General features: G+C 38.2%; 18 protein-coding genes and 3 long non-coding RNA genes across 33 annotated transcripts in view; 11 read left to right on the top strand and 10 right to left on the bottom strand.

Annotated features, from left to right (window-relative positions):
• Positions 1–4,131: 4,131 nt before the first annotated feature.
• LOC135584471 (probable glycosyltransferase At3g07620) lies at positions 4,132–10,075 on the bottom strand. Of its 3 annotated transcripts, XM_065096996.1 has the most exons (6): positions 9,918–10,075; positions 8,142–9,063; positions 7,934–8,064; positions 6,537–6,885; positions 5,457–6,145; positions 4,132–4,461 (listed from the first exon to the last, which is right to left on the bottom strand). In XM_065096996.1, the coding sequence occupies exons 1-5, from the start codon at positions 10,058–10,060 to the stop codon at positions 5,477–5,479; spliced, it is 2,214 nt and encodes a 737-aa protein (XP_064953068.1). In that variant the 5' UTR covers positions 10,061–10,075; the 3' UTR covers positions 4,132–4,461; positions 5,457–5,476. The 3 variants fall into 3 exon arrangements, with proteins under 3 accessions (XP_064953068.1, XP_064953067.1, XP_064953069.1); XM_065096995.1 differs by lacking the exon at positions 4,132–4,461 and having other exon boundaries at positions 4,720–6,145; XM_065096997.1 differs by lacking the exon at positions 4,132–4,461 and having other exon boundaries at positions 4,720–6,145; positions 9,781–9,918.
• A 713-nt stretch (positions 10,076–10,788) lies between these two features.
• Positions 10,789–18,259, bottom strand: LOC103976476 (protein MODIFIED TRANSPORT TO THE VACUOLE 1). Its single transcript, XM_009391686.3, has 5 exons — positions 17,577–18,259; positions 16,339–17,091; positions 15,295–15,450; positions 11,639–12,568; positions 10,789–11,167 (listed from the first exon to the last, which is right to left on the bottom strand). The coding sequence occupies exons 1-5, from the start codon at positions 17,781–17,783 to the stop codon at positions 11,123–11,125; spliced, it is 2,091 nt and encodes a 696-aa protein (XP_009389961.2). The 5' UTR covers positions 17,784–18,259; the 3' UTR covers positions 10,789–11,122.
• Positions 18,260–18,726: 467 nt separating this feature from the next.
• LOC135585985 (carotenoid 9,10(9',10')-cleavage dioxygenase 1-like) lies at positions 18,727–23,741 on the bottom strand. Of its 5 annotated transcripts, none has more exons than XM_065094734.1 (15): positions 23,502–23,741; positions 22,051–22,104; positions 21,611–21,674; positions 21,392–21,532; positions 21,198–21,300; positions 20,812–20,959; positions 20,436–20,646; positions 20,288–20,366; positions 20,109–20,190; positions 19,949–20,011; positions 19,726–19,864; positions 19,323–19,641; positions 19,206–19,258; positions 18,962–19,117; positions 18,727–18,885 (listed from the first exon to the last, which is right to left on the bottom strand). In XM_065094734.1, exons 1-15 carry the CDS (start codon positions 23,702–23,704, stop codon positions 18,781–18,783), a joined length of 1,920 nt encoding a protein of 639 aa, XP_064950806.1. In that variant the 5' UTR covers positions 23,705–23,741; the 3' UTR covers positions 18,727–18,780. The 5 variants fall into 5 exon arrangements, with proteins under 5 accessions (XP_064950806.1, XP_064950804.1, XP_064950807.1 ...); XM_065094732.1 differs by having other exon boundaries at positions 20,436–20,615; positions 20,700–20,959; XM_065094735.1 differs by having other exon boundaries at positions 20,436–20,615; positions 20,700–20,959; positions 21,392–21,444; positions 21,555–21,674; positions 23,502–23,639.
• A 532-nt stretch (positions 23,742–24,273) lies between these two features.
• On the bottom strand, positions 24,274–35,793 carry LOC103976478 (TOM1-like protein 9). 2 transcript variants are annotated; one of them, XM_009391688.3, is made up of 10 exons: positions 35,439–35,793; positions 34,012–34,090; positions 30,123–30,221; positions 29,920–30,036; positions 29,576–29,736; positions 28,685–28,766; positions 28,228–28,313; positions 27,652–27,822; positions 26,756–27,264; positions 24,274–25,162 (listed from the first exon to the last, which is right to left on the bottom strand). In XM_009391688.3, the coding sequence occupies exons 1-10, from the start codon at positions 35,537–35,539 to the stop codon at positions 24,498–24,500; spliced, it is 2,070 nt and encodes a 689-aa protein (XP_009389963.2). In that variant the 5' UTR covers positions 35,540–35,793; the 3' UTR covers positions 24,274–24,497. The 2 variants fall into 2 exon arrangements, with proteins under 2 accessions (XP_009389963.2, XP_064953070.1); XM_065096998.1 differs by lacking the exon at positions 34,012–34,090.
• Positions 35,794–36,732: 939 nt separating this feature from the next.
• LOC103976592 (U-box domain-containing protein 15-like) lies at positions 36,733–37,527 on the top strand. The gene has a single exon (XM_009391859.2). The coding sequence runs from the start codon at positions 36,733–36,735 to the stop codon at positions 37,525–37,527; it is 795 nt and encodes a 264-aa protein (XP_009390134.2).
• Positions 37,528–39,403: 1,876 nt separating this feature from the next.
• On the bottom strand, positions 39,404–53,479 carry LOC135606160 (transcription factor MYB3R-1-like). 5 transcript variants are annotated; one of them, XM_065097001.1, is made up of 13 exons: positions 53,328–53,479; positions 52,594–52,824; positions 52,316–52,370; positions 50,298–50,355; positions 49,330–49,424; positions 49,116–49,219; positions 47,739–47,867; positions 44,863–46,720; positions 42,953–43,293; positions 41,693–41,807; positions 40,915–41,145; positions 40,375–40,461; positions 39,404–39,739 (listed from the first exon to the last, which is right to left on the bottom strand). In XM_065097001.1, the coding sequence occupies exons 2-13, from the start codon at positions 52,698–52,700 to the stop codon at positions 39,596–39,598; spliced, it is 3,324 nt and encodes a 1,107-aa protein (XP_064953073.1). In that variant the 5' UTR covers positions 52,701–52,824; positions 53,328–53,479; the 3' UTR covers positions 39,404–39,595. The 5 variants fall into 5 exon arrangements, with proteins under 5 accessions (XP_064953073.1, XP_064953071.1, XP_064953075.1 ...); XM_065096999.1 differs by having other exon boundaries at positions 42,953–43,296; XM_065097003.1 differs by having other exon boundaries at positions 39,404–39,750; positions 42,953–43,296.
• Positions 53,480–56,456: 2,977 nt separating this feature from the next.
• Positions 56,457–61,646, top strand: LOC135606163 (uncharacterized). 2 transcript variants are annotated; one of them, XR_010484706.1, is made up of 4 exons: positions 56,457–56,843; positions 60,694–61,008; positions 61,127–61,294; positions 61,511–61,646. It is a non-coding gene; the product is annotated as an uncharacterized LOC135606163 (long non-coding RNA). The 2 variants fall into 2 exon arrangements; XR_010484705.1 differs by having other exon boundaries at positions 60,694–61,294.
• LOC135606162 (uncharacterized) lies at positions 61,296–62,176 on the bottom strand. The gene is made up of 3 exons (XM_065097004.1): positions 62,027–62,176; positions 61,766–61,947; positions 61,296–61,667 (listed from the first exon to the last, which is right to left on the bottom strand). Exons 1-3 carry the CDS (start codon positions 62,067–62,069, stop codon positions 61,524–61,526), a joined length of 369 nt encoding a protein of 122 aa, XP_064953076.1. The 5' UTR covers positions 62,070–62,176; the 3' UTR covers positions 61,296–61,523.
• LOC135606164 (uncharacterized) lies at positions 61,886–62,798 on the top strand. Its single transcript, XR_010484707.1, has 2 exons — positions 61,886–62,018; positions 62,437–62,798. It is a non-coding gene; the product is annotated as an uncharacterized LOC135606164 (long non-coding RNA).
• Positions 62,799–64,553: 1,755 nt separating this feature from the next.
• On the top strand, positions 64,554–65,726 carry LOC135605050 (transcription repressor OFP7-like). Its single transcript, XM_065094737.1, has one exon. The coding sequence runs from the start codon at positions 64,655–64,657 to the stop codon at positions 65,618–65,620; it is 966 nt and encodes a 321-aa protein (XP_064950809.1). The 5' UTR covers positions 64,554–64,654; the 3' UTR covers positions 65,621–65,726.
• A 9,706-nt stretch (positions 65,727–75,432) lies between these two features.
• Positions 75,433–78,235, top strand: LOC135605051 (indole-3-pyruvate monooxygenase YUCCA2-like). Its single transcript, XM_065094738.1, has 4 exons — positions 75,433–76,519; positions 77,258–77,506; positions 77,586–77,708; positions 77,800–78,235. Exons 1-4 carry the CDS (start codon positions 75,770–75,772, stop codon positions 78,001–78,003), a joined length of 1,326 nt encoding a protein of 441 aa, XP_064950810.1. The 5' UTR covers positions 75,433–75,769; the 3' UTR covers positions 78,004–78,235.
• Positions 78,236–93,246: 15,011 nt separating this feature from the next.
• LOC103976594 (ethylene-responsive transcription factor CRF2-like) lies at positions 93,247–94,771 on the bottom strand. Its single transcript, XM_009391860.3, has 2 exons — positions 94,535–94,771; positions 93,247–94,209 (listed from the first exon to the last, which is right to left on the bottom strand). Exon 2 carries the CDS (start codon positions 94,150–94,152, stop codon positions 93,331–93,333), a length of 822 nt encoding a protein of 273 aa, XP_009390135.3. The 5' UTR covers positions 94,153–94,209; positions 94,535–94,771; the 3' UTR covers positions 93,247–93,330.
• Positions 94,772–95,254: 483 nt separating this feature from the next.
• On the top strand, positions 95,255–100,514 carry LOC135606165 (uncharacterized). Its single transcript, XR_010484708.1, has 2 exons — positions 95,255–95,563; positions 100,238–100,514. It is a non-coding gene; the product is annotated as an uncharacterized LOC135606165 (long non-coding RNA).
• A 1,751-nt stretch (positions 100,515–102,265) lies between these two features.
• Positions 102,266–104,961, bottom strand: LOC135606166 (abscisic acid receptor PYL8-like). Its single transcript, XM_065097006.1, has 3 exons — positions 104,520–104,961; positions 103,732–103,947; positions 102,266–102,817 (listed from the first exon to the last, which is right to left on the bottom strand). The coding sequence occupies exons 1-3, from the start codon at positions 104,721–104,723 to the stop codon at positions 102,602–102,604; spliced, it is 636 nt and encodes a 211-aa protein (XP_064953078.1). The 5' UTR covers positions 104,724–104,961; the 3' UTR covers positions 102,266–102,601.
• Positions 104,962–109,998: 5,037 nt separating this feature from the next.
• On the top strand, positions 109,999–110,733 carry LOC103976485 (non-specific lipid-transfer protein A-like). Its single transcript, XM_009391702.3, has 2 exons — positions 109,999–110,379; positions 110,617–110,733. The coding sequence occupies exons 1-2, from the start codon at positions 110,036–110,038 to the stop codon at positions 110,624–110,626; spliced, it is 354 nt and encodes a 117-aa protein (XP_009389977.2). The 5' UTR covers positions 109,999–110,035; the 3' UTR covers positions 110,627–110,733.
• A 2,721-nt stretch (positions 110,734–113,454) lies between these two features.
• Positions 113,455–114,131, bottom strand: LOC108952177 (non-specific lipid-transfer protein A-like). Its single transcript, XM_018822251.2, has 2 exons — positions 113,808–114,131; positions 113,455–113,571 (listed from the first exon to the last, which is right to left on the bottom strand). Exons 1-2 carry the CDS (start codon positions 114,107–114,109, stop codon positions 113,562–113,564), a joined length of 312 nt encoding a protein of 103 aa, XP_018677796.2. The 5' UTR covers positions 114,110–114,131; the 3' UTR covers positions 113,455–113,561.
• Positions 114,132–124,316: 10,185 nt separating this feature from the next.
• Positions 124,317–128,407, top strand: LOC135605052 (protein phosphatase 2C 51-like). The gene is made up of 2 exons (XM_065094740.1): positions 124,317–125,151; positions 127,968–128,407. Exons 1-2 carry the CDS (start codon positions 124,342–124,344, stop codon positions 128,100–128,102), a joined length of 945 nt encoding a protein of 314 aa, XP_064950812.1. The 5' UTR covers positions 124,317–124,341; the 3' UTR covers positions 128,103–128,407.
• A 98-nt stretch (positions 128,408–128,505) lies between these two features.
• Positions 128,506–128,899, top strand: LOC135604862 (probable protein phosphatase 2C 8). The gene is made up of 2 exons (XM_065094517.1): positions 128,506–128,560; positions 128,613–128,899. Exons 1-2 carry the CDS (start codon positions 128,506–128,508, stop codon positions 128,897–128,899), a joined length of 342 nt encoding a protein of 113 aa, XP_064950589.1.
• A 506-nt stretch (positions 128,900–129,405) lies between these two features.
• On the bottom strand, positions 129,406–130,139 carry LOC135605053 (non-specific lipid-transfer protein A-like). Its single transcript, XM_065094741.1, has 2 exons — positions 129,759–130,139; positions 129,406–129,522 (listed from the first exon to the last, which is right to left on the bottom strand). The coding sequence occupies exons 1-2, from the start codon at positions 130,100–130,102 to the stop codon at positions 129,513–129,515; spliced, it is 354 nt and encodes a 117-aa protein (XP_064950813.1). The 5' UTR covers positions 130,103–130,139; the 3' UTR covers positions 129,406–129,512.
• Positions 130,140–133,729: 3,590 nt separating this feature from the next.
• On the top strand, positions 133,730–134,029 carry LOC103976486 (uncharacterized). Its single transcript, XM_009391703.3, has one exon. The coding sequence runs from the start codon at positions 133,730–133,732 to the stop codon at positions 134,027–134,029; it is 300 nt and encodes a 99-aa protein (XP_009389978.2).
• A 1,215-nt stretch (positions 134,030–135,244) lies between these two features.
• Positions 135,245–140,546, top strand: part of LOC135606167 (ABC transporter D family member 2, chloroplastic-like) — a 14,619-nt gene continuing 9,317 nt past the window's right edge. Inside the window, exons 1-3 of the mRNA XM_065097007.1 lie at positions 135,245–135,728; positions 138,856–139,051; positions 139,187–139,254. Of these exons, the coding sequence (XP_064953079.1) occupies positions 135,480–135,728; positions 138,856–139,051; positions 139,187–139,254 (513 nt within the window). The 5' untranslated portion in view covers positions 135,245–135,479. The remainder of the gene's footprint in view (positions 135,729–138,855; positions 139,052–139,186; positions 139,255–140,546) is intronic.

The following is a 140,546-nucleotide window of genomic DNA, read 5'->3' on the forward strand; positions in this document are numbered from 1 at the left end:
GCTGATTGGGAGAGAACAACATCGAGGAAAGGGACGCGAGAGTTATCTCCTCGTGGACAAGAGAAGAGGTATCCCACACGCAAGACGAAGATTGATGGGCAAGTCTGCGCCGATGTTTATGTTTTGGGCAAGTTGTTGGGTTGAGGATGATGAAGGTTCCGAGGGAAAACCAGCTGCGGAGAGGATAGATATTGGTGTCATTCAATGTGGCGGGCTCCGTCCGCAGCACATCAACTGATGGCTGTGCCTTGTGCAACGTTATGCATTGGACTCGGCTTCTTATTACCATCTTGCTCGACGAGAAGAGAGTCAAGGATTTGACTTTTTGCTTGATGCAGAGCAACTGTTATAGTGGTTGGTGTCGGCGATAAGTCAGTCAGTCAGAGCAAACTATTTGGCACTGCGCCTATTCGATCCAACTTGATCCCCTCCTCATCTCGCAGGAAGAAAAAGAAGTGACAATTGTACTTTCTCTTTCTTTCTAATCATTAATATAACTATGCATGCATCTTATTATTAACATAATATAGATAGATATATGGGTGCAAGTATTTTTTTAGATTTCTGAAATCAAATACTTAAGGAATTTAAGTATGAAAGATTTCAAAGAGAAATATTTAAAATTTATGTTAGAAATTCATTAATGATGAGTTTGAGTTAATATAGTCAAAATTTAAGCTTTTCAATTATATTTATGACTCTTCCTTTTTTTTATTCACTAAGAGTCAAACTAATCGATATTAACATATATCAGATCAAATATTAGTTCGATCTAAAAGTTTAAGCTTTTAAATTATGGATCAAACTGGATATATATGTCACCCGATTCTCTCTATATCTATTAATGTGAGATTATTATTTTCTTAATCTTCTTTTCAATCTCTAATCATGCATGAATATTTCTAATTGTTTGATTATTTTGTCTATGGTAAAAAGAGAACGAGAGTACTTTGTGTTGGTGTCAACAACCTTAAGTTATGGCCTCGGGGTGAACACGGTTAGGTTCGGGTCCGAATGATTAGGGATCTTTCTGAGCGACCCTTGAGACTGTTGAGGTGGCCGACTGCGGTGGTTCGATCGTGACGGGACAGTCGTTTCCTCTGAAAGGGAACTCCTCGCTTGGGCATGCGGTGGGGGACGCTCTGCCTTCGTCCATGCACACAGGTTGGGTCGGGAGGCTCGACCCGACCCCTCCGACGATCAAATCAGTGGATAGTCTTAGGGGATTTTTTCTACTTGATTTGTTCCTCCTTCCTCCTCTAAGCGCGAGGGTTTTTATAGGGAAGGTTACCGTTGCCTGATGTGCCCGCTTGTATGGAACATGATCGTACTCCTGGTAACGTCTGACACCGGTGTTGTCGTGGCGTGAAGGACTGGGCTTGCACAGGATGTTCATGTGCCTCGGTCGGCGTTCCGGTCTGTTTTGGCCAGGCGCTAGGCGTTGTCAGGTCAACCGAGGCGCGAGGCGTCATCCGGGCATAGCTGACGTTAACCCGCGTCCCAGTGCCATTATTGCCCTCATCACTTTGGTTTTCTTTTTAGTAGATGTAAGATAGAATAAAACGATTCTTTTGTTGCCTATACGAGCTGGTTAAGAAGATACGATTGTAGGTTTGGATTAACTCAAGAAACCTATAGTTTATAATTATGTAATGAAAATTTTGATTTTACTCTATGGATACGGATGAATGTCAAACGAAGTAAATCTTTGTTGTTTATTTTTTTAAAGTTTATATTTATCATTGATTATTTGGATTATACTTTTGAAATCAATCTCTCTCTCCTGATAACAAAATAAGACGGATTGGTTATCACATAAAAGAAAAGAAATAAAAAAATAAAAACATGCTGACTATGAAATGAGGCACGATAATGACAATTTGAAAAAGTAATCGTAAGACTCGAAGAAACTTACCAATTTTAATTGTTTGTAAAGGAGGAGTTAGATGCGAGAGATGTACGAAGACATTAAAATATTCACTTGAACCATAGGTGACATGACAGACTCATGAGATGCTCAAGAGTGTCTAAATATGATAGCTTGAACCACCCATGTGTAGATGTTAGATGCATGAGACGTTTAGGCATTAGACATATCATCTTGAACCACCCACATAGGGAGTGTCGGATGTACGAAACATTGGGGCATGCTTACTTGTATTGCCCACATATGGCTTGTCGAACACGAGAGACTTGAGAATGCTAGTGCATTTCGACTTGAACCACATGAGCAGTGTTGTCAAATCCAAGAGACATGAGATTGCGAGAGTATAATAATATCAACCACATGTTTTTTTAGTTTGAACGCATGAGACATGTGACTGCATGAGGGCATGTGAACCAAGGTTCGTAATATCGTATCGGTATTTCGACCTGAGCTCGGTACCAGTACGGTACGATGTACCGAGCAGTACACTCAGGTTCACCGAGCACTGTAGCCATTGCTACAATACATTGCTACAGTACTACAGTGCACTGCTACAGTGCGGACCGGTACGTACCGCCCATATCGGGCTATACGATTCGGTATGAAGATCTTGATGTGAACTACCCACATAAGGGGTATTCAATGCATAAGACCTATAAGGACATATATGTGAGACAATATGAGTTACTCAAAAGAGATGTCGGACACCTAAGAGACGTGAGAGTATTAGAGTGTCAGATCCATGAGACATGTGACGATGTTAAATCTTGAATGCATGAGACATGGGAACTTATCGAGGCATATCAACTTAAATTGCTGACATAGGGGCATCATAGTGTGTTGTTTTGAACAACTCACATTTTGGGTCGAATGCATCACAGACAAGGGCATTGAGGTGTATCAATTGAATAATTTATATAGGGGGTTTCAGATGCATGAAATACATAATAGCGCTATGATATATTGACTTGAATCACTCACATAAGAGGTGCCACATGCATGAGACATGTGAGGGTATTGTCGCGTGTCAACTTGAATTGATTTTGTAGAGAATTTTGAAAACGTGAGATGCATGTGAGTGTCATAATGTGCCAATTTGAAGTTCTTATGAATGAAGATTGGATGCATGGGATTTGAGGCCATCTAGGTGTGTCAAACATGAGAGTGTTAATGAGTGCCGATGAACTATCAACATAAGGTGTCTCGGATATAGGAGATATGTGAGAACATCAAGGCATGCTAATATGAATCACCAACTTAGTGGGTATCGAACGTGAAATGTATGAGGGCATCAAGGCATGTTGACCTAGACCACCCCATAAAAGGTGTTACATGCATATGACATATAACAACATCGAGGTATACTATGAGGGCATCACACATAGAGGGTGTCGAGTGCATGAGGTACACAAGAATATCAAAATGTATCAATACAAATCACATTCGTTTGATGGTGTTGGATGTTTGTGATTCACGAGGATCAAATAAACTGACTTATATAGGATGATAGATGTAAAAACACGTGAACGAATAAAATGAAGTGTAAACATAAAAATCATGATATGTAATTATTATGTTAAAAACTTTAATTTTAAAATTGATTGATTTTCTCATATTAAATCTTGTATTGATTTTCTCATATAATTTTTTAATTATTAATCTATGATGAATTTTTCACCCTCCCAACACTCTCATGTAGAGATTTTCAATTAGGTACTTTGCCTCAACCTCCGCTCAATCCTTAGTATATCTAAGAACAAACCGATGTTGCAGCGAAAGGGGTATCTGGAAGAAGTTGGAGCTGTCAGCCAAGTGAAAGAGGTTGCCTTGGCCGGAGAAGTAGCCACTTGGTGGTGGCAGTGGATTCAGGGACGACATGGCTGCAGGGGGTCAGCATACCGGATTTTGGCTGGTGAGACCAAGGATGCGGTGACCAGAGCAAAGAGGAGGAGGTGGATAGAAGAAGGCAATGGAATTCTTGTGGAGAGGAGGAAGACAAGTGAGCAGTTGAGATCACTACGAATTTGGAGCCAACAATGTTTTATATTGAGGATGATGGATTGAGGGTAAAGAAAGCATGCATTGACAAAAAAAAGGAAGGCTTCAATCAAAGGAAGAAGGTTTGAGTGGTTGTAGCAGCTCAAGTGCAGTGGTTCCATGGAAGAATGATCGCATGAACCAATCATATAATAGTCAAGTAAAGAGGATTAAAATGGCATGACAATAGAATTAAAAGCTCCAATTAAAACGAGGCATTGTGCTCACCAAAAGTCAACAACAGTTCTAATTTTCCACGGTGAGGAGCATAGCCATCTTAAATGGGGAGAAATGGAAATTGAGAAGGAAGCTTCCAGTTTTGATGGATGGAAAGGAAGTCATGAAAGAGAGGAACACCAGTTTATCTCATCTAAGAAACAACATATGCCACACAACTATTCTGCAGATAGATCCAACTTGGAAAAACCTACACAGTTCGGTTGGAGAAGATTGACCTGACCTGTGCTTCTTGTTCTGCGTTTGGTTTGATGCAGACTCTGCATTTGGAAGACCCAGAAGTCAACCATCAGCTAAAACAACATGCTCTCAACAGCAGGAAAATGAGATCAGTGAGAAGAATAATAATGAAACCAAGCAAGATTACCAGTCAATAATTATGATATTCCACAAATTATAATTATGACCATACAACAACAAGATAATATTCCATAATAATGATATCAAATTAATCAGAATGTAACGACAATAAGTAGTCAAGCCTCCAACACCAGCATATTATGTATCACACAACAAAATATCATCAACCACATATCATAACCATGACCACAGTAACGGATCTTACATTGTATAAGCATTCCTGTGAAAATACAACACTGTTGCTATGGTACACAACACGATACCATGTCATTAAGCATGACATGACTACATAAGAAAGAAAGATATAATCAGATCAGAAATCAGACCTCAAATGGATGAGATGCATACAAAACTATTAGGTCTGCGGGAATATTCACAGATAAGCCTTCAGTCTTTCCAACCAGGTAGTTGGCAGTTAATCCATGCTCCTCAAGTCAATTAGTAAATCCCATTAGTTTATGCTAGCTAGTCCAATTGGAATAGGCTAATGGATCTCTGGACTGGCCATGTGCAGCGTGATACAATATTATAAACCGATATGCCTGGCTAAATTATTGAACAACATTCATTGCTGGTTCCTTTTCCAAAATACAATCTTGGCTAGGGGCTAACAGGTTCAGTTTAGATCCATCCCTTACAAGAGATTCAATATGCTATATAAATAACAGTTGAACAGGTACAGAACCAATGGCTTTGAGTGTATTGTATGCCTTGTTTTCTGAGAGGATATTGTTACATATCTTGTAATCCATATACAAAAGAAAAGATTTTTCTCTAATCATCACTATTTGACCTCATGGATTTATAAACATTTAACTACAAATAAGCTTCATCCAGACATTTACTTTCTTCTTTTCTTGTGACCAAGTATTTATAATTATAATTAGCTGCATACCTCTGTAGGATCTCCATCCTTCATCTGGCTCTTATGGTGAAAACTCTGTTGAACCAGATGGAATGAAGAATCATGTGGAATAAATCATACTTCACTGGCGTATTATGCCAAAGGAAGTGCTTTTGTACCTTCCTTACCCCCTTCTGCAACAACAAGTACTTGTTCAATGGGATTGACATGAGTATCTCTTTTAATCGTGGTACATCTGCTTCTGGAACGATAACAGAGAATGCTTCCCAATTCAACACTTCAAAGAGAGGTGGCACATAATTGTCTGATATGATCACCGGAACACATTCATAAAAGATGGACTCCACTATCCGCGGACTGTTAACCTCATAACCTCGAGGACAGATACAGTATTTGCTTGTCTTCATGAACTGGATGTAAGTCTTCTTATTGTTGACTCCTGGAGGCATTGGACCAAAGATTTTCATGTATGGGTCTTTGTTCTCCCAGTGCTGCAGTAGGATTGGCCGGAGCCTGCCATGCATGTTTCCTGCAAAGAAGGCAAGGATGGACCTCTCACTGGCAGGACTTCCACCAAGCTCTCTTAGAGGGTTCTTAGGTGAAAGGACTAATGTTTCTGGAAGAGAGACATCCTTGCCTACTCGGAAGCCTTCATGGAGATCAGCATTACAAAGCGCTCTAATGGAACTGTCCATGGTATGCCTTGTTTCATATGGTGCCTGCAGAAGTACTACTGGTGAGGAACATGATAGCACCATTCATTGAAAATTCAGCTATAATGCATAAGGTAGTTTCAATTGATTTAACTGTTATCAACTTGCATCATGTTTATCCATTAGCTTCAAAAGATGTACATATATTTTTGTTGCCTTAAGGTTAAAATGACATATCTAGAAGATGCATGATGTTGACCATGGATTATATTTGATGGTAACAAACTGTCAACTGTTCACATCAGAAAATGAGTGCAGCACTATGATAATGTAAGATACATATAGAACCTAAGAGAGTGGGACTACATTAGTATCCAATGCTAGAGCAAAATTAGACATTTGAACTGATCCTGGATAATGTGTTGGTATTTTGGAGATCAAGTTTCCTGAATCCTACCCAGTCATGGCAAGCAGCAGCAAAATGGTCAGCTCCACCTGTTCTATTCCAGAAAGGATATTTTGCAGCAATCATGTCCATATAGCCCTGCAAGTACTGGACTAAGTTCTTTTTGTTGTGGGAGTCGGGCACATACAGAGCAAACTCCAAGAAACGAGAACTGAAAGGAATGTAGAACATGTTTGCATTTCTGGGGTCCTTCACAGTTAAGTGTCTGTTTCTCTTCATCAATTTCATGAACCATCCTTCAGAAGCATAAATTCCTTTCAGTACAGGCTGATGGAATATGGGTCTCCCGCCTTCCTTATAGACATATACTTTGAGTGTGCTTTCCATGAGCTCATAGCTCCTGTTGTTTGTAATATAAAATTTAAGTTATAGTACAAGAAGCAGCACATCCTAGCATAACTGGGGGGCTGCAATCAAATGCGGTTTCAAGGAGCAGATAAATCACTCAGAAAACATGGCTGATAGGAAGCATATTACAAAATAATTTTGACTTTGGTCAGGTTTTGGATGAAACTAATATGTTTTTATTAGGGACATGAAATTACATACAAAACATTAAAAAAAGGGAACTGGATCTCAGGTAATAAATGAGTTAATGATCTTGAATTTCAGATAGCAATTGTTATAAAAAATAATCATTACAAAAAAGAAATTAATTAATTTCTTCCAGAAAGTTTTTGAATGAATCTTCATGACATCACTGAATCAGACATATGCTGATTGATGTGTCATGTAGGCACTAGTGCTATCAAGTACAATTCTTTGCAAGCTTATTAAATGCCCTAGCACTTGCTAGAAATTGTCTTGTTTGTTTTTATATGTTACCAGAACCTAAAATGTCTCGTAACTAGTGCCTTCACTTTGTACATACAAGATATAAAACAGAAAGGCAGGTGAAGATAAATATAAGAATTTAATATGCAATTCATCTACTAGAATATACAAAGGTGTATATACGTTGTTGGGAACTGAAAAGGACCACGCATAAGGATACTATAGTAAGGAACTAGCTTCCAATAAGAAGAGCTTGGTTATATAGCAGTCTTTTTAACAAATGATATAAGACATATAAGATAATATCACTTCCAATTCAAGTAGAATTTGAAAAGAACATATAAGACATAACCAAGGTCATCAATGAATTGTTTGTTTTTCAACAATTTTTACATGAAGAAAGTGTTTATTCTTCCAGAAATAGCTGATCACTAAATTTGTTATTGGAATGTTACCAAAAATTGCATCCTTTAAGCATCCCGAATTACCGACATGAACAACACTTAAATGGTAAGAATTACTCTCAACATGAAAATCAAATAAAGACCATGCAGAAGCAACTGATTTACTGTACAAAAGACAACTAGTAAAGAGAGAAGCAATTAGTAAAGTGCCTTTTAAACATGGAAAGATTTCGAAAAGCAGGTTCGTAGAGTTCTTGATCATTCTTTGAAATAGGAGCATTCTCAATCTGTGCCCTTGCAGCTATTATATTCTGGTCATGAGCCGAAGACCATCGAGGTCTCTGCAACATGTGGAAAAGGTCAAATCACAAGAGTAACTTCTCCCCATTCGGAATATACTAATCTGAGAAAAACAAACCATTGCACGATATGAAGCACGGTTCTTAAGCAGCAGGCTGTTCATCTCTGACATAGAAAGTGGTGGCATTGCTCGCCGCTTATTCTTTCTTCGTTTTGGAGTGTAGTTACCCCCAAAGCTATTGTAAGAGGTGGATTTACCAGCCAGCTGAGCACTGTCCTTTGGAAGTGTCTCTGTCGATTGCTTTATAGATGAAGAAACAGTCTTAGTTGCTTGTTCTACTGATGATGGAGTACTAGTTGTCACTGTGCTGATAGGATCACTTGTATTTGTGCTCAAATCCACCAGAGGGTCAGTTGTATGAGAAACTAATGGTGATGATACAGCTACAGATGAAACCGATTCATTATGGAAATTTTTTATTTGATCAGAGACTAAAGGTGCATTATGTTTGCCATCTGAAGAAAATGAATAACCAGGAGCTGGTTCCCCAACCTTCTCCGTAGAAGGAAAATAATTTGGATCAACTACCTTTTCAAGTTTGATGAAACCACCATTTGGGTCCCTAACCTTTTTCAGTATAACCCCATTTCCAAGGTCAAATGAGAACTCGCTCTCTGGTTCTTCGTCCTCACCCAGGTCGATATCATCTTCATCATCATCCAACATATCGTTCTCACCAGTCCGTACATCGACCGGAGATGTTCCAGTCGAATTCCTTGGATCACTTAAAAGAGAGAGCTCTCCAGTACTTAATGAGCGATAAGAAGATACAGTGCTCAATGAACTCCTTCCTTCAGTTTCAGGGTCACTAAAGGCAGGGAATGGAGATGACAGAGCAGTTCTAGAGGAGAGCATGAAAGTCTGAAATACTAAAACAGAAAGGGCTATCGCGATCACCAAGACCACTCTTCGTACTGTGGTAACCCATGGCTTTTGCAATTGAACCATGTTGATCTCACAAAAACTCACCTTCCATGACCTGCAAATGATGAAGGGCACAAAATTCATTAAGCAAGGAACACAATATGCAAAGACACCACAAGTTCATATTGGCACTTGATCCAGTTGAGAGCTCAGATTTATTTTAGAGTAATTTCAAGCAGTTCAAAAACTGATATCAAGATTATTCATTCGGATGCTTAACAATTCATATGCTTTCATAAACTAGGCTTTAGCCCAGTGGTTCATACCTCACAGCGAAAAGATGTGCATAAGTAATTAGGCAAGGATTCTGTCAGAAAAAAAGAAGAAGACAGAAAATGAACTATAAAGTACCCACAAATCCGACTTATCCATGTATTGCGGTTTCAGAACTAAACAGTTGACACCTAATTATTAGTGAACTCTCTGATCAAGCAACCTTTTTTTCAGGACTACACAAATGATAACTAGGCATAATCATCCACTGAAGGGATTATGCATCCACTTCCAGGATCAAACAGTCGAGAACTTGCATGGTGTCTTGAGTTGGAAATTTCTCTTTCTTCTTCTGTGGCCTGGATCTGAATGGTCAAACATCAATTGTAGGTTCCAACTTCAACTAACCCTAGAAAGAGAGGCAACAGATCCAGAAAAGTAGAAGACAACGGAGCATAATTGAACTCAAATGCTCGGGATTCACTTGCACGAATTGCCCAAAAGCAATGCATCACAAACCAGAGCCTGTAAAATAAAAAGAAGGGGTCTGGTCGACAACCTCAACTTAGCAATCATGCTACAGAACACAAGCCCCTTCAAGAATCAAGAACCCCATCCTCCAGAGGGCTGAAGCAGGCACACAAAGCTCGAAGATTTTCCTTTGGACTAGCTAGAGTATTAGGAGATCGAGAGTACCTCTCCCTTGCGATCTTACGACCTCTGAGTTCACCGGAGAAGAGGGCAAGCAGTAGAATGCAGCCACAAGAATGAAGAACCCCATCGTCCAGCGGGCAAACAGAAGAAGTGTCACCGACTACGGCTGAGCGTTCTAACCGCATAGCGGCAGGCACATGTCGGAAGAAAGAGTTGACAAATCCGACGGCCAGGAGCACGGATCAAAAGCAATCAAAACGAATCGTGTGGCTGCGACCCGCTGTTGATATATATAGGTAGCGTATTATCTTATGTACTGTGTATAAACGGATGGGTTTACCACGAACGGGTGAAAAGATTCGGGTACGTCGTGTATGTTTCTGTGAAGTTTCGGCTGCATTGCCCAAGGAACAAATATTAGATATTGATGATGACAAGGATCACGTGAAATGGGGTCCAGCCTTTGTACGAACGAGGTATCAAAACAGGAAAGGTCGAATATATATATATATATATATATATATATATATATAAGAGTGAAAAATCTCAAATTGTATTAGATCAGGATAGAAAGCCAAAACGTGATTAACAAAGATAGAAAAGAGAATTTCTATAAAGAATGGGAACAATTCAAAATCACATGAACTAAAATAGACATCGGATGAGATCTCGATACTAAATTGAACTATCATATTATTAAAATCAATATCGAATCAGTAATTTAAGTTAATTCAGAGTTAGTAAAACCACAGGCAGCGTTTATCCAATCTTCAAGTGGGTTCAGTAGAAATCACAGATCGAAAATAAGGGAAAAAATTCTAGTATGAGACTAAATTGCATGAGGAAGAAAAATTGATCTCCTGGCAAAACCAGCTAATCTAATAATCCTGCTGTTTCAAAATTAAAACAAACGGAAGAGAGAAAGTAAACATTTTAGTTCATTTAAGTTCATCTCAGTAGTTAATATATCGAAGGCCAATGGAAGAGATTAAGCTTCTTCGACCACAACTTATTGACTGACGAGAGAGAATAAACATTTGAAAGTGAATATCAACTCATACACAAGGAGAATACAAAAACCCTTTCTATAACCAAGCATGTTTCTAGCTGTACTGCAGATACAACGTGAAACTAACAAATGGATGAAGCTCATGTCGCTTGAGGCATTGAGAAATATTGACCAAACCAGCAGTGATCTGTTTGGAGCGGAAGGATCTCCAGTTTTCCACAGGTTAATAACAGCATCATCATGTAATCCTTTTTGAACCTCCTCGAGCTGCAGCAAGGTGATCCTGCCACAAGAAACAAACGTGATTTAACTTCCAATAGGAAGAGCATGGCAAGCAGATCAGAGATTGGAATGTCATGAGGTCCATGCGCACCATTCCTTAGAAGATTAGTACTTCTTCTACACTCAAAAGCATTAATAACAGATCCATCTAAAAATTAACTAATCCCCTTGGATTCTTGGCATCTATATGATGAATTTAGATTCTCATTCTACTAGAATTGATTCCAGAAACTAGCATATTATTAGTTACTAATATGATAGAAATGTGTAAGAACAAATAAGTGTAACTCAGAATAATATAATTATTATAATAATCAAAAGTGTCTTCACCAGAAATTTTACACATTATATGTTGAGAATAGTTCTACTCACGCCCTCATGTATTAGACTAACAAAAGCATATATCAGAGTAGTTCAGACAATGAAAGATTTTAGTGGAACAACTAAACACAACAGGAAGAAGAATCATTACCGTTATGAAATCAAAAGCTTTAGTGTCCTCCTTTGGGCTTTTCGTAGTTGAAGCATGGCTTTTTACTGGATTATTTGAAAGTTGAAAAATATCAGGAAGTGGTGCAGCATAACTTCCCTCCATAGCATTCCCAGCTGTTTGTCCAAATCCAGTGTTGAGATTTCCAATGTTTTGCAATAAAAACTGCTGTTGGGCAATGAATGCACTCATCGCCTCGTAGTTCATTGGCTGAGCAACAAAACCTTGATTGAACATAATATTTGGAGGCATGCCATACTGAATAGGAGCCTGGGAATAGACAGAGTTCAAATCCTGATTACTCTTCATAGATCCATTTGCAGGTACCTGGCTTGGTTGAGTGCTACTGGCCAACATTCCAAGTCCAGAGAAAGCAGCAGATGCTCCCACTGATCCAGGTGGTTCATTTTCTTGGATTCCATTGAGAGACAACCCAGTCATCAAATCATGCATGTTGCCTCTATCCTTTCCTGCTTCCTCTTGGTGCTGAACAGAATATGCACCAAAAACATCAAGCAAGTCAGGCTTCTTAATTTCAGGAACATCTAAAACAATATCCGACTTCTTATCATCAACTGTCAATCCGGAGAAAAGGTCATTCCCCTCCTTGTCCTCAGTCACATGGAAAGACACATCTGCAAATGGATCATCTTGATTTTTATTGCCAGAAGTGTTTATATCAGCAAGAGGATCACTGGCAAACAGATCGTCTACCAAAGAGTTTGATGGCTTCAACTCTGCTGTGCTTTGCTTGCCCTGCGTCTCCATGGAATCTTGACTCCCATAATCATCAAAGTCACCAGTATCAATTAAGTCAGGCATTTGAACAACAGGGGGGGCAGAAGTAGCTTTTCCATCCGATGTCTCCTCTCTTGCTCCAGAAGTTTGCTCACCACCAAGAAGACTTAATACCTGAAGAATAGAAAAGAGATATGCAGTTAAAATATCTATTATAAACATTGTGGTTATTAAAGATTCTTCAAACTTGTACATAATTACCATCTCACATCTAAAGCAACATTCATGTCCATGCTTTACTAACAAGAAGCCGTACTTAAATACACCCCCTCCTCTCATTGAAAAGTTCTCTTCTCATTATTAAACAGAAAATGAACTTCAAAGGATGGGTTCAAGTATTGTTTATACAGCAATCAATTTAATGCTTAAACAGGTTCCAATTTACCATTAGTATTTTATTTGCAGAACCTATTTTACAACCTCAACATCAGTTACTATCCTCTAGGATAATTTTAAATATAACTTGGATCCATGGAGGTCAGGGGGATTCGAAGCAAGCATTACAAATTTCAATATACTAAAAAGCCATCTGCTCATCAAAAAGGTAAAAAGAAAATACTTGAGCCATGGAAAAGAAAAGATATCTTTTCTATAGATCCACTAACATTTTGGCTTAGTTATTCAATCACATATATGCTTGGACATTTTTAGACTAATTCTATATAAGGTGATTTTCCAACATTAAGTAACTCCAAAGTAGTAGGTCCTTAATGTAAGTTTCATAATTCTTTGACTCTGACTCATGCCAGTCACAGTTATACTACACATGAAGGATAAACAGCATCTGCATCAGAAGTGAACCAGATATTAAAAAATAGCTTGCTGACCAAGAGAAAAACTGATATCAATGTACTTATCAGCTGAGCTTATATACTTTAAGAAACTAACCACCATATAGGACTAACACAAAAAATGTAGAACAAATAGAGACTCAAAGGTCTTGCTGGGATAATGTTAAAGACTTGTGCCAGAATCCCTACCTACAGAAGGTGACAAAAGTGGTACATATAAAGCAAAATTTTAGTGCCAACTAGGCACAAAATGCATGACGAAAAAACTTGTGAAAACAGCAATTCAGGCATGGTCAAAATGCCAGCTGAACCACTATAACAACATCTATTTCCTAGTCCAACCATGCAATGCTGAACAGTACAGTGCCACTCAGGAGGACAAGTTTTTACTTTTTGTTCTCAATATGTTGATATGACACTGGCAAGTTATCCAGATCCGTGTATGCACTGAACACGGACTTGTACCATCCGGTACAGGGTCTGTCCTGTTTGGCACACCTGGTACAGGCTCTGCAGCAGCAGTTTCTTTTTTTAGCTTTCTTTATGCTTTTTCCTAAATCATACTAGTGTACCAACACTTGGTACACCATCATGGACCAATACAATACCGGTCCAAGCACTCTGGTATAGTACCAGTACTGAAATTGTGAACCTTGCCACTACCAATGCACATTTTTATGCCCTTTGTGGCATCATCAATAGATTGGAACCACATATAGAAAGTGCAGCCATTGCCATAGTGAGGTAGACAGCCATGAAGTTATGAATTTTTATGTCACCACTGATCCATAATCCTACCTCTAGTGGAATCTGTTTTATGAGGCTTTTTAATTTTATTGTGAGAACACTTCCATTTCCTATTGATACAATATGGACCTTGATAACAAAAAAATATCAAACACAATCCCTTCACTTTATACTAATCCAATGTTATTGAATTAAACATGAATAAACATGTTTTTAATAGTAATTTTTCAGCTGAGAGTAATGGCTGCAATATAAAGGATCCAAACCTTATTTGAAGAAAATTGTGTGACTACATCATCTAGCAATTACAAGCAAAATTGGTCCACTTTCTTCTTGATTCACACAAAAGTTCACATTGTCTCTCGTACAGATGTTTGGACTAGCTGAGACACGTGCATTATAACATACATCTGTGATGTATGGCTTAAAATAAGTCAAACACATATAGAATCATTATCAATGCAAACACACATGAGACAATGTAGATGTAAGTTTGGAGTGATCCATAGCTAGAACCAACCATTCTAACACTCGATACAAGTCAATAATGGCAGCATACTAGTCTAAACATGGACTGATATCAGTATCAAACCGAGATTTCAAACCTTAATTTGAATGGGCTATTAACACCAACAAGATTATAAAGCTTCAAAGCTAGACATGAAACAAAAATGATATGAAAATTAATCAAGAAACAATAACAGTTATGGTGAATTGTGTTCCCAAATCAATTGTTCATTGAATCATTTTGTAATACATCCAGGAACTTCATTCATCTGCATATAAAGTAATTAAGAATAATTGATAAACTCATCACAACCAACTGAAACTAGGAATTAAGATAACCATTTTCAGAGTCTACCTTTCTGCCATTTTGAATCGAAATCAAAGTATCCAATGAGAATATTTAAGTACTAAATTATATAGGCATCGTTTTCACACAAGTGGAAGTGAAAAGACCAAATAAAATCAACAAGATAACTGACTTGCAAAATCAGTGACCAAAAGAGCAAAGTATAGATTAAGAACCGCTGATCAAGAATGCAACTCTGATCTCTTATGGCTTTGAGAGAAATCTTTTCCACATCATTTTTTCCCATAAGTTACTCATCACTCTCACTTTCTAACTTGTTATGCAAAGTGCAACTATCTGATGTGGAATAGAATGTAAGAACGCATTCATGAGAGATCATACCATGAATCCAGCTTAGGAAAGTGATTAACAATATAAAGACATAAGTTGAGTATTAGGAAAGCCACTTCAACATTCTAACAAAAAGAAATCATATGAACAAAGAGTACCTTGATTGCTTTCTCCCTCAAAGAAGCTTGTGGTAGCTCTGTACATCTGACGATAGAATCCTTGTTCTCGGTAAAATAAGACACTATGCTAAAGAAGTGTTCATCATCTTTTATTTTTAAAATTGATTCCAGGACACAAATAGTCTTCATCCTTACCTGAAACAACCATGTAAATTTTACCGGTTTAGCAAACTTCAAATAACATTTAAGTTAGTTTCGTCACTTCTTGAAACAATTATCCTTATACAAAACATGGATTTGGACAAGACCCCTTTAATTCACTTCAGAATTCAGAGAATGAGTTTCATCAAGAGAAGATTAAGTATGGGGTGATGTACAATGACGAGCAATATTAATGCATGCTCAAATAGTCTCATTTTGCTACTTGTCATTTTGAGTCAGTTTGAGCCAATTAAGATCTATCCAAATACTCTGACCGTTGCAAACTCCATCAGTAAGTTCACTGACATACCTAAGTCAAATATTTAACATGACATAACCATACAATTTTTGTACCCCTTATAGGTCAAAGAAAATTCATAAATAAGCCTCTTTTGAATTCAAAATAAGAATAAGTTAGCAAGATGATGATTGAAGATGCCATATGGCATACATGTCATATGGATAAGATTGCACACAGACAATACAAATTCCCCTTTTGTTCACCAACAGCAACATAAAAGTTATTTGCTAACATGAAATATCTCTAAATCACTGGTTAACTCTACAGATTCAATATATAAGCGGAAAGCATTGTAGACATGCAATGTCAAAAGCTATTTGCTAACATCCAGTATATCTAATCATTGCTGAAGTTTTTTACTCGAGGTAAATGAAATGACTAAGTCTAGACCAACATCTCTAATGAAGTGACTAAAAAACATACAAAAAAAACCTATGTTTCAATCAGCATACCACTTTTTGATAGATGCAGCTTGCACACAATATTCTAGATTCACACATAAAGCAGACAAATAATTTGAATAACCAACAAAGTAACCAACAAAGACTCAGAATGAACAAATGATAGATTAGTCAGCTTACTTGCCACAAATGTGATTGGAGCTTCATTTCTAAGGCATGACTCATGGCCACTCCATCTAATTTGGCAGCCGCTGCAAGAAAAGCCTGCAAAGCATCACGAGTTGGTTGCAGACGTACACCTCCAGATGTGACAATTGTCTCCAAAAGCCGTTCCTCACGACTCTTTGCTCCTGTGTTAGTTGAACTCGTGTCCTCATTTGCCACAGAAGTGGATATGCTCAGTCTCGAATCAGGGCCCCATGTTCCAGAGTTTCTTTTTGAGATACCAGAACCTTCCCAACTTTCTCCGTGGTGTTCGATTCCTTGATATCCATTAGGACTGTCTATTTCTGTTGTTAAAGATCTACGTAGGTTTGGGCTCTTATAACTGCCAGTGTCATTTTTCCTCGAAGAATGAGCAGCAGCAATGGTGCTAAGTCCCTGCCTGATGGAGGCACTACCAAGACCAACCACTTCACTAAGAAACGACCTTTTCTCTTCGGCTTGAAACTCAAAGTTTGTATTCCCAAAGCCTTGGATGCGCTTATCAAGGCCTTGTGTGGGTGCCACTGTCTTGTTGTCATCGGAAGCAAAGACAGCCGCAACTGCCTCATGAGCAGTCTCACGAACAGCCTTATTAAGGGCGTCTCCTTTCAGGGGATCTAACTGACCTTTATAATGGAACAGCTGACGCATTGCGACCGAGTGCCTTTGCATTTCCCTCCTGAACTCATTTCCAGATTTTGCCACTGCATACTTGATCAGCCGAAGAGCCTTGGGAGAAATAAAACAGGGATCAATTCTTTAATGCGACAGTATAAATTTGTTTGTGAGCACATTGACTAGATTACCATCTCATTGATAGAACACTCTGGACAAAGATACACAATTATACATTTTCCAACATAATTTTTTGTTATAAGTGAGATATATAGGAATCATTATATTGTGTGGAGAAAAATAAAATGAAATTTACTTATAAAATCTGTTCACGCGATGCATGCAGAGAATTATGAGTCCACAAAGACAGAAAGGAGGAAAGCATGCTTGTTTGATATATAGGAAGCGTTATACTGTGTAATATATAGAAAGAAATTTGTCATGATTTGCTTAATTCACAAGAGTAGTGACGGGGAAAAAGAATGATCTATCATCCCACCATGCAATATCATATAAATATCAAACAACACAAATATTGAATTACTGCGAGAGAACTCAAAAACGAAGGGGGAGAAAAGAGAATGCATATAACCTAATACCTTCTGCTTAACAATTGGGCTCTTGTGATCCAGCCGTTTGAGAATATAATCCGATACCTCCTTCACGATGCTGGCCGGGGACGTTCGCAGAAGCTCGCAGACCTCCTCCAACTTGTACACCGGAGCAACCTTATCTTCATCCGAGGTCACTCCATCAACCATGCGAGATCTCCAATAGGACTCCACAGCTCTCCGGCTCTGATCCATATTGACCAACCTCTTACACCCACAAGATCCAGACGACAACCCTAAAAGCACGCTCAAATCGACCAACCAAAGACCAAAAACGTCCTGCCCCCCCAAAATCCGAGCCTCGCAACAGAAATCGACTACCAGAAAATCTATTGCGACGAACCGCAGCCCCGATCAAGTATAAAACCCTTCAAATCGACAAGATTTAACAGAAAAATCCGTAAAGAAACGTTGTCGATCGATATTTCCTGAAAGAGGAAGGCGATTGACCGATCGAACGGAATCCCAGAAGAAACCGGGAAGGCTTGGATTGAAGGCGAGCAGGTATAAATCTGGCTCGGATCGGGGGAAGGATTTGGGGGAGGGACAGCGGAGGGAGAGAAGAGAGCGGAGAAGGGGGATCGGTTTAGGGGAACGACACGGTGGAAGCGACGAGTTTGATGCGACCGCGAGGGGGTGGGAATTGTGTGCGAGTTCGATACAGGGGAAGGTTGCGTATGTGTGTGTGCGGTAAACCCGTCCGGGCCGTCCATTTATTACGCGTCGGTGGGTCCGAGCCATCACTTGCACGTGTCAAGTGAATTGGCTTGGGTTGGTTATTACGCACGGTAATAACTATTAATCGTGATTATTAGGACTTTAACTAATGATGTAAGGTTCATAAAAAAAGAAGAAAACAATAATAAAAAATATTAATTTAAGGCACTTAAAATATCCTTAGTAGTCTCACCATTATAATCATTTTAAAGGAATATTATTATCAATTAGATTTATAATATATATAATTAGTTATTTTATGTATATATGTTCGACGATAGATTTACTCGTATCGGATTTACGAGTTATTGGTTCTTATACTCCCCGATCAATATGAGATCGAATGTTAAGAAATAAGAGAAAATAGTAACTCTATTTTCCTTCGGATTGGATTTTCCTGTAACAGCTTGAAGCCATAAGAGAACCACAATGCCACATCAACACATCACTTCTTCGTGAACTGATCTCGAGTTTCTTAGTCGTACATGTAGCAAGCATGGAAACCATAGGGAACCCTGCGGGGCAAACTTATCTTGGCCACTGGCTCTTCGGTGAACCTCTTCGCATCAATCACGTACACCTGCAAACGTGCACAAACTCTAATCACCAAATCTTCCTTCACAAATCTTTAAATCCAAGCAAGATCGAAGTGCTACTTTGGATATGTTTGATCTTTCATCATGAACATAGCAAAGCAACCATCCATCGTCTTCTCCCTCTGTTCCCTCTTGTTTCTGGACGAACAGAGCCCCAGTGCAGTACTCACCGTCGCCGAGCTCATGGTACTCGACCTTCGCCAACTCCTCGTCGTCCTGAGACAGGCATCGAGTCGAACACACAGTCAGTAAGCAGCAAATGATCGCTCACCATTAATCCCTTCTTCGTCAGAAACTTCAAAACCTCATCTTGCAATCCGAAGTGCAGCTTCGCCAGCATGTTGTATTTCGAGAGACCTGCAGAAGAGACACCGATTCTTAGATCACGAGCTTAGGTTGCGTAGGATTTGATGATCATCACCTAGCTTTGAGCTTGCTTCTGAATCCACTACTTGAGCGTATGCGTAGCGGTTCCTCAGTCCAGTGAAACTGAGGTTGATTGCCGGGAAGTCCATGGCGATCTCCTTCCCCGTGAGGTATCCTTCTTTGACTGCACCGGTTCTCATGTTGAGTCTCCACTGGTAAGGCCGAGAAAAGAGAACCCCATCCGTGGCAGGATCGAAGCTGTGAGAGTCCTCATTGGGTTGCAGATATGCTCTTCGGTACCACTCGGCTTTGTTTGCCTTGTGGTCTGGGCCTGGGAGCACTGATCCTGTTGTTCTACACCCCCTCACAACCACCTGTTGCAGACTCATTCATCAGCTACAACAAGTCATCTTCTACCTCCGGAAAGGACCAGTAGCAGTTCGTGCGTCGGAGTCTACCTCGTCTCCATCCTCAAAGGAATTAATGATGTGGAAGCTGCAGTGGTTTCTAACAGTGAACCAGGAAATGGATTCTGCATCCCCGAAACGAGGCATCACTCCTATTCTTGATTCCCCATCTCCGTCATAACCTATGAAGCTGCAAATCCATGGACATGGAAGATGATTGAATCTGATTCAAACGCAGCTACGATACTAAGGATGAAAGCTTCAGTGAACTCACGATTTGCCTGCAAGCACTCTGTTGATGCCAAACCTGAGGGGGTAGTCCATGATGATATTGTAGCTGAAGACCACAAGTCCATGATGGTATCAGCATAGCTAAATTCGATATGATCATGGTAATTAATGACACATGAAATAATGTTGAGTAGAATGCTCACTTCTCAGTTACACCGAGCTCATGGACCAGATTCCCTGTCCTAAACTTCAGGTCAACTTTGTGAAGCATCTCACCACCATCAGCTTAGGGGGAGAAGAAAAGGAAGAAAGCATCAGTGTATTCTCAAGCTTGAACATACTTTGACTCGTATCCTTGTTATCAGGATCATACTTCAATTACCTGATATGATTCCCAATATATAATGTGGCCTTTTGATGTCAACACCCATGATGACCATCTCACCAGTATGTGGAGCTTTCTACACCAATACAATCAGATGAATTTAGCATACAGATATCACAGTATTAATGACAATGAGACACACAACCTTTGGATGACTGGTAAAGGGATGATGCCAAGCTCCATTGACATCCCAGGCTTTTAGGGTATGCAGATCAGAAGCATCAATCTCATAAGGCAGATGCTGTTCAGAAACTGCATACAGTTTTCCAGCATGCTCAAACATATTGGTGTTGCTATCATCCTTGACTGCCTTCCCAAACCTCATCTGCAAAATGCATTGGAAATACCTTGGTGGCCTAAAATTCACCAAGATAATGTTAGTGAGACCTCTGAGGCAATCCTGGCTTACCATGTTAAGAACAAAAGCTGCTAAAATCGCGGTCGGATCGCCGTCAGCTACAGGTATGAACATCTTTTTGTTTCTATTCTTCTCCATGAGGAAGGTTTCTGATTCTACATACTTGTTCTTGTATGAAACTTTCCAGTTTCCTTCATCATCCTTGCTGAAATATGTGGCATGAAGCATTCCATCACCTTCAACCCATGTGTAGCCTGTTCTGCCAAAGATGGAGACTGCAGCTGTCTGATTTGGGTACAAATGATTTGGACCTGTCAACAACATGAGCATACCGATTGATCAAAGATGGCATGTACTATAACTTAGACTTGCTTGAACTAATAATATTTCTTGCAGTTGTAATCTCTTCAGATCACTGCATTTCTGCATCGATTATGTTGTTGAATCAATGATGCAAGTAAATTACTGAGGATTGCTTACATGTGATCTAAGTTTTTATTTGACTTGGTAAATGGTAGTATGCATCACAAAGATGAGAAGCAGAAGCACCTGTTCTAAAGTAGATGCCTTCTGGGAAATCATCCGGAATCTCCCCGTCCATGACTGAGAGCTGCAGAGCTTCTCCTACCTCGTCGACAGGCGCAAAGTTCCCCTGCAACACCTCATGATAGTATCATCAGACACGGAGACTTCTGCTGTCTACGCCATAATTCATCAGTCTGGTTTCTCTGGAGAAAGAATACCTCATTGAATACAGCTTGCTCTTCGAATTCGAACAACGAGTCTACCACTCCATCTAAAAGATTCAAAGATGTGGTTTTTATGATCTTGGGAACTTCAACCTTTAATGAGACAAATTGTTGCTGCAATCGTCTGAAAACAGGCTGCAAAAGAACATCCAATCACCTGTCAAACTACCATCTTTGAGGAGGAGAATCGAATGCTTTGTTAGTTGAGTCAACCTTGAAGGATGAGAGTGAGGACATGAAGTTGAAAGGAGCTGCTTTGTGAGGAGCCTTTCGAATGCTGCAAGTCACAGTGGATACAGTGAGTGAATCCATGCCAAAGCTTTCCCTTGTTGCAGGAAATGGAGAAGCATGAGGCTTAAAAGGATTCGACTGAGGCCTCTAAGCTGGTGTTTTCTTCTGTTCTTTAATCATTGATCCAATGGCATCCAAAAACATCAAACTCATGCTATATACAGCTGAAACAGCATTAAATTTAGTAGTGGAAGACTTGAGCTTTAGAATCAATCCACTATCTCTGCCCTTGTTCATGGGCATATATCTGCTGTTACAACAGTATAAATCTTTCCATCTTTGGATGCATTCTATTATTTCTTTCAAGTGGACAGCATGAGACATACTATTTTTTTAGATGCATAGCTACAAATTAGCATTACATTGTGATTGTGAAACTTCTGTCATCTGCTCCATAGCTTACAAAGGGCATATTCCTGAGGAACAAAGAGGAACAAGGAATGATTCCTTCTTCCACCAACAATTGACATAATATAGGTGTTCATCAATTTTATGGTGGAAAGAAATCTATATTTTGTTCTAAAAACTCCAGGATCAAGTGTAAACATAAGCACTGCAATAGAAATGCATAGAAGAAAGCTGCCCTGTACACCATTTTGATTACAAGATTTGAATATAATCATGCATCAAAAATTGTAATGCAGCAACTTAAGTGATTATGATTCTTTTATAAATTTGATGCAAGCTTTTCAGAGGATTAACTATCTAAGTCTGATATATACCACTCTGTAGGGAAGAAACCCATATTAAAAAAATCTAAAAATCAATCAAATAAAATATACATTCCAAAAAAATAACAAAACATAAGATTTACATGGATGTTTCATTTGTCTATATCTTAGGAGACAAACTCAAATTTTTCATTATATGAAATAATATAAGAAAAAAAAAACCTTTGTGAAATTAATTCAAACCGAAGCATAAAATCTTTTGTATAACCTCTTACATTAACCTTGAAAAAGAAAATCTCTTTCATACACTTGATAAATCCCAGAAGCACTCAAAAGTATGATGTTTTTTTTAATATCAGACATCAAGGCAAGAGCTTCTAAAAAAAAATTCATTAATACCAACATTATAAACTAGATTTGAGGCCTCATGTGCTCCCTGACAAATAGACACAACTCTCCTAGGAGTGCAATGGTGATGAGTACATGAGACAACTTTTGGAATGAATCCATTAAGATTCAGACACCATAAGCTTTCACTAGCATGAAGAGACCTTTGGTATGTCAGAAATAAGTTCCAACAAAGCTTAGCAGATCCCAAAGTGTGGAGATCAAGCTGGAATTTAACCCAGCAGCCAAGGGAATCTTTAATGCTTGCAACAAAGAGTTGGTGGTGAAAGATTCCATTTTGTACTTACTGTGCAGCTACCTGCAAAAAGCCTTTGAAGAGGGATCTTAAAGAGCAGCATTGCTTGGTTGTACTTGATTTAACCCTGTTGATAAACTTGCCATTGTCATGTTCTTTTTGTGAACTCTTAAATTTTTTTATCAATATTTTTCCATCTAGAAGTTTAGTAGGTACATGAGATATAATTTTAATTTATAATTTTAATTTTTTTTCTCGCCTGTGGATAGCATATAACTCAAACCTATGTAGTAGATGGATAAGTTTATATGATTTAAAACTTATGATTTATGCTAAAATATGAGAATAATTTGTAGAGCAATGAGAAGCTATCAAACTAAAAAGGATAAAACGCTAGCGCGCGCGCAAACACACACATCGGACTTCCAGCACAAAACTTGATAGAGAGAGCAAATAAAACAGCAGGAATAGGCGAGATGCCCAGAAGCAAACTTGTCACCTGCAACCATGGCACCCATGTGGTAGAAGAGGCGGCTGTAGAAGCGGTATCAGCCGACGCTCGAGGCGTGTTGCAATCTGAACAAAACTACCACGAGTAACTTCTCGCCGAAGGAGGAACCCTAGCACAGAAGCAAATCGAGACGATCGAGAGAACCAAAAACAAAAACGTAAGTGAACGAGAGTGCGGAACGATAAGATCATCGTCTGGCAGACGCATCTTGCGCTGCATCTCACACGAACAAGGAATATGCCTCGTACATTCTACGATCTCGGTGTATTGCATGGCTAACTAAACACTAATTAAAATTATCTTTTTATTTTTTATTTTCGTCGGACGTAACTAAGATAAACGGATTAAATATATTTTTGATAACTAACGTATTAGATCTGTGTGTCGATCATCCAGATTTTTTTTCTCAATTAAAAAAAAGGATGATTATTCCATTTCACTCTTATAATAATTTTTTTTATTATCATAAAAGAAGAATTAAGGACATTTTAGTTTTCTAAGACTTAAACAATCTAATTAGCAAATCGGTCAATATATTTATATATAACAAGTTCACAAAATTTTGTCATCAAAATAATGGCCACAATATCTTAGAGACTAAATGCAATGGATTCTCTAATATATCTAGTCATAACATTAGTACACAATATTTGTCACTGCGAGATCAAGTAAATACAGCATCACAGAGAGAAAAAGTGACTGTTTCCTGGAAGAACCGTATGGACTCGTATTTTGATCTCTGAATCATCAAACATGAACATAACCAAAAAAACGTATCTTAAATCTTTCTAATCAACCTTTATCCTTTTCCCCTCTAAATGTACATGATTAAAAGAAAAGGACATCATACAAATGAGGAGGCAGAAAGAGATAATACATGTAAGGAAAGCAAGTACCAGAACCAGCATATGAAATCAAAAAAAAAAAGTGTGAAGAAACAGTTCCACACTGATTTTACAATATCTCGACCTTAGGAGCAGAGGCTTATTTAGCTTTGTTTTTGGCCAAACTAACAAGATCACCAAAGAGCTTATCCTCAGGCTTTGATGGTTTGTTCGAATTCTGCAGATAAGATGAGGATGTGGGCATCTGATATGACGAAGCCTTACTCGCGTACGTGTTATTATCTTGCACCGAAAGCCCATACATTCTCTGCCCAAGTGCATTTGGAGTATAATAAGGGTATGTAGGTCTCATTGGATCATAGAATTGAGCACCCGGCTGCTGCCCATACCCATAGCCTGTACCCTGCATAGGCTGTTGACCCATACCAACCATATGACCTCCGAATATCTGTGGCGGATACATGGCTCTCATCTGGCTGTTCTGCATTGGAGGATACATGCCTACAAACTGATCGCCCTGGACAACCTGAGGTTGCAACCCAGTAAGCTGGGGGCCCATCATATGTTGTGGAGGCATTCCTACAAGCTGACCGCCTGACGTTTGTTGAGGTTGCATGCCTCCGAGCTGGCTGCCGAGCATGGGTTGAGCTTGCATGCCCCGGAGTTGACCAGTTTGAACTGATAAGGGATGCACACTAAGCTGATCAGTTTGAAGCGGTTGATGCTGCAAGCCAGGCATTTCATTCTGCACAGGTTGTGCCTCCCATGGCGGTGGGGGAAGAGCTCCACTTTGATCATTTGCATCTGTAAAATTCAGACGACACTCATACAAAAGGGCATAAAACTAAAAAGAATCAAGCCAAGCAATGTAGCAGATAGAGAACTCCAGTGAAATGATTTTGAAGCACAAATAAAAAGAATATAAAAAAACACTTTTCATATTCTTTCTCCAACCAATTGTGCTTAAACTGCCAACCTCGATGACAAAAAGCCTTCTATTCCAACTGTGTAAGTTGCCTACAGAAATCCTTTTTTACTATTAAAAAATACTGGGGTATCACCTTTTAACAACCCTAACAACTTGAAGAAGGTGCAAGCACAGAGCCACAGATACAAGTTCAAGAGGTAGCTTCAAAAGGGCAGGGGTATGAAACAGATAAAAAGCATGTGTACATGCTATGGTATATGTATGGATGTTTATTACACGTTCACATGTAGAAATATACATATATGTATATAGCTACATACATATAAATATTTGTGTTTATCTTCAAATAGTATATTGGTGACACGGTAAAGGAAATCCTCTATGAGAGTTAACAGGGTCCATTCAACTATTACAAATGTTTTGACTTATAGAAAGTCACTTTGCACGTAGGGGTAAGCCGATGTACATTGATCCTTCCAAAATCCCACATTGGTGGCAGGTTTTTTGCACTGTTCTCCCCTTATATACATGAGCACGCACATATCTGTGCATTTATCAAACATAATATGCTTAAACTTGAGAAAAGAAGACTAAAAAATCAACACTTTATTTAAATTTTTTTCTCAATTTATTTGTGTTCAACAACTTATACATAAAGCAAAATATGGTTTTAGATCTAAGTTTTGTTGTGTTGGAGAGAGGTGATGATAAATAATACAATTCAAGATAAAATGGAAGGTAGTTCCAGATATTAAGAGTCATTATTCCAAATGTTAGTAATCTGATTCTTTCAACCTTTTCTAGTTGAGACTTATGGCTTTGCTATTGTTTAGAAATCTGATTCTTCAAAAGATTCCAAATCATGTAAATTTAAATAAGAGTGTGATGGGGCTTCTGCAAGATTCTTGTCGTTAAGGATAGCCCTGGTGTCTTTTTTTATTACTGATGATAAACTTTCCTTTGTCCACCTCTATAACTCTTTCTAGATATCCAAATCCAGATTGAATGGCATTTTTTGTTGGTGCATATGACAATTGGCTTTGTGTATGTTCTGACCACCATAGATAATATTTTCTCATCCTTACAACAACTACAGATACCTCTAATTTAGTAAAAGCACATCATTTCTTATTGTATCTACTGTATAATGTCATTCATCCAGTTTGGCATTGTTAGTTTAAATTGCACTTTCAGTATATGACATAATTTTAAGTATGCGACATTCTGATCCATAATATATTATTTGTCCTATAGCCATATTTGTGTAATTTTTCCTCTGGCATAGGTTTATGCTAATTGCAGAACAAACAAGTGCTATTTTTCATTTTATTCATCCTGTAGGATTTTTAGAACAATCAATGACTAAAAAAACCTAAAACATTTGAAGAATACATTTGTAACAAAATATAGGCAAAATTACAGGGAAAAAGAGCATTATAAAGTTTTAGAGGAAAAGACAATGGTCTTACCATAACCTAGTGCCTGCTGCTGTGGATTATATGCTGGAGCAAACTGACCATTCCATGGAGTGGTTGCCAGGTTGAGCTGCATTCCCTGGTCATGACTTGACTGCTCAAATTGAGGTGCCCCTGAGTTTGGGATGCCTCCATTAGTAAAAAATTGAGGCTGTTGTGTCTGCTGAAGGTTCGAAAAAGCAGGATATGTCTGTTGTGTTGGAAATGTAGAATTTGAATCAAAAGTGTTTGCAGGATTTTTGTTGTTATTGGTAGAGTCGTTTGGAGAAAACATGTCTGCGAGTGCCAAGACATTCTGGTCAGAAGCAGAATTGTTGAGCGGTTCACTGACAGGAACAAGAGCTAGCAGATTCTCTGTTGTAGGTTTATTGTAGTCCTCGCCACTAAGAAGGTCCATATTGGGATCAACTTTTACTGAAGTGGTTCCTGCACCATCGGATGGAGGAGCAGGCAGCAATAGTTGCTGAAGAGGAGGCTGGTTACTTGTGCTTGTACTTGATGGCCTACATCAAAGTCGATCATGAAAGGAAGCCTCATTAAGCACTATAGATGTAAGCCAGAAATAAATGCTACTGATAAAGCTGAAGATTCCACTCATAAGTATAACATGTTCTAACGGTCAATCTTAAATAAAATAGATTGGTTAAAAATAAATCAACTAAACAAAAGGCTTTAAAGAGATCAACAATGATCAGCTTGTAGAACCACCACAACACATCCAAGCCAATCACAGAAGTGCATCCTCAGTAGAAATTTTGTTCTTAGAAATTTAAACAGTTTTCAGTAAAGCTGTTCAGATTTCCTCTTAACTTCGCATGGGCATTTCTATGGTGTTACAAATATAGTGCACAGTTTGTAAATAGCAAATTACTTAAAAGAAAGCCAACCACCTCTGTTGTGGCTCTTTGCTTGCTGAAGAATCATCAATATTGACGAGTGTCTGAAGTGACTTTCGTTTCTCCACACGAACAGCAAGTCCTGCAGCAATAGCATCATGCTTCGCAAGTACCTTCTGCAAATCATCATTCAGAGCAAGTCCTTGACCAAGCAGCTCCTCATCTCTGTCACAAACAGCATAAAATATAAAAGACTGCAATCTTGAAAATGATGAGAACAGTCAAGTAGCCCAAATTTCGCAAAGTAGCATATGCCAATTCGAATACTTCACGTTACATGTGATAGACAAGCGTAGCTACCACTGACAATATTAACTCTAAAATACCTCCATGAAGAAATGCAATGAAAAAGGTGAAAAGATAAACAAGAGAAGAACCATAAGAATAAGAATTATTACTCAATTCTAGTGAATCAAATGTGCTAAGCTTTCATCTTTTTGTGATACAAATTTAGATGTTGACTCAAAAAAATGACTTTTACAGCAACGAAACTAGATTAGTCCGATCTTTGTCCATCGTACTTCTGTTATAAACACAGAAAATGTGGAAAACATAACTGAGAGAACATACGCAGTTGTGTTCACGAGATGCACCACTCTTTGTCTGTAAGTACGGCATTGACCAACAAGATCAACGATTACCTCCTGTTTAAGTCCCTGCATATAAAAGCAACCTTGGCTGAGCTTGATTACATTTCACATCTTTGTTTTAGCATTGGAAAAATCAGGTCATAAATGTATTGGCATACACAGAAGAAACCAGAGAATACTATCAACTCTAAATTGAGCCATGAGTATTGAGTTTTCAATAATGAGTCCAGCTACAGTAAACCAGATTAATGACACAGCAAAAAAATATTCACCCTCCGCTACATTTTATTAATCAATGCCTGGATATCATGGTCCAGGAAAAAAGTTGCATGCCAGATTTTCAAAACTGGAGTGTTAATTGCCAGTTTGAACTAAAATGGTGTTTGGGATAACGTGCTAATAAATATTATAAAAGAAACTCTCAAAGTGCAAAATACCTCTCTGTTTCCAGGATCCAAGGCATTCAACATTTCTGAAAGTACATCCATGATCCCACGAGCATTCTGAATTTCAGTGAGGCTGAAAAATTAAATAGAAATTCAGTCTTTAAAGTACAGCACCAGAACCAATAATGTATGGAACTTTAAGCTAATGAATCAAATAGGAATTTTACAGGGATAGAAATGAACATATGCTAATTTTGTTCTATAATACAGATTTGAGGAACTTATTGGGAAAATAATATCTATGTATAGTCTATATATACTCACTTTAAACTAGTTTAGTGAACTAGAGCAGATCAAAATGAACAAAGAAAAGCTAGAAGATTGGTCTTAAAATTGTGATTTTAAGTGAATGAAACAAAACTTCCAGAAGTATTTAACCAGACACAAAAGTTACAGGGGCATGCAACGAAAGAAAATTTTTGTATAGTTCAAACATGCAATTATTGGAATAAAAAATCATGTATTTAACAATAAAAACTTACTTAAACTTAGTTCAGTGAACAATAGTAGATAAAAATGACAAAAAAAATAAAAGATTGTTCTAGAAATTGCAATTTGAGTGCTTGAACCCAAGATATCGAATCTGAGCTAACATGGGTTGAACATGACCATTCAACCAACCAAGATATCCACTAGGCATAGTTTTTTCACTTAAATGTCATAAATGGTAAACCAACAAAACTCATAGTCATACTCAACAAACACAAATATAGCAGCTAAACACAACTATCAGGGCAAAAAAAAAGTTTAAAGGTTTGGCTATCAAAACAGAAAGGTAACCATCACAGTGAGAAAATGAGAAAGGGAAGAACTAGCATCAGTGCAACTATCGTGTTTGCCACTGAAAAACATTACAAACAACTGAGAAGATAGGGATAGCACCTCAAAACAGGAAAATCAGATGCAACTGAAGATTCAGGTGCTTCATTTTGATAATCAGGACTTCGCACTGATGGAGGATATGATCGCAAAGGTTGCGTCTGTGGAGGAGTAAAAATAGGTGCAGAACTCTCAGATCTCTGTGGAAATACAGCTCCAGCTCTCTGATAGAGAAGGAAACAACAATACATTTAGATAACATAAAAAACCGAGTTCTAATTTGGCAACAGTTAATCCAAAATCCTAACTGTTTCACATGTCAGCATCTTATTTCTAAATTATTCCCAATAGAAGAATCACATATCAATTGATACTTCATAGCAATAAAAAAAATGTGCAAAGCTTACCAATAATTCCTGATATGCTGCATAGTATTGAGGGTATCTTGCCCGTGGACCACCAAAAGCTTCTTGCCATGTGTCTATTAATATAAGTATCTTTTCCTTCACATGAAGGTCAGGTTGCTGTAAGAAAAATAATCAGAAATATGATCAGCAGCAAGTAAAAGGTAATAAACAAGGAAATATCTAAATTTGAAAAAAAATAAAACCTTCTTCTTTACAATCTTGACCATCTCATGCAGTATATCTTTCTCAGCAACATGCATATGAACTATGTCCCCACAATTTTTTATCACTGTTTCCAGTAGCTGCAACATAAAATCAATATCCTGATAAGTGGTAAATCAATGTAAGATAAACAAGATATAAAAATATAAAATTGGCATGAAACATAGGAAACTATTTATCTAACTGAAGTTATTTAGAAAGAATTGTCAACTGTTAAACAAGTAATTGCCGAAATATTTCTGGCATGATATGGTAAATTCATGATGCAGCCTATGACAGGAAAGTAGGATATAGGTAAATTTAGAGTATATCTAATATGAGTTTTATTGAAGTGTACGTTAAATTTACGTTTCATATACCAGGGATTTTCTGTTAATTTTTAGTAGATGTCCAGATTCATTCAACCAGGACTGATTTGGTATAGTTTGAATTATCACCTTAAGCTGTATATTAGAGTACTGCTTCTAAAATGCATATCTTCATCTCAAGATGACGATGGAGCCACCCACAGCCACCAACAAAAAGACTGAATTAAAAAATTAAATCACTTTATTGCAATAAAATAAAGAATCTTTTATTCATATGGCCCTAGGTTTACAATCTTCTTACACATACAAGGGTTGCAGGAGATGTTAATCCCATCAACCCACTAAAGAGACACTTAAAACCTTCAAAATACAGATCTCTATGGTAAAATTGTTTGCCTAACTCATACTAAATTCATATTACAACTCTCAGATACAAATTAAACTTAAGATAAAGTTCTTTTGACCAATTAAATTAACTACTAAAATAATGACGAAAATCAACCCTAACGTAGAATCAAAATAGAAAATTCATGATGAGAAGGCTTGATCAGCCCTTACCTTTTTAACTTGACAAAAGGAGTTTTCAAAGAAGGCTTCTCCACTTCAAAACTAGTATTAAGATGTCCATTTCTATTCTAAAGCTTAATATGTCCTTTTTTATTTACCAGAAGCATGCGAGTCCTTGACCAGAAGATTGTTTGTCTAATGTTTGACATGACTTAAATCATGATTTGGACCTTTATGCACTGAATTATTCTAGATGGACACACTAGAGGGTTGTATCAAGTTGTCTTATTCTGAACAAGCAGAATTTACACAAACTTGGGCCCTTTTGACGGCCAAGGAGGCTAGTTTAGACAATAAGCAAATGTACATTGGTTAACAAAAGACGGTCCAAGGTAGATGCACATCACAACATCTTATATGGTTCAGTTTAAGTTTGACTCAAGTCCATGTTTAGGCACAAGAACAGGAAATATGACATTTATTGGATTTCTTTCCATCTCATGGAAAGTCCCATAAGAAATTTTCTTAAGACTTTGTTCCAAATATAGATATGTCATCAATCAAATTACATGTTGACATGATTTAAATTGAGAAATCAAGTTTCTTTGGCCTGCTAGCTGATCTCTTCTCTCTTTCTCCTTGACTCTTTATTTTATCTCTCCTTGATTTGCTTTCCTCTGTCTGCCTAGAAAACCGCATTTCTTCAAATCAGCATGCTCGTACCCAACCAACACAAGCATGTTGGGACTACTGGCACAAGTTGTCATTATGTATGCCAATGTGTTTCTGGCATAACATGTGCTGACCTGTTCCAAACCATGCCAGCCTGCTATGGATTGCTGTCTACTTGCAAATCCATGTATACTTCTTCGTTGTAATACCATAGAAAGTAAGTTAACTTCCCAAACGATCACAAGGGTGATGTGCTTTGGTCACCCACACATGCACAGATTTTTCAACAAAAGGAAGACACACAATATGCTGTGAAATTTGACATTTTACTGCAAGAAAAAGAAGCCTACAACTCAATGTGGTGCTGTCCAAGAGTAAGAAAAGGAGAAGTGTCACCCAAAACCTTCATGTGGACATAGCAGCTAGCTTAACCCTCAATGTCCACCTTATAGGTACTTACCAGGAAGGAATATCCCTCACTACCACCTGCGAAGGTTCCAAGGTAAGCCATCTTTGATGTCCACCTCATAGGTAATATGTGGGAAGGGTATCCCTCACCACCGAGGGGTTCCAATGTATTGAGATAATTAATGTTTTGAAAGTTTAAAGTTATGTCTCACATCAGTTTCAGCCAATGGCATGGAAAATTTTCCATCACAGCTAGGACACTATCAGGGACCATTTCTATCTAAAGATAGTACATTTCATCAGCCCAAGGACTAACACAGTGGCACAAAACCTTCACGCTATCCAAGGAAACCACTTAAGTGCTAGTGCCATGCCACAAGTGCAATAGCAATGTCTGTGCCAAGACAAGACACAAGCTAAATGCTAGCTTTGCATACTAATTCTGACAACACCAAGAAGAACAAAACACTCAGTTTGCATGACAGATTTGTTACTCGTAAAAAAGGTATTTACCTATTTATGTCATCTCCAATGGCTTTCCAATGAAACTAGTTGGTTGAAAACTGTGTCTCAGCACCAAGACGAGAACGAGGTTCAAATTAACAAGAGCCTATCATTAAAGTACTTGATTAAAAGGGCTTGAGTCTTTGATTTGGGCCCAACTCAGATTTGAACTAAAGTTATGCTAGCTCGAGCCTAAACTAAAAGGGTCTTGCCCTTAGGACCTGCGGGTGTGAACCAGGAGGCGGACCGCCCTTTTACAGGTGGTTTAGTCTGGTTCATTTGTTCTTCTTTTAATGGTTAAACAGTGACTCATATACTCTCTCTCTCTCTCTCTCTCTCTCTCTCTCTCTCTCTCTCTTTCTAATTCTCTCTCTAAATAAATCAAACTTAAAGGGGAACTTGAGTCTTTCCACAAAAAAAAACAACTTAAAAAGTACACTAGTGTGTTTACAACCAACAAAAGATATGCAGTATAGAACATATGATTTCTGCAGTAATGATGCTACCAAAATACAGATAAATTATGTCAAGAGTTTGTTGAGAATTGAATCTTAGGAGTGTTGGACTAATATGTACTGCATAAACCTCGAAATCGCTGAGTGCATGAGATGCAAATAATTAATATATATAACCATGTCACTAGTATTTAGCAAAAGGGCCATCAACACTGCAAAAGAGAGTAAATCTCCAAGGGAATAGATAAACAAAGGCACATAAAGTAAATTAAAAGAAACAAATTTAAAGAGTAACTAAAATGAATCAAATGCTTTATTATCTTCTGTGAAGACATGGTCTTCATTTTATAAATTGAACTACATAACAAGGAAATTATAATTGGCACAAACATGATACGTGACCTGAGTTGCAAATCTTGGTCTTGAGAAAAACTAAGGTTGAAATAGTGACAAGAACAAAGAACAAAAATATTGCTTCATGTAAGCCTAAAGTGCAATCAGTCAGCCACATTGTACATGAGAGTAGCTCAATCAACCAAAAATAGAAACCTAGAAAGTAAAATGGAGGATAGAATCACTAAAAATAACTTATAAAACAGACACCTATGGAGGATAGAATCAAACAATAAAACAAAAAGCAATTCAGAAAAGACTTAAAAGTGAAAATGGCATCTTAAAAGGTGTAAGAAGCACTAAGAAATGAGAGCACCCATAGAAACAAGATCAAAGTAGACAACAGAGTGAAACAAATATACAAAATATGCATAAAGATTTACCATAATTTTTTAAACAAATAGTTGCATCATGAAAGTTCAAAAGCCAATAGCAAGTGACTCCCAAAAGGGTATTATAAACCAATTGTTGTTAACATTTTTTCCTTATGTATATATTACAAGATGCACTAGTTGTTACCACATATGCACAAGGCACATCTGGGGACTCGAAACCCTATCATATGAGAAAGCTACCTGGATATATAATGCACAATTAAAGGCCAAACTGGCTGAAGTACTTACTGTTAGTGCAAGAAGCTGAACCTTAGAATTTTTATGCCCAATACGTTTCTTGAGGACCTTAACAACATCTTTAGCTTGCCTGATAACAAAATTTAAGAAAGAATTAAATCAAAATTGGAAAAGTGAATAATGCATGCAAATGGAGTAGTCCATCCTCATATGAGAAAACACATGTTCATTTTTTAAAAAAATAATTGTTCGTAAAAATAATATTTTTTAAGAATAATTGTCTCAACTCTTTTTCTTCCCTCTCCTTTGTATCTTTTCCTTCTCTAATTCACTTATATATATATTTTTCTTTTTTCCCCTCTGAACAATCTTTATTTAATTTAAAGTCCCAAGCACATGATACGTGAAACCCATTCTGATATCCCCCCTAGTGTCACAAGTGATGACTAGTGGTGGATCAGCTGAGGCGACCACAGGCAGCAGTCATCCTCTAACGTCAATGGTGAAGACTAGTGGCAGATCAGCAGGGGGCGATGGGAGGTGGTCATCAAGAACACCATGTAGGCTTCCTCCTCCTCCTCCCCCTGGCAGATCAGAGGAGGCAATGGCAAGCAAGGGTATGGGATCGGAACATTACCCCAATCAGCACATTACAGAATTTGAAACCTCAGTCAAAAGCCCTATAGATATCTTCCATTTATTCTAATCCTGATAATCTCTTTCTATAAACCATTAGGTTCATTCCAAAGTTCTGAGTTTCAGTAGTGCCACCGTCTGGAATGACAACCAGACTTTGACCTTAAGGAGTGGACTTCTAAAGCAAAAGAAAGGATTTAGAAAAGAACCACAGTAACAAGCAGTCACTGCATCCCAATTTTGTGGAAATACAGTTCCAATTCTTCCATATCATTTCTCACAGATGCCACCGTAAACAATTCTGGAAAAGAATTATTAAAGATCACCCTTCATAAAATGCCATACTGATCATTTTCCCATTTCATAGTCCATCTATGGCATCAGTGGTGTTGATCTTGCATCTGAACTAATAACACGTATCTTGTAGCCCTCCATTGGCGACTTTCATTGCCGAACTTCAAAATTGTCGTATTGGATACTACCCAAGCTTTAGATGATTCAGTTCCTCAGAACGTCATCCAAAACAATACTCCTGATCTAGAGATAAGATAAACCAGTAAACTAGTTTATCGAAGTTTCCCACCTTGCCAACCAGGGTAAGAATTTCGTACCGTTAGTCCTTATGTTTCACGGATGTCAACTCAAAGACCATGTTTACGCCCCAGTTTCACCGAATAAACAACCAAGTCCAACAAAAGCAAGACTAAGTTTCCATTCGCATGTGACAACAATCAAATTCAGAACACCAAATGACGAAACAAATGCAACAGTAGAAAGCAACTCCGATGCTTAATAAACAAACGAAAGAAAGGAAAGGAAGACGGCACAGTAGAATCACATACCCCGGGTCGTGATTGAGGATATCACAGATCTCGAGGTTCATCGCCCAGTCGGGGCCGATCAGCATATCGCTCGTGGCTCGATCCACCAGCGCGCCGGCCATCGCCGCGACCCCGGAACCCTAAGGAACCAATCGAACGAATACAAAAACGGGATCTTTCCGTGGAGATTCGACCGGGTTCAAGCGAAGACGACAGGAGGTGCTCCTCCCCGGGCAATCGAAACCGGAGTAATCGAAAGGCCGGAGAGGCGGAGACGGGGAATCCCTAAACGAGGAGAAGCGTGTGCGCCAACCCCGAATTCCCTTTCCCCTCCTTACCTGTCACCAGAGAGAGGAGTCGCGGATTCTTTCTTTTTCTTTTTTCTTTTTTGGGAGAGAAAAAATAAATGCTTTTTTTTCCTTCCTTATATACAAAATACAATAATAATAATAATAATAATAATAATAATAATAATAATAATAAATGATCAGAAGGGAGGATGGTTTTGCGCCGTGATCGCCTGCCACGGCGAGACATCAGCCAGGAAAGCGAGGGGGACCCACCAGGTTCGACCGGGGCTATTTACCTGATTGGTGCGTCGTCGGAGACAGAGGATGGGAAAATAATGTTCTCGGATTAATTGAAGCGTTTATACTAGTGATGATCAAAATGGTATTTTTCTCATCTACGGTTAGACTTAGCCATCTTGAGATTGAAATAAATATGGATTATTGATGGGCTACATAGATTTCGAAAATGTCGAAGAATGAGTCACGAGTAATCACAAATGATTTAATTAAAATTCTTGATAGGCATTTGCTATTTCAATTACACATAATTGTATAGGGTGTTCGTATACACGAGTTTCTCAGCTTGGAAACCACGTATTTTAAATTAGAAATTTTAGAATACAAAATATCTTTAATATATGCCATTACTTACGTCCATCCAAAACTTCACGTTATTATACTTCTACCTTATATATTATCTTCTATCTTACATATTATCCTTATAGTTTATTACATTTAGTATCTCGATTTCTATGCTTTAAAAAGTTATATTGATATCTTATATGTCTATTTATCTTAACGATATCAGTTTTACGAATGAAAATATAAAATTAAAGGGTAAAAATATATTTTTAATATTTCATTTTAAGTAATAGACGACGATATTATTGGTGTCGATGTCGACATAATTGCCGAGCAGCCCTTTCGTCACTCTACATCTGTGTCGACGCTCTATCATTGCAGAATCAAAGTTCACTACCGAAGCCGTCGTGGAGATTCGTCACCTATCAAAATAGGACCTAGAGATGCATTCCTCTCTCATCGATGCTAGCATCGTGTCCCTCCTTACCACCCGCCTCCTCAACCACCATCACCATCATTCGTCCGCAACCAAGGCTAAGGAGGACATTGTTACTGATCTCCTTAACCTCTTCATCTCTACCCATGAGGTGCTCATGTGCACCCCGAGCATCCTCGACTCCCTCAATGTCGCCCTCGACCTCCTCTCCCCCGTCGTCGCCCAACACGGCGTCGTAACCCTTTACAGCCTCCTTTCCATCGAAGCATACCGCTCCATCATTGGGTCAAAGAAGCCACTCGTCATCGCCCTTATGGACCTCCTTGGCACCCCTCCTAGCACACCAACTAGGTCCATCAAGGATGTGCTTAAGGCCCTCTTCAGCTTGACTCTCTACCTTCTCAACAGCATTGCCCTTATTGAGCTGGGCATCATGTCGCCCCTCTTCCTGGTGGTGAAGGATAGGTGGAGGGTGGTAGTGGAGGATGCGATGGTGGTAATCGCCTGGGTGACAGGATGCGATGATAGCATAAAGTCATTCCGAAGGGTGGACAACATTAGTGTCCTAGTAGATCTAGTGGTTGGGGGGAGTAGAAGGGCGAGGGAAAACGTTGCAGTTACACTACTGAACCTAGTAAAGAGCGATGGAAACAAGACGGTGGGGGATGTCAAGGAGGTGAACGGGGCAAAGGCAGCCATGAGAGCTTTGGTCAGTGGCAACAGCAGGGTGAGCATGAGGGGGAAGAGTAAGGCAGAGGTGTTATCGAGGGTTCTAGAGAGTGGGTGGGGGAGTCAACTCTAGGCTCTTGATGATTCCGAGACCGGTACTGATGACTCCGTGCCGCAAATGTTGCTCCGTGATGGAGCTGTAGAGCGCTTTGTCGCCACTTTACATCTACCACCACTAATGTCATTCGTCACCACCAATTGAAACGTTAAAATTATTTTTTTACCTTATATTTTCGTGAATTCATCGATAAAATCAACGATGTTAGGATAAATGAACCTATATGTTTCACTTTCGTAACTATTGGGATGTCAATGAAACCTTTTAAAGTGTAGGGACCGAGATGTTAAAGGTAGTTAACTACATTGGGTAATATGTAATTAGCCCAATTTATGTTAGTCTATTTGACCTACATAAATATATAAAAATACAAACAACCTAAAATACTCTGAATATTTTTAGCCAAACATAATATAAAATTGTGTGTGTGTGTATATATATATATATATATATATATAGGATAAAAATTTGAAATTATATATATAATAATTTTTAAAAATTTGAAGTTTTTATTTTTTCCCACGACGTGTTCTTTGTTTTTGTTTATTCACGTAGCACGCCCCTTATTTAATAAAAGATGAGATTATCCATAGCTTTCGTCTGACTCATGCTCAATTTATTTGTCTTCCCCTCCTTCGAATCTAGGCACCACTAACTCCCAATTAAGTTGATAGTTACACCTCTACAACCATAGTAGGAGCGACCCCATCATTGTCGATGGGTCGGTGACCACCACCCTCACCTCCTCTCCCCTATTCATTTGCAAGCTTCACAATTGTCATTGTAGTGCATGGTGAGACCCGTCGATGATGGCAAGGTTACTCTTGTCACAGTGAGTGGTAGAAATACAATTATTAGCTCAATGGAGAGTTAATGGTGTCGAGATTTTACGACGGGCAAGATGTATGAAGAGAACAAGGTGAGACAATGGGGTGGAAGTGAATCAGGACATGATGCCAGAGATGGATGAGGAATGAAGGTGGCCAGGTAAAAGCAACAATCGATGAGACAAAGATTGATGATAATTTTATCTTTTAAAAAATATAGAGATGTTTCGTGGGAATAAACCAAAAAGGAATACTCTATGCAAAAAATAAAAAACTTGAAACTTATTAAAAAATTTATTCATATTATATATATATATATATATATATATATATATATATATATATACATATATATATATATATATACATACATATATATATATATACATACATATATATATATATACATATATATATATATACATACATATACATACATACATACATACATACATACATACATATATACATACATATACATACATACATACATACATACATACATACATACATACATACATACATACATACATATATATATATATATATATATATATATATATATATATATATATATATATATATATATATATATATATGCCTAGCTTAGTACATGCTGTTAATTACATTCTAAGTCGTCATAACTAATTCCCTTAGACAATGTTGGAAGCCTCAAGAATTCACATCATAAAAACAAGACAAAGAATGCTCTTTCGATTTGGAATTTATTTATTTGGCAGTGCCAATTCATATGCACCATGATGATATCAGAATTATGTTTGGTAAAATGATGACAATAGTAAGAGAAGTTGCACTTTTCTTGTTCCAAAGCATTAACAGAAGTCTTTTCCTATGAACATAAACATAGCTTTTCATTATAAAGACTACCCAAAGAATTAGTTAAAATGTTTCAATAATGTCTTTTAATTATTTTCTCCGACCAACAAATTGGCAAGATTGATCATTCTGATATCATGCAGTATGACAGTAAGTTGCCAACAAAGGCACTGCAAAAAGGTAACTTGCACAATATATTTTGCATTGAACAGTTGAACATTGAGAAAATTTGTATTGGGTAGAAGAATAAGATAGTTATGCTGTCATGAATATGGCACATCTCCCATTCGTCTCTGTCCATGGCACTCTTCCCTACTATAGGAGGAGGCAAACAGCATACATTGTGTGTATTGTCATGAACTTAAAAGTACTGTTTCATTAGAAGCTGGCTCAAAATCATGAAAATTACAAGGATGGCTTCATGCTTGGAACTTAACAAAACCATTTTTGTAATGTAACATGGAGAGAGAAAGAGCAGCAGAACTATGTGAGTCAAATTGTCCATTGCAGAATAATGAGATTAAAATGCAGAATTCCGAGAGAGACATCATGAAGCTAATATCCTGCAAGAAAGCTAAAAAGGAGGCTCAGCCATTATTATTGAACTATTAAATCAAGGGATCTAAAGATCATCTAACTAAAGAATTCACTATGCTTGTTCAATGCTTCATTTGTTTACAAGTCCCCATAAAAGAAAGAATAAGATCACACATTATCATGGATTATAAATGCCTCCTTGGTAACTCTGCTATTTCTCCTAAGACATCAAGGAAAAAGCTAAGGTTGCACAAAAACAACTGAAGAGGATTTGCAGTTTGAAATGATGTCTGTTAAAAACACATATTTGCTGAGAAGAGAAATGCAAATTTGGAAAATATCTTATGCAACCCAGAAATATAAGCTTTATGGATCAGTTAAAAAACATGACACAATAGAGGATATTGTATTATATCTATAATAGATCAAATGTCATTCTTCAATAAAGCCCCAGTGCTGTCTTGTAATTGAAAATGGCCTGGCCGTTGAATTGATGACACCAAAAAGAAGAAAGGTGGGACAAAATAAATTAATAAAGCAATCTCTGCAAGGGGGCATTTACATATTAATATAGAGAGAAGGCAGATATTTTTTGCTTGATGCCCAAAAGCTTTTATCGGCAAACCTTCATAAGATATGAAGATGGACTTGAAAAGCTTACAGATGTCTCTGTACTGCCTGCTTTCACATTTTCTGATCTCTTGACAGGTGTGCCACATCCACTAAAATCAAGGATTCGGGCCTCAGCCTGCAGAATTGTTCAACATATTGATGTATCATAAACAATTGGAAAATATTTGCAATTTTTGAGAAACTTTAGCATGTATATTTGAATAGTTTTCAGGGAAGTTTAGTAGCCTTGTATACCAATGACAAAAAAGTGACGAAATGTACCGCATAATCACAATGCAAAAAAAGTTAATTGCTAAAAAGACCTTCATGTAAAATGCTTCAAGACATTTTCTTTTAATTCATTTAACTTTCAATTGATAAAATAGACATGGTTAAACAAATACAGGAATTTCCCTCCAAATAATCTGATGTCGAATCCAAGTTAGTGCCATAAAAGGATTTTATAAAGAAAGACATGACAATGTTGCATGAAAAGGAAACATGTGCAATAAGTATATTCAGGTAAAGCATCCAAATAAATGCAGACGTATAGTAAAAACCTTGTTTCAGAGATAAAAGAGACAAATACCATGATTTTTGATGGTACACACTGATTATCCAGCTCTTTGTCAGGTTCAACATTTTCTTCTGAGAATTTCTTCTTGTCAAATTTCGGTTCGTGTGGCATCTTGATAGGGTTTCCACTTCTCAGTATCTCTTGAGCCTCTGAAACTACAGCAGCAGTATGCTCACTTAACTGCTTCATCAACCCGATGGCATCATAGCTTCGATCACCAGGGCTCAAGAAATATCCTATATCCTGCAAAATTAGGTACGAGAAATAGGGTTAACTTTATGAACAATGATTAAAGAATTCTGAAAATTCCTTAACTGAAAAGAAAAAAGCTGCAAGTTCGAGATTAACAACATTAGACTCAAGGCCACAATAGGAAAATAGAAGTTGACCAACTGAACATGTTGCCTATGGCTGTTATCTAAATACAGAAAACATAACACTCAGGACATGCAATGCCACCTTAATATTCTTTTTCTCCTGTAAATTAGTAGTCAAGCTAACATTTCTCGCAAGAGCGCCCGATGTGAAGTTAAATTCAGTTTGCAACTAGTTTGTAAAACTCTTAACTAGCATTTCTTCGACATATCTTGCAGTGTAATGGAAAATATTTACCGAGTGCACAATATGCAACTTCTTGGTTCAATTAAAAGTGTCTAAAAACAAATTCCTTGTAGGCAAATCACAGTACACCTTCATCAGAAACAGTGAAACTGAATAGGCAAAAAATTGACGAAAAACAAAGCAGAAGCAGGATACACATGTATCTATCACTAAGATTGGTTTGTCTAACCTCAAACATATCAGTGCTGATTCTATTTCCTGGAAGGAGAGAGTTCATAAACCAAGGTGATTTCCATGCTGAAGGAGATTCAATTCCCCTTTTGATGCCAGGGGTATCATCAAAACTGTAAGGAGAAGGATATTGGAATTAGAGAAAATGTATCACAGCACAAATTATTCTCCATAATATAAGCAGAAAGCACTCATTATTGAATCCCAACTTCCACGGAATTACTCACTTTAAGCATATTTCTAACAAAATTGCATTTTATTTGTAAAAAGTTTGTCCAAAAAATACTCATTAGTATTACCATTAATATTGGAAACGAAAAATAAAATAAGTACATATGTGACTCAAATGATCAAACTAAAGTGTCATGATATATATTCCATTGAGAAAGTAATTGTTTAGGTATTAAAAAAGGGATCTAGCAATAAAATTAGACAATTTTATGAAAAATAAGATACCACAAAATTTGGAGTTCTAGCTCTTTTTTCATAATTGGAAGGGTAATTCCTCTCTTAAAGACTTTTTTATACATGCAAATTCCATGCTGTCAAATCAGGAATTGATATGCCTTGTTTGATGATCCACTAAAATATTATTGAATGGATATCTTAGTCAAAAGAACTTGATCGAATAAAAAGTCATCAGAAGAAATAATAATTGATGAGCATTAATATTAGATTAAATTGACAATTAAACATGAAATCTATTAATAAGAAACAATAGAACAATCATGGAAGAGGAAAATTTTCATTAGAAGAATAGCTATATACTAGAATCTCAAATAGGAGGGTGAGAGTCGGTGTGATAGTAAGTTGCTCCTTTTGCAACCTAGGTAATTAAGTTAGAGCCACATAAAAATTCCTATGAAAAAGGGGTTGCATTGACCCTTACCAGACCTCACATCCCTCAAGAGTCTTCTTGTGCATTGAACGGCCTTATCTTTTACTAGAATTTAAAACAGAAACAAAATTGTAGATTTACATTCAAAATGTACTAGACCTCGTTAGAAGCCATCTCATGTGTGTGATACAGCTAATCATAGAACTTAGGCAATGATGGAAACACCACTTAGATACTTAATGTTCACAATGCTAAAAACATGATGAGGAACATATGCAACCAAGTATGGAATAAATCTGCTTGATAACTCTCATTGTATGAAAGCCCGCAAGATACATATATATAATTCTAAAATCTATCGTACTGAAAAATTGAATGATCAAAAGCTAAAACAAGAATTTGTTTATCTAGTTTTCTTACATGTTCAAGTGTCCAATGTCCGCATCAATTGTTGAACTGCATTTTTCAAACATAAAAGGTGAAGGATGGATCAATGAAGCAGATTTTACTGATTTAGTGGACACTGAATGTAAGTTCTTATTTTCACTGGCAATAGGAGAAAAGAAGGCAGGGACATCAGGTAGAGATTCAACAGAATTTTCTATTTGGCCATTGTTCGATGCTTTCTCTGAGCTCCTTTGAGAGTGAACTTTCAATAATTTAGCACCAGTGCCTGGTGATGCATTCATAGAATGTCCTTTGCCATGTGGAGAAAAAAGTCCTTGGCCATTAGCATTGCGTTCAACTAGAATCCGAGATGCCTGCTGCATAAGAACCACAAGAGTAGAATGATTTTCTTATCAGAACTGGAAGTATAACAACATGAAACACACAAATTTATACTAAAATTCATAATTTGCAGCTGAAAAGAAACCAACTAATTCTGTTTCAGTTAAAACTCTAAAACATATATTATTCAATTATAAACGAATGTAATTAAGATTTAAGAATTTCCTCTAATGTCCCAATAGATCAGTAATGGAGCATAACAATGAATTGGACTGATACATAGGACTAGTCAGACCTCCAACAATTAACTTGGGCTTAAGCATGTCATGGCACATGGATAAGAACATTCTATACAAGTTATTAGGCTAGTAGGTTGACTGGACCTGGTCATGATAATTGGCATTGCAGTGGACCTATGACCACAGATACACAACATCAAAAACTAGATAGTGAAGGGCTAATAGTGACTGGTGCAAGGGGTGCATCATAGCATGGAACTGCTACCGTGAAGCAATTCTTACCAAGTCTTGCTTAGTAACAGTTAATTTGGATTGTGTGTGCTACACAATGGATTTTGATGAATGTATAACATCAGAGTAGAGAAGATCGTGATACCCCAAGGGTCCAGATTCAAATAAGCTAATGTACATAACTAGATAACTCTATTACTAATAAATGGGCTTAAGTTTTTTGGGCCACATAAAGCCTGCTCTATCCAAGACATTAGGCAACTAATGGATGTTGTCATGGCAGCTTACAATTTCAAACAATGAGAAACTTCATGGACTATCAAGTGATTTCAATGTCAATCCAAGGATGATGACATGTCATATGCCCATGAAAATGTGGAAGATCCTTAAAATATGAAAACACAATGAAGCATTGGAAGTATGTTATGGTGGCCTTCTCAACCAACATAAGACAGCCATACCAAATTTAAGGCAGTTACTTTAGACTAAAAGATTAAAAACTGATATTGAAAAAGAAAAAAAAATAGCAAAAAGAGATTAAAGCATTGGATAAAACATCAAACCTAAACGGAGACTTGCAAAAGATGTATTCATTTCTTAATCATATCAGATGTTGATTGATAGCTTCAATTCAAAAGCAAATAAACAGGCAGTGTTTACTATTGAACATAGAAGGAATCACAGAATAAAAAGTAGAAAAGTATAAGACAAGAAAATGAAATTTAGCAATTTAAAAACTACCAGTTTTAATAGATCTATAGAAGCACACTTATCTTAAATATTTATACTCCCGTATATGCCTAACATGTCTGTACTTTACAACCATTGACAAATGCCACTAAATTAAACTATACCGTATTCTTTTCTAGTTATCATGTGTCCCTAAAGAAGCTATTGTTCAAAAAGTACAAGATTGAGAACACCTTGAGTTTGAGCAAGCTTTTAGTGGAATCACATACATCGTACAGAGAAATTTTCTTCAAGGATATTTGGTTGAAGCAAGAATGAAAATATTTAAGTCATTATCATTGTAAGATCAATCAGCCACATGAACTACAAATCTTCGCTATGGTACATGGTTATCACATATAAGATGTACGGTAAAGATATAAATGATGAAATAACACTTACTCTCCGTCTTGAAGAACAGGCATCAGATTTGGCTGCTACACTAATGGTCACTGTAGATGATGTCATTTTATCAGATAAGTCAGTCGAGGACTTTACTTCCTTATTAATATTTCCATTTGTTGCACAACCAGAAGACTGACATAAATTTTCTTTGTCCTCATCCAAAAGAACAGGTTCCTTCTGCTGGTTGTCTGAAGAAGTAAAACCTCCCTCAGCATAACCTGATGAAATTTCATTCAACACAACTGCACCATTCAAGTTAACCATAGAAGAATTCTCAGTGTTACTTAAAGGTGATGAGTGTAATGACCCACAGGGCATCTCTATACCAGGTTTCTTGTCTATTCTCTGTTCCACCATAGGTGATGACAATTCACGTTGTCGTTTCTTCATAATGGATGGTGTACACATGAAACTTTTGGCAGCACTTTTTAACAGAGCATCAGGCGACTCATCATGAGAAGGTGAATCCCAGAGACTGTATGATTTAGAACAACTCACAGAGGACATCATCAATTGACGAATCCCTAGGGGACTATACGCCTGCTGAAGATCTACAGAAGGTATGAGATCACAGCTAACAAATGGAATCTCTAAGCTTGGGAAACGTGGAGGTTCATAGAATAGAGCTCCAGAATCCTGCAATTCTGCTGGCAAAGTTGGATTTCCATCTGATAATGTAATGTTGTGATTGGCATCAGGAGTACCCGAAACCATCATTTCTGTATGTGTATGCTTTGGAGTCCCAATTTCCTGCTCCTTATCCTCAAGAAGACAGACATTAGGTATACTGCTATCATTGGGACATAAAGAAGAGCAACTGGAATAAGCAAAGCCATCATAAGAACATGTAATGACCTCTGAATCATGAGCTCCAACAAAAATTTCTCTGGTTTCATGAGTAGAATTTCTCTGTAGCTTCTCATCACTTGGACAGAGATAAGATGGAGGTACCACAGCCATCAAATTGTTACAATAGGAAATTCCAGGAACAGCTGATGAACTGACAGGATATATTGGGTTTGAACATGAACCAAGACTTCCACCAGCTTCAGAACCAAAAGAGTTTTGGCAGTTTATACCAGAGAAATAATCCAAACTTACAATGTTTGAAGTATCAAATTCAATAGGATAATCTTGGATAGTTCCCTGATGAACATCTAACCCATAAAGGTTGTTGTTGCAGCCATCAGTTTCACATGCCAAAAGATTGTTCTGCTTCTCATATCTTGAATCATTGTTTAATATAAAAGTTGGGACTTTCAGGTCTAAAAATTTTGACCACAAAACAGATGCATTTTCATTATTTCTAGTACATAAGCTATAATGCTCCGACGCTTCTGTTAGCTCAAATGACTTCTGGGAAACTTCTAATGAAGAATCATTAGGCAACTCATCCAAAATCATCCGATCAGATACTTTTTCAGACATTTCCTCAGGTAGCAAGTTTGCAGATGTAGAAGCTTCACATTGTACTTCAGGAACAGCACGTGCAAATTCCTCCATAGAAGCATAATATTCATTAGTGCACATTGACAACTGAGAATCCTGAATCTCTTTTCTATTACTATCACCATCCAGCTTAATGTCATCATCCACTGAAACTGTATTTGGTAGTTCTCCATCAGATTGATACCAACCAACATTGGCTGTTGAAGCTTGGCTGCATTCTGATGAATCCTCAACTTCTAGCCTGTCCTTTAGACCATGATCATTGTTTTTTTGCATATTACCTACTTGGGTAGGACTTTCCACATTAGGCAGGCCTTTAAACTGTGAAAGTAGTCCTGATGCCAAATATGAATTTAATTTCTTCTTCACAGAGCTGTTCCAGTGGTTCTTTATTGCATTGTCCGTCCTGATGTTGCAAAGCACACAAATCTAGATCGTCATTTTGGCAAATGAAATTATAATAATTGTCACTTATCCTGAAACTGAACTAATTTTCAATTTAATGATGTAGAGATTAAAATGAGCTTAAGTGAGAATATAATAAAAGCAGAATCTCAGCATAATATACAGGTCAACAAGATAATATTCATATAAGTATATGAAATCACAAATTCTCAAGAAAAATTTACTTTCAAAAAAGTACATTGACATCTGTACAAGAAAGCAGGCATTGAACCGTGAATCTCCCAACACAGAAATAAACACTGTGGAACAATACCAGACAAGACAATCAATCGACATGTAATACCCTGATTAATCCCACATCAGAAGTGGCCACTACTAAGATTGACTTATAAGGGTATGATTGGTATACTACTATCAACTTCAGCTTAAGCATTTTGGCTATTGGTTTGAGCTCAATAAAGTCAACAGGCTAGTTATCACATCAGGTCGAGTCATGACAATTGGAATCATAGTTGACCTAGTATTGGAGCATGGTGAGAGCACTTAGATAGGAAAGGGCTACTCATGGATGGAGTCAAAAGACTCATCACGGTGTGGGGACGGTGTGGAGCCACCACTTGGCTACACCTCACATACACCATGCTAAGATTTAGTCTGGGCTATGACGAGCCTTGACAAGGACATCAAGCCCTTCAGTGGGGGAGTTTATAATTCAACCCGATTAGTCCCACATCAGAAGGGGATAAGACTAAGATTAACTTATAAGGGTCTCATAGGTGCACTACTATCAACTTTATCCTAGGCATTTTGGCTTGGCTAATGGATTGGGCTCAACGAAGTTAGCAAGCCAATCATCCCATCAAGTTGGCTTGTAACACGACATGCATCATCAGATAGAGAATAGTAACCATTCAAGTATCAAAAAGGTATGAAAGGCATGCGTAGCATCATCATGGAAGTAGAATCACTCAAAGACATTATGTTTATAAATCAAACAGTTAAGAGCATTCTAATCTCACCGGCCTGGTAAAAATTTTGTCAATTCTGCCCACTTATTTCCATAAATTTGATGAGCATGAATAAGCGCTATTTCCTCTTCTTGAGTCCAGGGCTCCTTGTTTATGGAAGGATTAAGATGATTATGCCACCTACAATACATTCTCTAAGAAGTCAGTAAGTTGTTAATCATGAATCATGAATTACCAAATCAAAGAAACATGATATCAAAAGAGAAAAAAATAATTGTAAAGAAACAAAAACAATAAAAAAAATATGCTACCTTCAATGAACACAGCAATATTACAATGCCATTATGGAATGAATAGTCACACTTAGGAACAATATATTCTTTAGAAAGTGTATATCTATGGTTTCAATATATTATTTATATCCATATCAAAAAAATGAATGGCCCCAAGCTAAAGATAAATGTGTTTGGTACTCCAAACCAGAAACTAGTCACAAGAATTATGCTAAAGAATCTCTCATGGGTATGAAATGTAGTATTCCATATTAATCAGAATGCAAATGAAAAGATCATGTTTTGTCGAGATCTTCTGAAGCTATGGCAGATAAATTACCAATAGAAGAACTTAGCATGTAAAAATTCTTAAACAGAAGAGAATTAACAAATCACTTCAAGCAACAAGCACAAGATTTTACATCTTTCACATGATGATATTATCTCTGAACTGGCATAGCAATTATATGTACTTACTAAGCCACATGATTACCCAAATGCCAACAATTCGTTGTTAGATTGTATGACATCAGTGAGCTAATTGAACCATTGAAGATCAATAATGGGTTCAAATGTGCTTATTCAAGACCAGCATAATAAAGAGCTTTTGCAAGCTATTCAGTAGTCTTGGAACAATTCATGAGGGGATACATTTCTAGCAGAATGTGTCAGAGTATCCAACCATACATCCTACAATGATCCTTGAGGTCCAGGATCTTGAACATCAAAACCTTTAAAATTGAACTCAATCTGTTCCATTGCTCTCTGATTTAGACAAGTATGCTGCAGAAATGGATTAGATTATCATAAAACTAAGAATAACTCCTCCAATGAAAATTAACATATCCTCTGAAACCTAATAATATGTTATTGCAACCTAATACTGACAATCCCTTTTTTACTGTGATTTTGTTTATTAAAAAATATGGCTTGGTATGCAAAAGAACCCAAATTCTGAAGTATTGTTGCATCCAGCTATTCAGATAGTATGGTGATCTTACAAATGTTAAAAAAATTCACCCTTCATTTGCTTCAAAGGATCTGGGAGTCATCAACTAAATTGTAATTTCATAAGCAAAACATAGATATCATGTTGTGATCTAAGTTGAGATAAATCTAAAATGGCATGCAAGTTGTAGTGGCTCTTACTGTTTACCTTTCCCTGCATTGCTTCCCTATGCGCCCAGGTAATGCTTGTGCAATAGTTGACCATTTTTTTGGTCCAAACTTCTTTACCATTTCAATTATGATTTCATCTTCCTATTGAAGAGAAAAACAGAAAATTATATTAATCAAATGCTGACACAGAACAAATTTTCAGGAAGAAGGCAAAAGATGTATTATTATCACAATATTTAACATAACCTCACCTCTTTTGACCATGGCCCTTTCACAAGCTCTGGATTTAAAACCTTTTGCCATCTATGTAGGCATTGAACATCAGTCCGATCTGGGAAACATTCAGCTGAAAATAAAGACAACATAAGAATTATGTACTTCACATAACATAATAAAAACAACAACAAAGCCATAAGTCCTAACTATTTTGGGTCAGCTATATAACATAATAACATATATTAATATTATAAAAAAGACAACGATGGCACTAGAACAAAAACAAGATTTAAATATGTCATTATTATTGCTATGATTTTTTTTCCTATTCCTAATTTACTATCAATAGTGTCCTACATAAAGCTCAATAGCTGAAAATAATCCAGGCAGATGATTTGGAATAATTGGGACCAAGAATTTAAATCTTGGTTTGATATTGATTTTGGCAACTAATCGGCTGGTATGGCACCAGCCTTATATATATTATATGTAACAATATTAACCTACATAGACCATTGGTCATACCAACTAATATCGATCGTTACATAAAGTTCAACCATTATATGAGGCCTCTACTGGGACATTATAGTTTCTTGTAATTATACTAAACTATTCATTAAAGAACTTGTATAATTGATGATGTGGATTGTGTTATGCTTTTCTTCACATATGACACTTATGATACTATTGTTTATCGATAACACGTGCATATTGGTTAATTATTTATTGACATATTACTCAATTTAAGCATTAATTTTTCAGATTCCTTTTTCTCTTTTGATCTATCAAGATAAAATCAAAAGAAGTGCAATGTCCATATACAGTGTTGATTGAGAATGATAAGAAGAGGAAACACGATATGGGCATTATTGGAAATCAAAAGTTTCATACTTTGATCACTAACAAACCCATGACAACATAAGATTTTATATGCATAAGGGAATATGAAACATTAAAAAAAACTCCAAAAGCAACTCAGTTTATGTGAGACTAAAATAAATACCTATTTTCTTCCAATTTTTTCCTTTAAAACGTTCAACAGCTTTGTACAATATGGCATCCTGCATGCATAGCCAATGTGATGCATGAATTGGCAAATCCAATAAAAAACATTTGTTATTAAGATACGTAAAGCAAAGTACCATGCCAAAATTTGCAAAAGAAAATGGCAACCAAAAGAGTTCTTGTCATATTCAGAGCATAAACTAAAATAAACAACCACATAATTAAATTCAAGACCGTTAATATGGAATATCAAACGATAAATTAGCAACACAAGGATAAAGTAGGGATAATCAAGGTTTAAAGCAAGGTTTTGAATACCGATCGAAACCAGCGTACCGAGCTATGCACGGTACAGTACGTTCCGGTATATATCGTCGGTATGCCCTTAAACCTTAAAAATACCTCCACCTATCACACCAGGGTGTACCGACCGATACACCTCGATAATGGTCGAAATCCAAGGTGGTACCGATGGGTATGCCTCGGTATCGGTCGGTACCACTCAAAACACCGGTACCGTCCGATAGAGGGTGGTCCGCATACCGGTATCTTCTCGGACCAGTACGTACCTCCCGTATCGTGCGGTACATATCGAAATTAAGAACCCTGGTTTAAAGTATCACTTGTATCCATCATTATGAACCAGAATTTACTAGTCCAACAGTCAATCACATAACAGACTAAAAAAAATTGCCTAATTCAAAGGATGTACTGCTCAATAAGCTCATTATGCCAAGCACTGAGTAGATTGATATTGGATGTTAAATTAGCAATAAGCCTACCATCAAGTTGTGTTATTTTTTTTGTTTATGACAACTGGCAACTCAATAGGCTCACTATATCAAGCACTAAGTAGATTGATACTAGATGTTAAATTAGCAACAAGCCTACCATCAAGTTGTGTTAATTTTTTTTATTTATGACAACTGGCATGCGATTGTCATTATTTTCTATATTCCTTCCTCTTTCTCTCATTATGTTTAACTCTCTCTCTCTCTCTCTCTCTCTTGTCCTTCACCTCCTCCCCGGTTGCATTGCAGCTACCTCTTCTTGCTGCATCACCACCATCTCCTCCTCCTCTTACCCTTCCCCGCCTCCTCTGCTTCTTGCTTCACCTCTTCCACCTTCTCTCGTCTTCACTCTCTTTCACCAATGAGTAAGGGTACATGCTAATTTATGGTATGCCCATCCGTATACTAGTATCACAGTAGTCTGTCCGAGGACTGTTATCAGTACCAAAAAAGAGAATCAAAACCTCGGGTGAAATACTCAATCTATGATTTGGAAATGATTAATATCTTCAACAAAGGAATGTTAGTAATGCAAGAAAGACATACATACAGCATCAAACTAGTGAATGAGTGCATCATTTCTCAAAGCTATTGTCCTAAGAATCATTCTGGTATACTTATCAAGAGCAAGCAAGGGAAACAGAAAAAAATAAATAAATATCAAATATTACAAGTTATCCAGTAGATAGATATACAAGAAGTAAAGGAAACATTAAAAGTCACTATGAACATGCTTCAACTAGTTCCATCCATCAGGTCTTAATTACAGTCACTATAGTATTTCTATTAGACATTTACAGTCATCCGAATCTGCTGTCAAAATGATCAGAGGTAATGCACACAGAAAATATGAATTGAACAATTGGGAAGCGACAATTTATGACGAGGACAACCAGGGCATAATAAGACCAATTTTAGAGTCAATCAATCCTCAATCGGGCAAGATAAAAAGGAGCTTAGGCATAAATAACATCCATTATGATTGGAAAGCAGCCTATCATAAGCTTCACATACAAGTATATCCATAGCATCTTTCACTTCAACCTAGTTTCATGTCTCAAGGAAAGCAGTCTAGCATTCCCCTTACATCAAAACATTGAGTCATAGTGCAAAATTGCAGAAAAATCCTTCTTGCTTATCACATTTAGAACACTCAGCAGGTTAATAACCTTGTATTACAAAAGCAACATATCTGACTTATTGATTATCTACATCTGAATCTTACCTCCTCAGCTGTCCACTGTCCTTTGGTTGACCGCCGTGTTGGGCCGGTGGTTCTCCTACAATAAATTAAAAAGTTACATGTCAGATATGTTTCACCGAGCTTTAACTGAGAAAAGTCATCTTTCAGCATTGATCAAATCTTAAGAACTTCAAAAAGAACTCTAACTGTAAACCAAACTTGATGCCTAAAATATTTTTATTCGAGCATAATTTGTCAAATGCCATTAGAATAAAGAAAAGAACGAAAATCATAGGAGCAGCAAACTTTTCAGCAGGTACCCATTTAAGGATCTTTGCTTCTGAATCTCTTGGCCAATCCCTTCATGAGCAGCGTTGGAAGAAGAAGCTTCACCTTTGACAGAATTCTTTCCTTTGTCACTTGCCATTCTTTTGACCCACGACTGATATTGTCGTTCCAAGACAAGTCAACAACCAGCATACAAATTCGAAGCCATCATTAAGCAACCAAGATGCCAGAAACAGATTCCACTAGCAAAGAAACACCATAGACTGCAGAATCAAAAGTATTCAAGGGATAAATAAACCACATAAACATTGCTGTACAGAATAAAGAGTAAGTTACCAATGTTAGAAGAGTAACTCCCAAATCATCATTTGGTAGATGATGTAAAGAACAAGTTCATCAATTTAGGGAAATTTCCGAAAATGATTTTTCAAATTGAGAAAGATCTCAGATTGGCGAGCTGAGCTAACGAAATAAAAGCAAAAGAAACCCAACTTCCCAAGAAAAGGAAGCAAGCGGCCTACAAAAGGCCCATTCATCAAGAACCCGCAACCCTCTCTTTGCTTCTCAACCTCTCCGATTCAAACCACACAAACGGATCGCAAACCCACCAATTCCCACGAAGACGAAAGTTTCCACAACCTCCATCAAGCAAACGATCATAGCCACACCGAGCGCGAGCCCGAGCTGAAACCCTAATCGGGGACGGTCCCCCTCCCAAACGAAACCAGAATCAAACTGGGGAAAACAGAGCCAATAATTAATTCACCTCTCCGATGGAACAGACACGATCTGAAGCCGGCGCCTCGGCAAATCGAAATGACGCCGGGGGCCGAGATCTCCACCAGCTTCCCCCTCCTTCAGATCGCGAATGAGCGAGTGAGGGGAGAGATTTGTTTTATTCCATCTCCGGGGTCCTTTTCTTGGTTCTTTTTAGGTCCAATCTTTCGAGTGTGGGGGCGGTTTCGAACCCTACGTTTAAACCTCGAGACAGCTTCGGGCGATCGTCCGGACGAGGAACCGCGTCGCGGAAGTCGACACGAGATCCGTGCCGTTCGCTTCGAGGGCCCACTCGTTCCGCTTCCTCATTTTGAATCCCAACGGTTGTCCACCGGGCATAGCCGGTCAAATGGCAGGTGGGCCACCGGACCCACGCGGGAGCCGCTCGCGCGAGGAAGGTACCACGTCGGGTAAGTGAAAAAGAGGTAAGAAATGTATCACGGGTCACGCATTGACTTCAGACGCCTGCCGTCCGATGATTGCTGGGATCGGCAAGTGGACGGCTACGGTTGAGTGTATGCATCACACGGATATTAATGTGCCCAAAAAAGATACCGCTGTAGTGATTGGTATTAAATGATGGTTAGCAATTAGCATACTCCGGTAGGAGTTAAGACACATACGTTTTATTTTTGTGAAAAATACAATTATGGAAGCAAATCCAATGGAATTCATCATAGTTAACGATAAGCATCCAACAAAAATAACATGGAAAATCGCAATCTGATTCAATACATAAATGTGAAATTGAAGTTGATTAATGGTGCATAATTGGTGTTGAGGGGCAATTATTTGATGGAGACTGTTTGGATTTTAGACATCAATGCAATCACATCTAGTACATGGCATTCCGCTAAGTGGAGGTCAGATCAAAGTTCGATGTTTTGAAATAATAAAATATTATTTTTATATATTACATTCTTGACTCTTTTTATTGGTTATGCATAATTTACTAAAATTTATATATCAGTAAATCATTAAAATTAGTTGTTCATTGATCATCATCTCCACCTATTTTCCAACCCCTAAAATAGATATTTCATCTTAAAATCTTATAGTGAGCATAAATCGAACACACGATAATTAGACAATTAATATTAAAATCTTACGGTGAGCATGGATCGAAACCTTTAGATCTTCTGCCGCTGTCCCAACTAAACTATCCCCATTTAATGATAAGGATAAATAAAATGTGGTGAGCCTAGTTCGAACACATGACCTTTAAATCTTCAGTTTGATAATTTCTCAACTAAGCTATCAAAGTTAGATAAACATTATGTTAAAAGCAAGCAGCTTGAACTTTGTGTGTCGATTCTCCCTTATCCCAAAATATTTGATATATTAAATTTCTATATTTTTTTATTTAAAAAATACCTTAATGATTGGAGATAAATAGAATTTTATTCTGGCTTTGTTTGCTTTATTGAGTTTGATTAGAATTATGAGTCAGAATAGAAGTGGAATATTACATTTTTTTTATATATGTTGTAACTTATGTTATAGAGATATATGGTCGTAAAAATAAACTATGGTTTTAATGGTTTCTCTATATTTATTAAATATAAATTATTTAATGATTTTAAAAATGAATGTAATATTGTCGATGAGTCCCGTATCGAAAGTGATACGATTAAAATCGACTTATAAAAATATAATAGATATTTTATTATTAACTTTAGCTTAAATATTTTAACTAATAATTTAAGTTTAATAAAAGTTAATACACCGATTAATCTATTAAACTGTAAAATATTGGTGGCATCCACACCACGGGCCAATAAAACATTCATTAAATTATTTGGCAGCAGATCTGAAACCACAACTAATGGTCCAACTAATGGTGCTATTTATAGTGGTATTATCTCAATATAGGGAAATAGATACTTGATTGGTCAACAGTCAACATCCATGAGACAATGTGAATCTATGCCTCCCAAACTATTTTATCAATATTTATTTTTATTAAAATCCATTCTTTTCTTCTTATTGTTCTTATCATTTTAATTTATTGAACCAGTTTTATCCATTAAATTTGTCCCTAACGTTTGAAATCAACCCAAAAGAAAAACAAAAAAATAGTGAATTCAAATAGAGATAAAAAATATAGTATTTTGGGCTAATTACATATATTATATCTTTAGCTTTATGATACTTACATGGTACATTGCATTTCAAAATGAGTTATCTAGGTCTATTTACCATCAATAGTTTTATTAACATAAATACGAAAATAATGGATAAAAAGATAATTTTAATTTTTCGATTGACGGTCGCTCTATATATGCATTGGCGTCGATGTCGATCGAATGACGTTGCGCGACAACTATATCAGCGTCAACACAATGGTGATGGTCGTCGCAACATCTATGATGAAAATGGTTGCTACCTTGCCACTGATCCATCAAACAGATCCCTCGACCCGAAGCTAAGGTCGCTATAACTTATATTACTCTCCCACCCTCATCTCTCCGATGACTGTCACATCAATTATGGTACGGGCATGAAAAAGAGAGATGTAGGATTTGTCGGGGGAATTCTATTCATTATGATTGTCATCGATTGAGAATGAAAGCTTCAAAAGGCAGGTAGGCAAGCGATTGTAAGCTCTCAACAAATGTATTCAATAACGGTAGAAAATTTTGGATCTTAGAATTCGATGTTGAGTACGTCCTCGTACTCATTGTTAATGTAGTTATCGAGCAGCCCTCACCTCTCGTTGCCAATCTCCTCATCCACAACAGTTATCAGTGATCCTCAGTAATGTCGTCATCTGCCACCTCGACATTGTCCGTCACCATCGACGTCTATCAAAAATTATCTTTTTATCTTTTATTTTTATATTTTGATTAATATTATGAGATAATTGATTCTAGATATTTTATTTTTATAATTATAGAAATATTAAGGTAACTTTCGAATGTGGTGAGAGCTAGTTATCTTTTTAAATCAAAATAACTTGTTAAAGCTAACTACGGGTAATATGCAATTTTGCCCCAGCATTTTTTAAAGCAAATTAAAATATTTAAAATAAGGGACGGCTAAAAGAAGAAATGAGAGAAAATAAAATAAAACGAAGGCTATTTTCCGCTCATTTCATTTCATCCGGGCTTCCGTCCGTTGCTCGCTCGCCCATTGACACGACACTCTTGGCGGCGGCATCGGCCGCGGATGGAGTCGTCGAGCGTCCTCGAGGAGGAGCTCTCCCGCCGGTACAAACTCTCCCCCCTCAAGGAGTCATCGCCAGAACGACGACATGATTTCCTCCTATCTACCGCCTCCGCCACGCGGCGGTCCCCAGGCTCGAGATCTTCGCCTCCTTAATTCAGCGTCGGGCACGACAAGGTCAACCCTGCCAAGTCCCGGAAGCGGCAAATCCGGGTCACCGTCATCACCGGCGTCCTCACCGCGGACCTGGGTAACCTTGCCATCGGTCTCTCCATTGCCGTCCTGCACCTCCACGAGGCCGACCACTACATCCGGATGGGATTTCAAACTCGCCACCAGGGTCAGACGCTGCTGCTGCTGCTCCTATTTCATTCGTTCCATAATAATTAGATTTGGAAGGTGCCTTTTTTCCTCGCGGGTTTCGTGAATTTTCAGAAATGGTTTGCTTTTGTTATACCTTGCCATCGCATAGGATATTACTGCAAAGACTTATTGGTTTAATTAGGGTAATGATTCATAACAATTTTCAAATGTTAATTGATATTTGATAATTTTTTTAAAATCATATTTAATTAGTATTTACAGGATATTAATATTTTTTTAATTTTCGAAATTACCTTATAACTTTATCTAAAATTATAAGATTATCAAAATGATTTATATATTCTATAAGGTGAAATTTTATTTATTTGTTTATTTATTTATAAAGATTATTTTATATTTATTTACTTATTTGCATCATACAAATTTTTTTATAAGATTACATACATTCATTTAATTAATTAGTTAAAATAAAAATATGCATTTATTTTTGAATAAATATTAAAAATATTAGAAGGGTAAATTTATCAAACATATTCAATGGATGTTTGAAATACAATCTTACCAAACAAAATTTACATCAATGCACATTTAAAATGTAATTTTTATCTATTCTTTACCAAGCACTCAAGGCATTCCATAATTGTAAATTCACTCGAATTCCTTTCTTCAACTACATATTAAAAATACAAATGTGTTCCCAAACTAAATCTAATTTTGTTTTGCTCCTCTTCTTGTTCTTTCGGTTCATGACATGTTTGATTGAATGGAATTACGTGCTTGCTTTCTGACATTTCTTGTAAAACAATAGTTAGAACATGAGATGACATAAGACTAGTTATATATGTGTTCTTGTTCCTAGTTGTAAACGGCTGCTACACAGACCATCAGTGACAATATGCATGACCATCAGTGCACATGATGCGATCATCTTGCCTATGCATGTTTTTTATTTTTAACAAAATATATTCATGAAGACAGAATTAGATTTCAGGACCTTGCTATCAACTATCAAAGCTTTTACCAATTAAGCTACCTAACATCCTCGTATGTCTATCATTTTCTTGAAGGAAAAAAAGTTTTGTTATGTGACACTATCCCTTGTCTTTGATGAGAGTGCATGCATCACTTTCCCCTTGCCGGAGCTCAAGGTTCGATCCCCATCATGCATAAGTCATGGATTGTCCCTATCGTGATGGTGGATAACTAGGATGACCTTGTGGACCTCGTGGTCAATTTTGTAGGATCCTGTGCCGTTGCTGTCTGAATGAAGTTTACCTAAATCTATGGCTGAAACAAAGCTGTTTTATAAGTATAAAATTTCTTGGAAATTGCAGTTCTTGTGCATATTTTATGCTGTGTTTTAGAGATGGAAGAATTTATCAGCATTAAATCATATTAGATGATGTGTTTACCATCATGCAACCTGTGGATATGTCTGAACCACATCCAAGGGTCATCTAAAACCATAACATATAAGCCAACACTCCATATTCTCATATGATCTTTGGCTCTTTTGCAATTTATTTTTCTTCTTCCTCGCTTCTTCAGGTTGTCTGTGGACTGAGAACATTGGAATCAGGTTCAAATGATCAAGTAGTTAAAGCATTTTAGTTTTGTTTTTTGCCTAACTAAATTCATTGATAGTTTATTCACACCGCTTAGTGATACTAACATATGGACATTCACATCTGGGCATTTCCTAATTTTAGAGTAAACATGCTGAAAAAAGTGCTATTGATTAAAGGGCTAATAGTCAAACTCTTCAATCAAGTTCAAGCGCTTTGAATCAAATTGGGTTTCACTTTCATCCATTCTGGTTATTTTAAGTTTGGTTGTGTATTGATATATGAAGTATTTACTTTGAATCTATCAGATGTAGTTTTAAATTTCTGATATCTAATGCAGAGTCATAACTGTGTCTCATGTTCTACACAAAGATGATTAAATGTTTTGGTCAGTCTACGGTAGTTTCATGGCATGGACAGTTCTTTTAATATAACATACATATTACCTATATGTCTCCGCAATCTGTGTAAGTATATATGTATACACAACTTTCTGAACCTTCAAGTCCCTGGATCTGTTTAGACGTTAGTCGATCCTTTTGAGTGGAAATGCAGCAGCTGAGTCTGTGCTAGGGTTGAGATCATGTTATCCAAACATGAAACAATTATTACAAACCCCCATTTGCTTTTAGGCATTTATGACCATGCATGTTTATGGTGTATATCATAAGAGTTGTGTTTTCTACTTGGGACTTTTCATACATCCTTTTCATCTCATTGACATGGTGAATGTTGTTATTTTTTACTGTCAATCTATTTAAATTGGTCAATTTTTATTAAGACAAGTGTTGCAATAATTAAGGGGTATGAAACATTATATAACATGAGGAGTTATCAATTTGAACAATATTGTTCTACAAATAAGTATCCTCATCAAATTTCTTTCATTGGATTAAAAATTACAAGCTTATATAACATGCAATTTCATCCAAATTTTATAACTTGTACATGAAATTAAAAACTCTATGAGGTCCTCGTTGAAGGATTCATCTCAAAAAGGAGTTTGCTTGTTGGAGGACTCGTACCTAAGAACTATCATTATAGCCCTAACTTCAGGAATCCAATTTGTAGAAATATCTTTGACTCATGAGATGGTGACATGGATGAAGTTTTTCAAAGATGGTCGTAACTCTTAAGAATCCAAGTAATTCTATCTGATTCCAAGTGGGGATCATCATAACATAAAATGGAAATCAAGATTGTTAAGTTACTTAGAATAATTCAAGTTAAATGAAACTTACTCCATGTGGTTGTCGATGACTCCAACTTGTCAATGACACTGTGTATAGTCAAAAAGTTTGTGAAATTTTGATAAATTATAAAACCATTATTTAAACTAAACAAAAAAATCATAAGAAAGTTCAAAAATTAATATAATACTGTTAAGTGTCTGATCTTACTAGCCAGAATAATATATTCATTTGTTAAGTATCTGATCTTTGTTAAAAACCACAAAACTAAGATTCTGTGTTTCTTCCTTCTTAAAATAATTGTGCCTTGTATCACTGACTTGGTTTGGCACTACAGGTTGTCACACTAACAAACAATTTTTCTTTTAAGTCTGCATCAGATGTTGCCAAAACATTCATCAAATCTATAAATAGATACCCATGTAGACCTTGGCCTTTCTCTTCTTGAATATACACTCCATCCTGTTTGGTCCGTGGATAAGATCTTTGTTTCTTGCAAACAGCACCAAGGAGTTCCTCCATTTTTGTGCCTATTTAGATTCTACTCTTTGCTCCCCAGAATGTGGTTATTCCTAACATGGTCCTCTCTTTCCCTCCTCATTTTTTCTTATCTGTCATATTCTTTTGTTTACTAGTTTTTCCTTGCTCAGTATTTTGAACATTGTGGGACAAATGATCTATATTCCGTTTTCATATAGAAAGTTAAAAGCACATATTATTCTCCATCCCCTCTATGCAAATTGTTAATTGCATTGTTTGTCCTCTACCATTCTATTTTCGCTGATATTGGTTAGTTGAATTAGGATATGTGAAAAGAAAAAGTAAAATATATGTGAAAAGAAAAAGTAAAATATACGTGAAAAGTAGATATGCCTGGGAATGAAGCCTAGTTCAAAGTTTTAAAAATCATAACTTTGAGTTCCTCTTCTCCTTCCAAAGTTTTTAAATTGACGTCGTCTTTGATATATGTGACCTGAAATTGGGAAGAGAAAAGGTATTAGAAGTTTCTGCTTGTATAATGAGTTATCATTTTTCTTAAACATTTCAAGAAACTTCTGTCTTTATTGTAAGAAGTTGACTTCATACTATGATATCTGTTTGCTGTTGGCAGGGGTAAAATAGTTTACTGTAAGAAGTATTTGGTTGCCTATAAGCTGCTACTCAAGAACAGAGAAACTGATACCAATTACAAGAACTACTCTTAGAAGCAGTTTCTTCTGTTAAGACTTCCATCCGACTGTACAGAATCCTCTAATGAGTCACCCAACAATGGACTTCCGGTGAATTATTGGATTTCTGTTGTCTCCATTGAACTATCTAGGCATGACCTTCATCTTGCGGAATGATACCTTTCTAAGCTTATGGAGGTCACCTAACCAGCTGATGATCTGTTTTTAAGATCATTGCCGCGTGAAACTTCAGTTCTGTAAGCTCATAACTTGTATAGATTCGCAAATGGTTGCTTCCTTTAATGCCAAAGAAGGAATTCAGAAACATTCATGAATTACCTAATAAAAATAATAGTTTGTATAATTTCTTTGCAGGAAATTCTGCTGCAAGTCCACAACTTATTGAAATAAAGATCACCAGTGATGCAACTTTTTGCCAATGTCTCTGAAGTTATAAACTAAGACAAGCAGAATTGGAGGGTCATGACATTTGATGTTGAGATCCAGCACTGATATATCTGCACACATAGGCTTTCTCAAAAGGTAAGAAAAAAGTTTCTCATTTCGTTCCCTCACATTATAATGCAGAGAAAGCAAAGTAGAACTTTGATCTGAAACCTAAGTATGAAGTATATCACTATATTGTTCAATATCTGTTCTCATATTCAGCCACATTTCAGTGGGTCACAGAATTACCTCTTTTCATCTTCAGCTCTTGGGAGCTACCATCATAACAAGCCCAACAGCTGTTTTGTGCAGGTGGTTGGGTTGGCTAAGCAGCAGCTCCTTTGAAGATGAGAAAGTTGAGTGTCTCCAGGCAGAAGTAGATGAAGGTGCCCTTTGTGTGGGTGAAGAAGCACCCAAAGTTGGAACCCACCACACATTGCCATCCAGGCCCATACCTCAGATCAAATTCCTGGAACATCAACACGCACAAGAAAAGAAGGGGATGACAGAAGGTCCAACCATGGAGGAATTGGAAAATTGATGTGGAAAGGAGAGAGGGGAAATTACCTTCTTGATGTGGGTAGCTATGCTTTTGCAGTCAAGGACATCAAAGAGGTCGAGAGCTTCACTAGCACAGGACATGGCTTGCAGCTGCATCTTCACTGGCATGTCTGTGTCCTGGATCATTGCCTTCCCCTCCAGCATTCTGCCTTCTCTCCCCAAATCCAGTGCTGATCCAATTGAGAAATCTGCTCCTATTTCACTGGATTAATACCTGCATGCTGTGGAAGACCGAAGGATTTAGAAGGATAACGCAAAGGTACATACATGCACACTGTCCCCTACTCTTATCTCTGATCTCTGACATCATAATATCCAGCCTTTTTTCCCTCTATTTAACTGTGGACTTGTGGGAGAACGCACACACACACACACACGCACTCTTTCTCTCTCTCTCTCTCTCTCTCTCTCTCTCTCTCTCTCTCAATCAATCCTTTCCACATGGCAGAATGTTTTTGTTGTTTGGGAGGGGTGGGGAGATAAATATGAGGCAAAAATCTTATCACTTCTCTCCATGTCAAAGATAATCTTGTTAATTGCAACCACTGCCATGCAATCACAAAGGCATGGAGAATTCCTGAGAGAAAAAAAAAAGATTAATAATATCTTTTTCTTTCTGAGGAAAATTCACACCAAACTATACAAAATATTTGAACTTATCCTCTCGGTGTTTACAGCTCCTCTTTGGTTGCCAGTGGCGTGCATGGCGATCACCTCCTTCCTGCTGATGGTGACTTGTATTGTCATGGCATATAGATTGATGAACAAACACTTTTGAGGGTACACAATGACATGGTTGGTATTGTCTTATATGCAGATGTGTTAATTCATCTGAAACAGTATACTAATTAATATGATTGATATATAGATTTGATCAAAGAAAAGAGAGAGAGAGAGAGAGAGAGAGAGAGAGAGAGAGAGAGAATTGGTTTTGACCACTAGATTATTAGAAAAAAAAAGTCATGGAGATTTTACATATTTATATGTCACTCCATCTGCAATTTTACATAAATTTAAGGATAAGAGGGGTATGATTCAATGGTTTGGGCCGTATAAATGCATCTCTATCTGCAATTATGAAGTATGTATCCAGGAATCATTTAATGTTATGATTGGGCGCAATGATTGCACGTTGACAAAGAGGGCTGGTGGCAGATCATTATCTTATTATATTCTCCTCGGTTTCGATAAGCTTTTGTGTAATTAATTGGGTGTTATTTTCCTTAATTTTACGTGCCAACCATATTATTTGTTTGTGGATGCTTTTGTAGATATTATTATTATCTAACTTTGATGTGTCAACATTAATCTTATTTCAGAGTGCTTCAAGCTTCGAATCTACATATGAGATATGAGTAATCGTAGATATTAAATATTTTTATTTTTATAATTTTAAAAATTATATTGAGATTTTTATACTTATGAAAATGAAACATTTAATCTTATTTCTTCTCACGTCGTCGACTTTGTTAACAGAAATATCGTAAGGTTTATTATTGAGCATATGTTGACTTTGTCTTACGTTGGTTTATCACTGAGTACTTATGGTATTTTCGTTAATAGAGTCGACGACGTGAGAAAAATCGAGATTAAGTATTTTACTTTCGTAAGTATATGAATCCTAATATGATTTTAAAAAATATAAAAAATAAGATATTAAGGATAATTAATTACAGGAGATAATATATAATTAGTTTGTAATTATACTCTCTTGTTTACTTATAATTTCTCTGAAAATTGGGTGCTTGGCTACTGAATCAATAAGCATTTGAAGGTATAGCTCTACTGCTAAGCCTTCACTGTATTCGAGTAAGTAGATGTAATCGTTGCAGCATCACATGGAAGGCCCTTCAAATGTGGTGAAAGTTCCATGGCGTGGCTGTTCTTTTGCTGTAGGATGTCCTGTTTGCAGCGTAGCTGAAGGCTTCGAGGAGATGAACCTAATCTCTCTAATCAGAATCGTTCGTGGGAGTCAGAAATGAAGTAATTGGTAATCGAATGAGACAGGGGAAAGAATACTGGTGTCGTCAACCTTCCTCTGTGTTCCTTCTTTTCTTCCACCTTTTTGAGTCCTCAGAGTAAGTGGACATTGGCAAGCCGACAGCGTGTGCTATGGGGGAAGAGAGCCGAAGAGGACAGGAGAGGTGACGAGGTTCATTCACCACCTCCTTCGTCCCACTGCTTGTCTTCCCTCCACATGGATTTCAAAGTTTGCCTTGTTTGTTCTTTGGAAAGTGTAATCCCAAGAGAAAAATGCAGTGGTTGGGCTTTGGGAACTCAAATTGGTCACCAACTACTTTGTTTGTTCATAGCATGTTAATGCCCAAAGCTGCTTACATAGATAATGTGTGTGCAATAGTTTGTATCAATGAGTTTGTCCTTTTTGTGTTTTTGAAGAACAACAAGGTTACTCTTTGTGTAAGCATTGGATCTAAAACCTGTATTGATTGTGAGTTTTCCAAGAACAAAGGCTACTGCTTCTGAAACTTTGTGAGTAATCTGTATTGACTTTGGAGATAGGTTCCATCTGCCATGGTCATACTTGCTGATGTTATGCAGAGCTCAAATTGTTACTTACATTTAAGTTAGAATTTAAGATAAATTATCATAAAAATAACTTTTTATCTTTTTATTTCGATCTAAGAAATATTATTACTTCTTCCTGCATGAGACCGAGCCCGTGAATGGATCCACGCGCGCCGTCTTCTCCCAACAATAATAATTATTGGACAATAACAGCGTAAGATTCCGTATCTATTCCTATCAAACAATAGATCCGATATCTATGGTGGATTCGCCACCGCATCCGAGTCGCGGTTCATAAATGAACTCCTCCTGCTCTGCTCTGCTCTGCCTTGCACCGTCTTCTCTCCGTTTGAATGCACGAGAGCCGACATGGAGATCAACGGGAGTTGTGGTGGTGGTAGTAGTACGGGCAGGAGGCTGAAGCAGCGACTGGCTCGCATGTTCCTCCGCTCCTCCTGCAACACTTCCACCTCCGCCGCCTCGGCCGGAGCAGAGCCGGTCTTCGAGGTGGAACACCGCGACCATGGCCTCGGTCGTCGTTCGCTTTCTTTCGCTGTGCCTGGCGATCACCGCCGGCACACAGCGGTTGCTGTTGCGCTGCCGCGGTCAGTGGATTGCAGCGGGTGTAAACCATCCCACCAATCTGCATCCTTGATGGCAAAGAGTGACAAGTGGAAGGATTCCAAGGGAAGAAAGAAGGAGAATACTGCTTCTCCCTCCTTGCCACGGAAGAGTTCTTACTACTATCATTGCATCGACAAGGCCATGGGAGAAAGGAAGGAGATCAAGAGGAAGAAAAAGAAGAGACTTTTGTCCAACGGCTACGGATTCAGCAGCTCCTCGTCGACTGAAAGCGATCAAGAAGACGGATTCTTCAGCAGCGAAGAGCGCGAAGGAAAGGAAGAGGAGGCCGAGGCGTTCTTCTCATCGAGGAGCTTCTCCTCTGTCTCCTGCGACTTCTACCAGAGGCCGACGTCCAATAAGAAGAAGAAGAACAACAACAACAACAACAAGAAAGAACCCGAGCGTCCTCCACGACGACGCCGCCGCGGCGGTGGGAAGTACGAAGTTTGGGGAGTGTGCAAGGGGCTTCAACCCCTGGTCTCCGTCCGATCTCCCGCAGCCAAGAACGGCGTCGCGGTGGTGAAGCGATCGAGGGATCCTTACACCGACTTCCGGAGCTCGATGGCGGAGATGATCACGGAGAGGCAAATCTTCGAAGCCGAAGACTTAGAGAGCTTGCTGCAATCCTATCTCTGTCTCAACTCCCCTCACCTCCATCTTGTCATCCTGCAGGCCTTCTCTGATATCTGGGTTGTTCTTTTTGGCCACTAAGTAGTTTGTTGCAGTGTTTTCTCTTTAGCGTTAGCTTGTGATGTAATCTTTGATCGTGTTTAACGAGTTCTCTGACGATGGATTCACTCTGTCGGGCTTCCTTTGTCTTCCTGTTCTTCCCCTGTTGCATGCTTGATCTCCATGGAAAGGTTCAAAGATTACTTGTCATTGGAGGTTCCGAGTGCATCGATATGGTTTGGGATTTGTGCTGGTGTTGATGCTCTTCTGCTTTTTTCTGAGAACAAAGGGAACAGACAGCCGAGGAGTCTGCAAGCTTGAGGAATCAGTTCTGGTCAAATAAATAAAGATCAAATGGATGTTTGCCTGATAAAAACATGCATACATATGAAGCATTTCTCTTCAAACGGATGCAAGAGAGATTCTGGTTTCTGTATGTCCTTAGGGGCATGCAGCAGCTGCTAGGCTTACAGACAACACAAGCTCTGTTCCCACTCCTCATCTTCCTACTCCACCTATGAGCTGCTGCAAAGCCTACATGCAATGGGAAGTCAGTGCTGGCTGTCAACACAAGCTGCTCCGCTTATGAAACAAGATTCAAATGGTGAAGCATCAATTTTGTGGCAGAAAGACCTCATGCTTGTTCTTGATATGGATATTAGTCGACTCACAAAATGTTGAGAAAGGAAAATACCAAGTGCAAGTGCAGAGCCTTTCTTTAAATGATGACATGGATTAATTACTACTAGTTGATGTAAGATCATAAGAAAAGAAAATTAAAAGAAGAGACTTTTATAGAAATTAAGTAAACAATTATTTTGCAAGCCAACACATGTGAGTTATTTGCACAACTAAATATGATTTATCTTATCCAATCAATCTCTGTTAGGCTTTATTGAGCCTCTACTATCTATCTTATTTCTTTGACTCTACAAGATAAGTATCTTGAGAACTCTCTAAAAGATATATCTTTGATCTTCAATCAAGATCATGATATCAACTAAGCAATCAAACTATGGTTTCATATAATCGATCAGCTCAAGGTGAGTTTACACTGGACAAAGTATCGAAATTACATGCTGAAAGACTGTTGGAGAATGAGAAAAAAAATACCAACTAGAAGACTTGTGCCATGCTGAGGTGTGATCAATAGTTGACAAGACAGTAGTTTGAATCATACCCAGGAGGAAAGATCAAAAGCCATTCAGAATATGAAATTTACATGTAGAAACAAAAGGATCCAAGCAAAAGCTAGAGACAAGTCTTTCTTCGTCTTTAAGATCTTATTGGATCCCTCCCTTATACACTCAAATGGAATAACCAATGCAAACCTTTTCAGGGTGAAAGTGGGGTGACAGACAGCAAGTAAAAAGCTGTTGCACTCTGTGATGCTCAAGGAGAATGCTTCAGAGACACAAGTAGGCAAAGTTGGTGTGGCTTAGCAGTAGTACTTCCAAGCTGTCAGCTATTTCTGCAAAGGATAAGAACCTTTCATCGGATATGTAGATCATTGAAGCTTTAGGGATACAGATAGGAGAGGAAGCAGATTTCTAATGCATGCTTCACCTGTCCACATCGAGCAAGTCTTTAGAAAAGAGAATCTACTTTCTTGAATGTAGTGATATCTGCAACACCAACTGCAGATTTTTGGGTAGATGAGTGCTGTGGAATGTAAATTTGGCTGATATGGATGGGATGGTGACACATCAAATGACACAACCGACTTTTTCCTGTTATGTTTGCTCTCATCATCTGTTCATTCCATTGGCTCTTCTACAGGATAAAGAGAAGTTGTGATACCCCTTTGTAAGAGAAGACTATTGCATTGCTACCAATTTGAAACTTTGCTAATAGCCAACTGATAAAAATAAAGAGGAGTTCATTGAAAAGTCAAAAACTTGTAGCATTAATTTTTGTAAAAAAACCAGCCATGAGTTTAATTTTTCATTTCTTTTTTCATCTATATTGTATATCCTTCTGATCTGGATATTCCACATCCTCCTACATGTATCATTTCAGAGCAGTGATACTTCATCACAACAATACTAATTGTTCATTAAATGTCACTCTTGTTAAAGCACCAATTTAGTACTGCATGAAATGTTGATTTATATACTAACAGAGGGGTCACAAACTGAGCTAAATAGTTAGCATAAGTAGTAGTAGGATGAGAGATAGAAGAGTCACAAACTATCTCACTAGAAACTATATCTAACTATTCTTAATTTAACCAAGGATATGATGATAAAAAAAAATTTATATAGTCGATCTCAAATAGTTAGGATTGTATAAGTTTTTAGCACCAATTATAGTGTGCATAGACAAATCTACCACGAGGGACAGAGAGAAGAATAAAAAGATATTATTAACTAGTTAATGTAAGTAATCGAAATGGGTTTGGGGCTGAGTCATCGGATTAAAATTTTCTCCATCAGTATAATATTTTATAAATGGGTTCATTTTCAATCTTTGAACAAGAAGAATGCCTATTGATTAGTGGAAGCTTATGAGAATAGCTTTTCTTCCTCCTTTTTACTTTTATAGATTCTGAGGTCAATTGCCTGTGCTCAATAATTCCACCACTCCAACAATCTTCTTGGCTTGATTTCTATTACCTTGTCATCTTTCAAGACTTAAGGCCCAATTAGCCAGGCTTATGCCAAAAGAGATGATGTTCTCTGACCATTTAGGTAATTTAGTTTGTTTCTTGGACATCAAATGAACACAAATCAGATGCATAATTTGCACAATTTACCAAAGTCCTTTAGCTTTGGCAAGACCACATCATTTGTGAATCCTATCAATATAAATGATCTGCTTTTTTCATAATGTTTGCAAAGAAGAATCAATGCTAGAATTCGATCCAAGCATCTAAATAGCACCTTTGACATCTTTATACTAATTTGGTAGTTCCACACATACTATATAAACATATATATATATAGATACGGTTTAGCATTTAACTCATGTAATCATGCGTGAGTGAAAAGTCTCCAAAGGTCACCAGAGATGTCATCTTGAGATAGTGTGATGTTCTTTATATCGAGGGAGACTTTGATATGACAGTCTAACATATTTCTAGATTGCAAATGCTTTAAGTAGTTCCACAACGATATGCACACAAGCCATGCTATTAACGTTGGATCTCCGCACTCTAATTGCTTGACGGAAATGGTGAGCACTCACTCAGACATGGCCTGTAAGATCACACTAAGCTACAGAGCACGAATTGCTAGTTTTTGGTGATCCCTTTACCTCAGGTCCTTCAGGAAGAGGAAGAAGGTATTGGTAGGCGCCAAGGATATTGCAGGCATGTACTATCCATTCTTAATGCTTGATTGATCTGTCACCTAATCTATCCACTGTCGTGGATAACGTTCATTATAAAGAAAGAAAAAAGTCATGCCGAAAGAAAGCTCTCCTCAAGTTGAGGGAATGGATAAGTGGATGAATCATCAAAGAACAATTAAGCTGAATTCTTCACACAAATTGAATTCCTCCTCATCTTCCAAAAAGCTTCTCTACCTACCGAAGTCGGTTGCCGTGGTATCTCCATAATGCCTTTTTTCTTATGGTGATTCCTAAGTGAAGCTATTATATGTATTTGTTTGGTTGAAGATAAGAGTGTTGGAATTAAACTTGTTCAAGTGTCATAAGGAAATTCATTTCATCAAAAGAAATTCTTTGGGACTATATAAAGCTCATATATTGGGTCATGAAATGAAAAAAGTTTTTGAATTTGTAAAGAGTTTTCTTAAGAGAAATATAGAAGATCGAAGCTTGTCTACTCTTCCTCTGTTTAATAATTCTATCCCTTCTTCCTATCAAGATCACAAAGGGTGCCAACATCTCCATCATGGCAACTTTAATTCCATGAGCCTCTATACCTAACTACTAAACCATACTCTTTTCTATAATTCTCTTGATGAGAGAGTGGTAATAGGTCTTTTTGGCCACCCTCTTGGCCTTAGCAGACAGTGTGGATCAGAAGCATTGATGCAAGTGGAGTTGTTTTTCTGATCTCTTCCAGAGGAAGTACAAGTAGATTGTTGAGTGATAATAATGCGATCTCCCAAAATCTTGTATCACTTGCACTTGGAAATCATGGGAAAGTTGCATACCCACTGCCATTTAATCATGTTCGAGTTCCCCTTATTATATGAACTCAAGTGGTACTGAGTCTAATCCTCCTTCCCTTGGCACAAAGCTCACTGATAACAAGTGGATGAGTTGATGTCTGAAATGGACTCTAAAGGCCACTTTCTATATGGATGTGTTTGGGGAGGGAATGATGTTGGGCAAAGGTGGCAGTGCAGCACAATCCAAATACTATGGTTGTTTCTTGGATTTGTCCCCCACTCGATCATTAGCAATGAGTGATCTCATTATATGGGCAGCTTTCTGGTGGAGTTAACCACAGTCAACTCATCACAGAATCATGCTTTTTGCAGGCAATGCATGTAATGTAATCCAAAACTGAATTCTTTTGGATGTTTTTCATGATCTCAAGGAATTTGGAGGGTCACAAATAAATTCTTTTTTTGTATCAGTAGCTTTTTGTCCTTTTTTTTTTCATTTGCATATGATCTTTTGTTAGGGTTGACAAGAGAATAAGATTATATGGAGACTGAGAATAAATCCTTTGTGATTAAGAATGTGTTTGTTATATCAATATCTTGTGTGTCTTAAGGTTTTAATTACAGAGAGATTCAAAGAAAAACGCATTGAACACTCGACAGTTTCTCACTGATGGAATAATGAATGTTGAGAGAAAGAAAAGTTCTTCGAATAAAAATGAATTAAATCAAATTGATAGATACATCAGAAAGAAAAGATGGCCAATGAGACCGCCAGACCTTATCATTATTGTTCTCTCTAATAGAGAGGAGTTCAGAGTGAGAGTGATACTAAAGATCATTTGTGTTTCTGCTGACTCACAACGTGAAACAGGAGCTGTTGTTCTGCAATGTTGTCATGGAAACCATGGTGTCTTCTGCTGGTTCAACATATGGCATTCATCTTCAAGATTTAGTAAGATTCTATGCATCTTGAAGATGCTCTTCCTTTCTCAAATTGACGCATTGTTTATCTCAAAATGATGGGAACCTCAAGTGGTTTGCTACTTAAAAGGTGGGTCATATTATATACGAAAACCTGGACATCACTCAAAGTTATTAGATGCTGTGCTTTAGGTAGGACAATGTTTCTTTACTCCAAAGGACTAATAGAACGTGAGGATTTATATTTTTTATAGCTTCAATTTGTTTGTGTGTAGTGTTAAAAGCATAAATCAAACTAGATCGAGTTTAATTAAGAAATCTAACAATAAATAGATTTGAAATATAACGAGAAAGTTGTAAAAATAAAACTCGGAGGAACAAATATCGTCTTCGAATGGAACGACACAAGACAAAATACGATCGTCTTTCGTATGTGCATGACACGAAGGAGTAACACGAAGTTTTGGATGATATTAATATTTCAAAAATAATTTTTTTTATATAAAGGATCGAAACAAGTGGAATCGTAAAAAAAAAAAGAAGAAAAGAAAACGAAGAGATTGAAATTTGAGTTTTCCTCGCTTGTTCCTAACTCAAAGGCCAAATGCTTGTGTGTTAGAATCATCCAACGAAACTGGTACTGTAGGAGTGACTTTGGATCATCGAAATGCTTAAGCTGATTCCTATGAAATATTTTCGCCTTATAATAACAGTAAATTATGATCCATTAAGATTGAGTTGAAGTGGTTTTCAGAAGAAAAAAAAAAATTTGTTTTGTCATGAGTTGATAATTACATTCTTTCCTTTCCTTTTTTTTTTCTTTTATAACCTAAATTTCTTTCGATACCAATTGAGAAATATTATATTGTTTAGAACCTTCTAAAGTTTGATTGGAGTCCAAAATTGTAAAAAGGGGTATAGTTTTCCATGAAAAGGAGTTGTTATGTGAAGTATGACAACCTACCAGTCAAAATCCAATCAATAGGTAAGTACTTGGATTGGAAATCACAGCATTTAATAAGATATAATGCATATGGAATCTTAAAAATGAGAAGATCAGTCTTTTCCATACCTTCTACTCATCAAGTGCTTATGAAAAGTAGAAATGCAATGCTTGACTTGGTGCATGGTGTGACATCAAGTTTTTTCCACGTTATACCATATTTTATGATGCCTAGATCAAGATCAACAGTTTTATGTTATTTATTTATTTTTTTTTGCACTGGTACTATTTACATTGTCTATGTTGTTTATATTAAATGTATTGGCAATGATGGCAAAAATATTAATTTCTTTCTTTTAATACATTGAGGTCATCTTCCTTATCTATAATTAACTGAAGAGATATTTTTAAAATTATCCTAACTTAATTTATAGAAGTTAGCTAAATTGTGAATCTAGTCTCATAGACAATAAAAAATAAAAATAAAAATTAATTTTTTAAAATAATATTATCAAATCATCGTGCAAAGCTGAGGAGCGTAAAACTCAAAAATGATAAAATCATATAACTGCATAAAATGATTGAGACATTCTCATATAGAGGAGATTGTATATCCCCAAATATGTAGATCCCAATCTGTAGATGTAGATGAAGGAGCTTTTGCAAACTCCTCTCTAGCAATGATCCACATAGTGGATGCTACGATGATGCACATCCTCTCATAGCGCATTCTTTCCTCATGTTCATGCACCACTATACTACAACAACTAAGGAAGGATTGATCCCTCTTGCTATCCTCTCGCATTAAGAGAGGACAGTCAACTAAAGGAAGAGCAGGGAGGAGATGAATGGAGTTGTGACTAAAGGGGTCTAGCCTATAATCTCTTTAAGCCCCAACTTTTATATATAAAAAACCCTCTTTACTTACTTTAATGGATCTTATCTTAACAAATATTGGATCTTCATCTAATTATCCTGACTTAATGGATATTGAATCATTATCCAATAATCACTCTAATCCCTATTCGGTCTCACCTAATGAATATAATAAAATAATAACTTATTGGATATCTCATATCCAATTCTCTATTTGTCGCATTGTCCACCATATATATGTGTGACTCTGCCCAATATCGAGTTGGTCATGAGTTGCACATGTCAGAACTCCTTCTGACTTAGTGAATTATTATCCTCATAATAATTCACTCTCATCAACTATTGACGTATTAGGCCACTACACTATTGGACCTATATACTCTTTATTACTATGTATCTATAGCCCCTCATCCACAGAGATTGTATACGGAACATGATGCTATCATGCCCATATGATATCAATCCGAGTCTCACTTTAATCGGATTCTCCCAAAGAACTCCTCTCTCAATTCGATTCTCACGCTTATCGGATTCATTATGATTCGATTGACCCTAGTCAAGAATTTGCTAAAGTGAGAGCACACGAGATATTCCTCTTATGATATCGATAGTGGAAGATTCTTTATTGATACTCAATTACCTTTGTAAGGTTGCCTATCATTCCCAATGACCATCTATATTAGATTTGAAACTTTCAAACCTATAAATTCGGTATCAAAGAATGAAGTACTCAAACAAGACATCTTTTGTATCTTAAGTCTAAGGACTAGATACATACTATGATTACGAAATTATTATCTAACAATGAGGTATTATTAACTATTTAACATTCTATAAGTAGATTATTCAGTTGACTCACTCTCCAATGAGCACCTGCACTATATCCTTAGTATCCAAACACAAGTAGCTATGAGATGAACTGATTTCGATGAGTATATAGCACACCGATATGTTCGGTTATCTCGATGTCCCTCTTGAGTAACATATGATCGATAATATTTAGCGATCTAAAGGTGAATTGGTCTCGTTATTATGATATTATCATAATCCAATTCTTATTACACAGATCTAAAGACCTCACAATATATATTTATTATCCAATATAAAATAAAAATATTATAATAAATATTAATATGGTTTGTAAGGCACATGTAACTAGCAATGTTATCCCAAAACTTATTAATAGCCAAACCAATTAAATATTTTATATTTTATGATTATTCCTTACAATAATAATAAGTCATAGGATTATAATTACGACTATTTTTATCTGAGATATGTATATGATAACAACCTTAGTTAAATTAATTTAAATGTTTAGTTATAATTTCTAGTTCTCTCTATGGTATCATAGTTTTCTTATTATATAATTATACTATTTTAAATAATCCTTCCTCGTTTTATTTTTTATTAAAACTACACTGAATTATTCGTAAATAAAAATATTTCTTTTTGGTATCTTTCCACGGACATCGTATGTTTATCTCAACATCTCGTTATTCATATTTTTTCCGATTTTCATCACTTAAACTCTTGTATGATAAAGTTATTTTTTTTTTCATTTTCAAAGAAAAATGAATAAAATAAAATAAAATGTTGACTACAACGTTGTTCCTCGGTCAACCTCAAAAACATAGTTTGAGGGAGGAGGTTCATCTCTTCCATAAAAGAAAAATGGAAAACAGAATGATTAAGTTAAAAAGGAGATTCACATAGCATTGTGGTGAAGAGGGACAAGCAAAAGCATAATAATAACATCAATAATCTCGCATCACTAATGGAAGAGGCCCAAAGAAAAGCATAACAAAGATGGAAGTACTTTTCAAGTGTGATGTGATATGTTTTTCTATACGTAGTTGGGAAGCTTGGCATCATCATACACCTTAATTCCCACTACGATCTCGAGATTTTGATGCTATAGTGCTGTCTTATTTATATACTTGTCTCCTTATTAAGTTGGCCCACACTTTGCTTTGATTCTTCTCACTTTAGATTTGGAGCCATCTTATTGATGCAAAGGTTTTGTTTTCTTCGAGGAGTACGGATTGCAAGCTTTAGACGACAATGGGGGAGGAAAAGGCCTGCTGCAGCTCATTGTCTGATCCTGTCTGGAAATTGTTCCATCACTTCGAATCTACAAACTTTGTGCTTGATCTACTAACATCACAATAGATTTAATTTCCTTCTTAGAAACTTAAGTGAGCTTTGTAGGCCACTCCAAGCAACACTAAGATAGTGCTGTTAGTTACTCATTAAAAATAAATTGTTCTAGTAATTGTGATCTATGGTAATGGTATTTGTTTTTGTTCCGAGGATGAACCTTAATATAACGGTAAAATTATTTCTCTATATGAGTCTCTTTAAATATTTAATATATTATATACATTAATCCTTTTCGACCTAAGTTTAATGGGTTAATTGATTTATCAATTTTATTGAATCAACATCAGATATCAAAATACTTAAGCTGAAGTGAAAATTAGTTGGAGGTATTAAAATCTCCACTATTCAAGTTCAGTATAGTTTAGATAAAATCCTAGTACGATGTCTATGAGCTAAAACCCTCAATGTATAAGTCTTCTAACTCCATTCATAGACCGTCTTTTTCTATTTGAGTCTTCTATCATGTCTTAATACTATATCATATCGTTTATTAAGATCTTAATTCAAAATCATTGATCAAAATAATTAAATTAAAAATAATAATAATAAATTTATTAGATTCTCATACATCAATCTTAGATCTTCGACAACAAAGAATCAAGATGATGATGTAGATAAGTTAGTAAAACCCACATAAAGAAAAATTCCATCCCCAAAAGCAACGGATGCTCTCATGTGGTAAGTTGTGTGCATCACATCTAAATCCAATGATGATAGTGATAATGAGCAGTTGGAGATGCCACACCTCCAAATGTCCCCTTTGCGAGCAAAGTCTTCCAACACTTGGCCAAATGCTTATATAAATACTACTCACTCTTCACTTTGTTCCACCTCTCTCTCTCTCTCTCTCTCTCTCTCTCTCTCTTCCCAGCTTCTCCATCTCCTTCCCCGGAGCTTGTGGAGGGCACATGGGTTAGGGTTTCCTGTAGCATCAGGAGAAGTCCCTTTTTGGACGAGCGAAAGAAAGAATCCTTCTCCAAGATTTGCTAAGCACCAGCGGTACATACGAGGAGAAAAGAAAGCAAGATCCGATGTTTTCTACATCTCCTCTCTCTCATCTCTATCCTACTTCTTCTTAGTCCGGGAACATTAGAATCCTTATGAAAAGGATCTTTCTTGCTTCCTGTGCTCACCACTAGTATTACCGAGCCTACTCTTCTCCAGTTCAATATTAGCAAGCTCTGCGGCAGCTTCAAACCTTTTTGCTTCATGGATTGGTGGCGAGAAGCTGAATGCAAACGAGTTCATGATCCGTTCTTCTACGATCACCGCAAGGACAGCTCGGGGAACAATTGCGACGTATTGATGAAGCCTCTGGTGATCGCCGCAAAGGCTGAGAAGTGCGTTTGGATCCCGGGGCCGATCGTCATCGGGGGCGGGCCGTCGGGGTTGGCTGTCGCCGCTTGCCTCAAGGCGAAAGGAATCCCCAGCGTCGTCCTCGAGCGGTCCAACTGCATCGCCTCGCTCTGGCAGCTCAAGACGTACGACCGCCTTCACCTCCACCTCCCGAAGCACTTCTGCGAGCTCCCCCTGATGCCGTTTCCCTCCTCGTTCCCGACGTACCCCACGAAGCAGCAGTTCGTGGCGTACCTCGAGGCCTACGCGCGAGAGTTCGACATCCGGCCTCGCTTCAATGAGGCCGTCACCAGCGCAGAGTACGACGGGGCCCTCGGCTTCTGGAGAGTGAAGGCGGTGGCGATGGGCGGCAAGGAGGACAAGCGGGAGTACCTGTGTCGGTGGTTAGTGGTGGCCACAGGGGAGAACGCGGAGGCGGTCTGGCCGGATTTCGACGGGGCCGAGGACTTCAAAGGGCCCATCCTGCACACGAGCCTGTACAAGAGCGGCGACGCGTTCCGCGACAAGAGGGTGCTCGTGGTGGGGTGCGGCAACTCGGGGATGGAGGTCTGCTTGGACCTCTGCAACAACACTGCCCATCCTTCCATCGTCGTCAGAGACTCCGTGAGTTATTTACTGCTTTCATAGCGTAGACTCGATCTCACTGTTACATGCATCTTTGTGTCCAAGAATTCCACCTCCAAAAATCCCAGCTTCTCATTGCACTTTTAAGGTCCGCTAGCTATCTATCATCACAGAAGAGCATAGATTTGATTTAATGTTAGTCAATTAATTACCACGTTATCTTTCTTTTATCCTTTTGACTCTGCCATCGAAGTGATCGCTATTGCCATTATCACACATCGACAGCAGAGTAAAACGACAAGCGAACATGTTGCACTTGCGCTAGTGATTGGACTTCACAGGACAAACACAAATCAGCACGTTAAATTAGTAGTTTTAGAAAGCTATTCTTTGGCATGCGAAGAAAGATGGATTCTACACGCAGGTTTGTCTGTCTGTCTTTTCTCACTCCCCACGCGGAGTTCACTCCCACTTCCTTTAATGTCCACCTCCACTGCTTTGGCTGCCCAAATTGTCGAGTGTCTTGGACCAAATGAACAAACAAATCCAAGGGCCCCAGTTGACCATGTACCTACTGCCAAGAGAAAACAATGGAACTTGCTCTGCATGCATCGCCATGGCAAGGATGCAGAGTGTGCACCCAGGTCGTGTGTGTGCGTGTGTGTGGCCGAAAAAGATGCATGCAGCTAATGCTATGGACAATTCATGCCCAACTCATTCCATCTCAATCCTCCACCTCTTTTTGATCTCTTTTGGGGGTTATTCTATCGTGTGCAGGTGCACATCCTGCCCCGGGAGATGCTCGGCCGCTCCACTTTCGGGCTGTCCATGTGGCTTCTGAAGTGGCTCCCGGTGCGGATGGTGGATCGATTACTGCTGCTCCTTGCCCGCGTCATGTTGGGTGACACGGCCAGGTTTGGGCTACCGCGGCCCCAGGTCGGGCCCCTTGAGCTCAAGTCACTCTCCGGCAAGACCCCAGTCCTCGACGTCGGAACACTTGCAAGGATCAAATCTGGAGACATCAAGGTTCGTTATCTATCAAAAGAGAACCACCGCATCATTTGATTTCTCCTCCCAGTTGTTTGATGGTCTACACGCAATGCAGGTGCGACCGGGTGTAAAGAAGCTCTTAGAACATGGAGCAGAGTTTGTGGACGGTGGAGCAGATCGATTCGATGCCGTAATCTTAGCGACCGGCTACAAGAGCAATGTGCCGCTTTGGCTCAAGGTATAACATGCATTTTGTTGGGGAAAAGAGAGCATGAGATCTTCCATCCGAAGCATTAGGAGCACAAGATGACATGGTATTCGTTTGGCAGGAGAAGGAGTTGTTCTCAGAGAATGATGGACTGCCGAGAAGACCCTTCCCCGATGGCTGGAAAGGGGAGAGAGGGCTATACGCCGTTGGATTCACGAAACGAGGCTTGCTTGGTGCGTCGCTAGACGCAAGAAGGATCGCTCAAGATATCGAACAATGCTGGAAAGCTGAGCTGAAGAAGATAATGATTTTCGCATGTCCATGAACACGATAAGCATGACGTAACAGTAGGTTTAGGGTTGTCCACCATCGATTGGTTTGCGTTGCGTTTGGATTGATGGAGAAGCTGTGTGGTAAAGATGAGGAGAGCTATGCTTTCACTAGTAATCCTGTACAGACATATATATTGCCATTTTTCGACTTTGAGTTGATATTGTTCTTAAAAGGAAATGGGAGTACCAGTAACAGAGAGGAGAATTCGAATCTCTCTTCTTCTCCTTCTTGCGACCTAGGGTTTGGGCAAGGCTCTTATCATATTGTGGCAGATGCGACTCGTGCTTATTATGAACCCCTCCCCCCCCCCCCCCCCCCCCCCAACCCCAAAAAAGAAATCATATTGACCGGAGAGGTTCCTATCTCGAGGACCACCACTACTGCTTCATGAGGTTGGGAAAAGGATCTCAATGCCCCCTCCACCATTCGACGAACTGTAGATAAGATTACAGACGTAATACTCTGTTTGTCCATATCCTGCACATACGAACTCTTCCATGAAACTTTCCAGCTAGTTGCCTGCTCCCGTACCTTTCGAACCCCTTTGATTGCTTGGTGATTGTTAAGGCCGAAGCAAGCAACGCCCAACATCGTCGACCGACCGCACAAGCGGAGGTCAAAGGAACTCGCTCATGGAGACTCATGCCTTACCTCGAGACGGCTACGGTTGGTCTCGCACCGAGTTGCAGATGATGACGATCACTATCATCATCTTTGTTTCCACCTTTAAGTACTGAGAGGGAGGGAGAGAGGGAGGAAGAAATAGGAATAAAAGTGAGAGACGTAACTTGACCAGCTACATCGATCCACTAAGGGAGTCGATACCATGTGAGAAGCGGAGGCAAAAATGATTGAGGGAAGAAGGAAAGTGGCGGTCCCGAGTACAGTGATATACCTACAAATGAACAGGGAAACCACAGGGCTGGGGCTCCCGAAAGAGCTCCATCGACGCCCCCCACAAATGGGTGGGATCCCTCTGTCACCGCCGGATTCGGAATCGGTCCCGTCTCCTCGATCCACCTCGCTTTTTGTACTTCCAGCAACACAATCCAAGTGATCTCACGGCTGTCATGCCAGCTTAAACAAGTTGGAACCTAATCTATTTGCATCACCCAGCTAGCTGCTTCTCTTCTTCTTCTTCAGTATCCGATCAGCATTACAGAAGAAGAAGAAGATAAGAGCAGAGATTAGCATAGGAAGGGATCAAAGTCCCATGTTGGGGTTGTGCAAGCTACCAAAAAGTGGCAGTCTCCTCCAGTTCTGCTGTTCTAGAGAGTGCATGCGGTGGCTACAGCTTTTCGTGTTTCGAGGAGTGAGTGGTGAATGGGGCCCCTGACACATGCAGGGCGAACAAGTGGCACTGAGCTACTCGATTGCTTTTACTGGCCAGCCTCGTTGTTCGCCATTACCAACGTTAGTCTCACTGTTACAGGGAGAAAATAACCTCAACCTACGTAAGAGGCCGCCCCACTTCCATGCAATGACATGGCCTGGGTAATTCCGAGAATGCACACGTGTTACTGCATTAAGCCAAGGATATGTGAGCGTCTGCTCGTCACTTTCATCATACCCTCTTCCAAAGTGTTGTTGCATTGCCTGCCCACGGAAACCGATAGATCACGCTTCTGTTTTTCACTGCGTTCTCTCTCTCTCTCGCTCTCCCTCTTTCTCTCTTCCACTTCATGCTACTACTGCGGCAAGAAAGAAACAGGGACAGCGTCGTCAGTCTGTTGTCTCTCTCATCAACAGTGCGAGATCGAGAGAGGAGGGAAAGATGATCCACTGCCATCGTAAAGAAGGGCATGCAACGAGGCAGTGTCTACTGCCGCCTAAGAGGTGATTCACTGGCATGAAAGGTACTTAATTCACTGCCATCATCAACAGTTTTGGCCGCTTCTCATTCACCTCCTAAAATGATAGCCAGGGAATCTAGCAGGAATATAGAATCTCCCCCGTGGGTCGCATCTTCCTAATGAGTTGCACTCATTCACTCACTCGTCAAGGATATCTTCCTAGGCATGAAGTTAGATAAGGGTTTTATGGCATACTTGAAAAAGACAAGAAGATAAAAAAACGTATAGTGTATGGATAGATTTGATATTAATGTACTGTGCTTCGAAGTCTCCAAAAGTGATTTTAAGTACTACTAAGATTTTAGATTATCTTTTGCTATGGTAACATGATATATTAATTTAACCTATCAAAATAGACATATTGACTCATTACAAGCCACTGTTTAGCATCAATAATTTTTGTTGCCCCTTGTGGATATCGGATTTGAGGTTTGCTTTGTGCAGTTGAATCACATATGTGAAGCAAACGATATTGATGATGCAGATTATGGAATGGATATAGACGTGCAATATTGTTAATTAGGAGGAATAACAGAAGAAATGTGAGGAGAGTTGAAGCATCCGCATAACGTATCTACAGTTTGAATCCAGCTCGAAAAGGTTTAGGGTATATATAAAGAGCTGAAGAGTTCTCGACTGAGATGATGAGTTTGAGGACAGAAGAAGAGAATCTGGAATATCCAAAAGCCTCCATGCTCATCTTGCCATCTATCAGACAAAATGCCCTCGGGAGGTCCCCATATATATGTATATATATATATATATATATTCTGCAGCCATTGGTTTGTGTGCGGAACGGAATTTAAGGAGGTGGCCTTTCTTCAGGTTGAGTGAGCAATACAACCTCAGAGGGGGGTCTGCAGAAATGATGAATGTCAGCAGGACCACCGGCCATGGACAACTCAAATGGAAGGTGGAGGCTCATTGCGTTCCAACATCAACACTTACCTCAGACATGCACCCATATGTTGCCACTGCCTGTAGTCTCTTGATGCAGCAAGCTCGTCCCTGCCCACCTGACTGACCCCATCCCCACAACATCTTCATTCATCTTCCTACTCCTCGCCCATTGTCAGTGCCGCTCCCAACCTGTAGCCCATCCACCACACTCATGAGAGGTCTCATGATGGAATCTTTAGCCATGGGGAGCTACATTTTGGCCAGCCAGGATGCCAGAAGCTTTGCGCCCATGTCGATCCTCTCCGGAATCTGGGTGAATGGGTGGATGACAGATCGTGCAGGACGAATCTTATTGCCCAGATATGCTTCGTACAACTATTATATGGTGACCCCTAAACTTTTGGAAAACTCTACATGAGGATAAGCTCATCACTCAAGGGGTGGTAGTCTTCCTGGAACCCCTGAGATCAGCAAGCTGCAATGGAGCTGCCACTAGAGCACTCACAGAGCTTTTCTGCTTCTTTGTTGGGCTTGTTATGGTGCTTCATTGACATGCCATTTGAGCTGACAGGTCCCACGGTTTACATAACCAGTCCATCCATCACCATCTACTAGAGGAGAAGTGTCTTCTTCTTTTCTGCAGCTTTGGCATGGCAGTCCAAAGATAGTGTTTAGTGTTGGTAGCTGAAGGGGAAAACTCTATCCACCTTCACTCTTGCTGGGACTGCAGTGGATTTCTCCTTCCTCTCTCCCTCCTAAAAGCCCACTTGTGGGCTTTCTATGACTAAATCGGTATATAGATTTATATGGCTAAATAGGTATAATTCCACTAAATTAAGCTTAAATATTTTGGATCACATGCTCTCAGGCCTAAAAGCCCAACTCAAGAAAACCCAACCCAACCCAACGACCGCAGTGGTGATCCAAATGCAATAGTTTTCTTCCACTTTATTTTACCTTACCCTCTCGGTTACCTGCCTTATGTACTCTGGGGCCCACCAAATTCTTCAATCAAACCAAGGTAACGACGAGGCCACTACTGTCCCAAATGCAATCTTTTCTTCCACCTCATTGTTGTTACCCGAATCTCGTACCTGCCTAAGGATGACTTGGGGCCCACTTTCGCTTCCATAAAATTCAATCACAAGCAAGGTGAGTCAAGGTGTAACGAAGCAGTGGGTTGCACGTCACCTTGCCACCAGCCTCATCCTTCCCTTCGCCAAACCCCTAATCGGTGCCCACCACCAAGTCCATCATCCTCTCGTCGTTCCTCCTCCGTTCGCATGGCGAGCATCTTGTGCTTCACCTCCGCCGTCAACTCCATCACCTCTCCGTCCAAGGCTTCTAGCTCCACTTCTGGTCTATCTCCCAAGTCCAATCTCCCCTTCCCAAACCCCACTCACCATGGTGCGGTCTCGAGGTTCCAGCCCCTCAGGGTTAAGGTGAGCGCCCATCTGATGGATCCCTCGATTCCAATTGAGCTTCTTTCGCTTAATCTCAGAATTGCTTCGATATGTGTAATTGTTGGTCTTTTTCCTTAGCAGGCTACTGAAAGCAGTACTAATAGTGGCACGAAACGAAACAGCATCGTCTGCGCTGATTGTGATGGGAATGGTGAGTGATCACCCCATGATTAATCTAATTTTCTTTGATACTGGATGTATGATTTCTCCTTAAAAACGTTTTTTTACTACTTCCTGTTGCTTCATTAATTGTTCTGATGCAGAGCATGTGAGCATTCGAAGTATGGCTAGTACTAACACTAGTTGTATCCGTTTGAGTATAGCTAACTTATTTAGAAGAAACATCTTGCTTCTATTGATTATGATTATGATTATGATTATGATTATTATTAATTTATTATTTTGGTGTGTGGTTGTAGAACAGTAGTCCAATTAGCTCCGGATACTGTGCCCAAGTTGTCCAAATATGAACAAGGGGACAACCGGATTTCTTTAAGAGAGGTCCTAGTAGTACTGACAAATTTTATCCGCGACCTATGATGATATGATGATGTGCGTGGGGAATATTTGCCATTACAACTTAAATACCTTGTTAGATCTCATTTCTTGATTAATTTTTTTGGGGAAATAGTCTTGTTGGGAGTCCAATAAATGGACAACACAATAAATGAAAGACTTAAGCTTAAGCTAGTAAGCTATGAACCAAGTTATATTTGTCTTGCTCTTCTCTTTTACCTTTTTATTTATACCAGACTGACAAGTCTTAACATATTCTGACATAATCGGCTTTATACAACATCAAATCTGAACTTTGTGTTAGATAAGATATGCTAACTGAGCTTGGATTAAATTCAACTCATATATTTCTCTCGAGTCATCTGAATGCTCTTGGTGGACATGGTATTCTGATTATTTCCCTCTTGAAAGCCAAAGGTGCATCTGTACATTAGCCATGTGAAGTCATGCCTTTGCACCAGTGAATATTCCAAAATCCATGCAAATGTATGAGCAAGTGGATCTGCATCTACTTGATCTTTCTCCTGGTTTTTTGTTAAATAATGTCTAACTTAGGTGCAGAGATAACTAAGATGGCAGAGATATTGTAACTTTTATGCCATTGAGATTACAGATGCTATATACATTATTTATTTATTAGTCTCTTTTGTTTTTTGTTTTTTGTTTTTTTCTTTGTTTTTTGTGGCAAGGATGCATGATATCCGTTTATCTGTTTTGCACCAAGAATGCAGCATATCCAACAAACATGTGATCGGTGTAGTTACAAGTTATGGCCTCAAATATAAATTGTGGGGAGGTTTTGCTTGTATTCCATTATATTAGGAGGACTAGGGCTAAGATGCTGAGTTTTGTTGTCTTTTTACATTTTTGCACTGAACCAAGACCAGCATAGTTATTTTTATTTTCCCTCGCTAAAGGCATCTGTGTTAGGATCAAGAGCACTAAGAGGGGGGGGTGAATTAGTGCAGCGGAAAACTTTCAACGTTTAAAACTGCGTTCGTACGACAAAGTTGATTTCAGCAGAAAAGTCGATTCGTAAATTTCTTTGACTTAAGATCAGGTAAGAAGCAGTTAAAACCAATCTATAAAGGCAGTTTACAATTATGATGGAAATCAGAATGTAAGCGCAAACTGAAATACGATGTTAAAACACATCTGTTAAGGCAATTTGCTGTTGTGATGAAAATCAGAATGTAAGCGCAAACTGAAATACGATGTTCGTACGAGAAAAGCGATTTACGTCTAAACACGATTCGAAAAATATTGAGCTTGGAAACGCAATCGTAAAAGCGCAGAAGGCAGTAAGCTATGAAGGAGGTTTGCAGTAAGGATAATAAGCTCAAAGTAAATGCAAACCAGAGAGTAGCGCGATTTAGAGTGATTCGGTCAATCTTGACCTACATCCACTTCTGGCTTCCTCCACCGATGAGGTCGCCGACGTCTACTAGAGGCCTTCCTTCAATAGGCGAAGGCCAACCACCCTTTTACAGATTCACTCCTTTTGACGGGCTTAGGAGACAACCCTTATAAACTTTTCTCTCCTCTCTTGAAAGATCTAAACTTGGAAGAAATGAGGGAGAAGAACCTTTAACTTATACAACACTTTTGAGCTCTAAAAATCACAGAGTAAGATCAGGATTTTGGTGGTTTTCGTTGCTATTTCATTGCTGAAAGAGTGGGGTATTTATAGGCCCCAAACAAGTTTGAATTCCGAACTCAAAACTGTCAATTCCCGGAATTTCGGGGTCTGGCGGTTGCACCGCCTGACACGGCTCGAAGACTAAGCCTCTGGGCGGTGCCACCGCTTGTCAGGGGCGGTTGCACCGCCCAGCCAGAGCTCGGAGACCGAGCTCAGGCGGTTGCACCGCCCAGCCAGAACTCGGGGACTGAGCCTTGGGCGATGCCACCGCCAACCCAGGCGGTGCCACCTCTGGGCGAGAGATCTGGGTCCGAATGGGTTGATCCATTCGGCCCAATTTGGTTCTTTCAAGGGCCCAATTACCCCTAGATTAAGTTAATGGGATCACCTCCTAATTCTAACTTAATCATCGTGCTAACTACGACAATTCTTAAGACTTTTACTACAGCTTGTTCCGGTGCGTCAATCACTTCTTCCGGCGAGCTTCCGGCAAACTTCCGGCGAACATCCGACGGTCCTCCGACGATGCTCCTACGGACTTCCGGCAAACTCCTGGACTTGCGACGATCCACTTGGCGAGTTCTGACGAGCTTCTTTTGGCAAGCTCCTGGACTTCTCGGATTTGTTCCCGCAGAACCTCCGACGACCGTCCGGACTTCCGTCAAGCTCTCGAACTCCCAACGTGATCATAGTCCTGACTCCGGCGCAACTCCTGCTGCATGTCTTACTTTCATCGTAGTTAATCCTGCACACTTATCTCAACATATGGATTAGATAACAAATGACAATTGATGTCATCATCAAAATCCGAGATTCAACAATCTGTTAATACCGGTTTTAGTATTATTTGGTTCACCATTGGTATATTCGGATGCTAACTTCTTATGCCTTTTTCTTTTGGACCAACAGGTGCAAAACTATGCACGCAATGCCAAGGCACTGGTGTGAACTCTGTTGATCACTTCAATGGTCGATTTAAAGCTGGAGCATCGTGTTGGCTTTGCAGGTTAGTAGTTGATTAAATATATCTACTTCTAGCATATGAGCAGCTTTCTCTTTCACTTGTGGATAATTGCAGGAGCGTTGATGAAAAGAGAATATTTTAGAACTTTAGACCTTGAATTACTTGCATGATTAGAATGAATGGTGCTTGCGAGTTGTATAGTAAACTTGTGAATTTAGCAGATGAAACAGATAAAAAAAGATCAATGGATCATAATATTGACTAAGTTTGGTGTTTGACAACAGAAGAAATTTTACTATTTGGTAATGATCATTTTGGAAGAGAGAATTTATAACCTAATCATATCGTGTGCAGATCTTGAGGCAAGCTGCATACGGAGATCATTTTAAAACAGTAAGGCAACTTAAGAAACAGTTCAAAACTCTTTACCCTTTTTGGTGATTGAAAATCATACCAGATGCGGTGATAGGGTTTCTGCAGAATATCATTTTTGGCATCACCTCCAATCTGGATTACCTCTTTTTGCATACAGCCATAATACCTATCCTTAATTAATAAGAGATGTGTGTCAGTCTTTACCATGACATGAGTTGAACTAGCTTATGACTGAATCATAAGTTTAGCATTCTCAGGACTATGCTTGCACTAAATTTGCCTTATTAGAATCTAGCTTTACCTTTTCATAGTTGTAGGCTGAATCGTAGGTTTTAGGATAGAGGTGTTGGGTGCCTCAGACTTCAATGACAAGTTTCATGTCCAGATTTCATTTCCATATGTCTAAGATTATCCTGCTCTGTTTATTCCTATATTTTTTCTATTGTTTGCTACACCTTAAGGTCGTAAAGTTAGTAAATTTTCAGTTGTTCGATAGCCTAAAACCAAAGAGAAATAAATCTCGTGTCTAATTTTTCTGACAAGTGAGTTGCATATAGTAGCGAAGTTTATGAGTTGCTGATGCTTATTCTGGTTACCTTTGCAGAGGTAAGAAGGAGATCCTATGTGGGAACTGCAATGGTGCTGGCTTTTTAGGTGGCTTTATGAGCACATTCGATGAAACTAGTGGATAACTTGTCAAGATGCCCAATGGTCATGTTGCGATTACTGCTTATTGAAAAATCTAGGTTTCTCTTGTTGAGCATTGGACTTAGTTTGCCTGAATCTTTGTGGGAGGCATTTGGATCTTCTGCTTAATTAGATCCACTTATGTCTTTTAACAATTACCAATTCATTTGCAAAGCCTACTACTACTGTATGTTGTTTACTTAACATTAGAAGTTGATGTGGGAAGACATGTAAACTTGTGAAATGCTAACACATGTTTGCATATACTCTAACTTATATAAAACAATTGATCAAGTCAATCTTAAGAAAAAAAAGCTAAATAAATTTAATCAAGGACCCTACTTTGAAACCTCAGATCTTTCAAAATATATAAGTATTTGGGGAGTATAATATATGGTTGCAGAGTTCTCAAGACGATCTACAAGTAGGTACAAAGATCCGACATTACGGAAAGATTATTGATTATTTTCAAGAATCTTGAAATTGTTCACTTATTATTTTTTTTAATTATTCTACATTGTTAATTAATTAATTTTTAAGATCTAAATTAATATAAATAAAGGTCTCCTCTAAGCTTATACAATCATCAAGAAGATCTTTTTCAACCTCCTTTATATTTTTTTAAAAAGAGTTGATATCTGATGTCTTTCTTTCTTTATAAGGTTATTTTTCTTTCTAATAGTATTTTTAATTTTGTTTTCATTTTACGTCAGCTCTTTTCATCGATGAGTCAGCTCGGAAGACATCAATATCAGTGCAAGATGATGCTTCGAAGCACAATAATAGGAAGCTTACAAGCATGCCCATAAATAAATAATGAATCACAATGACGTGCTTCTTGTTTGTTTCTTCTTCTACCTGTCATAATCTCTAAACCCTAATAATGTTAAGTATGATAAGTGTTTTACTTGCTGATGTTAAATACGAGACCTTATCCTCATCACAAGATTTGCTGATGAATCAACGACTTTTAAGAGGAATATTTCGGTGGGTGGGGGCGAGTAAAAGAGATGTTGCTGTGCGTACGAATACCGACGTGACATTCGCTTTATGTGCGCGTTGCACAAAAGCATCTCCTCCTCGCCTTACCCAACCGTGTCGGCGTTGGTGCTTCGTGCCACAAGCTGAGATGCCTTTTGTCCCTATTACATTAATCTTTTCTACAGTGACGCCTTGTTTCTGAGCTTTTCATCTCCTCCGACCCCTCCTCGTTCTATATCTGTAGTTGCAGGCATAGATAGGTCAGAGAGATAGATAGTGTGTGAGAGCGAGAGGAAAGTGAAGCCATCCTATACACTCCACTGGGAGGGAGCTGGGAGATGTCTTCCTCTGTGCCACAGGAGGCGGTGAAGGTGAAGCAGATGCAGCACCGGAAGGAGGAGGATGGGTCGAGCGGCTCTGCGTCTCGCCGCCTGCCGAGGATGGAGCGGGCGAGGAACGAGGCGGTGCCGGAGTGGAAGGTTAAGTGCCTCTGCTCCGAGTACGGCGTGCCGGTGATCATAAGAGGCAGCTTGCTCATCGGAGGCTGCTGCTTCTGATGGTGCCAAACAAATGGCGTATGTGTTAAGCGAGCTCGGAGACGGTGCTGTATGCTCCAGCGTCGTCGTATGTTATGCCATGTATTCTCATCTTCCCTTCCAGCATCGCATAAGGTGTGTCTGTCGTATGTCAAGTTACGTAGAAATCCATGTCGTCGTACGATGTTGTGCCATTTTACGATATGGTATACGTATGTTGTTACGTATTCACCAAACTCTTGTCCGAATATGTCTTCCACACATTTTAGGATGTGTTATTAGTAAGTAATCAAGAAATCATGAAACAAAACACTTTAATAACATGACAAACACAGGGAAAGCTCATTTTGGTCATGAATCCAATAAGATTGGAAGAAGGTGATCATCACACAAACAAGTAATGCAATCATCAGCTATAAATTTATTTGATTTTTAAATGGTTGCTTAAATGATGTATTTTTCTTTATCATACTCCATCTCCTTCGTCATATATCAATGTGTTGCTTAAATGTGTTTATGAACTTCCATTTAAACATAATCAATCTCCTTTGTCATATATCCGGTTAGTTTGGCAAGTCCCATGGTCCCACATCGGGAAAATTAGACTTGTTGTCTCGTCTTGCAACTATAAATAAGGGTCTGGGCTTTGAAATCAGATGTACCACAGGCAGCACAAGAGGCACCATAAGAAAACCTGCTTACGGTTTGGGTTTTTCTTGTTTAGTAGGCTGAAGGTGTTTTATGGCCTAGGAACATCTTTCTAAGGCATTTGTAAGTGTTCCTCTTTTATAGTAGTAATTTGCTCATCTTTCGTTTGTGGATGTAGGTCAATTGACCGAACCACGTATATCTAGTGTTCTGGTGTTCTTGTCGCTTTTATTCTTTCCGCTTTATTGTCTTTGTTGGGTTGCCAAAATTACCTTGTGGTAAATTTCCTGGGGCTAGCTCTAACAAACTGGTATCAGAGTCTGGTTCTGGGATCTTTTGGCAACGATGACAATAACAAAGATTGTTGTCGAGAAATTCGACAGAAATGTCAACTTCGGCTTGTGGCAACTCAAGATGGAGGCCATTCTAGTTCAAGACGGAGTTGATTTGGTACTACAGGGAGCCGAGAGCATTCCAGATGATATATCAAAAGAAGAGCTTGCGGGTATGGATAAGAATGCCCGATCAAACATCATTCTAAATCTCTCTGATGAGGTTTTACGGGAGGTAGCTACGGAGACTACGGCTAAGAGCATGTGGGATAAGCTTAAAGCCTTGTACATGAAGAGGACAGTGGAGAATCGTCTCTACTTGAAGCAGAGTTTATATATGCTTCGGATGATTGAAGGTACATCTATACTCTCGCATCTTGATAAGTTTGATTCTTTGATTATGGATCTGGAGAATATAGATGCAAAAATTGATGATGAGGATAAGGCTTTGTTACTCTTGTATTCTCTTCCCCAATCTTTTAAGCATTTCCGTGATATTTTGATTTATGAAAAAGAAACAGTTTTGTATCAAGAAATTAAATCTGCACTGAAATCTAAGGAGCAGATAGACAGGAATATCACTAGGGAAAGTAGAGAGAATCAGACTGAGGGTCTGGTTGTTAGGGGGAGAATGGATAAAAGAGAATTTGACAGTAGTAGATCTAAATCTAGATCTAAATCCAGACATAGAAATTTGGAATGCAGATATTGTCATAAAATGGGGCACATTAAATCTGATTGCTTTAAATTGAAAAATAAATTAAAGCAAAAGGAAAATTTTGTTGAGAAAACTATTGAATCCGCTGAAGTTAGTGTAGCAACTGATGAGAATGTTGGAAATATTTTCTCTGCTATTGATGACAGGACGAGGTCTAAAAATGAATGGATTTTAGATTCAGGTTGTTCTTATCACATGTGTCCCAATAGGGATTTGTTTTCCACGTATGAATCTTGTAATGGTGGAATTGTTTTGATGGGCAATAATACCGCATGTGATGTTGTTAGTAGAGGCACAATCCGAATTAAAATGCATGATGGTATTGTGAGGACGCTCACTAATGTTAGACATGTTCCTGATTTAAAAAAGAATCTCATCTCTTTAGGTACCCTAGAGGCTCTTGAGTGTAAATACACAGCTGAAGGTGGAGTTATGAAAGTTTCTAGAAGTGCCCTTATTGTTATGAAAGCTTGTAGGTCTGGTAGCTTGTATATTCTGCAGGGAACTACTATCACAGGATCAGTTGCAATCTCGTCATCATCATTGTCTGATTATGACATCACCAAATTATGGCATATGCGTTTGGGTCATATGAGCGAAAAAGGTTTGAGCATATTGAGCAAAAGGGGTCTACTTTGCGATCAGAGTACTGGGCCACTTGATTTTTGTGAACACTGCATTTTTGGAAAGTATAAAAGAGTCAACTTCACTTCTCCGACAGTTCACAAAACGAAAGGTACTCTTGACTATATTCATTCAGACCTTTGGGGTCCAGCTCATGTTCAGTCTAAGGGTGGTGCCAGGTATATGTTGACTTTCATTGACGATTATTCCAGGAAAGTTTGGGTTTATTTTTTGAAGTATAAAAATGATATTTTTCTAACATTTAAATAATGGAAGGCTTTGATTGAGAAGCAAACAGGTAAACAGATTAAGCGGCTTCGAACAGATAATGACATGGAGTTTTGTGAAGGTAACTTTAATGAATTTTGCAAAAATGAAAGAATCGTTCGGCATCGCACTGTTAGGATGACGCCTCAGCAAAATGGCGTGGTTGAACGTATGAACAGAACACTCTTGGAAAGAGCGAGGTGTATGGTCTCAAATGCAGGGTTGACAAAGGACTTTTGGGCAGAGGCGATTAATATGGCCTGTTACGTTGTCAACCGCGCTCCTTCTGCAGCACTTAACTTTAAAACTCGAGAGGAAGTTTGGTCAGGTACTCCTGCTGATTACTCTGATTTAAAAATTTTTGGGTGTCCAGCATACATGCATGTAAATGAAGGAAAATTAGAGCCTTAGGCTAAAAAGTGCATTTTCCTTGGGTATGCTTCTGGGGTGAAAGGATACAGATTATGGTGTCCTGATCCCAAATCCCCAAAATTTGTAATCAGTAGAGACGTTACTTTTGATGAATTATCTATGCTATCTTCTAAAGAGGAATCTACTAGTTGCTGATGATCTAGAGGAAGAGCAATATTCCATAGCCAAGGATAGACCACGGAGAGATATTCGACCACGACAAAGATATGCAAATTTGGTTGCATATGCTTTGTCTGTTACAGAAGAAACAAGTGAAGTTGGTGAGCCTACTTCTTACTCAATTGCAGTTTCTTGTGATAATTCCGCTAAGTGGTTGATTGCGATGAATGAAGAAATAGAATCTGTTCATTAGAATAGAACTGGGGATCTTGTGAAGCCACCTTCGGATAAGAAAATTGTTGGATTCAAATGGGATACCATTGCTGAGGGAAAGGTCCTTGTTCAGAAAATTCATACGAAGGACAATCCAACTGATATGCTTACGAAGCCTCTTCCGGTTTACAAGTTCAAGCAGTGCTTGGACTTGGTGTTAATTGTTGGTGATTGCCCGTTGGGGCTTTTATGAAGAAAGTGGAGCAAGTTTTGTTGGGACATGCCAAGGTGGAGATTTGTTAGTTTGACAAGTCACATAGTCCCACATCGGGAAAATTAGACTTGTTGTCTCGTCTTGGAACTATAAATAAGGGCCTGGGCTTTGAAGTCAGATGTACCACAGGCAGCACAAGAGGCACCATAAGAAAACCTGTTTACGGTTTGGGTTTTTCTTGTTTAGTAGGCTGAAGGTGTTTTATGGCCTAGGAACATCTTCCTAAGGCATTTGTAAGTGTTCCTCTTTTATAGTAGTAATTTGCTCATCTTTCGTTTGTGGATGTAGGTCAATTGATCGAACCACGTATATCTGGTGTTATGGTGTTCTTGTCGCTTTTATTCTTTCCGCTTTATTGTTTTTATTGGGTTGCCAAAAATTACCTTGTGGTAAATTTCCTGGACTAACTCTAACATATCCAATAAGAAAAAAAAAGGTAATTATGCAAATGCAACCAATCTAGGAATATTCAACGATCTAGAATTTGTTTGACCCAATTATAAATAATTTAATTTTAAGGATAATATTCTTCGATTCAGTTAATTGGTTTAGATAAAATAGAGCGGATTTTACAAAATTTCTTTGGGTATTGAATTCTACAATTCCAATGTCAATTTCACAAATAATATAAGCCTAATTTAATAAAATTTTATTGTACGATTCTATTGGACTAAGATTTTGATTCGATTCATTTAAAAATAAAATATATATTAAATTATTTAAAATTATAAATCATTTAATTGAGCCACATTAATTCCTTATTTTAACCCAACTTAACCAAAAACTGATTTGCTTTTGTTCGATCGATTTGGACACCTCTTATGTAAATTTAAAATTTAAGAAATATATTCCAATTATGTTTTTATTTTATTTTTAGATAGTTGCTCAGATCACGTACTTATCATGCAATGCAATGTATATTATATATACCCTTTATATATATATGTATATGTATATATACATTAACAGATTAATGAAAAAAGACGACTTTTCTCAAACAATCATCCAAATTCTCAGTTAGAGAGAGAGAGAGAGAGAGAGAGAGAGAGAGAGAGAGCAAATCCAAATGACTTAGAGATGAGCAACGCGAAGGAGACGTCTTCCGTGGCAGTACAGGAGGTGGCCAAGGTGAGTACCAAGGGAAACACCGGGCAGAATGAAACGAAGGAGGGGTCGAGTGGCTCGGCGTCTCGCCGGCCCGGGAAGATCGAGCAGGCGGCGAACGAGGCGGTGCCAGAGTGGAAGGTTGAGTGCCTGTGCAACGAGTCCAGTGTGCCGGCGATCATCAGAGGGAGCTTTCTCGGTGGAGGCGACTTCTAATGCAGGCAAGGCATCGTATATAATGAATGTCATGAAACCCATGTTGTTAATAACATTACTTATGTTCTACTGTTAGTGCAATTTTTGCTCATAAATTGGGTCGTTTATTGGGAGGAAAAAACCCTTAATTTTCTAGACACTAAAACTTGATGTTTTCTAAATTACAAAGCATTTTTATTTTTATTTGTGAATAAAATAATGATAAGTTAATGCTATATATATATATATATATATATATATATATATATATATATATATATATATATATATATATATATATATATATATATATATATATATATATATATATATATATATATATATATATATCGAGCAAAGGAAAAGCGCGTTTCCATTGCCGTTTCCGCAGTTGACGCACGGAGGTGTTATATAATCTCAAAATTACAAACAAATTACAAAATGATTAGAATAAAAATAAAACCGCATTTTTCTCTGCCGTCGATATTAAATCTTCCGATCAAACGGCTGTGAGCGATTCGATCGGGAACAAGTCGCCGTCTCCCTGGAAACAATCGTCTTCCTTGAACGGCTCGGAACCGAACAAACCGCCCGTTAGTGTCTCCGTCGGATCGTCGAAGAGACTCGGCATCGCCTCCTCGAATGGCAAAAAGTCGCCCACCACGCCGTCTGGTATGGTGATGTCGGTGGTGAGTAAACCACCGTTCTCGTCAGCGAATGAGGAGAAGACGTCGCGGAGGACGGAGGTTAGGGAGGAGAGGTTGTGCGATTTCCGGCCGTAATCGAAGCCGCCAGTCGTGGAAGTGAGGTCGGTACCCAAGGGGCACTTCTCATGGGGCGTCAGGGAAGACGGCGCAGCGGAGAAGTTGGTGGTGGCGTCGGTGCCGCGGAGCCGGATGGCGGCCGAGTCGTAGGCCATGGCGGCCTCCTCGGCGGTGTCGTAGGTCCCGAGCCACACCCGGACGCGCCGCCATGGGTCGCGGATCTCCGCCGCGTACTTGCCCGAGGGCCGTCGCCGGACGCCGCGGAACACGGGACCGGCCTTGCCACAGGCGGAGACACCGGAGGCGTCCACTTTCTTCCTCTTCCTAGCTGGCTTGCCCTTTCTGCAGCCCGCGGGACGGGGCTCGAAGCGGATCTCCTGGACGTAGCGGCGGACGGCACCGCGGCGGTCGACCTCGTCGCCGGAGGAGTCAGTGGCATCGTAGTCGTCGCAGAAGATCCTGACGGTGCGCTCCTGCGAACGCGGCGGGAGGGGCTTCGGCGTCACGTCGACGTGCTCCGTCCGCTTCATACAACCCTTCAACAACGTACCCTCCATGGCTCCACACAGTGCATGTAATCTCAATCCTCTCCTATTCTATTCTCTCCTTCCTCCCTGCAACCATCAATCCAAGAGACCCAATGAATGCAATGGAAACACGAGAGGACTACCACTCTGCTCCTCTGCTTTAGATAGGCCAACGATGCCCCATTTGAGCAGAAGAGCAGAATTCCTCTGCTATATATCCACAAGTAGCGAAGATAGGCTAAAGCAGCAAAGCTCTACGGATTCGTAGCATCGAGAACCAACCCAGAATCCCCAAACCACAAGAAATTACAGCACCGAGAGAGATGAAAGGAAGAGGAAGTACAATGGAAAGGGGGGCGAGAGAGAGAGAGAGAGAGAGTGAGAGAGAGTGAAGAACGGTTAGGATGCTTACCTCGAGAAGAACAAAAGAGAACCGAGACTGGGCAGAGGCGGCAGTGGGCTGAGCCTGAGAGAGCACGTCGCGGTTACTACAAGCTAGTCTATAGCAGCACAGAGAACCTCTGGTTTCAGGAAGCAGACCTCCTCTGCTACTTTCCGTATCCCTATCCGCTGAGGAGCTCCTAAGAAGAAGATAACGTAACAGAGAGGGAGCGAAGGGTGTTTGGGTTGGTTGTGGTAATATCGTGGGTTTTCCGATTGAAGGCTGTACTGTGGCTGCTTGCGAGTGCAAGAAATGATATAATTAATGGTTCCTAATCTAATTTAATTTGATTTGGGGGAAGGCTTCTCTCGTTTTCCATGTGTTCTTTCCTCGAATTTTATTAATCTTCTATTTTTCTGAATAAATACATGAAACAAGAAAAAGTAAAAGACTAATAGTAATATAGTGAAAAAAATTATATCGAAGCAATTAACCTAATCAAAATGAAGCAATCAATGCAAAAAGAATAAAAGTAAATCTAAAATGAGCCCTAAATAAAAGGATTCTCTTTATATAAAGGCCTAAAGAAGTGTCTGTTTTGGGCCTTTAATGGCCGAGTGCTTTAGCTCCCAATAATTAACTGTTTCGGAATAATCTACTAAACCCGATCGAACAAAAAAAAGCAATATAATTATGGATATAAATATGGTTCGATCATTTACGAACCGAACCGGGTTTGACCAGACCAACTCGTACGAGCTTGACCGGGACGCTCGCAAAAGATGTAGTTACGAGGTGCTCTCCTTCGTCGGACGAAACATCTCCGAGGCCTTCCGCTCGCTCTTCTGCAGACCGTTTCTTGCAGCCCCGGTCGATTTCTCCCATCACCAGAAGCGAAATCGGCGTACGACTCGTGAGCGGACGATGGAAGTGGCGATGCCTCAGCCGGTTTGCGCTATGGAAGCGCCCGATCTGCTTAACTGCGCCGTCGACACCCCCTTCGACCGCGACAGGTGCCTCCGCTTCCTGGACGCCCTTAGGAGCTGCGTCCTCGAAAAGGTAATTTTATGATCTTATTCGTTCGCCTTCCTGTGTGCTTCGAGTCGGATCGTTCGTTTTTTCGCGTCCTATTTGGTGCGGCCGTATGTGACCGACATGCCGTAGTGTGAAGTTTGTTACGCTCATTTTGTCGAACAGTTGGTGGGCGGCGTTGGGCTGAACTGAGAAATTTGAAGTGGACATGAAGTGCAGCACATTCGAACTCTTGAGTGTCTTCTTTGGAGTGAAACAGATGGGTTGGATTGGTGGCCATCGCGTTACCTTCTTATACCTTTAAAACTAGTACTCGCAATAGTGCTACTTTATATTACGAGAAAACAAAGAAAAATAATTGTTGAGGCTCAAGCATTTCGATAAGGTGCACCAGAGGGGCATGACAAATAGGTTTCTATTCAGCTGCGTCTTGTGCACTATTGCTTGTAACTATGTTGAATGATTATTGCTATTGTATCTTTTGTTGTATGTCTTTTCATGGTAATTTTTGTGGTCATCCTGCATCATGTGTGCAGAAGAAAATGATTCTACCAGCTGAGTGCCAACTGGAATATGTTAATAGTATTTGCAATCATAAAACTTTGAATAAGAAGGAACTTAACAAACCTGCGTGAACCATTCCGATAATACCATCATAACAATATTTGGTGAAATAACCAAGATAAATTTTGTTAGGTTCATGATACAATTGCTACGTTGGTGGTGATTTCGATGTTACTGGTACCCAGGAAAAGGCTTCTTCTTTACATAATAATGTTTATTTTCTTTCGTCTTCAAGGCACTTAAGTATTTCTAACTTATGCAACTGAATATTGTCGAGACAGTCAGCTAACATTGTGCATTTGTGCTTTATGCCTTCAATCTTGTCAGTAATGTTTTGGAGCTCCTTGTTAATGGAGCTACTTGTCTTTCCACTTTTCTATGGTCGTTAATCTATTGAGTCAAGATGGATATGTTATTGACTGAAGCTTTTGTTTGTAGTAGTGTTTCTCTGTTAATTATAATTTGAGATTTAATATAGGTCATGCCTTAGCTACTACTTTTAGTTTTCTAAGAGCTTTTTTGTTTTACTTGGATGAACCTTAAAAGTATTTTCTATTGGGTGTGCTCTTGTTGAGTCATTTAGCCCTGTGGAAAACATATGCTGGCTTTTTGATTGGTGTGTTACAATGCTAGTATTACATATCAAGCCCATACATCTTTAAAGCTGCTTGACATGTGGCACATCAGTGGTCATCAGTGGTAGGGTATCAACAAAATTCTTGGAATATGATCATTTAGAACATGTAGATTGAAGCTGTTCTCAGATTCTGCTGGTAGTTGGATAATATCATCAAATAGGTTGAGTCGTCAGAAGAACTCTAACCATTGATAGCTTAACTTGTACGTAGAAGATCCTTTTGCCACCAATGTTTCTGTTTTTCTCCCTTAACAAACCTGATAATGTCACCTAAAACCTTTTCTCTTTTATTCTTTATACATCACATTAAAATGAGTGGATGTTTGGTTGTTTTCTTTTAAAATAAACAAAGCAAGACTACACATATTGTTGATGTGGTTACCTATCATGCAGTATCGTAAAAAAAAAAGCAATCAGAAATAGGTAACTATTGTATGATTTCATTTCTTATTGAAACAATTTTTAAATACTTATATTTATAGGCCATTGTATAAATTGTTAACCAAAGAATCAGACTCCTTGCTAGTTCATAAAATTCAGAAAATGAAAAACATGGTAACTATGTATCTAAATTAGGTTTCTGCTAGGTAAGATCATTTTATGGTTTTTAGTAGAGGGTTCTATAAGTTAACATAAAGATGAAGTCTAATTGAAGATAATTTAAATTTGGTATCAACAGAAGGTGGTAATGTTGGATAGACAATTTGAACTTGCATGGATTGGAAGTCAGATTGTATCAGCAGAAATCCCCAGCAGTGGTCAGCCTGGTACTTAATTTTAGTGGGTTAGATTGGTCTTGTCTTTGATTCAGCTTTGACATCTTATATGTAATTTCTGAGGACTATTTGTGTCAGTTTCAGATCAGTTTATTCATATGATACAGCTGGACAATGTTCTGTTTGTCTATGCTCGTGTGTTAGTCTGGGTGTCATTTTTAATGTTGGATGAGTTAACCAACACCTTAACATTTTTTGTAGAGGAGTCATAGCTAGGATGAGAGCTGGTGTCAGTTACCACTAAAAACGTGATGTACAGTACAATATGTGCAGGATAAATGTTTTTTTCTTTCCGTCATGGCCTTCTATTTAGTATACATCATTCTATTTTCTTCTTTTCTTTTCCTTCTTCACTTGTACGTTACTGATCTTTCTGCTTGAATGTGCTGCTCAAACTTAAAGCTTCTTCTGCATTTGTCAATGATATGTCAAGATCACTGCATATATGTCAATGCTTTGTCTTCTTTTTTAAATGGGTTTAAAGTTGAACTTACCAGCTATATGTTTGCAGGAACACCATACTTTACTGTCATTAGACATATTCAATTAGTTCTTGTTCTATTGTTAAGAGGATGACCAGCATGTAAATCTATACAACCATGTGTTTGTGAATAAACTAATTGACATCTAGTATGTTAAGAAGTTGTCTCCAATTATTTGTAGTCTATATTAAACCGGGTTAACTAGTGATTTTGCCTCAGGGATGAGAATGTTCTGGATAAATATTGTTTGAGTGAGCTTGCAGTGTTAATAAATTCCATTTATTGCACTTAGGTCTTCCAGGTAGCTATGACTATGATAAACATCTGAGAGAAAATATGGTAAATATTCAAATTCAAGGACATGTGGTGCATGCTTTGAATAATTTTTCGTCATATTTTGGCAGAGAGACTAGTACCTGCACTGAAAACTGATTACATTTTTCTAGAAAACTAGTTTGTTAGCTTTCCTGATGTTAGTCTTTCCATTTGAGCCTTTATCAATTTAAGTGTATCTCGATAACTAGTCCGTCCTGAATATCATGAATCCCACATGACATTAAGATGTGAATTATTTTTCTTTGCCTTCATCTTTGCTAGAAAATAAATTGAGAACTTATTGCTATTCATTGAATTCATGGAAATAAAGTTTTATTTTTCTTAATATTGTTAACAAACAATATTAAGAAAAAATAAAACTTGATTTTCATGATATCGCTTCGATAGAAAATAAGATAAAAGAAAATCATTTAGGATAGTATGGGCATATGCCTAGGAGATCTCCAAATACGGTAGACTGAAGAGGCAAAATGATTAATGTTAGTGGTATGAGGAGAGATAGAGAAAGACTTAAAAAGAATTTAATAGAAATTAAAAAATAAATATTTAAGTACTTTGAACTTAACTAAACATATGACTTTTTACAGATCTCAATAGGGGGAAAAGATTCATGTAGTCGGCTCCAAATAGTTAGGACTTACGGTTTTTTCGTTGTTGTTAACAACTCAAAGTCATATTTCCAATATGTCAGGGTTCTTAATCTCATACCATACCGATGTACCGAGCTTTGCTCGGTACGGTATGACGTACCGAGCGGTATGCCTAAAATAGGCATAAAACCCTCTGAAAAAATAGAAAAAAAAAGTTATGATAAAGTTTTTAAGTTAGAAATAAATATATATTTAGTATAGTTTTAGTAAAACTAATATAAATTAGGTAAGAATACTATCACATATTTTTTTTTGGGCTTTGAGGAGTAGCCTTATGCAAGGTTTGTAATTTCGGTCCATTCCAAATTGTTCTTCCTCTTAATCCTCCTAAATTTGATTCAATCCACAAATCGTTGCTTTGTTGAGTTTATGAGAGTAAAAATGTGAGAATAAGAGAAATAATGTGAGAAAATAAGTTTGAGAGAGTTTAAGAGAGAATGAGAGTGAAATGGATTGAAATAGGGGGGAGGAAAGGGTTTAAAAAACCTTAAGGAGGCCTCCAACAATCAAATTGATCGTTGGAGCATTGTTACCATTCGGTAACGATAGATTTTGATCGTTACCGCCTGGTATAACCTCGTATCGCTCGATACAAGGCCAAATGGCTGATACCGCCTGGTAACGGGCGGTCTGCATGCCGGTTTGCTAGCAGACCGGTACGTACTGTCCGTATCGAGCGGTACGGTACGATTTTACAAACCCTGCAATATGTACTTGGAAGTGTTGTAGATTTATAAAAATTAGGGAAGATGCATCAGTATTAAGTTGCAAGTTAGCTGACGGGATGATCAAAGCTGCTTATGAGTGGGCCATTACTACAAATGCTTTCTCTTTAGTTTTTTTATTTTGGCGGGCACCGACGGATAATTGAAGCATAAGCTATCAGGAGATTGTTCTTCCCTGACAGATGCATGGTTTTGGTGACTGGTAGTGCAAGATTTTGAATCTGTTTCATAATGGCCTTAGGTAGCAACATTTTCAAATGATGCATTGTCTTTCAATTTGGTAAACTGAACAATAGAATGATTGACGTGAGTTTGCATCAGTGCATGAACTTGCTAGGCTTCAATAAAAAGTTTGCCTCAAGAACTTTAATAGGCACAAGGGACTGGATGGCCATACAATGATCAGTATATATATATTTTTTATTTGAGTTGCCATTTTTTAACCTAGTTATGTCATTACAATTGGAAGGACAGCTTGCATCTAACGTGGTTTGATACATTATGTTAATATGTTGATGTTTTCATTGTCAGAAACTGAAAATTTTCGGTGGCAGAACAAGGCCATGCAGCTGAAGCTCCAAAGAGAGAGGAAATCTCTGAACACCAAATGAAAAATGAAGCCATCAAAAGGCACCGGAGAAAATTTTCCCATTCTCGGTACACACTATCTTGTCACCCATTTTTCCTTTCATTCAGTTGCTCAATTGAAGCTGCAGTTGGCTATTGTTACAGGAAGTTAAATAAGATTGAATCACATATGGTGAATGTGTTATTTAATTTGTCATTTGACTTTATTGGTTTATTTGCATTCCTCCAATGTGATAGTTGTGTTGCCTGAAAATGGATCCCTTTGTATCCTCCTCATGTTGGTTGGCATGGAAATGGATTCAAGCTCAAGCCCCACAAGGGAATAGATTGGGAGTTTGAAGTATCGACGTGGATGCGAGAAGCTGATGTGAAACGTAAGTTCTCTCGGTCCCTCCAATACCTAAGTCACTCGAGTTCCTCCTATCTATAGTTCGAGTTTCCAATGCTAGTTGTTTGGATAGTTATGTATGTTAGAATGACCATTGAGGTGGTATAGTTATATCAGTGGCCTAACCACCTCTAAGGTGATTGTTTCAATCATCCAAGTAACATAATGATCGATAAGTTGGTCATTGGCACGAACCAACCACCTATAGGGTGGTAGTTTTAGCCGTTGAGGTGGTACAATGACCACTAAGTTGTTTGATAATGGACCCAACCACCTCTAGGGTGGTGGTTTCAAACCACTGAGGTGATATCGACTACTAAGATGATGGATAATGTGGCCCAATCTCCTCTAAGGTGATGATTTTGATCACTAAGATGGCTTAATGATCGTTGAGATGATCGGGGATAATTTTACACTTTACCGCTTGTGTGGGCATTTATAATATATCCATCCGTGTGCTAAATTATGATGAGACAAATTTTTTCTTTTTATATTAAGAATTAGCCCTTATGCTCGACCTATCGAAGAAAGACCATTAGGCGTGTGATGCTTTTTGAATGATTTGATGGTTATGACTCGTTGAGTCACTTTCTATCTATCAGTGGAAAAACAGAAATGGATCCACATTAGATGTGGGAAGCAAGAGTGGTCAAGACAACATTGGCTTTGAAGGACCACCTCCCTTGAACAAGTGATGTAGTAAGCTTTGAATTAGAAGCAGCTTACTTCCTAGTATAGTCACTACTTTGTTCATTTTTTGAAGCCAGGTGTCAATTTTGGATTGTAATGATGTTTGACTTGTTGAGATTACAAGTGTGTCGAGTTAGCAGCCAAATTTTGAGATGAGAAACTCAATAATTTGCGTTATGTCCATCTGTATATTTTTCACCCTTCATCCTTCCTTCCTCGAGCTCAGCTCGAGATGAGAGACTCTACAATAATAGGAGATTGGAAAAGCTTACCAAAGTCTTTTTGGCGATCGACCATAGCAACTAACTAAGATGCATAAAGGTGTGAACGATGACCGATGAGTGAGACATTAGTCGACCAAGGATTCCTCCCCTCCTGTGTACATAGAAACAAAGGGAAGGGCATTGAACCACTCGCTCGTGCCACTCCTCGAAGCGTACTAGGAAACGATCGACGCATCAACACATCAGGGGCATGGCATCCAATACAGCAAAATGTCTTGTCTTCTTGTGTGTTACACACCGTATCGAAATAAATGATCCTTGGAAGAGGAGATGTACGTGGTCACCTTCTTTGAGGAGACAGTAATATGGATTTATCTCCGTCCCCACAAATGTGGTTTGGACTTGGTAGAAGAAGATGCATGAACGTGTCAACGTCCACCGAGATGACCATCATGACCTTCCAGTCTGAAGGAAGCAAGCAAACAAGGAAAAGGCATGCAGAAGAGATTCCTCGAGCTCTAAAAAGTCAAAGACTGCACAAAATTGACATGTCCATGCTGTCGGCAAGGCCAAAAGTCCAACTAGTCTCACATCTTATCTCTACAGACACAGATAAAAAGAGTGTTGGATCGTCGTCTTTGCACTTCCAATGGCCCAAAGCTGTCAACATAATCATCCAACACCCTGTAAGTGATTGTTAAATGTATGGAGTCATGTAACAACAGTACAAGATTCACATTTGCAGAGGCCAAAGTCCAACATGTCTCAAATCTTATCCTGATGGAACAGAAAGAGTGTCAGATTTTTTTTGTTTACAGGACACAATGAGCCTTAATAAATGCACCAAAGCTGTGAAATAATGATCCAACGCCCTATGGTTCTTACACTCTAATAGAGCTGATGGTCCAATTTACCTCAATGCGAAAACGACACCAAGAACGATCAAGTCATAGAATGAGCATAGCTCGCTCGCTGGTGGCTATCTCCATGTCCCTCGGATGGCTTTTAGCAGTCGATCGGCTCTGTGTAATCCTGAACTGCCAAGCGCTCCGATATGTCAGCCAACGATTTCAGGTTGCACTTGATCAATGCCTCCACGAAGTAGCAGGTCTCTTCCTTTGTGTTCCCATCTGGAACATCCACTACAAACGACTCGATTACCAGAGTTGCTGGTCTACCGTCTATCGTTTCAGGATGGGCGGTAATGATAGATGAGTAGTTCTGCAGTACAAAACGAGATACTAGATAAGCCACAATTCAGTAAAAAGAGTCTTTGATTATTAATAGATACATCGGATTCGATCAAAAAGAAAAAAGGACCACTGCTTGAAGTTTCCTTTGACTCTGGACTTTAGCGATCCTATCAATACCATCAAACAGATAGATTGAATTAGGATAGACAAGAATCTGAACCTGAACCTCAATAAAACACTTGAGAATAAGAATTTCATCGTTGAATAGTCGATTGTTCATAGGAAGGTTGTCAATTTTCCCCACATTTCTAAAGCAAACTACACAGCTATGCAAACTTAAAAAGACACCAGTACCAATAATTTGTAATTGGATAGAACAAAGCGAGGTGAGCTGTAATGTACGACGGTGCTCGAAAGCAGGAATATTTTCATTCCAGATGAACTGGATTAAAACAGGTGATGAAAGTCTAAATCTAAAAGTTTATAGACTGTTAACCTCAAAGTTATTGCTGGAGACCAGTTTCTAATTTCAATTTAATAATGAACAATTTATCCGACCTCAATAAATCGAATCAGATCAGAACAAAAAGAGTACCCAAGCAAATGAACTTTTTTGATGCATCCAAAATATAAACATCAGAACATAACTGCATAAGAAAGCATAGATTTGAGAAGCAGCAATCACTAGCTTCTTCTTACCGAACATGAAGATCTATCTATAGCGGAACGCAATTATATGTTCTCAAAGTGATGATATTACATCATCGATCACAGAGAAGTTCATATATCCAACAGGTTAGTTCGAATTTATGGTTTTGATACACATCGATAGAAAACCATTAACAGGGAACATAACGCTAAAGAAATAGGCTCATTCATGATCATCTGATGTATTTTTTAAAGGAAATAAGACAATAAGAACATCTGAGGAGATCAACACACCTTGAGTCTGTGGTCTCCCCCGACAATTCTGATGCTGAGAACCCGTTCATCGTCGTCGAGGTGCTCCAGCCTTTCGAAGCTGGTGGTCGCAGGTAGTCCAGATTTGATATTTACCTCTCTCAGGCTCCCAACCCCAGTGCCATCCTGCACGATGCATCTGCTAACAAAGGGCTTGTACTTCTGCGGCTGATCAAACCTTCGAACGAGAGACCACACCTATTACGTATCAACAAACAAGGAAGATAGAGCATCATCACTGTGAACGCAACAAATGCCACAACCCAATTCGCATCTCCAACTCTAGATTTATGATTTAACATGAAAAAGAAGCATTTTGGGAACCATCAGATGCCAGTTATAGGAAGATAAGTATATCTAATAGACAAAGAACCCAATCGCTGCATATTCTCGTCGTCCTAGCTACTCTGAAGCATCCAAGATCATCTTTTTATTTAAGGATTCCCAACCGGAAATTCCATTTTAGACAAGCAAAAGTTTCATCAAGAAAAAAGAGAGACAAATGACCTCAAACAAATTAAAAGACCCAACAAATGAGAGAAATCACGATGCATGCACGAAACCTTGTTTCTTCATAAACCAGCTTCAATCAACACCAAATCCAACTTCTGAGAGGGGAAAAAAACGTTTTTTTTCCTTTTTTTGCATGATTTTCCGGGTCTGCTCATCAAATTTTATACCAAACAAAATCCTCGAGAAAATCCATTAGAATATATCTTATCAATCTCGAAGCACCATGTCCAGAGAGAGAGAGAGAGAGAGGATCACACATGGTGGACGGGGGCTTTGATGTGCTTGAATATGGCGGAGCTGCACTGGTTCTCGTTGGCCACATGCCGGTGGAAACTCCGAACATATTCCGCCTCCAACGCCCGGCACTCGGTCCCCGGCGGGTTCATCTCGTCAGCGAGTCGCCAAAGAGCCGGCACCTTCGACTCCGCCCCCCCGCAGCCGCCACCGTTCATCCGCACCATCCAACTCCTGTCCCGGCCCCCGGTAGCACGATCGCACCCGATCGAATCCGGGGAAGCAGCAGCAGCAGCAGCCACAGCAATCAAACCAAATACCCTCCACCCCTTCCTCCCAAATCGCTTCGCTTCCTTCCTCGAGCTTCTCCACTCACCTTGTACGACCTCTTTCACCCACAGAAAAGGGATATTCTACTTCTATATACCAACATCTCTCTCTCTCTCTCTCTCCACCGTCCTCTCGTCGCCCGCAGAAAACATACGATCCCACGAAGGAAAAAACGTCCTGGCGGCGGCCCCGCCGCTTCATCTCTACAGATCCATTCTTCTACTGACACCCTCATCGTGGACCCTTTATTACGGAAAAGCCATCACGGTTTTGTCATCGGCTCGGCCGCCGCAGTGGAGCGGTGATGTGCTTTCAACCTCAGGTAACACTGGGCGGTGGCGTATCCGTAATTTAAGCCAACGACAGTGGCATTTAAATGCAAATAATGGGCTTCTTGCTTGTCGATGAGGTTGGCATCACAGGTAGACCATAACGTCACCCCTTAGTTGACCGTTGCTTCTGGTGGGCCAACAGCGAGCGGGTCCCGCCGATGCGCCTGTTTTCGGCGGTTTATATATTAATATATATTTACCATTACAAATATTAATGCAGTATATATATCTCGAGATGTTTCCGAAAGGTTCTTCGAATTTCGAAGGGCGTGGCCGTCGCACGGCCGTCCGTCCGTTGCGGCGGCGCCCCTGCGAAGCTGTTTTTACGTGTCAATCCTCCGTAAAGTTGGGAAATAACATACTGTTATTACAATTTCTAATCTCATATAAAACATACGATTATTTTTTAAAAAATCTCTTTTTATTGATTCTTTTAAAAAAGTTTCTTCGGTTATCAATTTTTTCATCAGGTATTTTTTTTAATATCCTATATACCTCTTATTATCACCACTTTGTAACGTGCATCGTCACCTTCGTCCCACTATAGTGTTTTATCATTTTTGATATCCTATTTCAACTTAATTATCTTCTTTCCTTTAACTAGATTTTAATTGACCTCTTATATTATCCTTTCGATGTAGGTCCATATAAAGATCAACATAACGATAACATCACCATGGGGCCCATCAACAATATGAATGAAAGCCTCGGAATGCTCATTCTCAAGGATCTTTTTTTCGATAGAGATGGAGTTGCCAACGGGGACATATAAGGGGTGTCGGGTGATGGGTATGACAGAGGCAATGCGACAAGATGAAGGTGCCCATAACAAGGCAACGAGGTGAAAGTGACCATGACCAAATGGAGAAACGATTGACAATATCCACCTAAATAAGGAGACGACAAGAAGAGATATTTAGAATATTTGAGAAGAAAATATACTGATAGGGAGAACATCGTTAACCAATCATCATCGGACACATGACATTCATATGGTGCTCTGGATGGAAGGAGAAGACAAAGGTCAACCTCCATCTATTTGTCCACGTGGACACGGGTTTAAGGTAGGCAATTCTAGGTTGTTCCTTATTGCCCATGTGGAGGTTGTTGGAGGGAGTTAGAGGCTACCTCTTCATAGAATATTTCATCAATCTTTTACGACCAGGTATAAAAGCTCATATTCAACACAATAAAGAAGAGGAGTTACCTTTTTTGACAACTTGCGTTGACACTCATATACCTCGGGTTACTAACTTGGGTATTGAAGGAATCGAATCACGAAATCTCTCTTGACCTCGATCTTTATGCAGGTGGTACCTCGGGAGCTCGACGTTTTCATCTTGGATACACCTTGGACAATCTTGTGTATATAGGTTCGGACCATGTCGGGTTGACTATGACATCAATGACTTCTTCCCCTATAATTTTGGCACTAGAAAAAGGGCTTGATGTCGTAGGAATGACCATTAACCGACCCTCTCAATAAAAACTAGAGCGAAGAGGCTTTACCTTTGACTCACAAGAGGGGTAGTAACTACCCTTTATACACGAGTGAATCCACCTTGACGTAGACATCGATGCAATAGTGGTGTTTATTCAACGACCTAGCTCTCTTACAACGAAGGATGATCCCGAGCAACCTATTCGTTTTCGTTGATGTGTTCTTAAATCTCACTCAACAAGTACAGACGCTAACAAGCATGATATAGGTCGTCGTTCTGCTTTTGCCTCAATTAGCCTAATAAGTGGTGCCACTAGCACAACAGCCATCAATGGCTCTATCATGGCCGGCACCGATACCTATCAAGGTTCCCTAACCCGACGTGGTGTCGACATCCCGAGAGTGCCCAAGACCCATCAAACCGTTAGGCGAGAGGGCACTTCGGTCCCTAATCATGGCATTCAGTAGACCATGTTAGCACTCTATCTTACCTGAATCCAAAGCCCAATCGATGGATTCGATTAAGGATTTCCTGTAGATCCAACTATGGTAGATGGATCAACGTTTGAAGGAGATGCGATAAAAGTTTCAACAATCAAAAGATGAAACGTTGGTCGACCTTATCTCAAATCGATCACTGTTCACCTAGAAAATCTAGGAAGAACCAATTCTAAAAAACTTTCAACTCTCATCCTTGTAAGCATTCAATGGTAGTGTGACGGAGCACATTGTAACTTTTTATTGGGAAATCCTTGGGAGTGACATCACATACGCAGCGGAAGAACAAGAAAACAAAATCCCTGATTCCCAAAAAGATGTTCGTCGTCGTGCGAAGATTGGTACGCAAAAATCCGTGAAACATGAAACTGCGTATAGAGTAGATTGTGTTACCTAGGGAGATCGTATATCCCTGTTTCCTTGCAGATCCTTATGAGAGGGTGAAGGAGGTCAAGCGTTCTCCTCTCTAGCGGTGATCCACACAGTAGGGTTGCGATGACTCTCCTCAAAACTCCAAGCCTACTCAGAGGTGGAGATAGAGAGGAGAATAAGAAAAGACAAACAAAAGCTCTCTAGCCTATGGGGCTCTGAATCCCTCCTATTTATAGAGGTCCCCTGTCAAACCCTAATGGGTACTCCCCTAGTGGGTATTGGATCTGCATCCAATAAGACAAGGGCTCCGTCGGATATCTCATATCCGAACCTCTATTCATCGCAATGCCTACCATATGTGTGTGACCCTCTAGGCCCAATATCGAGCTGGCCGTGAGTCATACCTGTTAGAACTCCTTCTAACTCAGTGAATTATTATCTCTGTAATAATTCACTCGACTCATCAACTACGGACGTACTAGGCCACTACGCCGTAGTCCCCAGACGATACAGGAGAATCCAATCCATTGGACCTATCTGTCCTTAGTTACCGTGTACCTATAGTCCCTCATCCATCTAATATCCCAGAGACCGTATATCGAGCATGGTGTTGTCAGACCCATACGGTTTCTTCTCGAGTCTTACTCTAATCGGATTATCCTAGAGAACTCTTTCTCTCTCAACCCGAATTATCGAGCATGGTGTTGTTGAACAAATGGATAGTACTCCTACGACACGAGGACAGGATTGTTCACACAGAATGAGGCAGATCCATTAATAATGGAATCGATCGAGGCAAATTACATCCTTGAAATACAAGGAACACATAGTTAGTTGTTACATGATTAACATGCGTGAAACTGAGAGAGCACAGTTCATGACTTGAATATAAGAAGGTTAACATAATAAATAGCTTAAAGGTAGGAAAATGTTGTGGTCTCGGTGTCATTGACTAGGGAGCCAATACAGTCTGATTCAATTCCAAAGGTAAAGATTCATCCGTGGTGCCCACTTAGGGGCGAGAGTGTGACACGAACGGGGGAGTTGAGATGGGAGATAGACTTTTGATATATTATTGACTTACGATGACGGTCCTGCGATCGTCCCAAATATGGCTTGTCTGCTAAAGGGAGCTTGAAGTCATCCCGAGGTATACCTCGACCATGCCTGGGAACGTTCAACCTCACCTCAAGGTATCTCTTAGATGCGCAATGTCCTACAAAAGCGATCAACGACGGGGTGTCACGAATGGTCATCGTGCACCCGTAACAACTTCGTTCAATAAGTCGTTCGTCGTTTTTGCATGCTTATATAGAGATATGACAACATGTTTTGCCTTGATTTTGTGTGTTTTTTATTGAAAAATGTAAGCAAAGATAGTTCGTAGCGCTACAATGCGATCGCTCGCGCCTCGGGCTAAATTACCCAAAAATGGCTCCATTTTCACATGCTATGGCTTATTTTCTACATATCGCAATTGCATACAAAACGTCAGCCATCTCAGCACCCTGGAACCCCTTGGGTGGCATAGGCCTAGATGGGGTTTTAGTATAGTGTCGAGCGTTGAACAATCATCACAAGTTCGCACATTAACTTGATGGGAACTTGCCTTCACGCTCGACACCCAGTGAGCAATTATTTGTGAAATTATAACTGTTCGTTCTACCTTCTAAAGTTATTATTTTCTTCTTCCTCTCTTTTCTCTCTTGCACTCAAAGTGCTCGCTAAATTGTTTGTAAAGCTTCCCACTTCGCGAGACGTCAGGATTTGTCCGTCGCTTGTTTTCAATCAAATCAACTTTCTGTTTTACAGGTCCTTCAAGACCAGTACAAGGTTGCAACTAGGCTGACCCTTTGCGGATGCATATGTTGTAAGGGTGCCTCATGACTTAGACAATCTCAGCTATGTCCGAGGAGTTGGCATAAGGGTGCTTCACGACTTAGGCAACTCTAACTTAGTCTGTGCCTTTGCCACAAGGGTGCTTCACGACTTAGGCAAATCCAACTAAGTACGTGATAGGGGGATTTCTTGCTTTGACCCCTTCAACGAACAAATTAGTAATCCAAAGTCACAAATATGAGTTCAAATAGTTTTAAATGAGTTCTTCCCCTTCCTTCCCTATTTAGATGTATTTTTATATCTTAAAGGAAGGAAAAAATGTTTGTAATGTCCTTTTTGTCATGAAAGAAAAAAAAAAGAAAGTTTTACTTTTCTTATTATAAAGAAGATAAAAGAAGTTTGTTACCATAATGGATTACAAAGAAGCTTGTGTTTCTTATCTTGGAAATTTATGCACGCAAATAACTTTGGATGACACGAGATAACTCATGCAAAATCCGATCGGATTCAAAGTCTCTGGTCAGATGGCACTTTCGCTTGAAATCTTTGTCTTGATTTAATTGCATCAAATCAGTAATTGCCTGATTAACCTCTATCATACAACAATTTAATCACGGCATTCTACCTCGTCTCTCTTTCCTATATATGTGCCATTGCCTTCTTGCGTGGTTTGTTGCAGTCGTCGCAGTTCATCTTTGTGCGAGTGTACTGCTGCTTCTGTAGGCGCATGGCTCGTCTCTTGTTGCTCGTAGCGATTCTGGCGGCCGCCATGCTGAGGGCGTCGTCGTACACGCACACGGACTGCGAGATAGCGCAGACGGCGTTCGGTGAATGCGTGCCGTACGTGGCCGGGAAAGACCCGTCGCTCTCACACCAGTGTTGCAGCGCCGTCAGGAACATCAAGGAGCTGGTACCCACGGTGGAGGACCGCCGGGCGATCTGTGCATGCCTCGTGCAAGAACTCAAAGATGCCGGAGGTTCTGTCGACTCGTCAAAGGCCAAAGGCCTTGCGGGGGGTTGTGGCGTCTCCACCAACGTCATCCCCACCAGCCTCAGCTTTGACTGCTCCAAGTAAGAACCCGTTTCTCTGTTTCTCTCCGCTGCATGCTCGATTACTGTTATTTCATGCAAGCAAACGATTAAGTAGTCGTCGTAAATTTACACTTAGTTTTGTGTTCGAGAAAGATTAAGCGATTGCATATTTTTCTGAAAATTATAAAGTTTCCTTGAGAGAAACATTATGTATAGAGAGGTAAAAGTTTTATATTGACTTTGAATTGATATATTATTGTTGTGTGTTTTTCGCAGGATTGCATGACTTGGACAGTACGTGTAGGAGACCGAGAGATGGAAGAGATATTTATATGCATGTCTCTTTGTGTTGGGAAATAAATCGAATAATAGTGAATGAACTTTTGGCTGGACTTTATTTGATGTTTGTTTTTCATTTTCCACTGGAAACATACGTTACTACTACCAAAGATGCACGCAACAAATACAAGGATATTTAAATATTGATCTAATCTATCTTCCACCAATCTACAATTAAAACAACATTAATCTCTCTTCAATCCAGAAGCTTTGTGATACATCCCATCAATTTTATTGGTTTTATATAAGCATAGCAATCTCGAACAAGATAGTAAGACCCAGGAATTCAATTGATGAATCAAGAAATTTGATTCATGTTATTAAGCAGCTCAGCACAAAATACAGGGTTTTATAGACACATTGCTTCCTCTGTCAATACATCTAACAGACTAGAAACTGAAGCTTTCATACATTTACCACGTAACATCTATGTTACATTTACCTAAACACTAAAACATGAAACACTCTTATGGCATTAGAGAGGCTATAAAGAAGGCACATCTTGAAATTTATGAATGCAAATCTGCATTGATGCAGAGGTGACAACCACCATGCCAGCATTAGAACTTTACCACCACCACACTGATGTTGTCTACGCTGCCCCGAGAAATGGCAAGCCTGACCAACACAGCAGCTGCTTCTTTAGCAGCAGAATTAGACACTCCACATGGGTAACCATCGGATGCCAAGACCTCGAGGCATTTCCCGATCACCCTGCATGCCATCTCGCTCGATATGACATCCCACAGCCCATCGCTTGCTAGTATCAGGAACTCATCCTTCTCGGTGCGACCAGTCACCGTAAGTTCAGGATCCGAGCTGACGTATGGCTTCAGAAGGTAATCCCCTGTAGTTCGGGATTGAGAAAGCCAGAATTTGATGAGTTGAAATAAACTTACTGTGACTCAAGTGACAGAGAAGCCATCGATTCAGAAATAATATGGTATACTTGCATTTTACATATTATTTATCCAACATTTGTAAATACTTTTTTTTTTTTTCTACTCCTGTCATTCCTTTCAATAAATCAAATATTCTTACCATCATAATGAATTTTGTATTTTATTGATGGTATAATTTTTTAGTTTTTGAAGGGATATATATATGTATATGGTAATATAAGATTTAGAGGTATAATTATGAAAATCAAGTGAAATTTATCATTTTACCTTAGTAATATAAGGATAAGAAGAAATATATATCTTAATTATATGTGTGTATATATATATATATATACATAATATAATTTTTAATTTTATATATTCTTGAAAAGCTTTTCTTTTTGGGTTTTTTTTTATAAGGTGCCTCCAACATTCAATTTTTTCAGTTAATTTCTGATAGGGAAAAAAATCATTAACGTCCTTTTTAGCCTAATGTGGTCTGAACCCATATGATTGTTCGATGTACCTTTGATGTGGTAACTTTAAGCTTCCGATATATCATCGGTATAAAGATTGAGATCTGAAAAAGATTTTTTTGACCAAATTCCTCCGACATCTAAGTTAATAATCCAAGGCATATGAGTGTAGACGTTGCTTGTCAAAAAAGGTAACTCTCCTTTTTCATTATGTTGCTAAGCTTTTATATCTGGTTGTAAATAGGTAAAATATTCTATGAAATATTCTACGGGAAGACAACATGAAACCGTTATAAAAGAGACCAGACGCGAATTCTGGAGTCTTCGTTTATAGGCTTATCAAAATACTACTATGACAACAAATCAACTGCTTTACAACAGTTAGCAGAATCCAAATTATAGAACAACTCTTCATCTTTTTTATTATATGCCATCCCAAATATTGAATGATTAGCTTTTGAAATTGCAAGGCACTTAGGTTATCAGTGTTGTCAAGTCTCTTCATTACTATTTCTTCTATGACTGGCGTATCTATATTTCTGAATCGATGGCTTCTCTGTCACTTGAGTCACAGTAAGTTTATTTCAACTCATCAAATTCTGGCTTTCTCAATCCCGAACTACAGGGGATTACCTTCTGAAGCCATACGTCAGCTCGGATCCTGAACTTACGGTGACTGGTCGCACCGAGAAGGATGAGTTCCTGATACTAGCAAGCGATGGGCTGTGGGATGTCATATCGAGCGAGATGGCATGCAGGGTGATCGGGAAATGCCTCGAGGTCTTGGCATCCGATGGTTACCCATGTGGAGTGTCTAATTCTGCTGCTAAAGAAGCAGCTGCTGTGTTGGTCAGGCTTGCCATTTCTCGGGGCAGCGTAGACAACATCAGTGTGGTGGTGGTAAAGTTCTAATGCTGGCATGGTGGTTGTCACCTCTGCATCAATGCAGATTTGCATTCATAAATTTCAAGATGTGCCTTCTTTATAGCCTCTCTAATGCCATAAGAGTGTTTCATGTCTTAGTGTTTAGGTAAATGTAACATAGATGTTACGTGGTAAATGTATGAAAGCTTCAGTTTCTAGTCTGTTAGATGTATTGACAGAGGAAGCAATGTGTCTATAAAACCCTGTATTTTGTGCTGAGCTGCTTAATAACATGAATCAAATTTCTTGATTCATCAATTGAATTCCTGGGTCTTACTATCTTGTTCGAGATTGCTATGCTTATATAAAACCAATAAAATTGATGGGATGTATCACAAAGCTTCTGGATTGAAGAGAGATTAATGTTGTTTTAATTGTAGATTGGTGGAAGATAGATTAGATCAATATTTAAATATCCTTGTATTTGTTGCGTGCATCTTTGGTAGTAGTAACGTATGTTTCCAGTGGAAAATGAAAAACAAACATCAAATAAAGTCCAGCCAAAAGTTCATTCACTATTATTCGATTTATTTCCCAACACAAAGAGACATGCATATAAATATCTCTTCCATCTCTCGGTCTCCTACACGTACTGTCCAAGTCATGCAATCCTGCGAAAAACACACAACAATAATATATCAATTCAAAGTCAATATAAAACTTTTACCTCTCTATACATAATGTTTCTCTCAAGGAAACTTTATAATTTTCAGAAAATATGCAATCGCTTAATCTTTCTCGAACACAAAACTAAGTGTAAATTTACGACGACTACTTAATCGTTTGCTTGCATGAAATAACAGTAATCGAGCATGCAGCGGAGAGAAACAGAGAAACGGGTTCTTACTTGGAGCAGTCAAAGCTGAGGCTGGTGGGGATGACGTTGGTGGAGACGCCACAACCCCCCGCAAGGCCTTTGGCCTTTGACGAGTCGACAGAACCTCCGGCATCTTTGAGTTCTTGCACGAGGCATGCACAGATCGCCCGGCGGTCCTCCACCGTGGGTACCAGCTCCTTGATGTTCCTGACGGCGCTGCAACACTGGTGTGAGAGCGACGGGTCTTTCCCGGCCACGTACGGCACGCATTCACCGAACGCCGTCTGCGCTATCTCGCAGTCCGTGTGCGTGTACGACGACGCCCTCAGCATGGCGGCCGCCAGAATCGCTACGAGCAACAAGAGACGAGCCATGCGCGTACAGAAGCAGCAGTACACTCGCACAAAGAAGAACTGCGACGACTGCAACAATGCAATTAAATCGAAGACAAAGATTCCAATCGAAGTGTCATCAGACCAGAGACTTCGAATCCGGCCACAAGCGTAAGAGAGATTTGACGGATATGTATATATACCCCAATCAAGCTGTACTATTACGTATGATCATCTTTTTCTTTTTTGATTTGATATTTTGGCAGACACATAATCGATTGATACTAACGTCGGAGTCCTCACATTTGATGTATGCGAATGTAGAAACAAATCAAAAGAGAGAAAAAAATTTAATTAAAGAAAGATGTTATAAAAAGTTCAAATTTTCTTATTTATGTTTCTTCTTCTTCTTAGATCTCATTAATCTGCTGCTATTATACGGAGTTGTTTTTATCTCAAAATATAATATCATGATTATATTTGTTACATTATAATGTCAAACATCACATTGAAATTATAGTTTTGTGGTTTGTGAAATTGATGTGTTCAGAAAGCCACGGAACCTCATAAAAAAAATATTTTTTTAATACTTATAAAATATATTTTGATAATTTAATATTAAACAATAATATATTAATTTATTATTTGATATTCATGTATAGTCTAAAAATGCTAACAATCCCATTAATATTATCAACTCAATCTATTATTTATTATTTTTAAATAACACCTTCAAATAAAATCTTTAAGTTCGAAGAACTATAAAGACTTAAAGCATTAGAATTATCTTAAATCGATTTGAACCGATGAAACTTATCTAATTTAGTCAACCAATAAGCACAAACCAATAAAGAAAGAAGAATTTGGATTATGTCATAAAATGCTAGCCTAGATCAAATCGATCCACCCATTGGACAAGGCACATGTGCTGCACATGCTTATCCTAAGTATCAGGTTGGAATGAGGTACAACAGACTAGATAGAGGGACGATAATATATCTAGCATCGACCACATAGCTTAGTGGGCTTAGCTTTATGAATTAGGCTAAGTCTTATCGTTAAACTCGATCATGCTTGGCTTGCAGGTTGAATCATGTTTGGCCATATAGGTTACATTATATTTGGCTACATAGGATGGATTATACTTGATCACATAACTAGGGTAGACAAAGACTCACATATGAAAAAATACATGAGCTATTAAGTGAGATGTGACATTAGACTACTTTTAAATAAGGTGATAAAATATTATAAAATAATAATTAACCTTAAATCTATTTTTTCATAAAAAATAATTTAAATTCATGAGTCTAAATTAAAAACTAATCAAATTATACAAATACACACATAATTCCTTGTTTGAAACATAAATATATCTAATTAAATATATAAAAACTATTTATTAATATTAAATTTACTAATCAATCTAACATCAATATTTATTAATCATAAAATTTTAAAATCAAAATATTATTATGCATCATACAAATTATAATAATTCTAATATAAAAGATTTCAAAATATGAATAAAAGTTAATAAAAAGAAAAAAAGAGAATCCTACCTCTCCTTGAGGATCTCTTTTCAATTCTCCCACTATCAAGTTGGGTGAGAAATGAGTGAGGGGGAGCCCTTTTATATAGGAGAAAATGAGCTCTCCTAAAATGATAAGCAATAATTAAATTTTTATTTTTATTTTTAATTTATTTTTATTTTACTTTTGCATATAAAGATAGAATTATAATATTTATTTCTTATAATTCACACATAAAAAATAAAATTTAAATTATTTATTTTTTAGAAATTTATATTATATTAAAAATAAATTAATTAATGATTTAATTAATTGATAAAATTTCTAACTCATTCAATATGAATTTTTGGATGGACATCAACAATGGCGGGGAAAATATCGTTGATGTCCTTGTTAGCAATAACATGGCCATAATCCGTATATGCGAAGTGGTTTGAGGTGAAAAGCGTCTTCTCCCAACTTATCACTTGCATAAAGATCAAAGTCAAGAGAGACTTCTCGAGCTGATCCCTTCGATATAAGTCAGCCCCGAGATTAACTTCTCTATGTCTAAGTTCTTGATTTTGTGTCCTCTTACCTAAAGTTGAGGATATGTTTTTATACCTAAGATAGAATATTCCATAAAGATTCTACAGCTGCACGTGAACTTCCAAGAATATTCTTATGAATATTTTACAAGGGAGACGGTTTGTAATCGACTCAAGTTGTCCCGTTGAACTTTTGAGAATATTTCAATGAATATTCTATATGGGAGAATATTCCAATGAATATTCTTATTCCATAGACTCCCGAAAATATTTTTATGAATATTTCGTAAGGGGACTCTCTAGAATATTTTTATGAATATTTTATAAGGAAGATTTTAACTATATCATTTATGATTTCACGTGACTCATTCTTAAACATTTTTGAAATCTTTCATATGTAGCACATCAATAGTCCATATTTATTCACAAGATGGCTAAGGCTAAACATAGATGAGAAAAAAATACCATTTTGATTATCGCTAGTATAAAGGTTTCAATTAATTCGAGAATATTCTTTTCCGATCCTATGTCTTCGACGAGCCACCAACCAGGTAAAAAGCCCGCGTCGAACGTGGTGGGTCCCGTGCGCTTCTCTGCCTGATGTCTCAGCGTGGCAGGCGATCACAGCGCAAAACCATCCTCTCTTCTTGATATTATTATTATTAAGAAAAAAAAAGAGCATTTATTTTTTTTCTCTCTCTTATAAAAAGAAAAGAATCTGTGACTCTTCTTTCTTTTTCTCTCTCTCTCTCTCTCTCTCACTGTGTTGATAGGTAAATTGTGTCTCGTCGAAGAGACTCACCTTCGCCTCTTCGAAGGGTAAAAAGTTGCCGACCACGTCGGATGGTGTGGTATATCGGTGGTGAGCGAACCATTGTTCTCGTCAAGGAATGAAGTGAGGTTGTGCAATTTCTGACCATAATCAAATCTACCTTTCAGAAATATATCAAATTAAAAATTATATTAAAAACAATATATATATTATTAAGATATATATTTCTTCCTATCCTAATATTATTAAGAAAAAATGATAAATTTCACTCGATTTTCATAATTATCCCTCTAAATCTTAGACTACCATATATATATATATATATATATATATATATATATATATATATATATATATATATATATATATATATATATATATATATATATATATATATATCCCTTCAAAATCTTGTTTCTTGGCTTAAAATAAAATATATAATGAGTAACCATTTCGTCAGTATAAATCTTTATAGTTTTATTTAGATAAGTATGTCGTGTATATAATCTTTCAAAATAATTAACATAAAATATTTAATAATAAGCTCTTCATCATATATGATTTCTTTAGTAAGCATAACTCTACAGTATAATATATTCGAAATAAAAAATATTTTATATCAAAATAATTTAAAATTATTATATGCACATATAGAAAACATAATAAATTCAAATTTATGGACTTATATACCTTATATCATAAGTTGCATGTGTAGTCTTACATCACACGTCATTGTATAATATAATATATATGTATATATATATATATATATATATATATATATATATATACTATCAAACTATACGTTAAAATATATACATACATTTTTATATTATATGTCATAAAATATACATGCACTCTTACACCATATGTTATAGCATGTATATGCATTACACGTCATAACATATCTATACACTCTTACACCGCATGTCATAGAAAACACATACACTCTCTTATCGCACGTTATCATATATATATAATATATTTTTTTTATCATAATTCATATATTTTTATATTTTTAAAATATATTTATATTTAGCTTATAGCTCATGACAATTATATAATTCGAAACATATTTTCAAGATATATTATGAATTTGATAATTTATAGGACTATTATTTTATAGTGAATTAAATTTGTACTTACTTGATTTAACTAAAAAATAAAAATATCATTAAAAGATCATGTTCATTAATGATCGAGTATGCTATGAAGTGCTACACATATCAAAGTGGGAGCATAGGGTCACGAAATGTCTGAATTAAGAATCTTACCTCTTGAATTATTGATTTATAACTATTCATAATAAAATTTATAGAATTATATTGATAAAATTCCTAATAAAATATACTATACTCAACCAAAAAATTTATCTAAATTTTATTATTAATTTAATTTTAATAATTCATACTATAATCAAATGAACTAGCTAGTATCACTTAAATCATCGTATAATTGTATGAAAATATTTATCTTTACTATTTTCGATGACCAAATAATCTTGAATTATCATAAAATTTTGTAAAAAACTAGGAGATATATAGAACTAAATGCTCACTAATTTTATCTAGAAATAAAATCATTTGGAGGCTAAACTATTCTCCTAATTCAACTATCAACATCTATTTTATTTTGTTAAAACTAGATTGGGACTATTTAAATTTATAAACCTCATATCTTAATGTACAAATGTGATATTTACTCAATTCTAAATTTTACATAACATTAAAAAGATAGAACCTAATCATATCCCTAAGTGAGTCACCTTAGTCCGAATAGAATATTTTCTTAAAAAATAGGGGATTATAAGTATATTAGATTGGACCGTCATAACTATATGCACAGATCTCATATTAAACACATACCAAATGTCTTAGAACTATAAAATATTGATACAAAATATATCTAAAAATTAATATAAATTAAAAGTCTAAGTTACTCAAAAGTAGTTGAGAATATCAGTCTAGAATCTATAAAACTGAAAGCTTAAGAATAGCAAGAGACTAATTAGGTTTTTCTTATTCAACCTTCATTGGAATTAGGGTTTCCTAGCTTCTACGAGAAAAAGTAAGAGAATAGTTAAAAAAAAGAGAGAAAGTGTCATAAGTCATCAGATTGATAAAGATGATGAGACCAAAATAAGATAGAGATGCTTAAGAAATTACCTTGAGATTTATAGTTCAATCTTTGGACCTTATTTCAAGTTTTTTCTTCTTCTTTTACTAATATAATTATAAAGTTGTAGCAATTTCAATTGAGTCGAGTTCAGTTTGACAAAGATAATATTTTTGGTCTAAAATCATCTTTCAATCTTACTTATATATCTCAACATTTTTAGTATAACACTCATCTTTGATTTGCATTATTATTTAAGTTTTTATTACTCTATCCATACTTATTTAAGTTTTTATTACTCTATCCATACCTATGTAGATTATTATCCTTTTTATAGATGATGTTTAAAACTCAAACTTTTTTACTTTAATCATAATTAGACTCATCCAAACCTTGAGATTCACTTAAGGCCAATTAAAATTCAACCACCACTTCTAGTCAATATATGCATATTTATTATCATAACTTAACCTAATATTCAAGTTTGTTAGCATATATTATTTTGTTATGCTAAAGAACCATATCTTATTACTACAAAATATGCTTAAAGTAGATATTAACGTTTATGCATGCTTAACTAATATTTCATAGAGCATTGAGAATTATACTTTTGAAAGCATATACTTCAACTTTAAAAAAAAAATATGAGCAATTCATTTATCATATTTATGAAGCATAAACATCACAAGTCGTATCACTAAGTGAGAATAATATATACATATTATTTTTGTTTCTATTGATGTATATGTTCAAATTTAATATGTATAAGATTCGGGCATTACAAAGGAGGTCAAGTTGGACTTGGCCAACCTATGCAACTTAGGCTCACCTTGAGCTCTCCGAAGAGTTAGGTCAGGCTTGTCTGACCTATACACCTTGGGTTCTCTAAGGAGGTCAGGGTGGGTTTGGCAAATCTATGCACATTGGGCTCTATAAGAAGGTCAAGATGGGTTTAGCAAATCTATGCACCTTTGGCTCATCTCGAGCTCTATGATGAGATCGGGTCAAGCTTGGTTGACCTACGCACCTTGGGCTCTTTAAGGAGGTCAGGGTGGGTTTGGCAAATCTATGCACCTTGGGCTCATCTCGAGCTCTATGATGAGATCGGGTTAAGCTTGGTCGACCTACGCACCTTGGGCTCTCTAAGGAGGTCAGGGTGGGTTTGGCAAATCTATGCACCTTGGGCTCATCTCGAGCTCTATGATGAGATCGGGTTAAGCTTGGTCGACCTACGCACCTCGGGCTCTCCAAGGTTGTGTCGGACTTGATTGACCTAAACATCTCGGGCTCTCTAAGGAGGTCGAGTTAGTCTTGGCCGACCTACAGACCCTAAGAGTTTGATGAGGTGGCAATCTCTTAAGACATATCTTATGTCATTATGTGATGCTCATCCACGTGGGGCGCAATAGTATCATTTAGATGCTAACCCCCAAGGATGCTTTAGGCATTTGTAGACTCTTACTCTTGAGGAGGGCACATCGAGCATCCTCAAATGCGCATTCTTATAGAAGTACGTTAGTGCCATTGAGATACATACCCCCGAGAAGTGTACATCGAATATTTTTGGACACACCCTATAGGGGCACGACAGTGTCATTGAGATGCTCACCCCCGAGGAGGGCACTACTAGTCATAGGTGCCCAACAAGCCAATCACGTGAGTGATGACACATGTGACATGATACATATTCTTTTTGCTTATTATATTTTTGATATCTTATAACTTTATATTGTTTGTTGTATATATGCAAATATATTGTGATGTCTATGAATTTGTGCAATGGGAATTGGATCATGATGAGATCACAATAATGAGACTGATTCACCTTTAAACATAGACCTTAAATAATCATAGTCATAGGTTACTCGAAAGGGACATCAAGATAACTAGATAAATTAGTGTACTGTATACCCATCTATATGATGGTGGTAGTTGGTCTCATAGCTGCTTATGTGGGGACACTAGGGCTACAGTGTAGGTGCTCATTGGAGAATGATCCATTCATGGAATGCTATATGGTTAATAATATCTCATTATCAAACAATGATTTTATTATTCCAGTGGTGCACCTGGTTCTTAGACTTGAGACACCAAGAATATCCTGTTTACTCCACTCTTTAATATCGGACTTATAGGCTTTGAAAATTCAGATCTAGCACAACTAGTTATCGGGAGTGATAATTAACTTTACGAGGATTATTGAGTGTCAAATAGAGAATCATCTACTCTCGGTGTCATGAGAGGAATATCTCATGTATTCTTGCTCAAACAAATCACTAGCCAGGGTTATTTGGATTGAGAGAGAAAGAGTACTTCAGGAGAATTCGATTAGAACGAGACTCGAGCATAAATATTATGGGTTTGACTGTACTATGCTCGGTATATGGTCTTTGAGATATTAGATGCATGAGAGACTATAGTTATACGGTAATTAAGGACAGATAGGTCCAAAGGATTGGATTTTTCTATATTATCTAGGGACTACGGCGTAGTAGTCTAATATGTCTGTAGTCGACGAGTTGAGTGAATTATTATGAAGATAATAATTTATTGAGTCAAAAGGAATTATGACATGTGTGACTCATGGTCAGCTCGATATTGAGCTTAGAGGGTGTCACACATATGGTAGGCATTGCGACGAGTAAAGGTTCAGATATGAGATTTTCGTCGGAGCCCCGATTTTATTAGATATCCAATAAGTCCCTTAATTATTAGATCTTATGGATGAGATCCAACGAACACCAATGAGAGCTTATTAGATAGAGATCTACTAATCTAAGAGGCTTAGGTAGTTGGATAGAGATCTAATACCCAATATGATAGGATTCATTAGGGTTAAGTTGATAGAGGGCCTCTATAAATAGGAGGAAACCAAATACCCATAGGCCAAATGATTTCTTAGTTGTCACCTCTTATTCTCCTCTCACTTTCTCCTCCTCATATAACAAGTATGGAGTTTTAGGCAGCGATTAGAGGAGCATCATCGCAGCCTTGCTGTGTGGATCACCGCTAGAAAGGAGGGCACTTGACCTCCTTCATCCTCTCCTATAGATCTGTAGGGATTCAGTGATATACGACATCCTTCATTCTCGCACGACGACGAACATCTTTTTAAGAAATTTGGTGATTTTTGTTTTTTGTCCTTCCACTACGTATGTGATGTCGCCCCTAGACTTCCCTACAAGCACATCGAGTATCTTTAGACACTCATCCTTATAGGGGTGCACTAGTACCATTGAGATGCTTACCCTTGAGGAGGGTACATCAGGCATCTTTGTATGCTTACCCCCGTAGGGGTGCGTTAATACTATTGAGATTCTCACCATCGAAAAGGACACATTGGCCATCTTTGGATACTTACTCATGTTGAAGCATGTTAGTGTTGTTGAGATGCTCACTCTCAAGGAAGGTACATCAAGTATTTTTAAACGCTCACCCTCGTAAGGGTGCATCGGTATTATTGAGATGCTCACCCTTGAGGAGGTTACATTAGGTATCTTCAGACGCTCACTCCCATAGAGGTGCATTAGTATCATTGAGATGCTTATCCCAAGGAGGTCACATTAAACATCTTTAAATGTTTACCCCAATAGAGGCATATCTAGTGACATTGAGATACTCACCCTCTAGTGGAGCGTATTGGGAATATTTGGATACTCATTCTTGTAGGAGGGGCGTGTCGGTACCGTTGAGATGCTCACTCTAGAGTGTCTTAGATAATATCATTGATGGTCTCTCTATTAATGACTAGAAGAGTTAGGAAAGCCTAAGCCTCATTATAAAGATCTATACGAGGAGTAACAAATAAGCATTGATTATACCTCGAATCTCGTTTGTGAATCAAGTAACAAAATCTAAGAGCATCTCTTTCTCACTCTACTGAAGTCCCAAGAGGGTTATTGTCGAATGCTAAGGGCATGCATTTCCAATGAAATGTTGCTCAAACTCTCTTTTGCTAATTGGCCGAACGAGCTATTCAAGAATGGCTTCAAATAGGCGTATCACTCTTGCGTTGGGCCTCGGAAGGTGTGATACATCATAGCATCTATTGTATTATATAAGAATATCTTAGCACAAAAGGTTACAATGTATTAGATTGGGTCAACACAGTTATCAAATATCTATAAGATTGGGAGTTAAAAGTTAGCAGGGATAAGCTCTTCTAAGATCTTTTGAATAAATGATAACCGACCTAAGTTGAGGTCGGTTAAGTCTTCTCCCTTAGACAGTTGAAACTCTCAATGCATGTCATCCAGATGCTAATGTATTTACTGTAGTTGCACCCGAAGAGTGTCTTCCATGCTGTATATGGAGTGTGCCTAGGGCTCTGGTAAGATGGATCAAGAATAGTATGGTTCGAGAATAGTCTAGGATAAGCTTTTATACTAGGTAAAAAGAAGATAAAATATTTTTAAAAATAATCTCATAGGGATAGCTCCTAATAACTCAGCTTGAACTCTTGTCCATATAAATAACAAGGAAGGAGTAGGTAATTTGTAATCGTCTATTATGGACTTATGTCCAAGAGGACTAATATTGTTTTTCATATACTAATTTAATTATCATGTGTAAACTATATGTCAGAATGATCCATAACATTATCTCTATCTGACTAATCTGACCAAATATCTTAATCTTAAAACCCTCAATTTATTTAAAATATGGTTATATTATTTTTTATTTTTAAAACATATTTTCTCTCTCTGTCTCTTCATTATTGTTGCACATAGTTTGCTTTAAATGCAAAGACGCCAGAGTGTCCGTTACGGCAACAGGACACCACCTCCGTGCCGTCGCCAAGGGACGAAAGGGCTGCGAGCACGCGCCACGCGTCCGGCACACAAACCGTTCCCCACGCGACACGCCCCGCGCCGACCCTCGCTACCCTCCAAACCCCCAACAAAACCGTCAATCCGCCGCCCGGCACGAACCTCCACGCACCTGCCCGCCCCCCACGGTCGAGCCCAAACACCCGATCCGGTAAATTTCTCCAGCAGGCGATCCAACGGCCAGAGCCCAGCGCGACGTGTCCCGACTCGTTGCATGTCTGCCGTCCACGTTCCCCGTACCTTCGACGGGAGGTCGCTGGGCTTCCACCCGCGGGCCCCGCGAAGGCAGACGAGATCTAACGTTGCATCGCGATCCGACGGCGGGGGCGGCTCCTCGCCTGCGGCCTCCAGGTGTTACGTTCATATTTAAACGCGTCAAGCAGCTGCGTCTTACGCTCGGCACATCACCACACGAAGTGTAACGGTCGACGACCCTCCGTTACCGCTATAAAACGGCATGGCGAGCGCTACCATCTCACCTGTAGCACCACCACCACCAGCAGTTGCGCCGCTTCCACTGCAGGCGTCGCGGTTGGAGCCGGAGGGGCCTCGTCGCCAAGGTTTCCTCATGGAAGCGCCTCCCCGCGACGATAACAATGACAACGCCAACCACCACCCTATTCTCTCAATCCGCCGCGGGTATCGGCGCCGCCACTGCCTCCCCCACAACCCCGACCCGGCCAAGCGCATCCGCCGCGCCGAGGGGGAGAGCTCCCGATCCGCCTCCGGCACCGACCCGCTCCCCCAGGATGACGGCTCCGGGAAGATCGACGAGAAGAACGCCACCGACGCCCCGCCGCTGCGCCGCGCGAGTTGCCTGCAATCCCTGGCGCACGGGTCAATGTCGGTGCTGGGGAGGCGGAGGGACATGGAGGACGCGGTGACGGAGGTAACGGGTCTCGCCGTGACGGCGGCGGGGGCGGGCGGGTACGCGTACTTCGCGGTGTACGACGGGCACGGGGGGGCGATGGTGGCGCGGGCGTGCCGCGACAGGCTGCACGTGGCGGTGGCGGAGGAGGTGTGGCGGCGGGGTGCCGCGGGCGAGGGGGACGGACCCGAGATGTGGAGGCGGGCGCTTGAGGCGGGGTTCGCGAGGGTGGACGCCGAGGTGATGGAGGCCGCCCGGGCGATGAAGAAGGGGATGGTGGGCTCAACGGCGGTGGTGGCGGTGGTTGCCGAGAAGTGGATCGTGGTGGCCAACTGCGGCGACTCAAGGGCGGTGCTCTCCCGCGGCGGGGTAGCCGTGCCACTGTCAATCGATCACAAGGTCTAATTCCTATCTTGGTTTTATCCACACTTTGAAAGTCTTCCCTTCTATTTTATTCTCTCATCATTTAAGAATAATAGCTTCCTTCGTTTCCTATATTAAACTACTATGGTATGTTCTGTTCCTTGTCTTCTACTTGAAGCTTTGGTGGTACAAATTAGAGATTTTTCTCATGCAATATTTTAGATTTTCTTCATATATAGATCGACATGTTAGGATTGGTCCACTTTGCACATACAAATACTTTAGTTTCTTAAATATTCATGGTACTGTCAAGTAATTATTGTGGTTATCTTTTTTTTGCTTCCCTTAGGATTAAGTTCATGTTGTTCCTGAAAGTGCCCTTGTGTGACATGATATCAGAAAGTATTTGTTTCTGTGGTCCCTTTCCTATAGGGAGGTATACTGTGGCTCTTGGGAAGTGGTCAAGGGTGACAGACTGCATGCTTGTTGAGATGGAATCCATGAAGAGATGATTATAGAGAATGGGGTTGAGAACCTCCAAGTAGGAATTTAAGAGATCTCACACAAATGAGGCAGAAATGTTGACTTTTCCTTTTTCTTTCTGAAAAGAAAGGGATTAGTTAATTGAAATCAAACAATAAGGTGACTTTTCAGTCTGCAATTGTAAAAGAAAAAATTTGTAGGAAAATCTGATCCTTAATATGGTCGATGTTCTGCGAGTTGTCATGCAAGGTTTAGGGATTCTAGCTAGCTTATCAAGATTCTCTTCATGGGTGATTTACTTCTTTTGTACAGACACAAAGAAAATTTCGCAAGGTGGAAAATGGTGCTAAAAGATTTGGCAAGTCTCCATGTCAACTTGTTTTATTTTGTAAGCTGAAGTGCTAGAAAAGAAACAAAGTTCAGGAAAGAGAGTCTTTAGTTTAAGTGTTTGATTTTCAATCAAATCAAAAGTGAACAAAAAAAATGTGGCAATCCACGATTGGATTCCCGAAAGGAGAGAAAGGAAGTTTGACAGCAATTGGTTTAAATTACTTGCCTAATATATAATGGATTACACATTGAAAATGTGGAAGTAGAAGTTCAATTATAAAAGAAGAAGAAATTGACAAAATGACAGTTTGTTCAGATAATTCTTGCAATTTTAAGGATTGATGAAAGTTTAAATCATGGAGGCAGATATATCCCATAAACAAGGGAAAGAATGACAAAGAATTTCAATTTAAGTCAGCGCATGTAATCTAATCATTTTATGAACAGATTGTTGTGGATGTGGCATTAGATAAATTTGTTTTATATAGCTATAAGAATATTTCCATTATATTACTTTCATTTTTTGCCGTCTCAAACCTGCATATCATCTTTAGTGAGCTTCCAGCACGAAACGAAGGTAAGATAACAAGAACTAATTAACCGTTGATGCAAGAATCAGTAATTTGCATGGGAATCTTCATGCTGAAATAATTTTTGCATGTGCATGTATATCCAACATGGTCATGATAATTTCTGCCATTCTATTTTACAGAGAGTTTATTTCTTTCCAATTTTTCAGATTAACCACAATCGAAACTTTTGATGATTCCTTTGGTACTATTTTGAACAATCATTTTTCTATCTTGTGGCTATTTATTATGTTACCCTTCTTCAGACTCTATGTTCAAGTCATTAAGTGTGCTCTCAGTTTCACGCATATTAGTGATCAATCATGTAACATCTGTGTGTTTGTTGTATTTCAAGGATGTAATATGCCTTGATCGATTCCATTATTAATGGATCTGCCTCATCATGTGGGAACCAACTATAATTATTAATAAAATAGGCTGCACAATCAAATGCAGGTGTAGTTGATCATCAAATTAATGGAACGTGAGGCTATGCTACAAGGATTGTTTTTATTGCCTCACTCATAGCATAATGTTTCAAGGTATCTTTTGAAATTGCCATTAGTGAGTTTTCATAATAGATTCAAGAACTACAAATGATGCAACTTGAGCTTGAAGGATGGCAAAATTTTTCTATAGATACAAGCCCATAACTTGAGTAAAACTGGCCTAGAATCATGTATCGAAAAATACTTGAAACCGAGTTATTGGCTTAGCCTATCAAGCTATGTGGTTTTAGTTACTATCAATGTGGACCTAATACTATATACGTGTAGTGAGTGAGACCAAGTAGAAAAGAGTTGTGTGGATGGTATAAGAGGCATATCATAGTATGGAATCACCTGGGCCTTTTGTATACATGAATGATTATTGACTATCATCTGAATGAGAAAGATTGTGAGACTGTTATTGTCCCGTATTATGAGTGAGAGGTTTCGGGCTCGATGGTTATAGTGTTACTAACTTAAGCCTTATACAGTCAAGTCATTTGATTTTTGGCCCGTTATGTCTAAAGTTCTTGGATTAGTAGGTTTACTGAAATGGGCAGTAGTTACGTGGTGTTATGATTATTTTCTTCTCAAATCAGTATATACTAAAGATGCTGCTTCTCAAATCAGTTATTACTAAAGATACATTCTTTCACACTTTATGCTTGGGGCTGATGCCAATACCCAAATCCATGTGCATGTTGGTGGAAGTATGCTACCATGTCTGTGGACGAGGATCTCAAATGGAAGAATCAATGTATGCCAATGATTTATTCAAAAATGGTAATCACCAGGCATAGGAAATATCAATTTTCCCATTAAATCTCTTCTTTGTTGTATTTAGCACCTATAAATTTTTTTTGATGATTTTCCTTTTCTTTTATTTTCTTGCATCAATTTTTCATTAGTTAATCTATAACTTGATAATTCATATTTGTATGCAGTTAAGTCAATACTAATGAATGAACTTGTTCCTACACAGCCTGACAGGCCCGATGAGCTCAGGCGAGTAGAAGCTCTAGGAGGGAGAATCCTCTGTTGGGACTGTCCTCGTGTCCTAGGAGTACTATCCACTTCTAGGTCCTTTGGTATGTACATGTTCATACTTGATCGATGACAAAGGTAAATACAATCATTCAATTACTTCGTTTAGAATATAAAAGCTAATGTTCAGCCATGACAAAATTGGATAAATGAGTTCCCATTGATCATGGTCGTTCCTTAGAAAATAGAGGGAATAAGTCTTTCTCTTTTTGAGTATTGAGCGAGGAAAATCTACAACATGAAACCAGTTATAAAAGAGACCAGACGCGAATTCTGGAGTCTTCGTTTATAGGCTTATCAAAATACTACTATGACAACAAATCAACTGCTTTACAACAGTTAGCAGAATCCAAATTATAGAACAACTCTTCATCTTTTTTATTATATGCCATCCCAAATATTGAATGATTAGCTTTTGAAATTGCAAGGCACTTAGGTTATCAGTGTTGTCAAGTCTCTTCATTACTATTTCTTCTATGACTGGCGTATCTATATTTCTGAATCGATGGCTTCTCTGTCACTTGAGTCACAGTAAGTTTATTTCAACTCATCAAATTCTGGCTTTCTCAATCCCGAACTACAGGGGATTACCTTCTGAAGCCATACGTCAGCTCGGATCCTGAACTTACGGTGACTGGTCGCACCGAGAAGGATGAGTTCCTGATACTAGCAAGCGATGGGCTGTGGGATGTCATATCGAGCGAGATGGCATGCAGGGTGATCGGGAAATGCCTCGAGGTCTTGGCATCCGATGGTTACCCATGTGGAGTGTCTAATTCTGCTGCTAAAGAAGCAGCTGCTGTGTTGGTCAGGCTTGCCATTTCTCGGGGCAGCGTAGACAACATCAGTGTGGTGGTGGTAAAGTTCTAATGCTGGCATGGTGGTTGTCACCTCTGCATCAATGCAGATTTGCATTCATAAATTTCAAGATGTGCCTTCTTTATAGCCTCTCTAATGCCATAAGAGTGTTTCATGTCTTAGTGTTTAGGTAAATGTAACATAGATGTTACGTGGTAAATGTATGAAAGCTTCAGTTTCTAGTCTGTTAGATGTATTGACAGAGGAAGCAATGTGTCTATAAAACCCTGTATTTTGTGCTGAGCTGCTTAATAACATGAATCAAATTTCTTGATTCATCAATTGAATTCCTGGGTCTTACTATCTTGTTCGAGATTGCTATGCTTATATAAAACCAATAAAATTGATGGGATGTATCACAAAGCTTCTGGATTGAAGAGAGATTAATGTTGTTTTAATTGTAGATTGGTGGAAGATAGATTAGATCAATATTTAAATATCCTTGTATTTGTTGCGTGCATCTTTGGTAGTAGTAACGTATGTTTCCAGTGGAAAATGAAAAACAAACATCAAATAAAGTCCAGCCAAAAGTTCATTCACTATTATTCGATTTATTTCCCAACACAAAGAGACATGCATATAAATATCTCTTCCATCTCTCGGTCTCCTACACGTACTGTCCAAGTCATGCAATCCTGCGAAAAACACACAACAATAATATATCAATTCAAAGTCAATATAAAACTTTTACCTCTCTATACATAATGTTTCTCTCAAGGAAACTTTATAATTTTCAGAAAATATGCAATCGCTTAATCTTTCTCGAACACAAAACTAAGTGTAAATTTACGACGACTACTTAATCGTTTGCTTGCATGAAATAACAGTAATCGAGCATGCAGCGGAGAGAAACAGAGAAACGGGTTCTTACTTGGAGCAGTCAAAGCTGAGGCTGGTGGGGATGACGTTGGTGGAGACGCCACAACCCCCCGCAAGGCCTTTGGCCTTTGACGAGTCGACAGAACCTCCGGCATCTTTGAGTTCTTGCACGAGGCATGCACAGATCGCCCGGCGGTCCTCCACCGTGGGTACCAGCTCCTTGATGTTCCTGACGGCGCTGCAACACTGGTGTGAGAGCGACGGGTCTTTCCCGGCCACGTACGGCACGCATTCACCGAACGCCGTCTGCGCTATCTCGCAGTCCGTGTGCGTGTACGACGACGCCCTCAGCATGGCGGCCGCCAGAATCGCTACGAGCAACAAGAGACGAGCCATGCGCCTACAGAAGCAGCAGTACACTCGCACAAAGATGAACTGCGACGACTGCAACAAACCACGCAAGAAGGCAATGGCACATATATAGGAAAGAGAGACGAGGTAGAATGCCGTGATTAAATTGTTGTATGATAGAGGTTAATCAGGCAATTACTGATTTGATGCAATTAAATCAAGACAAAGATTTCAAGCGAAAGTGCCATCTGACCAGAGACTTTGAATCCGATCGGATTTTGCATGAGTTATCTCGTGTCATCTAAAGTCATAAATTTCAAAGCACAGAAATACATTTCAAAGCAAAGGAAGATAATATTTTTCTTTTTTAACTCTATTTTTCTTTTTTAAAATATAAAAATACATCCTAAATAGGGAAGAAAGGGGATGGACTCTTTTTAAACTATTTGAACCCATATTTCAAATTTCGAATTACTAATTTGATCGTCGAAGGGGTCGGAGTGAGGAACAAACCCACCACACCGGGGCCCTACGCCTGCTATGAACAAACCCGCTACGATGAACAAACAAAAATTACTACAAACAAAACCATGAAACTCAACTTCAATAGAGCCAAACGATCAAACGATGTGCCTCAAATTCTTTACCAGAGCCCTAAAGCATATCTTCTGGGGGGATAAATGATAGAAAATTTACTAACAACTGACACACAGTTGTCACATGTCATCCAAGTCATCTGCCTATGTGTACAAAGTTTCAAAGCAAAACAACATAAGCTTCCTTCTCGTTCATTATGACAAGAAAATCATTAACTTCTTTCTCTCTATTTATGATAAGGAAGGCAATCATAAACTTCTTTCTCTTCCTTTATGATAAGGAAGGATATCACAAACTTTCTTCCTCTTATTCAAAGTATAAACTGGGAAGGAAGGGAACATACTCATTTTGAACTATTTTAACCTATATTTGGATCTTGGATTACTAATTTGATCGTCGAAGGAGTCCGGAAACCCCCCCACCACTCCTCGCTTGTGCAGGCCCTCAACGCATTTAAGAAATACCTCAGAGTGAGGCCGAATGTTCTCGGGTATAGTCGAGATGCACATCGGGATGACTACGAGCTTCCTTCAGCAAACAAACTGTATCTTGGGACGATCACAGGATCGTCACCATGAGCCAACAGCACATTGGGAGTTCACTTGCCATCTCAACTCTTTGTTCGGGTCGTACCCTCACCCCTGAGTGAGTATCTCAGATAGATTTTCGTTAGGAGGATTGAACCAAGCTATGTTGCTCCTTAGCCAATGGCACCAAGATAATAATATTTTGACTCATGTATCCCAATCGAACTATATTATTATGTATGATATTTTTTTATTTAATATTTTGGCAGACACATAATGAATTGATACTAACGTCAGAGTCATGACATTGATGTATGCGACTATAGAAACAATCAAAAGAGAAAAAAATATAATTAGAGAAAGATAAAAAGTTTAAATTTTCTTATATATGTTTCTTCCTCATCTTCTTATCTACACTGCTAAGAAACTGTCGATCTCATTTGTTATAACTATCTTTGCAATATTTGATAGCGTTGAAAATTCATATGTTATTATGCGGAGTTGTTTTTATCTGAAAATATAATATCATGATTAGTCTATCAGATGATTGTCTATTTGTTACACTATAATGTCAAACATCACATTGAAATTATAGTTTTGTAGATTTTGAAATTGAAGTGTTAAGAGGAAACCACAGGTCCGGATTATATAAATTGTATATTTTCAAAGATAATTCTGCAAAAGTCAGCCTCCAAAGTATCATAAACTTTCGATGTTTCAAAGAAAAAAAAAATACTCAAGATATACACATATATATATATATATATGTATATGTATATGTAAATGTATATGTATATATATACATATATGTAAACAAAATTCATATATATAATAAGTTGCATGAATATATGGATTCAATTATAAATAGGATCACATTATGCTTGTATTTATTACGTTGGGGTACAACTACATCATTATTATGATAAACAATGTCACAAGACATAATATTTTTTTCTCTACTTGGAGACATGATGATTGTATCATGCTCATGTCACTAAGAGACCAAAGGATTAGGGTTTAACAAGCCACCACAAATCTTGGAAAAAGGTTGACCATGGACTTGTGGCTACAATGGATAGGTGGCATAGTTAGATGTCTCCCATTTAGTACTACTAAACATGTACTTGGTCCGTTTGGGAGGTTAAATTCCGATCATTAGCTTAGAATAATAAATGGTTAAGAAACTAAGCTCGACACCCGAGCATGATTAAGTAACAATCTATTCATAAATCATGCTTAATCCAACATTTTCTCGTGCATAGCTTGGAGTAGATGCTTAATTATGCATGAGAAGGGGAAAGACATGAGTGCATGGCAGGGTTGGATACTTTTGAATTTATTAGGGTGTAGTGAGAGAATATTAGTCATATAAAAACAATTGATCAGTACTAGTCTACCCCTAGAATCCAAATAATGGAACATATTCTTCTTCTTCTCCTCTCATGGCTTTGTCGGCCTTGGCTCGTCTTGTTGCTAAATCATTGCCTAGTAATAATCATTCACTCATCTTTAATCACCCATATCGTGATAGGTGTCACTAAGTAAATAATTTTCTAAAATATATATTTTCAGTTCATCGGATGATTGTAATTAAATATGAACAAGTAGTGATTAATTTCGACAGAGGATGAAATGTAGCATTGATGTAAGGTTGCTTACTACTACTACTACTACTACTACTACTACTACTGAAAGAGCACACAATAGGTTGTTCTTTTGTTTATTATAGCCCAATATATACATTTATAAATTAAGAAAGGTATTTTGCGGACTTGTTAGATTGATTTCAATAGAATCCTTGTGGAATAAACAAAAGAGGTTATGATAATTTTGGGATTAGCAAAATTTAAATATATTTGATTTGACAGTCAAGTGATATTTAATTACTGAAGGTCAATTACAAGAGCATGTATGCAAGCTTCTTAAATTTTGATATAAACACACACACATATATACATGTATGTGTTTAATTTAAATAAACAGTGATAGACACAAAAAAAAAAAAAAAAATTGACCTATATGGAGTGAAGGCAAGTCAGTGGTCTCCTTTGCTGGCAAAAGAAAAAGTGTCAAATGATTGCGGTGAATACATCATTGAGCAGCAACATAGACCAAGTGGAAGAAAGAGCACAAGAAGAAGAAGTGAGAAGAACAGTGGGTCACCACTGAGTGTGAGGTGTTCTCCATATGTTATGGAAAGAGGCACCAAAGTTTGCATCACAACAGTCAAAGCACATTGCCACAACACGCAAAAGTCCCTCACCTCACAGCTTATCTACAGATAGACCATGTCTCTCACCCTGAGAATGTGCACTCAAATTGCTCCGACTACTGTGTGTTGGGCTTTAGGACCCACCATCATGTGCTGCTTAACCTTCAGCTCTGACACCCTCTCATGCCTTGTTGAATCCTTGGCATCACTCCCTTGTGTTGCCAGTGAGATAAAGTTCCTGCACCCCCCTAGTTTGTCACATTTAAGCTGCCCCTTGTGGTCTCCAGCAGCCACGGCAGAAGATTACGGAGCTGTGGCTCTTGGTGCCGGAGAGTCATGGGCAACTGCACGGAGAGATCTGCTCCGAGCCAAGAAGAAGAAGAAGAAGACATGGAGCCAGGAAAGCAAGATGGTGATGGAATTTCTGAAAAGGAAGGCAGCTGCAGGGTTAAGATCTTGCTGACAAAGAAGGAGCTGGAATGGCTGGTGCTCCGTTTGAAGGAGAAAGGGGAGCAGAGGCTGGAAGATGTGTTGGAGGAGATGGCCAGAGAGCTGGGGAGAGAGAGAGGTAAAGCTAAAGGGTGGAAGCCTACTCTAGAGAGCATAGTGGAAAGCTCAGAGGTGCAGACACCTTAAGCACTCAGTCATCGACAGATGTTTTGTGTGTGTGTTTGTGCATGTTATGGTATTTCTCCTGTTAGCCCCCAAATTATGCATATGATTTAGAGACCAAGTACATTACAAGTTCCTCAATGACTGACTCCATGAAACTACTGTGGAGTGCCTGTAAATACTGTCTTCTGTTCCTGCAATCTGAGTGTCACTGAACTGAGCTTCTCAAATGTGGAGAGTGATGGTTTTCTCATCATTAATTACATCTGGAAATCACACTAAAGTTTCTTCATGTGGGTCTTAAATGCATGATAAAGAAATTATTATCAATATTGTTCTCCATGATCATATGCAACAATGAAGTTGCTCTATATGATCTCAATTCTGATGTAAGAGAGAGAGCAAAGTTCATTTACACCTCCTTTTGTAACCTATGATGTCTTTCTTTGATGTAGCCTTGTAATTAACTATATTTCTTTCAGAATTAGTTTTGTGCACTTCTTATAATAAAATAAATTTATTTTAAATATGTTTGATAAAAAAAATAAAGATATTTTTATTTTTTAAAATACTTAAAACGATCGATAGAGGATTTGAAATTTTATTTTATTGATTCGATTAATCGTTCCTATCCATTGTGATATCATTGAAGTTACATTCATATGGCATAGAGAAAATGAAACACATCCTCATGTGATTCACATAGAATATCTTCTCCATCATTATATTTTTGATAAAAATATGTTTTTTTTATTTTTCTAATATATATATATATATATATATATATATATATGATTGATGAAAATAAATAATATTTGATCATCTGTGTTACCTCAGTCATAAGGTGAATCAAACCACTTATAATAATTTTGAACCAATTCAATTAAAAAAAAAAAAATTACAACCGAAGAATAAAAACTTAAAATATAATTTATAGATTAATTTATTATTCTTTATGATGTTCTAAATAGATATTCTTATTCATTCGAGAATAAAGACCATGTAAAATATCTGATTACGAGAGTATATAAAATATCTGATTGATTATAGTATTTTGTAAACTGATTCGCATGATGTTGATAAAATCATGTGGTCCGCAAGACTGGACGAGGAGCCACGTGGTGGCAGCGGGTTGGTCGGTCTCGGGACCCTTGTGGCCACCAATAGGTACTGGCCCCCACCAAAAGTGGATAGGTTGCGTGCGGCTGCCAATGTTCCCAAAACACCAACGATTTATTACGCTTCCGTGGTGATCGGAAGCCACGAGACGACGACGAAAGGGAGGGAAGAAGCGAAAGGGATCGAATCTCCCACCAGCAATAGAGTGAGAGAGAGAGTGAGGTTTGCTCCGCTAACTGCTGTTCCTGCGACCGCCTCTCTCTCTCTCGCGGTGCTCCAGTTCCAGACGCACTAAGAAATATAGACTAGGAGAGAGAGAGAGAGAGAGAGAGAGAGAGAGAGAGAGAGAGAGAGGATGGCTTTTCCCTTTATGGTATCAGCTCCTGCTTCTGCTGCTCAGCCACTGTTATTGATTCCACTTCCCCCTCAACGGCTCTCCGCCACCTGCCCTTCGACCCGCCCCTCTTCTTCTCTTCTTCACCGCACCAAGATCTCCCTGCCGCCGCCGTCGCTGCCTCCTCTGATGCCGCTCCGTCGTCGGAGGGTTGTCAGGTCGTCGGCTGCTGCCGAGAGCTCCGATTCCTCCAATGAAGGCAAAGATAAGGTCAGCTTGTTTGAACTCGTTATTCGCTTTCTTTCTCCTGGAAAAGTTTGACCTTTTCTTTTATTCAAGGTGGAGGAGGAGGAGAGGGGTGGTTGCCTTGTTGTATTGAAGATGTAGCTCAAATCCTTTTTTTTTTCCCTGGCTGTTTATGAAAATTTTGCCATGTTTATTATGCAGGTTGTTGATGTAATCAAAGTTAACATACTTAGAGATAGGAAACTGGATAGGGTTTTACTGCTAAGAACCAGAGATTCAGTTAATCGGGACCTAAAAGGAACTGCCACTTCATACGAAATAAGAATAAAGAGAATAATTAGCGCTGATTGTAAAAAGGATATTTCATCTAAGGGAAAATCCTTAGTTATCTTAGAACATCCAACAAATGTGAAACCTCGATGATGAAATGAAATTACTGTTTGATTTAGGAAGTGCCCAGAAAAAAAAAATAAAGGGTTGCTTAGTGTGCTATAATTATATTGTAGAATTAATATCACACTAAAATTGCTCTTACCCTGTTTATGCCTTTAATTTTGCCTGAGTTAGTCGTCTAATATTTTCATGCCTTGATACGTGTCAACTACACATTTTAGAGATTCACTAAACACAGCAACTTAAACCTTTAATCATGACAAAACATGGACAGTCGATTGCCCTAGTAGGTATGGTAGGATTTCATCTCCTTGTAAAAATATATAAATTATGAACTTCTATAATGACTCACCACATAGAAAATTGCTTGGGAAAGCAGTTGGGCTCATTCTTTAAAATGATGCAAACCTAGAATCTCTATGGTCAAGGTTTAACTAATCAGCCAGCTCAATTTCTATTGAATTAGAAATTATGATATAAGTGTCATTATTGTTTTAAGTGGTAACTTTAAAGGGTTTCTAGAGTTTAGCTGAGTCAAGTTGGTTCATAAAACCCTAATATGGAGTATGGACATAGTTTATGTTAGACTAACTATTTTTCTAGTTAAACATTTATTTGAAGAGTTCTAGAGTAAATACGTACAGAGAATTTCTGGGATGATGGAATGAGCTTTTCTCCATAGTCCACATAAGATTTATAAATATCTGAGCATGCAGATCCTAAAAACACACAGTTGAAATTAATAAACGCTTTCTTTTTTCTCTCAACTATATTTTCTTTCTTTTGTTTTGGTGGTAACCAAGGTCTGTCGTACCGTACTGTACCGGCGTTTCGACCCGGGCTCGGTACCGGTACAGTACGGTGTACCGAGCGGTACACTCAGGTGCACTGAGCACTGTAGCAGCACTACAGTCGGACCGGTACCGGACGGTCCGCGTACTGCTGGCCTGTCAGACCGGTACGTACTGCCCATACCGGGTGGGACGATCCGGTATGACAGACCTTGGTGGTAACTATCTTTTGTCGAATTAAGCCGCCAATGCGCACTCAATAGAAGGTGGTACATCCAATCCTCTAGTCCATTAAATACACCTAGTTTGCAAAGCATCATTTATAGGCATTATATAAATAATATTTTATCCCTCATAAATTTATGTTTCGTTTGTTGTTAGTTAAGACTTAATGCACATCTAGTTGCTGTGGTCATGGGAAGTTGTCATCTCGAAGTTAGGGCTTGGAAGTTCAAGAGGAAGAGGAAGAAGAAACTGAAGGGGAAGGGGAAAATGAAGATATGGAGGAAGAAGAGTACTAGCAATAGGAGGAAGAAAAAAGCCATGTAGGTCGTCATTACCAAATTAGGGCTTGGAGTGGGCAAGGAACAGAAAAAGAAAGACAAGAAGAAATGCTCTAAGGTCCATCTTTCCCTCTTTAGAGGAGACATTTTAGTTCAAATAAAATAAGTAATAATATAATGAGCAGGAAAATGTTTGTTTGTGCCTATAAGAGGAAAATGCATTAACATTAAAGAACTAACTTGAACAATAATAAAAGGTAGGATCCAAGTTGCCATTTCAGGAATAGTTTAGGATAACCACTGATGCCATTAAATCTTCTTTTTTCTCCAATTCCTCTTTTCTACTGTCTTTCCTTATATCAAATTGATTCTTGTGTTTTTCTGCTATCCCTTGTAGCAAAGTGTTTTGTTCAATCTTTTTTTCTAAAGTGGGATTCTTCTTAGGCCAGTTTTTTTAATCTTTAGGTGACACCTTCATATTGTTCACCATCATTAGATGCAACTGAAATGAGTACATACCAAAAATTGGTTCTTCATTCACCCACAGAGGTAAAAACATCCTACATTGCTCTATCATGTGCTATGGAGAGTTAAAATCTTCATCTTCTCTTCCTGAATTCTTTTGATCTCATCATCTTTGTCATATATCAACATACCATATACTGTCGTCATTGCAAGTTGCAACTGGGTGCTTTGGAGCCTCCAAATCAAATTAACTTCAAATCAGACCATAATATCTCCATTTTTAAAACCCATGATTTTTTCCCTCAATTTGCATTTCAGGCCAGTTGAAATTTTTAGCATGCTGTTATTGTTTTTCTTGCTCTTCTGGCATATTTTTCTCATGAAAATTTACTAAAGCATTACTTGCTTATCTAGATGATTTTATCCTTTGTATCGTTTCCTCTAGCTTTAAGAGATTAATGGCTCCAATTAGGTGGTGTTTCCCATATTTAGAACACACAATTAAAGAAATATCACCAGAATTTTCTGCTACACAGTTGTCATAATTTCTTCAATTCCTAAAACAGATGTTTAATGAACAATCTTCTTATATAGGCTGAAAAATGGACTAACACCATTGCAAGTTACTATTTCTTGTTGTTATATATATCAACTTAATAAATTCTTTGTACATTTCAAGTTTTTTTTCTTATTGGCAAAATTTGTGAGTCAAAATATGTACATTGTTTAACTTAAAACTTGAAAGCTGTAATTTTATGATGCCTGTCCTCTTTCAGTTAATCAAGGTGTTGCTCAATCTGCTATGGAAAACCGTCAGGACCTTTGTTTGCATGCATAATCGTCGAAGAGTTGCTTTCGACTTGAAGTCAATATTGATCTTTTGTGAAGCCTCTCATGGCTTTTAGTTGAAACTGCTCATTCATGCTTCTAAAGCTGATTCTTATTTGTATAAGCTTATTAGAATCGTCCAGTTAGTTGATATAGATTATGTTTCTTCAGGATGATCAGAGGGTAGGTTCCGATCTCAAGACACTATTGAAGAGATTCTGGAAGGTTGCTGCCCCATATTGGTCATCTGAGGACAAAGTCCAAGCTAGGCTGAGATTGGCTGCTGTATTTGCACTCACCTTGGGAACAACAGGGATTAGCGTTGGATTTAACTTTCTTGGACGTGACTTTTATAATGCACTTGCTAGTAAGTAAATTTCTTCTGTAATCAGTCTGTTACATATTAATTCTCAGTGTACTATGGCATACATTCGTAAGCAAATGCGCCAGCACAAAATTCATTTCTAATTTAATTATAGTTTCTTGTCATGTGTTTTGCAAGACAAGGATCAAGAACAATTCACCAAGCAACTTCTCTACTATTTAGGGGGTTTTGCTGGAGGAATTCCGGTGAGCATATTGCTGGCTTTATTTTAGGTATTCCTCTGCAAGACACAAAATATTTTGCAGCATATAATGTGCTCTGCTTCTTAGTCCATATGATCCAGTGAAGATTTGGTGTTTTAGCATAGAGTGCTTGATTCCAATACGGAATAAAGAACATGGTGTAAATGTAATCATGCTTCAGTTATAATTGGAATTATGCATCTCATCTAGAGTAGTATTGGACCTGCATGTTAATTAAACCTACCAAACATATTCGTACATCTATTTTATATAAATAAATCACACATAAAGGCCAATGATGCGTATACAGAGAGTACTGGTTAAAATTAATTAAGGAGCTTCTAATAATGCATAATGATCAATTTTGTCAAGCTCACTTTTGTAACTAGAATTGTAAGAGGGTTCATAAACTTGGATGATAGGATCATAAGATCATATAACCGAGTCAAAATTAGTTTTCCCATGATGTATGATTAGACTACATAGTCTATAAGTCACAGCTACTATATTTAACAGAAGCAAACTTATAGAATAGTTTAAGCTACATAGTCATTGCTTTGATGAATAATGAGGCTAGATGTTCAAAAGTTATGGTGTTCTGAGTTAATATGAAAACCAACATATTGTGAAACACTTGATAGTTGACAGGTTGGCTGGACAAGTATAAAAAATTAAGGTCAAACATCTACTTGGGAAAGTGGTAGGGAGCAAGATAATGAGGATGGTGGGCAAACGAGGAGGAAGAGGGGGCAGAGATGAGGAGGAGAAATACTGGCTCACAATGGCAGCAAATAGCGGCAGGTGATGGGTGGGTAGGCCTGTGATGTGGGTGGGTGGCAGCATGATTGTTGAAACAGTAAACTGCAAACATTACATTCAAAATATTCAAAGTGATTATTAATCTTGTCAAATTGGGTTAGTCAGTTGGTTTATTTATTAGATAATTGTGATAACCCAACTGGAAGTTGGCAGATATATAAAGAATTTCCAGCCCTATGCTGGTAGACAACTCCCTGATCTCCATACATGTAACTTGAGACAATGCCATCTTGAATAAATTAAATTTTTGTTAGAGGTTAGGCGATGGTGGTCTAAGATGACTCATAAATGCATAATAGAAAAAAATGTCTACAAACAGTAATTGCAAATTTGTTAGTTCTCTAACAGTTAACAGAGAAATGATATTGGAATTTAGATGGATTTATATTCACTGTGTTACTAAAAGGTTCTGTCAGTGCAATTTTCTATTGTGAAGGATAATCTCACATAATGAGACTTTAAATATCCAAGAGTTT

Source organism: Musa acuminata, chromosome BXJ2-2 (genome assembly GCF_036884655.1).
Source record: "Musa acuminata AAA Group cultivar baxijiao chromosome BXJ2-2, Cavendish_Baxijiao_AAA, whole genome shotgun sequence".
NCBI classification, from domain to species: domain Eukaryota; kingdom Viridiplantae; phylum Streptophyta; class Magnoliopsida; order Zingiberales; family Musaceae; genus Musa; species Musa acuminata.

Excerpts from the sequence above, each read along its gene's own strand:
- LOC135584471 (XM_065096996.1), bottom strand. The coding sequence starts at position 10,060 with ATGCGGTTAGAACGCTCAGCCGTAGTCGGTGACACTTCTTCTGTTTGC. Across the intron at positions 8,065-8,141 it reads GTGCTTCATATCGTGCAATG|AGACCTCGATGGTCTTCGGC; the intron begins GTTTGTTTTTCT and ends CACATGTTGCAG. Across the intron at positions 6,886-7,933 it reads AATCTTTCCATGTTTAAAAG|GAGCTATGAGCTCATGGAAA; the intron begins GCACTTTACTAA and ends TACAAACAACAG.
- LOC103976476 (XM_009391686.3), bottom strand. The coding sequence starts at position 17,783 with ATGGATCAGAGCCGGAGAGCTGTGGAGTCCTATTGGAGATCTCGCATG. Across the intron at positions 15,451-16,338 it reads TCCAATCACATTTGTGGCAA|GTAAGGATGAAGACTATTTG; the intron begins GTAAGCTGACTA and ends TGGTTGTTTCAG. Across the intron at positions 11,168-11,638 it reads AAGCTTTTGATTTCATAACG|GATCACCTTGCTGCAGCTCG; the intron begins GTAATGATTCTT and ends TTCTTGTGGCAG.
- LOC135585985 (XM_065094732.1), bottom strand. The coding sequence starts at position 23,704 with ATGATCTTATCGTTCCGCACTCTCGTTCACTTACGTTTTTGTTTTTGG. Across the intron at positions 22,105-23,501 it reads CATGGGTGCCATGGTTGCAG|GAATATGCCCTTTGTAAGCT; the intron begins GTGACAAGTTTG and ends TTTGTTCCTCAG. Across the intron at positions 20,960-21,197 it reads AGGCATCTACTTTAGAACAG|GTCCAAATCATTTGTACCCA; the intron begins GTGCTTCTGCTT and ends TGTTGTTGACAG.
- LOC103976478 (XM_009391688.3), bottom strand. The coding sequence starts at position 35,539 with ATGGCCGGCGCGCTGGTGGATCGAGCCACGAGCGATATGCTGATCGGC. Across the intron at positions 28,767-29,575 it reads TCTGATTTTCCTGTTTTGAG|CCTCACTGAAATTCAGAATG; the intron begins GTGCTATCCCTA and ends TTAATTTTTCAG. Across the intron at positions 28,314-28,684 it reads TGGATCCTGGAAACAGAGAG|GGACTTAAACAGGAGGTAAT; the intron begins GTATTTTGCACT and ends TTTTATATGCAG.
- LOC103976592 (XM_009391859.2), top strand. The coding sequence starts at position 36,733 with ATGCATTCCTCTCTCATCGATGCTAGCATCGTGTCCCTCCTTACCACC.
- LOC135606160 (XM_065096999.1), bottom strand. The coding sequence starts at position 52,700 with ATGGCAAGTGACAAAGGAAAGAATTCTGTCAAAGGTGAAGCTTCTTCT. Across the intron at positions 50,356-52,315 it reads GACAGTGGACAGCTGAGGAG|GATGCCATATTGTACAAAGC; the intron begins GTAAGATTCAGA and ends CTATGCATGCAG. Across the intron at positions 41,146-41,692 it reads TCAGCACTGATATGTTTGAG|GATATAGGATATTTCTTGAG; the intron begins GTTAGACAAACC and ends CTAATTTTGCAG.
- LOC135606162 (XM_065097004.1), bottom strand. The coding sequence starts at position 62,069 with ATGATGTCAGAGATCAGAGATAAGAGTAGGGGACAGTGTGCAT. Across the intron at positions 61,948-62,026 it reads GAGTAGGGGACAGTGTGCAT|ATTTCTCAATTGGATCAGCA; the intron begins GTATGTACCTTT and ends AAATAGGAGCAG. Across the intron at positions 61,668-61,765 it reads TAGCTACCCACATCAAGAAG|GAATTTGATCTGAGGTATGG; the intron begins GTAATTTCCCCT and ends TTGATGTTCCAG.
- LOC135605050 (XM_065094737.1), top strand. The coding sequence starts at position 64,655 with ATGGAGATCAACGGGAGTTGTGGTGGTGGTAGTAGTACGGGCAGGAGG.
- LOC135605051 (XM_065094738.1), top strand. The coding sequence starts at position 75,770 with ATGGATTGGTGGCGAGAAGCTGAATGCAAACGAGTTCATGATCCGTTC. Across the intron at positions 76,520-77,257 it reads CCATCGTCGTCAGAGACTCC|GTGCACATCCTGCCCCGGGA; the intron begins GTGAGTTATTTA and ends TATCGTGTGCAG. Across the intron at positions 77,709-77,799 it reads ATGTGCCGCTTTGGCTCAAG|GAGAAGGAGTTGTTCTCAGA; the intron begins GTATAACATGCA and ends TTCGTTTGGCAG.
- LOC103976594 (XM_009391860.3), bottom strand. The coding sequence starts at position 94,152 with ATGGAGGGTACGTTGTTGAAGGGTTGTATGAAGCGGACGGAGCACGTC.
- LOC135606166 (XM_065097006.1), bottom strand. The coding sequence starts at position 104,723 with ATGGTGCGGATGAACGGTGGCGGCTGCGGGGGGGCGGAGTCGAAGGTG. Across the intron at positions 103,948-104,519 it reads TCAAAGCCCCCGTCCACCAT|GTGTGGTCTCTCGTTCGAAG; the intron begins GTGTGATCCTCT and ends GATACGTAATAG. Across the intron at positions 102,818-103,731 it reads GGGGAGACCACAGACTCAAG|AACTACTCATCTATCATTAC; the intron begins GTGTGTTGATCT and ends TTTGTACTGCAG.
- LOC103976485 (XM_009391702.3), top strand. The coding sequence starts at position 110,036 with ATGGCTCGTCTCTTGTTGCTCGTAGCGATTCTGGCGGCCGCCATGCTG.
- LOC108952177 (XM_018822251.2), bottom strand. The coding sequence starts at position 114,109 with ATGCTGAGGGCGTCGTCGTACACGCACACGGACTGCGAGATAGCGCAG.
- LOC135605052 (XM_065094740.1), top strand. The coding sequence starts at position 124,342 with ATGGCGAGCGCTACCATCTCACCTGTAGCACCACCACCACCAGCAGTT. Across the intron at positions 125,152-127,967 it reads CACTGTCAATCGATCACAAG|CCTGACAGGCCCGATGAGCT; the intron begins GTCTAATTCCTA and ends GTTCCTACACAG.
- LOC135604862 (XM_065094517.1), top strand. The coding sequence starts at position 128,506 with ATGACTGGCGTATCTATATTTCTGAATCGATGGCTTCTCTGTCACTTG. Across the intron at positions 128,561-128,612 it reads TCTCTGTCACTTGAGTCACA|GGGATTACCTTCTGAAGCCA; the intron begins GTAAGTTTATTT and ends CCCGAACTACAG.
- LOC135605053 (XM_065094741.1), bottom strand. The coding sequence starts at position 130,102 with ATGGCTCGTCTCTTGTTGCTCGTAGCGATTCTGGCGGCCGCCATGCTG.
- LOC103976486 (XM_009391703.3), top strand. The coding sequence starts at position 133,730 with ATGGGCAACTGCACGGAGAGATCTGCTCCGAGCCAAGAAGAAGAAGAA.